The 144,179-nt window shown below is 43.7% G+C and overlaps 2 protein-coding genes across 2 annotated transcripts; both read left to right on the top strand.

The window, feature by feature from the left end:
* Positions 1–28,446: 28,446 nt before the first annotated feature.
* On the top strand, positions 28,447–37,480 carry LOC121289694 (galectin-related protein-like). Its single transcript, XM_041209322.1, has 5 exons — positions 28,447–28,936; positions 29,539–29,604; positions 29,753–29,841; positions 32,267–32,444; positions 35,674–37,480. Exons 1-5 carry the CDS (start codon positions 28,913–28,915, stop codon positions 35,815–35,817), a joined length of 501 nt encoding a protein of 166 aa, XP_041065256.1. The 5' UTR covers positions 28,447–28,912; the 3' UTR covers positions 35,818–37,480.
* Positions 37,481–67,516: 30,036 nt separating this feature from the next.
* On the top strand, positions 67,517–134,189 carry LOC121273421 (aftiphilin-like). Its single transcript, XM_041180604.1, has 9 exons — positions 67,517–67,650; positions 79,508–81,462; positions 109,057–109,202; positions 109,545–109,671; positions 110,360–110,416; positions 111,657–111,788; positions 118,616–118,676; positions 130,609–130,732; positions 133,039–134,189. The coding sequence occupies exons 2-9, from the start codon at positions 79,537–79,539 to the stop codon at positions 133,181–133,183; spliced, it is 2,718 nt and encodes a 905-aa protein (XP_041036538.1). The 5' UTR covers positions 67,517–67,650; positions 79,508–79,536; the 3' UTR covers positions 133,184–134,189.
* Positions 134,190–144,179: the final 9,990 nt, after the last annotated feature.

Raw genomic sequence — 144,179 nt, 5'->3', positions numbered from 1 at the left:
TGATGGAGTGTAGCTCGGGTGGGTGATGGGGTGTAGATCAGGTGGGTGATGATGTGTAGCTCAGGTGGGTGATGGGGTGTAGATCGTGTGGGTGATGGGGTGTAGCTCGGGAGGGTGATGGGGTGTAGATCGGGTTGGTGATTGGGTGTAGATCGGGTGGGTGACCGAGTGTACAACGGGTGGATAATGGGCTGTGGATAGAGTGGGTGATGGGGTGTAGATCTGGTGGGTGATGGGATGTAGCTCGGGTGGGTGATGGGGTGTAGATCGGGTGGGTTGTGTGGTGTAGCTCGGGTGGGTGATGGGGTGTAAATCGGGTGGGTGATGGAGTGTAGCTCAGATGGGTGATGGAGTGTAGATCCGGTGGGTGATGGGGTGTAGCTCGGGTCGGTGATGGGGTCAAGATCGGGTGGGTGATGTGGTGTAGCTCTCTTGGGTGGTGGGGTGTAGATCGGCTAGGTGATGGGGTGTAGCTCGAATGGGTGATGGAGTGTAGATCCGGTGGGTGATGGGGTGTAGATCGGGTGGGTGATTGGGTGTAGGTCATGTGGGTGATGGGATGTAGATCGGGTGGGTCTTGGGGTGTAGATCGGGTGCGTGATGGGGTGTAGATCGGGTGCGTGATGGGGTGTAGATCAAGTGGGTGATGGTGTGTAGCTCGGGTGGGTGAACGAGTGTACCACGGGTGGATGATGGGGTGTAGATAGGGTGGGTGATGGTATGTAGCTCGGGTGGGTGATGGGATGTAGATCGGGTGGGTGATATGGTGTAGATCGGGTGGGTGATGGGATGTAGATCGGGTGGGTGATTGGGTGTAGATCGGGTGGGTGATGGGATGTAGATCGGGTGGGTGATTGGGCGTAGATCGGGTGGGTGATGGGGTGTAGATCGGGTGGGTAATAGGGTGTAGATCAGGTGGGTGATGGTGTGTAGCTCGGGTGGGTGACCGAGTGTACCACGGGTGGATGATGGGGTGTGGATAGGGTGGGTGATGGTATGTAGCTCGGGTTGGTGATGGGATGTAGATCGGGTGGGTGATATATTGTAGATCGGGTGGGTGATGGGATGTAGATCGGGTGGGAGATAGGGTGTAGATCGGGTGGTTGATGTGGTGTAGCTTGGATGGATGATGGACTGTAGCTCATGGGGGTGATGTGGTGTTCTGTTGGGTGGTGGGGTGTAGATCAGGTGGGTGATGATGTGTAGCTCGGGTGGGTGATGGGGTGTAGATCGGGAGGTTGATGGACTGTAGCTCAGGTGTGTGATGGAGTGTAGATCGGGTGGGTGATGGGTTGCAACTCGGGTGGGTGATGGGTTGTAGATATGCTGGCTAATGTGATGTCGATTGGGTGGGTGATGGAGTGCAACTCGGGTGGGTGATGGTGCGTAGCTCGTGTGAGTGATGGGGTTTAGCTCGGGTGGGTGATGGGGTGTAGTTTGCGTGGGTGATGGCGTGTAGCTCAGGTGTGTGATGGAGTGTAGATCTGGTGCGTGATGGGGTGCAACTCGGGTGGGTGTTGGTGTGTAGATCGGGTGGGTGATGGGGTGTAACTCGGGTGGGTGATGGGGCGTTGATAGGGTGTGTGATGGGATGTAGCTCGGGAGGGTGATGGGGTGTAGATTGGGTGGGTGATGGAGTGTATCTTACGTGGGTGATGGAGTGTAGATCGGGTGGGTGATGGGATGTAGATCCGGTTGGTGATGGGGTGTAGCTCGGGTGGATGATGGGGTGCAGATATGCTGGGTGATGTGGTGTTGATTGATTGGGTGATAGAGTGTAACTCGGGTGGGTGATGGTGTGTAGCTCGTGTGGGTGGTGGTATGTAGATCGGGTGAGTGATGGGGTGTAACTCGGGTGGGTGATGGGGTGTAGATCGGGTGGGTGATGGGGTGTAGCTCGGGTGGGTGATGGAGTGTAGATCGGGTGGGTGACCGAGTGTACCACGGGTGGCTGATGGGGTGTTGATAGGGTGTGTGATGGGATGTAGCTCGGGTGGGTGATGGGGTGTAGATCGGGTGGGTGATGTGGTGTAGATCATGTGGGTGATGTGGTTTAGATCTGTTGGGTGGTGGGCTGTAGATCGGGTGGGTGATGGAGTTTAGCTTGGGTGGGTGATGGAGTGCAGATCGGGTTGGTGATGAGGTGTAGCTCGGGTGGGTGATGGGGTGTAGATCGGGTGGGTGTTGGGTGAGTGATGGGGTGTAGCTCTGGTGGGTGTTGGTGTGTACATCGGGTGAGTGATGGGGTTTCGCTCGGGTAGGTGATGGGGTGTAGATCGGATGGGTGATGGACTGTAGATCATGTGGGTGATGTGGTTTAGATCTGTTGGGTGGTGGGCTGTAGATCGGGTGGGTGATGGAGTTTAGCTTGGGTGGGTGATGTAGTGCAGATCGGTTTGGTGATGAGGTGTAGCTCGGGTGGGTGATGGGGTGCAGATTGGGTGGGTGATGGGGTGCAACTCGGGTGGGTGTTGGTGTGTAGATCGGGTGGGTGATGGTGTGTAGCTCGGGTGGGTGATGGGGTGTTGATAGGGTGTGTGATGGGATGTAGCTCGGGTGGGTGATGGGGTGTAGATTGGGTGGGTGATGTGGTGTAGATCTTGTGGGAGATAGGATGTAGCTCGGGTGGTTAATGGAGTGTAGATCGGGTGGGTGATGGAGTGTATCTTACATGGGTGATGGAGTGTAGCTCGGGTGGGTGATGGGATGTAGATCCAGTTGGTGATGGGGTGTAGCTCCGGTGGGTGATGGGGTGCAGATTGGGTGGGTGATGGAGTGTAGCTCAGGTGTGTGAGGAGTGTAGTTTGGGTGGGTGATTCGATGTAGCTCGGGTGTGTGATGGTGTGTAGATCAGGTGTTTGATTGAGTGTAGCTCAGGTGAGTGATGGGGTGTAGCTCGGGTGGGTGATGGGGTGCAGATTGGGTGGGTGATGGAGTGTAGCTCAGTTGGGTGATGGAGTGTAGCTCGGGTGGGTGATGGGGTGTAGATCAGGTGGGTGATGATGTGTAGCTCAGGTGGGTGATGGGGTGTAGATCGTGTGGGTGATGGGGTGTAGCTCGGGAGGGTGATGGGGTGTAGATCGGGTTGGTGACCGAGTGTACAACGGGTGGATAATGGGCTGTGGATAGAGTGGGTGATGGGGTGTAGATCTGGTGGGTGATGGGATGTAGCTCGGGTGGGTGATGGGGAGTAGATCAGGTGGGTTGTGTGGTGTAGCTCGGGTGGGTGATGGGGTGTAAATCGGGTGGGTGATGGAGTGTAGCTCAGATGGGTGATGGAGTGTAGATCCGGTGGGTGATGGGGTGTAGCTCGGGTCGGTGATGGGGTCAAGATCGGGTGGGTGATGTGGTGTAGCTCTCTTGGGTGGTGGGGTGTAGATCGGCTAGGTGATGGGGTGTAGCTCGAATGGGTGATGGAGTGTAGATCCGGTGGGTGATGGGGTGTAGATCGGGTGGGTGATTGGGTGTAGGTCATGTGGGTGATGGGATGTAGATCGGGTGGGTGATGGGGTGTAGATCGGGTGCGTGATGGGGTGTAGATCAAGTGGGTGATGGTGTGTAGCTCGGGTGGGTGACCGAGTGTACCACGGGTGGATGATGGCGTGTAGATAGGGTGGGTGATGGTATGTAGATCGGGTGGGTGATATGGTGTAGATCGGGTGGGTGATGGGATGTAGATCGGGTGGGTGATTGGGTGTAGATCGGGTGGGTGATGGGATGTAGATCGGGTGGGTGATTGGGCGTAGATCGGGTGGGTGATGGGGTGTAGATCGGGTGGGTGATAGGGTGTAGATCAGGTGGGTGATGGTGTGTAGCTCGGGTGGGTGACCGAGTGTACCACGGGTGGATGATGGGGTGTGGATAGGGTGGGTGATGGTATGTAGCTCGGGTTGGTGATGGGATGTAGATCGGGTGGGTGATATATTGTAGATCGGGTGGGTGATGGGATGTAGATCGGGTGGGAGATAGGGTGTAGATCGGGTGGTTGATGTGGTGTAGCTTGGATGGATGATGGACTGTAGCTCATGGGGGTGATGTGGTGTTCTGTTGGGTGGTGGGGTGTAGATCAGGTGGGTGATGATGTGTAGCTCGGGTGGGTGATGGGGTGTAGATCGGGAGGTTGATGGACTGTAGCTCAGGTGTGTGATGGAGTGTAGATCGGGTGGGTGATGGGTTGCAACTCGGGTGGGTGATGGGTTGTAGATATGCTGGCTAATGTGATGTCGATTGGGTGGGTGATGGAGTGCAACTCGGGTGGGTGATGGTGTGTAGCTCGTGTGAGTGATGGGGTTTAGCTCGGGTGGGTGATGGGGTGTAGTTTGCGTGGGTGATGGCGTGTAGCTCAGGTGTGTGATGGAGTGTAGATCTGGTGCGTGATGGGGTGCAACTCGGGTGGGTGTTGGTGTGTAGATCGGGTGGGTGATGGGGTGTAGCTCGGGTGGGTGATGGGGTGTTGATAGGGTGTGTGATGGGATGTAGCTCGGGTGGGTGATGGGGTGTAGATTGGGTGGGTGATGTGGTGTAGATCTTGTGGGAGATAGGATGTAGCTCGGGTGGTTAATGGAGTGTAGATCGGGTGGGTGATGGAGTGTATCTTACATGGGTGATGGAGTGTAGCTCGGGTGGGTGATGGGATGTAGATCCAGTTGGTGATGGGGTGTAGCTCCGGTGGGTGATGGGGTGCAGGTTGGGTGGGTGATGGAGTGTAGCTCAGGTGTGTGATGGAGTGTAGTTTGGGTGGGTGATTCGATGTAGCTCGGGTGTGTGATGGTGTGTAGATCAGGTGTTTGATTGAGTGTAGCTCAGGTGAGTGATGGGGTGTAGCTCGGGTGGGTGATGGGGTGCAGATTGGGTGGGTGATGGAGTGTAGCTCAGTTGGGTGATGGAGTGTAGCTCGGGTGGGTGATGGGGTGTAGATCAGGTGGGTGATGATGTGTAGCTCAGGTGGGTGATGGGGTGTAGATCGTGTGGGTGTTGGGGTGTAGCTCGGGTGGGTGATGTGGTGTAGATCTTGTGGGAGATAGGATGTAGCTCGGGTGGTTAATGGAGTGTAGATCGGGTGGGTGATGGAGTGTATCTTACATGGGTGATGGAGTGTAGCTCGGGTGGGTGATGGGATGTAGATCCAGTTGGTGATGGGGTGTAGCTCCGGTGGGTGATGGGGTGCAGGTTGGGTGGGTGATGGAGTGTAGCTCAGGTGTGTGATGGAGTGTAGTTTGGGTGGGTGATTCGATGTAGCTCGGGTGTGTGATGGTGTGTAGATCAGGTGTTTGATTGAGTGTAGCTCAGGTGAGTGATGGGGTGTAGCTCGGGTGGGTGATGGGGTGCAGATTGGGTGGGTGATGGAGTGTAGCTCGGGTGGGTGATGGAGTGTAGCTCGGGTGGGTGATGGGGTGTAGATCAGGTGGGTGATGATGTGTAGCTCAGGTGGGTGATGGGGTGTAGATCGTGTGGGTGTTGGGGTGTAGCTCGGGAGGGTGATGGGGTGTAGATCGGGTTGGTGATTGGGTGTAGATCGGGTGGGTGATCGAGTGTACAACGGGTGGATAATGGGCTGTGGATAGAGTGGGTGATGGGGTGTAGATCTGGTGGGTGATGGGATGTAGCTCGGGTGGGTGATGGGGAGTAGATCAGGTGGGTTGTGTGGTGTAGCTCGGGTGGGTGATGGGGTGTAAATCGGGTGGGTGATGGAGTGTAGCTCAGATGGGTGATGGAGTGTAGATCCGGTGGGTGATGGGGTGTAGCTCGGGTCGGTGATGGGGTCAAGATCGGGTGGGTGATGTGGTGTAGCTCTCTTGGGTGGTGGGGTGTAGATCGGCTAGGTGATGGGGTGAAGCTCGAATGGGTGATGGAGTGTAGATCCGGTGGGTGATGGGGTGTAGATCGGGTGGGTGATTGGGTGTAGGTCATGTGGGTGATGGGATGTAGATCGGGTGGGTGATGGGGTGTAGATCGGGTGCGTGATGGGGTGTAGATCAAGTGGGTGATGGTGTGTAGCTCGGGTGGGTGACCGAGTGTACCACGGGTGGATGATGGGGTGTAGATAGGGTGGGTGATGGTATGTAGCTCGGGTGGGTGATGGGATGTAGATCGGGTGGGTGATATGGTGTAGATCGGGTGGGTGATGGGATGTAGATCGGGTGGGTGATTGGGTGTAGATCGGGTGGGTGATGGGATGTAGATCGGGTGGGTGATTGGGCGTAGATCGGGTGGGTGATGGGGTGTAGATCGGGTGGGTGATAGCGTGTAGATCAGGTGGGTGATGTTGTGTAGCTCGGGTGGGTGACCGAGTGTACCACGGGTGGATGATGGGGTGTGGATAGGGTGGGTGATGGTATGTAGCTCGGGTTGGTGATGGGATGTAGATCGGGTGGGTGATATATTGTAGATCGGGTGGGTGATGGGATGTAGATCGGGTGGGAGATAGGGTGTAGATCGGGTGGTTGATGTGGTGTAGCTTGGATGGATGATGGACTGTAGCTCATGGGGGTGATGTGGTGTTCTGTTGGGTGGTGGGGTGTAGATCAGGTGGGTGATGATGTGTAGCTCGGGTGGGTGATGGGGTGTAGATCGGGAGGTTGATGGACTGTAGCTCAGGTGTGTGATGGAGTGTAGATCGGGTGGGTGATGGGTTGCAACTCGGGTGGGTGATGGGTTGTAGATATGCTGGCTAATGTGATGTCGATTGGGTGGGTGATGGAGTGCAACTCGGGTGGGTGATGGTGCGTAGCTCGTGTGAGTGATGGGGTTTAGCTCGGGTGGGTGATGGGGTGTAGTTTGCGTGGGTGATGGCGTGTAGCTCAGGTGTGTGATGGAGTGTAGATCTGGTGCGTGATGGGGTGCAACTCGGGTGGGTGTTGGTGTGTAGATCGGGTGGGTGATGGGGTGTAACTCGGGTGGGTGATGGGGCGTTGATATAGGGTGTGTGATGGGATGTAGCTCGGGAGGGTGATGGGGTGTAGATTGGGTGGGTGATGGAGTGTATCTTACGTGGGTGATGGAGTGTAGATCGGGTGGGTGATGGGATGTAGATCCGGTTGGTGATGGGGTGTAGCTCGGGTGGATGATGGGGTGCAGATATGCTGGGTGATGTGGTGTTGATTGGTTGGGTGATAGAGTGTAACTCGGGTGGGTGATGGTGTGTAGCTCGTGTGGGTGGTGGTATGTAGATCAGGTGAGTGATGGGGTGTAACTCGGGTGGGTGATGGGGTGTAGATCGGGTGGGTGATGGGGTGTAGCTCGGGTGGGTGATAGAGTGTAGATCGGGTGCGTGACCGAGTGTACCACGGGTGGCTGATGGGGTGTTGATAGGGTGTGTGATGGGATGTAGCTCGGGTGGGTGATGGGGTGTAGATCGGGTGGGTGATGTGGTGTAGATCATGTGGGTGATGTGGTTTAGATCTGTTGGGTGGTGGGCTGTAGATCGGGACGGTGATGGAGTTTAGCTTGGGTGGGTGATGGAGTGCAGATCGGGTTGGTGATGAGGTGTAGCTCGGGTGGGTGATTGGGTGTAGATCGGGTGGGTGTTGGGTGAGTGATGGGGTGTAGCTCTGGTGGGTGTTGGTGTGTACATCGGGTGAGTGATGGGGTTTCGCTCGGGTAGGTGATGGGGTGTAGATCGGATGGGTGATGGACTGTAGATCATGTGGGTGATGTGGTTTAGATCTGTTGGGTGGTGGGCTGTAGATCGGGAGGGTGATGGAGTTTAGCTTGGGTGGGTGATGTAGTGCAGATCGGTTTGGTGATGAGGTGTAGCTCGGGTGGGTGATGGGGTGCAGATTGGGTGGGTGATGGGGTGCAACTCGGGTGGGTGTTGGTGTGTAGATCGGGTGGGTGATGGTGTGTAGCTCGGGTGGGTGATGGGGTGTTGATAGGGTGTGTGATGGGATGTAGCTCGGGTGGGTGATGGGGTGTAGATTGGGTGGGTGATGTGGTGTAGATCTTGTGGGAGATAGGATGTAGCTCGGGTGGTTAATGGAGTGTAGATCGGGTGGGTGATGGAGTGTATCTTACATGGGTGATGGAGTGTAGCTCGGGTGGGTGATGGGATGTAGATCGTGTTGGTGATGGGGTGTAGCTCGGGTGGGTGATGGGGTGCAGATTGGGTGGGTGATGGAGTGTAGCTCAGGTGTGTGAGGAGTGTAGTTTGGGTGGGTGATTCGATGTAGCTCGGGTGTGTGATGGTGTGTAGATCAGGTGTTTGATTGAGTGTAGCTCAGGTGAGTGATGGGGTGTAGCTCGGGTGGGTGATGGGGTGCAGATTGGGTGGGTGATGGAGTGTAGCTCAGTTGGGTGATGGAGTGTAGCTCGGGTGGGTGATGGGGTGTAGATCAGGTGGGTGATGATGTGTAGCTCAGGTGGGTGATGGGGTGTAGATCGTGTGGGTGATGGGGTGTAGCTCGGGAGGGTGATGGGGTGTAGATCGGGTTGGTGATTGGGTGTAGATCGGGTGGGTGACCGAGTGTACAACGGGTGGATAATGGGCTGTGGATAGAGTGGGTGATGGGGTGTAGATCTGGTGGGTGATGGGATGTAGCTCGGGTGGGTGATGGGGAGTAGATCGGGTGGGTTGTGTGGTGTAGCTCGGGTGGGTGATGGGGTGTAAATCGGGTGGGTGATGGAGTGTAGCTCAGATGGGTGATGGAGTGTAGATCCGGTGGGTGATGGGGTGTAGCTCGGGTCGGTGATGGGGTCAAGATCGGGTGGGTGATGTGGTGTAGCTCTCTTGGGTGGTGGGGTGTAGATCGGCTAGGTGATGGGGTGTAGCTCGAATGGATGATGGAGTGTAGATCCGGTGGGTGATGGGGTGTAGATCGGGTGGGTGATTGGGTGTAGGTCATGTGGGTGATGGGATGTAGATCGGGTGGGTGATGGGGTGTAGATCGGGTGCGTGATGGGGTGTAGATCAAGTGGGTGATGGTGTGTAGCTCGGGTGGGTGACCGAGTGTACCACGGGTGGATGATGGGGTGTAGATAGGGTGGGTGATGGTATGTAGCTCGGGTGGGTGATGGGATGTAGATCGGGTGGGTGATATGGTGTAGATCGGGTGGGTGATGGGATGTAGATCGGGTGGGTGATTGGGTGTAGATCGGGTGGGTGATGGGATGTAGATCGGGTGGGTGATTGGGCGTAGATCGGGTGGGTGATGGGGTGTAGATCGGGTGGGTGATAGGGTGTAGATCAGGTGGGTGATGGTGTGTAGTTCGGGTGGGTGACCGAGTGTACCACGGGTGGATGATGGGGTGTGGATAGGGTGGGTGATGGTATGTAGCTCGGGTTGGTGATGGGATGTAGATCGGGTGGGTGATATATTGTAGATCGGGTGGGTGATGGGATGTAGATCGGGTGGGAGATAGGGTGTAGATCGGGTGGTTGATGTGGTGTAGCTTGGATGGATGATGGACTGTAGCTCATGGGGGTGATGTGGTGTTCTGTTGGGTGGTGGGGTGTAGATCGGGTGGGTGATGATGTGTAGCTCGGGTGGGTGATGGGGTGTAGATCGGGAGGTTGATGGAGTGTAGCTCAGGTGTGTGATGGAGTGTAGATCGGGTGGGTGATGGGTTGCAACTCGGGTGGGTGATGGGTTGTAGATATGCTGGCTAATGTGATGTCGATTGGGTGGGTGATGGAGTGCAACTCGGGTGGGTGATGGTGCGTAGCTCGTGTGAGTGATGGGGTTTAGCTCGGGTGGGTGATGGGGTGTAGTTTGCGTGGGTGATGGCGTGTAGCTCAGGTGTGTGATGGAGTGTAGATCTGGTGTGTGATGGGGTGCAACTCGGGTGGGTGTTGGTGTGTAGATCGGGTGGGTGATGGGGTGTAGCTCGGGTGGGTGATGGGGCGTTGATAGGGTGTGTGATGGGATGTAGCTCGGGAGGGTGATGGGGTGTAGATTGGGTGGGTGATGGAGTGTATCTTACGTGGGTGATGGAGTGTAGATCGGGTGGGTGATGGGATGTAGATCCGGTTGGTGATGGGGTGTAGCTCGGGTGGATGATGGGGTGCAGATATGCTGGGTGATGTGGTGTTGATTGGTTGGGTGATGGAGTGTAACTCGGGTGGGTGATGGTGTGTAGCTCGTGTGGGTGGTGGTATGTAGATCGGGTGAGTGATGGGGTGTAACTCGGGTGGGTGATGGGGTGTAGATCGGGTGGGTGATGGGGTGTAGCTCGGGTGGGTGATGGAGTGTAGATCGGGTGGGTGACCGAGTGTACCACGGGTGGCTGTTGGGGTGTTGATAGGGTGTGTGATGGGATGTAGCTCGGGTGGGTGATGGGGTGTAGATCGGTAGGTGATGTGGTGTAGATCTTGTAGGAGATAGGATGTTGATCGGGTGGGTGATGGAGTATAAATCGGGTGGGTGACCGAGTGTACCACGGGTGGCTGATGGGGTGTTGATAGGGTGTGTGATGGGATGTAGCTCGGGTGGGTGATGGGATGTAGATCAGGTGGGTGATATGATGTAGATCTTGTGGGAGATAGGATGTAGATCGGGTGGGTGATGGGGTTTAGCTCGGGTAGGTGATGGGGTGTAGATCGGATGGGTGATGGACTGTAGATCATGTGGGTGACGTGGTGTAGATCTGTTGGGTGGTGGGCTGTAGATCGTGTGGGTGATGGAGTGTATCTTCGTGGGTGATGGAGTTTAGCTTGGGTGGGTGATGGAGTGTAGATCGGGTTGGTGATCGGGTGTGGCTCGGGTGGGTGATGGGTTGTTGATAGGGTGTGTGATGGGATGTAGCTCGGGTGGGTGATGGGGTGTAGATTGGGTGGGTGATGTGGTGTAGATCTTGTGGGAGATAGGATGTAGCTCGGGTGGTTGATGGAGTGTAGATCGGGTGGGTGATGGAGTGTATCTTACGTGGGTGATGGAGTGTAGATCGGGTGGGTGATGGGATGTAGATCCAGTTGGTGATGGGGTGTAGCTCGGGTGGGTGATGGGGTGCAGATATGCTGGGTGATGTGGTGTTGATTGGTTGGGTGATGGAGTGTAACTCGGGTGGGTGATGGTGTGTAGCTCGTGTGGGTGGTGGTATGTAGATCGGGTGAGTGATGGGGTGTAACTCGGGTGGGTGATGGGGTGTAGATCGGGTGGGTGATGGGGTGTAGGTCGGGTGAGTGATGGAGTGTAGCTCAGGTGGGTGATGGAGTGTAGATCGGGTGGGTGACCGAGTGTACCACGGGTGGCTGATCGTGTGTTGATAGGGTGTGTGATGGGATGTAGCTCGTGTGGGTGATGGGGTGTAGATCGGGTGGGTGATATGGTGTAGAACTTGTAGGAGATAGGATGTAGATCGGGTGGGTGATGGAGTATAAATCGGGTGGGTGACCGAGTGTACCACGGGTGGCTGATGGGGTGTTGATAGGGTGTGTGATGGGATGTAGCTCGGGTGGGTGATGGGGTGTAGATCAGGTGGGTGATGTGGTGTAGATCTTGTGGGAGATAGGATGTAGATCGGGTGGGTGATGGACTGTAGATCATGTGGGTGATGTGGTGTAGATCTGTTGGGTGGTGGGCTGCAGATCGGGTGGGTGATGGAGTGTATCTTACGTGGGTGATGGAGTTTAGCTCGGGTGGGTGATGGAGTGTAGGTCGGGTTGGTGATGGGGTGTAGATCGGGTGGGTGATGTGGTGTAGATGTTGTAGGAGATAGGATGTAGATCGGGTGGGTGATGGATTATAAATCGGGTGGGTGACCGAGTGTACCACGGGTGGGTGATGGGGTGTTGATAGGGTGTGTGATAGGATGTAGCTCGGGTGGGTGATGGGGTGTAGATCAGGTGGGTGATGTGGTGTAGATCTTGTGGGAGATAGGATGTAGATCGGGTGGGTGATGGACTGTAGATCATGTGGGTGATGTGGTGTAGATCTGTTGGGTGGTGGGCTGCAGATCGGGTGGGTGATGGAGTGTATCTTACGTGGGTGATGGAGTTTAGCTCGGGTGGGTGATGGGGTGTAGATTGGGTTGGTGATGGGGTGTAGATCGGGAGGTTGATGGATTGTAGCTGGGGTGGGTGATGGGGTGTAGATCGGATGGGTGATGGGGTCTAGATCGTGTGGGCGATGCGGTGTAGATCAGGTGGGTGATGGAGTGTAGCTCAGGTGGGTGATGGAGTGTAGATCGGGTGGGTGATGGGCTGTAGATCGGGAGTTTGATGGAGTGTAGTTCGGGTGGGTGATGGGGTGTAGATCGGGTGGGTGATGGGGTGTAGATCGTGTGGGTGATGGGGTGTAGATCGTGTGGGTGATGGGGTGTAGCTCGGGTGGGTAATGGGATGTGAGGTGGGTCAGTGGATGGTGGGGGTTGGTGGTTTGGGTTAGGTGGCTCTTCAGGGATGCAGTTGGGTCAGTGGGAGGTGGTTGAAGAGTGTTTGTTGTCAATTCATGACAACCAAAACTATTAAAGGAAATGTAACCCCAGGGAAAATGGTCACTGAGTAATTGATTGGTCAGCAGGAAAGTTAATGGTTGCCTGTGAGAAATGAACTCATTCCACACAACTAGCAGCAGAATCAGCAGAAACGTAACATTAGTCCCAGAATCCTGTTAGAAAGTGGGCTTTCAACAGACGAATGTGCACTCTGCACTTTGTTAAAGTTTGTGGCAGTGAATCTAACGTCTTGTTCTTTTCAAATTAGGAACGTGAGGAGGTGATTCAGTGAATTATTGATGGGTTCTGACAGTGAATGTGAGACTCCTGCCTTTTGGATATGTGAGGAGACGGAAAGAGATATTGTTTCTAAATCATTATGGCCATTGCTTCATGGAATTATGCACCAGAGGAGGAGGCCATTCGGCCCATCGTGTTTGTGCCAGCTCTCTGAAAGAGCCGTCCAATTAAACCCACTCCCTTCCCCTTTCCCCATGGGCAGGATTTTAGGTCCCGCGGACAGGGGCACAACCAACCCGATCGGGCATAAAATCACGTGAGATGACGTCAGGCATGTGTCTCAATGTCTTTGTGCACTTGTGTGATATTTCGCTTGGCGGGTGAGTGCAAAAGTCAGAAGCGCACCCACCAACAATTAAGAAGGCAATTAAGCCCATTAACGGCGCAATTATCTGTAATTTTTCGTGGCCCGTCCAACCTTTCCATTGGCAGACAGGGCGAATTGGCCAGGCGGCCTTTACATTTTTCATCAAACCTCATCCGAAGGGGGGGGATGGAATCTCCGTTAGGAAATAAAATTAAAATAAATATAAGGAGGCAGTATTTTTATGAGATGTGCATTCAGGTGCTTGATTGTGATGCATGGACATTTTTGTTTGCAGCCTTTTTAGTGCTTCATTTCATTATTTGCGGGTCTGCAGCTCCATGAGGCTGCTGCCTGCCTTCAGGGAGCTCTCTGGAAGTGCTCACCTCCCGCCCACAGTGACGTCATCGTCCACCCTCTCCTGGCGACCCCCACCCCACCCCCACCCCACCCCACACCCCCCCCCCACCCCCAGCAGCGCTGAGCTTCTCAGCGCGCATTTCACACTGGTGGCCATTAATTGGCCAGCCAGTGTGAAATCGCGGTCATGGGCCAACCGTGGATGAGGGCCCATTTCCCAGCCTGTCCCGGGCCCGCCAATCGCACACACTGATGAGGGGAAAATTTAGGCCCATATTTCTGCAATTGTTTCACCTTCAGATATATATACAATTCCCTTTCGATTGAATCCCATTCCAACACTGACATAAATGCTTGCAAACTGGGAAGGAGGAAGTTACATTTATATAGTACCTATCACATCCTCAGGTTATCTCAAAGCGCTTCATTTCCAATCAATTACTTCTTTGAAGTGCAATGACTATTCTTATGTAATTCAAACACAGCTGTCAATCTGTGCACAGCAAGTGTGTGGGATAAATTGCCAGTTAAAGTGCCAATTGAGTCAAATTGCCACCCTGCTCAAAAGTTCTTACCTGAAAATCCAGCCACTCCTATCTCACCCGACCTTCCAACTCAGGCTGGGTGAGATCTGGGCAGTGCATTGTCCCTGGGGCCTAGCTCTGAGGACTGTAGAGTCAAAGGTAAGTAAGCCACGCACTCTATGTTACACCACTAGCTGCCATAAACCAGTAGGTCCAGTCTTTGACAAGTAATATCAATCTTGTCCAGGTCTCGGGTCACGGGGGGAAGATCTGGTTAGGGATCAATAGCGTTTTGTTTAAAGTTGATGAATGTTGGGATTCAAGATACCTGCTTTTGGAATAAAACCACAAGATTCCACAGTTTTGAATGAACAAAAACAAACTTTACCATACAAGTTCAGAAAGATAAAACAATTTATAATATGGTTGGACACACCACACTACAGAGTAATTAACAGACGCAACCAAGACAGAGTCCATGGATTTCTCAAGAAACCACCCAGACGTCAGTAACACTAAGTCAAACAATCTCATTGAAATTCTCTTTCACAAGGGATTCACAGCTTCAACTTCGAAGATCGTTCCTTGGAATCCTCTCCAAAAGTCATTCCCACTCGGACCACTTTAACAATGGCCCACCTCACAGTGTTTCAGTCTCACCTTCTGAGATTCCTTCTCCTTGGATTCTCGAATACATTCAAACACTAGCCTAAAAGCACACTTTCAGATCTATGCTGTGCCAAGCAGAACACCACGGCTCCAGAAGGGACCTTTGCCCCAATGGCCCACACTATGGAGTCAGTCTGCAGCTCTTTCTTTAATTCCGAGCCTATTTCTTTGCTCCCTTTCCTTAACTTACTTAACAGGGCCTATTCCAGACCTTGTGTCTGTGACACTTCTGGCTGGCAGGCTACCTAGAGCTGACTGCCTCAAACTGACTGCCTCAAGAAGAGCTGTTCACTGAACCTTGAACTGATCTGATGACCTATCAAAACACTCCTAGAAGGTCCCACCCTTGTCACTAAGCAGGAACCAATGTAACAGACATTGCAACATCCTGTACCTTAAATGTTACAATCTCCACAGACTTCTAATTTAATACCCAGGGGCACAAAGATCAATGGATTTCAGGACACAAGGTAATTGTGCCTGGTAAGTGGGTAGGATTTGTATGGAGGGGTTGGAGTCAGGCTGGGCCTTTGGGGGGGTGAGTCAGGTCAGGGGTTGGGGGGTGGAGGGAAGGGTTGGGTCAGTTCAGCCCTTGAGGGGTGGGGGTGTCAGGTTGGGTCAGTCCTTTGTGGGGGCTGTGGTCAGGTCGGACCTTTGATGGGGGTTCGGTTGGGTTTGGTCAGCTCGGGCCTTGGGTGGAGAGGGGATGTTGGGTCAGATCAGGTCAGGTCTTGGGGTTTGGTGTTGGGGGGGGTGGTTGGGTCTGGTTGGGCCAGGCCTTGAGGTGGGGTTGAGCTTGGTTGGGCTGGGCCTTGGGAGAGGGGAGGTTTGGGTTGGGCCAGGCCCTGAGAGGGGGGTGTGGGGGGTGGGGGGGTTTGGAGTAGAAGGGGCAATGGGATTGGGTGGTCAGATTTGTCAGGCTGGGCCTTGGTGTGGGGGGTTTGAGTTGAGTTGGGCCTTGAGGGAGGGGCAGCTCAGGTCAGGGGTCAGGGGGAGTCTCGTGGTGCCTGTGGTTTTGGGGGTGGTGGGGGGTGTCCCATGGAGGGGGGAGCCCCTTGGAGTGGGGAGTAGTCAGAGGTGGGGGGGTTTCCCTGGGGGTTTGGGGGTGTGAGGATAGTCCCTTGGGGGGTGCATCAGTGTGGGTCTGTACAATAGTTACCCTGAGGCTAGAAGTAGTCTTAATTCTTTTAACTTTTCCTGGGTAACTAATGATGGAACACTGTCGGAACCATCCAAAGTTTGCGATTTAAATCATATTTTCGAATGGTTCCCAATTGCTCATGGGAAGTTTGAAAGTCCCGGGAAATTGCCTTGCAATCCTTACCTGGGAACTCCTGATGGAAGATGGGGGAGTCCCCAATACGTCATTGGGATTCCCCCCAGATATGATGCCCTGGAGCTCAGAAGGTACGGCCCCCAATGTGTTTCTGGTGGGACTGGTTGAATGTGAAATGTTGGCAAGACAAAGTGAAATATTAATCCATCAATGAAGTGTAACAATCAAGTAAATACAGGGGGGAGATAACTTAATACACAACAACAGAGACGTTTGAATGAAAATGAATTTATTTTCCTTCAATATTTTCCCTTACTTACCAAGGATGGTTGATGTCTCCTGGTAAGTCAGCCAAGAGCTAACACTCAGGCATAAAGATTGGTGATGAGTTTTGGCAGCCTATTTAACTAAGGAAAAAGTGGGGAAAACATAGCTGAGTCTAACTTGATGTCTACAGGTGTCCTTTCAGAAGGGATCACTAGAGAGTCGTTGGAAGCAAGAATCTTCTACAAACGCTTTTGCCTACGCTAGCTGTTTTAGCTCCCTGCAGCCAATTCAACACAGATCCAATCTCAGGCTTTGCATCAAGAGCCACACATTCCCCAACAAAAACCACAAAAACAGATTCTCATCATTAATCTCATTGCAATTGTGGGATCCTGCTGTGTGCAAACTGAGATCACATTTTTCTACAAAGCACCTTTGACTACATCTAACCAATTACTGGCAGTGAAACACTTTGGGCGTCTGAGGATATGAAAGGTATTAGATAAGTATATATTTATTTGTCTGTTCCATTGCAAAAGCAACATTCTGGTTACCGTGGAGGCAATGTGCTGACACATTGTATTGGATCAGTAATGTGTACTGCCATAGGCTGCCGTGATATGGGACACATGCAGGCGGCTAACTCCAATTCAGCCACTTGTAATCTCTGTCATATCCCTTGTGGGAGGAGAGACAATCCAATCAGTTTGAATCAAAACAGCAGGAATTTGTATAATGGATATTATATACTACAACATCATATTGTTACTGAAAAACTAACTTGCAGATCTATGAAATGCTGAGTTATGGAAATTCCTAGTTACTCCTACAAAACATCGCAGTGTGTAGGACGGTTCAGCAACTCTAACGGTAAATTCAAAGCAATGTTTAGATTTGCTGCATGTTTAAAGTTCCAATTATGGAGGTACCTTTTCTCCAAATTTAACCGATGTTTTCACCAACTTAAATAAGTAGTTTCGTATCTTCATTAATGTAGTGAGCTGGTCAATGACAATTGGTGCTAAGTTCAAGTGTCATGTTAAATCTGAGATTGATAGATTTTTGTTAACCAAAGATATTAAGGGATTAGGGTCAAAGGCAGGTTAATAGAGTTAGGTCACATATCAGCCATGATCTCATTAAATGGCACAGATCAGGCTCCACCTGTTTCTCTGGTCTCCATATACCTTCGCTCAGCTGCACCTGCAGTATGGTGTAAGTCTGGTCAACATTAGAAAAAGGATATAGAGGCACTTGAGAGGGCACAAAAAATATTTACAAGGTTGATACCAAAACTTATGTGATACATATCAAGAAAGGATGAACAGAGAAGAGAAGGCTGAGGGGGGACCTAGAGGTTTTTGAAAGAACATTAGAACATGAGAAAGAGGAGCAGTCAGCCATTCGGCCCCTCAAACCTTTCCGCCATTCAATAAGATCATTGCTGGTCTAACCTTGGCCTCAACTCCACTTTCCTGCTAGCCTCCATAACCCGTGACTCCCTAGTCAATCAAAATTCTGCCCAACTCAGTCTTGAATATATTCAATGACCCAGCCTCCACTGCTCTCTGGGGAAGAGAATTCCAAAGACTAAAGACCATCTGAGAGAAGAAATTCCTCCTTATCTCCATTTTAAAAGGGAGACCCCTTATTTTCAAACCGTGCCCTCTTGTTCTGGATTACCCCACAAAGGGAAACATCCTCTCAACATTTACCCTGTCAAATGTTTCAATAATTCATCGCTCATTCTTCTAAACTCCAATGAGTATAGGCCCAACCTGCTCAACCTTTTCTCATAAGACAACTCCTTCATCTCAGTAATCAGTCTATTGAACTTCTCTGAACAGCTTCCAATGCAATTATATCCCTCTTTAAATAAAGAGACCAAAACTGTGCCAGTACTCTACATGTGGTGTTATGATCTCCATGGAGACTGATAACGTTTAAAAAGAGATATGAATTCCCAATGACCAACACAACAGATCACACAAGATTTCAGTTTTAAGATTTTTCCTTTGACAACAAACTAAAATCAACATTGACTTTAACATTACTTAGTAGGCATTTAATACCCTAAACTACAGGAGGCAGCTAGGCTTGCTGCTTAAAGACTCTCAGAGTCAGTCAGACAGAGGGACCTGAGGGAGAAAACCCAAAGCAGGTGCTACTATGCCAGGCAACAGAAAAGGGCTGTTTTTGGGATGACTATCAAGGAAAGGGCTAGTGAGGACAAAACTCCTGTTTGAAGAATCAAAGCTTGTGGAGATTAAAATACCAATGAGTTGCTACTAGAAGTCCATTTGATTATGTTCAGAAGATGGGGCGAAGGGATTTCCTTTTAAAAGGACACTGGAAGATTCATTAACTTCTTAACACAACCGAAAACCCCACACCATATGTATGCATTACACTACGTTCTCAGCAGAGATGTCGTCTTGTGTTTAATGTCTCAAGGTCCTCCCAGCTTTCACAGAACCTCTTCTCAATAGCTCATTAGGATGAATCTTCCAGTGTCCTTTTAAAAGGAAATCCCTTCACCCCATCTTCTGAACATAATCAAATGGACTTCTAGTAGCAACTCATTGGTATTTTAATCTCCACAAGCTTTGATTCTTCAAACAGGAGTTTTGTCCTCACTAGCCCTTTGCTTGATAGTCATCCCAAAAACAGCCCTTTTCTGTTGCCTGGCATAGTAGCACCTGCTTTGGGTTTTCTCCCTCAGGTCCCTCTGTCTGACTGACTCTGAGAGTCTTTAAGCAGCAAGCCTAGCTGCCTCCTACTTTGTGTCCAGATGCTAAGACTTGCACCTTACTTTCAGTAAGTTTTGACCTGAGCTTCTGTCTCTAGAACAAGCAGGTCACATGGGCTTGTCTCTGGGCAGATTTTGTCGGTCACACCCCCTTCTCCAAACTACTTCATGTTACTTTGAATTAAAAAAGACAGTTTAAAACATAACCATCTTATAAAGTCCAGAATTCATAACAATGGTCTCACCAATGCCCTTGCCAATTGTAGCATGGCTTCTATTATGACACAGCCGATGGTAAAGGCTGAGTTGTTCAAATCCCAGAGGGAAACTTGAAACAACTGTCATAACCCATTTTTTCAATTTGTGTGTTTCAAGGTGCAGGCTTTGAATTCAGTAGTAAGACCACCAAGTCTCAAGAGGTTTTTTATAAAACTAAATTAAACATTTATGAATACAAGAAACATTGTAAACATATACACACATCTACAAAATTACTACTATAATAACTACAAAAACCCCCTAATTAACCTGACTCTTAGTTACACCCCCATTAAGACAACAGTAAAACTCAGAGATTTAAACAGACACCTGGCAAAGCATACCCTGGACAGTTGCATTCAAAATGAGTTTCTTTCAGCTCTGGATCCTTGCAGACATACTTCAGGCTTACAGGCTGGAGGCTTTTCACACTTCTTGGATCTTAAAATGCCTCTACCTTACACACAATCTCCTTTCTCCTTTATACATATCTTTCTCTTTGAATGTAAATTTTCCATTGTATCACTCGGCTTTTAACTTTACCTCTTCTAATAACATCCTTTCATCCCACCAATTTTATTAGTAAGCTGAAAAAAAAAAACACATTGCTTGGTATCTTCTAGCTAGGTGTAAGGTTTCGCCTGCAGTCTTGAATTCTTTTAACAAATGCAAATTTACACTTTACCTTCTACCCTCCCTACATTGACCTAATTAACATATTAAAACTACAATATATCAAAGCAGCCAGACTAGCTGGCTTTAATCCAAGAAGGTTGAGAGGAGGCTTGATAGATGTATTCAAGATCCTGAGGGGTATGGACAGGGTAAATAGTGAGAAACAAGTAAGGCACACACAGATACACACATAGACACGGACTCCACTAGGACCCTTTTTTAAAAAATAATTTCCACTAACATTATATACATTAATATCTCTTCATGACACTTCCCTACTTTTATACTCCATCCCTCTTGTAATAAGGGCCAACATTCCATTTGCCTTCCTAATCACTGTTCTAATCAATAACTTCCTAATCAATGCTAACTTTGTTGTGATTCGTGTATGAGGACACCAAGTTCACAGAATCATAGAATCACAGTTCGCAGAATCACAACCCTCCTAGGAAGTTTGTTCCAGATTCCAACCACCCTCTGGGTGAAAAACATTTTCCTCACATCACATTTACTCCTTTTGCCAATTATTTTGAATCTGTGCCTTGTAGTTTTTGATGCTTTCTTGAGTGGGAACAGTTTCTCACGATTTACCCTGTCCATACCCCTCAGGATCTTGAATACCTCTATCAAGTCTCCTCTCAGCCTTCTTTTCTCCGAGGAAAACAGTCCCAACCTCTCCAATCCATCCTCAGTTTTTTTATCCTAGGAATCATTCTTGTGAATCTCATCTGTAGTCTCACCAATGCCTTCACATCCTTCCTCAAGTATGGCGCCCAGAACTGGACACAGTTGTCCAGATGAGGCTTAACTAATGTCTTATACAAGTTCAACATGACCTCCTTATTCTTATACTCAATGCCCCTATTAATAAAACCTAAGATACTATATGCTTTATTAACTGCTCTCTCAACATGCCCTGCCATCTTCAATGACTGATGTACGTATACACCAAGGTGCCTCTGTTCCTGCACCTCCTTTAGAGCCTCTCACTTTATTTTATATTGTCTCACCATATTCTTCCTGCCAAAATGGATCATCTCGCACATTGCTGCACTGAACTTAATTTGCCACTTGTCTGCCCAATCCACCAATATGACTATGTCCTTTTGAAATTCAAGACTATCCTCATCACAGTTGACAACATTTCCAATCTTCGTATCATTTGCAAATTTTGAAATCAAGCTGTGCACACCACAGTCCAGGAAGAGTAAGGCTCCTGACACTGACCCCTGGGGAACTCCACTGCAAACCTTCCTCCAATTTCAAAAACAACCATTTATCACTATGCTCTGTTTCCTGTCACTCCGCCAATTTCTTATCCAAATGCTGACTTTCCTTTTATTCTATGAACTAGAATAGTCTGTTATGTAGCACTATATCTAATGTATTTTGAAAATCCATTTACACCACATCAACAGTGTTGCCCTTATCAATCTTCTCTATTACCTCTTCAAAAAACTCCAACAAGTTAGTTAAACATGATTTTCTCTTTAATATCTGGCTTTCCTTAATTATCCTGCACTTGTCTAAGTGACTACTGATTTTACCCCATACTGTAGTTTCCAGAAGTTTCCCTACCCTGAGGTCAAACTGACTGGTCTGTAGTTGCCAGCTTTATTCTTGCACCCCTTTTTGAACAAGCGTGTAACATTCGCAGTTCTCCAGTCCTCTGGCACCTCTCCAGTGTCTAAGAAAGACTGGAAGATTATCATTGGTGCCTCTGCAATTTCCACTCACTTCCCTCAGTACACTTGGATGCATCTCATCTGGGTCTGGTACCTCATCAATTTTAAGTAAAGATAACCTTTCTAACACCTGCTCCTTCTCAATTATAAATTCTTTCATGTATCATTTATCTCCTCTCTCACCTGAGCCTGGATAGCATCTTTTTCCTTTGCAAAGACAAACACCCCCACTATTTCTCCAGCCTCCACATGCAAGTCCCTTTTTGTCCCTAATCGGCCTTATTCTTTCTTTTACGACTCTTTTATTATTTATTTGCTTATAGAAAACCTTGGGATTCCCTTCTATATTAGCTGCCAGTCTCTTTTCATGCTCTTTCCTTGTTTTTCTTATTAGTTTTTTCATTCCCTCTGTCCCTTCTATATTCAGCCTGATCCTCCATTCTATTTTCTATCTGACATCTGTCGTATGTGCACTTCTTCCTTTTCATCTTTAGCTCTATCTATCTCAACATCCAGAGCACTCTGGATTTATTTGCCCTACCTTTCCCCTTCAAGGGAACATACCTTGACATTGTCTGCAATACATTTTCTTTGAAGGTGGCCCATTGTTCACCCACTGTCTTTTCCGCCAACATTTGATTCCAACTCACTTGACTCAGATATATCCTCCTTATCAGTTATTACTTCTCTACTTCCCACTGCCAGTTTTTTCCTTCTCCACTCTGAATATCCCCTCAGGTTCCCATCCCCCTGCCAATCTAGTTTAAACCCTCCCCAACAGCACTAGTAAACCGTCCCATGAGGACATTAGTCCCAGCCCTGTTAACCCATCTTTCTTGTACAGGCCCCACCTGTCCCAGAACTGATCCTAATGCCTCAGAAATATAAAGCCCTCCCTCCTACTCCATTTCTCCAGCCACTTGTTGAACTGCTCAATCTTCCTATTCCTATGCTCACTAGCACCTTGAATTGGGAATAATCCTGAGATTACATCTCTTGAGCTTCTGCTTTTTAATTCCCTTCCTAACTCCCTAAAATCTGCTTTCAGGACTTCATCCCTTTTCCTACTCATGTCATTGGACCCAATGTGGACCACAACCTCTGGCTGTTCACCCTCCCCCAAAAGAATCTCCTGCAGCTGCTCTGTGATATCCTTAGCCGTGGCACCAGAGAGGCCACAAACCATCTTGGAGTCATGTCTACAGCTGCAGAAATGCCTGTCTGCTCCCCCTTTTTAAAATTCATTCACGGGATGTGGGCTTTGCTGGCTGGTGTAAGTACACCCACAGTGCTGTTAGGAAGGGAGTTCCAAGATTTTGACCCAGTGACAGTGAAGGAACGGCGATATATTTCCAAGTCAGGATGGTGAGTGACTCCCCTAACTATGACTCCGCTAACTATGGAATCCCCTACCACTATAGCACTTCTAGTCTTCCACCTCTCCTCCTGTGCAGCTGAGCTACCTGTGGTGCCATGGACTTGGCTCTTGCTACAGTCCTCTGAGGAACCATCTCACTCACCAGTATCCAAAATGGAAAAGTGGTTAGAGAGCGAGGTAGCCTCGGGATTCCTGCACTACCTGCCTGGTCCTCCTAGATTTTCTGGTGATCACCTATTGCCTCTCTGCCTACACATTCCTAAACTGCGGTGTGAACACCTCTCTACAAATGCTATCCATGTAATCCTCAGCCTTGCAGATGCACCACATTGACTCGGGCTGCCGCTTGTGTCATGCAACCCAGAGCTCACAATTCTGCAGCTGGTGACACTTCCTGCAGATGCAGTCAATGACACTTCCTGCAGATACAGTCAGCGAGGGCACTTTGTGCCTGCACGACTTCCCACATCCCTCAGGATGCACAATCCACATGGCCGAGCTGCACTGACATTCCTTAAACTTTATATAAAGTGTTTACTACAGTATGGTATATAACTCACCTGTCACTCACCAATCACCTTCGCTGTGCCCGGTCTGGGAAGATCTATACTTACCAACCAATCAACTTATGGAACTCCTGTGAAGTCACTTTTAGATTTTATCTATGGACTGGCTCTCTCTCTCTCTGCTATTTTATGGGCTCAGTCTCTCTCCGAACTCCCACTGCTTTATGGGCTGTCTTGTGTTGTTTAGTTAGCTTAATTTAATTACTTTCTTAACTACTTAGAATAATTCCTATGTACATTACACCTCATTCCCCCATGCGCCAAATTCCCATGTGAATCTAATTCGCTATTCACTCGGCCTCCACCTCACTTTAGCAGAGTTGCCTGTCTCCTCGCATGCCCCTTACTGATCCTCTACACCACAGCATTCTGCAGTCTTTCCCCATTTAAATAATATTCTGCTTTTCTATTCTTCCTGCCAAAGTGGATAATCTCACATTTTCCCACATTAAACTTCATCTGCCAAATTTTATGCCTCTCACTTAACCTATCTATATCTATCTGCAGACCCTTAGTGTCCTCACAACTTGTTTTCCTACCTATCAGCAGATTTGGCTATAATTCACTCTGTCCCTTCATCCAAGCCATTAATATAGATTGTAAATAGTTGAGTGCCTGGCACTGATCCCTGTGGACTGCACTAGTTAGTTTGCCAGCCTGAAAATTACCCATTTATCTTGAATCTGTTTCCTGTTAGTTAGCCATCCTCTATCCATACTAGTATATCATTCCCAACACCATGAACTCTTATTTGTGTGGTAACTTTTTATGTAGCACCTTCTTGAATCTCTTTTGGAAATCCAAATGTATTACATCTACTGGTTCCCCTTTATCCGCCCTGCTTGTTGCATCCTCAAATAACTCAAATAAATTTTGCAAACACAGTTTCCCTTTCATAAAACCATATTGCTTGTATTATGATTTTCTAAATGTCTTGCTACTATCTCCTTAATTAGGGATTCCAGCATTTTCCCAATATGATAGAGAACGTTTCTGCTTTCGGGGAAGAGTAAAACTAGAGGTGATCAATATAAGATAGTCACCAAGAAATCCAAGTAGGAATTCAGGAGAAACTTCTTTACCCAGAGAGTGATGAGAATATGGAACTCAGTACCAAAAGGAATAGCAGAGATGATGTTTAAAGGGAAGTTATATAAATACATAAGGGAGAAAGGAGCTGAAGAATACAGTGATAGAGTGAAATGAGGAAGAATGGGAGGATGCTCATATGGAGCTTAAACACCAGTATGGACTGGTTGGGCTGAATGGCATGTTTCTGTGCTCTACAGTCCATGTAATTCTACACAAGAATGTTTCAATGGTGAGTCATTATTTCCTCCTTGTGGTAAATCCAGACCAAGGCAGGATAATCTTAAAATTAAAGCTAAGTCATTTGTGAGTGAAATAAACTACTCATGGTCGACAGTTGGCCTCATCTCATTGACTGTGCTTATTTAAGTACCTTGGGGCATTTCTCTTTGTTCAAGATGCTGTATAAATGCTGGTTGTTGTTGTTCACAGTCCATTTTACTAAAGCTGGAGAGATGTGCTCAGGAGATCATAGAATCCAACATGCAGACTGGGGCTTACAGGCCCAGGTCATGTCAAGGCCTAACCTTGTGGAGTAAAGGAATTGTCCTGATTGTCAGATCCACTTACAGATGATGCTGCACCTGAGAATGTGTCTACTGTAGATGCAGAATTGTAACCAAGATTCTCCCACTGACAACCTCATCCTGAAAGCACATTTTAATGGTTCTGACTGGATTCTGGGTTTTGATGTTCTATCCCTCACTAACACACCCTATCTGCTTCATGGTCAGTGTCTCTCCCCATCCAAATCACTCATTTTGAAATACAGACTATATACTTTCTGGAACAATTCAGTAGCAGAGATAGCATTGCAATGGTACACGTTGCCAATCTATATTGGTAGGGTTCTTATTCAATACATTTAAAGGAGAGATTTTAATGAAACAATGTAGCTTTATGTAAAATTGCAGGATATACAATATCTTAATGATAATGAGCAGGAATTTTAAATTTGGGGATTACTATTCAGTCTTTGATTGCAGATCCATTGTTATTTAAACCAGGAAATCATGAGAGCGCTTTCATATTATGCACAGAAATAGTAACTTATCATTATTTCTTATTTCATGGACTGGTAAATTGAGACAGATGGACAGTTTATATCTGTACAGCCTATTAGATTAATCGCCTAGTTAGATGGATTAAATTACTTCCCTGCAGTTTGTTTTGATAGCGAATTAACACGAGCAGTTTAATTCTGATCCCAATGATGCCTCTGACCCATTTGCCCCAGTTATTGATCTGGGTAGCAACAGGGAAGTGTGAGGATGCATTTTGGCAGAAAGAATGGGAAGATGCAACATAGATTTAATAGCACATTTCTAAGAAGTGTGCAGGGACAGAGCGACCTGGGGGTGCATGTACATCGACCTTTGAAGGTGGCCGGTCATGTTGGGAAAGTGGTTAGCAAAGCATATGGGATCTTGGGCTTCATAAATAGAGACAATGGTCGGAATTCTATGGCCCCGTTGGCGTCGGACGTCAATGTGGGCGGGGGCAGGGGGAACAATAGAGCAAGAAGGCCAAAAATTGGTTTTGCGCCATCATGAAACCATATTGCAATCATCTGCTCTGCTCATTAATGGTGGGCCGCTGCACATTGGGAACCTTATTTCAATACTTCAGCATCTCATCATAAGCCCAGCTCACCAGAATCATTCCGCCACGCGGGATCATCCAGGCATGTTGGTGTGATTGCACGCTGACGTGTTTCACAACTGTACACAAGTGACGTACACCTGGCGAGCTGCACTTCGCTCAGGACTTCGAGGTTTGTTTGCCTATCTCGCTTTGGGCAGCACTTGTGATCATCAGCCCCAGGCTTCACAGGCAGCACCATGTCGCTTTTTGGGGGGTTCACGGGCAGGTCTCTACCCACCAGACCAGCCATAAGGTGGGGACGGCTTTTCAATGGCTGCAGGGCTAGGGCTTGCCTGGGGAAGGGGGAGAAGTGGCCTCAGGCAAGGGAAGAGGCTGCAGGATGAGGGCTGTACTGGCGAAGGATGGTATCCCAGGGTGACGAGGGTATCCCAGGGTGTGTGGGGACACATCTTGATCTGTGCAAGTGGCCTCAAGAGGGTGAGGGCTGAGGAGGCAGCCTCCAGAGGTGATGAGGCCAGATGGAGATATAAGGATGTGTGTGAGAGAGTGAGTGGTGATGTGCTGTGAGTGAGATTATCTTGTGAGTGTGTGAGTTTAGAGTGATATGTTGGGTGCCTTACCCTGGCAGCATGGATGTGATTTTTCATCCATTTTCTGCACTGGATGGCTGACCTCTTGTGTGCAGTGTTGGCACTGACCACCTCCCAAGCCTGAGTACTGAGACTGATATGCCTCCTGCAGCCAGAGCTGGGGGTAGAGAACATCACAGCGGGCCTCCACGTGTCCAAAAGGTATCCCGGGGATGTGTCACTGAATTGGGGGACTGTGCTCTTCTTGGCTTTTGGGGCATTGTCTTCACCAGAGCAGTCCTAGGCTGCAAGCATTGAGAAGTATGTGCACAGCTGCAGTTTAAATATGGCACCTGGCATGGCAAAGCAGTGAAGTAAGGTGGTGGCAGGCAAATTGAGACGGCATGTTTCCTGAGGCTGCATAATTAATTAGGTGGGAATGGGACGATATGGCATGAAAATCCACCATTGCCTCCTACTGTAGTGTAAATGACTCTAAGGTCTGAATTTTGCAGCATCCCACCTCCGCAGTGGGACGAGCGAGCCATTGAAATCTCCATTCACATCAGTGAGACTGGAAAATCCCATCAGAGGAAGGGGCTGGAAAATTCTGACTCTAAGCCTCCTTCCCACTGATTGTGGGTTCATCATACTGCAATTTTTCATGGGATATCCCTTAAAAAAATCCACATTTAAATCACCAACAACACCAAATTAATGTACATGTACATTAAAAACCAAAAGCACCCAGACTGAATGATAGCTGCGTGGTTAGTGAGTGTAATGGTGAACAAAAGTTTATTATAATTCCCATAATTCTTGCTTTGAAATTTGCACTCCAGTTATAGGAGATAAGACAGAGAGAAACATGGGACCTTTCACATTGTCAGGATGGTCCCAAAGTGCTTCACAGTCAATGAGTGTAATGCAGAAAAGATGGCAGCCAATTTTACACACAGCAAACTCCACAAACAACAATGAGATGATGACCAGATAATCTGCTTTTAGTGATGTTACCTGACACTGAAATATTGGCCAGGATATGAGGGAAAACTTCACTCTTCATCTTCCAAAAAGTGCTATGAGACCCTTCACTGCCAAGCAAGTGGACGGACGGGGTCTTAATTTAACATTTCACCTAAAAGGCAGCACTTCCAACAGTGCAGCACTCCCTCAGTACTGACTCTCCAACAGTGTGGCGTTCCCTCAGTATTGACCCTCCAACAGTGCAGTGCTCCCTCAGTACTGACCCTCCGACCATGCAGCACTCCCACAGTACTGACCCTCAGACAGTGTGGCACTCCCTCAGTATTAACCCTCTGACAGTGCGGTGCTCACTCAGGTTTCCACAGGTTCTTGGCCTGGATTATCCACTGAACCTATAACCTTCTGACTCCGAGCTGGGTGAGAGTGTTACCAACTGGTATGGATGAATGGGGAGGTGCTATTCTGTCCGTCTTCACCAGAGAGGACACAGTACTGGAGGTGATTCTTTGGCCCTTTCTGTCTCCGCTGGCTCTTTCAACAAGGTATCCAAATCATCTCCCTCCCGTGCTCGAGCCCCCTCAGTAATCCCTACATACAAACATGCAAATTAGGAGTAGGAGTAGGCCACTCGGCCCCTCAAGCCTGCTCCACCTTTCAGTAAGATCATGATTGATGAGTGTAATCTCCGCTCCACATTCCTGCCTAACCAGTTGTTAATCAAAAATCTATCTTGTTCTGTCTTCAAAATATTCAGACTCTGCTTCCACTGCCTTTCGAGGAAGAGAGGTTCCTCACCATCTCTAAGAAAAAGAATTCTCATCTCTGTCTTAAATGAGCGTCCCTCGATCCTGTTTAAGAATTTATCCAATTTCCTTCTGAACATTATGACTGAATCTGCTCCGATTACATTTGCGATCGTTAATTCCCTGTGGAACTCTCCTGGCCTTTATTTTGTTAATCTATCCTCCTTAAATGCGGGTTCAGTCTGGCAGAGCCCCTTCTTAAATTTAAACCCCCTCCATCACATTTCTCTTTCCACCTTTCCAATCGCGGTTTCTCCAGTTTAGCTCCTGGATTTCCTGCTTTGTGTTAAACCCAAACAGGATTCGCCGCCATTTGCGGTTGGATTGCGGACAGCCGGCGGTGCAGGAAGCGGAGAGATTGCGGAGGTCGCGGTTACACCGGGAGATAGAGGAGGCGCCGCCGGCGGGCGGGGCGGGTTCCGCCTCCACGTCCTCAAATCCCGGGCCGATTCCACAGCTTCTACTGGCTTCGGTGCAAGATGGCAACGAATAAGGAGCAAACTGTGAGTGCGGGGCGTCGGGATCTCGACCAGAACCGGATCCCGATCAGCGGCAGCACATTCCGCTCCCCTCCCTGGGAGGGCGAACCCCGAGCCTGGGGATTCGGGATTGGCTCAGGAACACCCGGATCCCGATCACTCCGGGACTTGGATATTCAGGGATTCCGGTTCCGACTCCGGCTATCAGTTTAGGCCTCGGTTCTCAGTCCGGATTGAGTCCCGGTGTCGCTGCTCCTGCTCCAGGAGTTCAGTTTCTTGCTCAGCCTTTGAGGCTGTTGTTCTGATTGATTCTGATTCTGTACCTGCTCCGGTTTGGAGGAGTTTTCTATCGATTTAATGTGGAGCGAGTTTCTTCTCCCGCCAACTTTTCAGATCTGTGTCAATTACTGATATTGATCAAAGAGAATTGAGGAATGATTGGGTGAAAAGGCATAACTGATATCGAATCCATGTTTGTTGTTAGAGTCAAGCCTATAATCTCTGCTCCAACTGGCTGGATAATATTAACATAATATTGGATAGTAGCTTGCATTTAATGCCTGGCAGGGGTTGTGAAAAAGCCATGTTATAATTTCAGATAATTTTCCATTTCACTCTTGTTTTAGACGGAGGATGAGCCACACCTGAATAACTCACTCAGGTCTCCAGAGTCAGAAGACTTTCCACGCTTGGTAAAAGAAAATGCATCTTTTTTATGCATTTAACTTACTGCATCAATGCCTTCGATCTAAATTTTCCTTGCATGTAATTACTGCTTAATACTGTGTAATTCACCCCTGCTCCCAGCGTCACATTGAGCAGTTTCTCTCTTTCTTTAAGACTGTTCCTTTTGGTGGTGCAATAAAAGGAGGAATGAGACCTGGGAAGAAGATCATCGTGATGGGAATAGTGGACACCAACCCTACAAGGTACTCATTATATTCTTCGTTTCTGGGATGTAGGCATCTTTGGCTGGGCCAGCATTTATTGCCCATCCCTAATTGCCCTTGAGAAGGTGGTGGTAAGCTGCCATCTTGAACCGCTGCAGTCCACATGGTGTAGGTACACCCACAGTGCTGTTAGGGAGGAGGTCCAGGCTTTTGATCCAGTGACAGTGAAGGAACGGTGATATATTTCCAAATCAGGGTGGTGAGTGACTTGAAAGGGAACTTCCAGGTGGTGGTGTTCCCATGTATCTGCTGCCCTTGTCTTTCTAGATGGTAGAGGTTGCAGGTTTGGTGAGTTCCTGCAGTGCATCTTGTAGATGGTACACACTGCTGCTACTGTGCATCGGTGGCGAATGTTTAAGATGATGGATGGAGTTCTACTCAAATGAGCTGTTTATCCTGGATGGTGTCAAGCTTCTTGAGTGTTGTTGGAGCTGCACTCATCCAGGCAAGTGGAGAGTATTCCATCACACTCCTGACTTATGCCTTGCAGATGGTGAAAAGGCTTTGGGGAGTCAGGAGGTGAGTTACTCGCAGCAGGATTCCTAGCCTCCGACCTACTCTTATAACCTGCTCAGTATTTATATGGCTGGTCCAGTTCAATTTCTGACCAATGGTAACCCCAGGGATGTTGATAGTGGGGGATTCAGTGATGGTAATGCTGTTGAATGTCAAGGGGCGATGGTTAGATTCTCTTGTTGGAGATGTTCATTGTGTGGCGCGAATGATACTTGCCACTTATCAGCCCAAGCCTGAATGTTGTCCAGGTCTTGCTGCATGCAGGCATAGACTCATCAATAAACACTTTCACTTAATAATCAGGGATGCAAAATTGGAATAATCCCCAGCACTATTTTTATCTGCAACTGACAAAAGTTGTGACTTTTGTTGGATGATCTGGGTGGATTGAGAGAATTTGATATACCTTTCCATATGTAATGTTGAAAAAGGTTGAAACTAGGCAACTTAGTGAAGAAAAGAACGATGCATGTTTTGGGGTTTACAGTGATGTGGTTTTGGATCTCTTGAAGCAGCGAATTGTGAGAATTACTGTCCAAGAGGAGTTAACAGCCCTAATATTGGAAAAAAATTATTGAGGAATGTTTATCATTATGATTTGAAGCTTTTGGTGTTTGACAGGCTGTTACAGGACAAATGACAAAACAGATTCCAACAAAACTCTGCAAACAAGTACAAATTGTTCCATTTCCATTCTTCTTCAATAAGTGCAAATTGTTTCAGTCTGTTGTTCAATACGAGGACCCAGTGCCAAGAGTTTGTTTGAACGTATTTAAGACGTTTTTGGACTGATCATGTTTGTATTTGAGAAATATCTCATGCAGCCAGAAAAGGAATTATCTCCAGAAATTATTCTGTTCATGCAGCGTATGCAAGTAAACAAAAATGTGAATAGCATTTGTAGGTGGGAAATATTCAAGTTTTGCAACTTGACCTTTAAGTGTGGTTAATACATTAGCTACAGTAAGTCCACAGGCTGAGTAATGTTAGAGATATTGTGGTTGGATTGTGGCTCACATTAACCTGTTGCTTCAGTGTGTTTTTAAACATGCTTTTTTGTTCATCAGAGGTTGAAACTTTATTGTATATTACACTTTTCATATGGCATCACCTCAATTTTAAAATTTTCACCCTTGTTTTCAAATCCCTCCATGGTCTTGCTCCTCTCTATCTCTGTAACCTCCTCCAGCCCCTACAGTCCCACTTTTAATTAAAACAAAAAGTGCTGGAAAACCTCAGCAGGTCTGGCAGCATCTGTAAAGCGAGAAAGAGTTAATGTTTCGAGTCCAATATGACCCTTCTTCACCTTGTTTACCTGTTCTGAAGAAGAGCCATATTGGAATCGGAATGTTAACTCTTTCTGCTTCCATAGAGGCTGCCAGACATGCTGAATTTTTCCCAGCACTTTCTGTTTTTATTTCAGATCTCCAGCATCCGCAGTAATTTGCTTCTAATTTAGTGCCCAACTTTAATTATGCGGCTTATGAAACTTTACGTGGCCCGATGTCACATTTTGTTTCGTAACGCTGCCCTGAAGCACCACAATACACATTATTACATCAAAGTTGATGTTGATAATTGATCCACCATTGGCTGTACTTTAGCTATCTGGGCCCTAAGATCTGGAATTCCCTCTCTCCACCTCTCTCTCCACCTCCTTTAAGATGCTGCTTAAAACTGACTACCTTGACCAAGCTTTTATTCCTCCTGATCTAGTACGTCTTTATGTGGCTCGGTGTTAAGTTTTATTTGATAATGCTCCGTACAATGTTAAAGGTGCTGTGTAAGTGCAAGTTGTTGTTGAACAGTCACTTCATTTAGAGCCTTTGATAGGTTAAGGAACTTTTTTTTGTGACTGGAGTTTAATTTCTTCCTGCCTTTGCTAAAGCTTTGAAATTAGCCTGTGCTGTGGAGACTCCGATGTATCGCCAGCTGATGTTGCTATGGAGCTCCAGGCAAGATTTCCCGATCAGCAATTTGTCAGAAATGCTTTCGTCTCTGGAGAATGGGGAGAAGAGGAAACATCTATTCCTTACTTCCCCTTCATCCCAGACCAACCATTTCGGGTGAGTAACTATATGCAGCACATTGGGACACTCTGCACAGTCCTGGTCTCTGTATTGTAAAACAGGGTATAGAGGCAGCGGAGAAAGTGCAATGAAGATTGTGGTGGATGATATCAGAACTGAAGCTTATAACTATCAAGGGAAGATTGAACAGGCTGGCACTCTTAAAGACTGAGGAGTCAGCAGATGGAGATCTTCAAAATGATAAAAGGATTTGATAGGGCACATAAAGAGAGGATGTTTCTACTTATAGAGAAGATCGAAACTAGGGTCTGTAAATATCACCAGCTTTAATAGTGACTTCACAAGCAACTTCTTTGCCCAGAGTTTAAAGGTTCTGAAAGAATTAAAGAACATCAATCAACTGTAATAATTCCAAGATTTAACTGGAATGATATTGTGTTGTTTTATTTGCTGCAGTTAAGTTAATTAATAACAGGTTTTCTTTTTAAAATGTGAATTATATCACCTTAGACTGTCAGATTTTGACACTTGCACAACGCAGGTTTAATTAGTCCTTATGACCCAAGATCATTATGAATGATGGATGTCATTTAGCCCATTTTAGTTCATTTAGCCAATAATACCCTAAAGTCTCTCCATTGCCATATCCAGTGGGTTCACAAATGAGTCCAAAGTTTCCACCTCTCTCGTCTAGCTGGGACCTAATATTTGCCTCTTACTCAGATCAAATATTGAGAAAATGGCACCTGCTCATTTTGAGAGAAAGCACTCAGTTGTGAACCAATATTCTCAAACTAATTTTGCCACGACCTTTGCTGCATCTGTGTTGGGCAGTAATAAAAAAGTCTGGAGGTAGATTGGTGAAGACCCATACTTTCCAGTTGCAATGGATAATACAGGAATATTTTTCAAAGTGGTTGGCAAAAGAACCAGGGATGACATGAGAAAAGATACAGTGAGTTGTTGTGAACTGGAATGCGTTGTGTGAAAGGGCGGTGGAAGCAGATTCAATAATAAGGGAATGTCAGGGGAATTGGATAAATACTTGAAGTGGGGAGCCTTCACTCAAAGAGCCAGCACAGGCATGATGGGCTGAATAGCCTCCTTTTTTTATGATCTCTGATTCTAAGTAATAATTACAGGGAGCTGATGGCATATTGGTATTGTCACTGGACCATTATTCCAGAGACCCAGGTTAATTCTCTGGGGCCATGGGTTCAAATCCCACCAAGGCAGATGGGAAAATTTGAATTCGGTAAAAATCTGGAATTAAAAGTCTGATGATGACCACAAAACGATTGCCAATTGTCGTACAAAATGCATCTGGTTCACTAATGTCCTTTTAGGGAAGGGAATCTGCTGCCCTTAAATGTTCTACATGTGACTGCAGAACCACAGCCATGTAGTTGACTCTTAGATGCCCTGGGAACGAGGGCAATTAGGGATGGGCAATAAATACTGGTCTAGCCAGCGATGCCCACATCCCATGAATTTAAAAAAAAATTGATGTAAGCTTTCCTTGTCCAGGGAGTCTCACTCTCCTTCATCACACCCTGACTCTGCATTTACATTACACCTTCAGTGATTTATTTGAGAAAGTTAGCCAATACGACAGAGTGACACATTATTTTGTGAAATAGTTCTTTTGGATGGGAGTGGTGGAGAGCTGGGATTGGATACCCATCTACATGCAGAGTTAAAATTGGGCCCACGTAAAAGGACATAGCAATGGTAATCATGCATAAGTGGATTCCCATCTTTGAGGAGTCTTGTAATGGAGGATTATTGAAACTGGAGAACTTTTATACACAACTCAAGGTAATACTGTACATTGTTAACCATAAGCGACATGGCTTAGCTTGGTAGTTTTATTTTTCAGTTTCCTCTGCTAAAACATTGAATCTATTTCAGGTCAACATTTAAATTCCTTTTTTATATTCTTATTTTATTCATTCTCAGCTAGATGAGACTTGCAAAGTCATGAGACATGTACTAGATTTTGTTAATAATTAAGAACTGTTACTGTATAACATATTAACGTCTGGGCTACATAGTGGGAATCAAAACTAACTCTAGTGTATGACAGTATTTACAAAGCCCACGTAATGTCAAAACCTGGCTAGCCTGTTAGCACCAGGAGTTTGGTGAGACATGGCACATACCGTCACTGTCACTTCCTGTGAATTCACAGTCTGATATTCTCAAGTGCTGCCAATGCAGAGAAACAGTGGTATTTCATTCTTGATGTATAGTGTAAATAGTGTAAATGAAAAAATAAATACCAATTTGAAAATATACATTGATCAAATATGTTTTTGTTCTGATTATAAATGACTGTTAAAAATGACAGCAGTTTGCAGCTTGTTCAGGACAGAAAGCAGGATGTTATTTGACCTTGAGTACTGAATATTGAAAGCCATTGTATTTGTGGTGGGGGAAATTTATTTAAATAACATTTAAAATTCATGACAATTTATTGACCTTGAAGAAATTCTTTCTTTTTCCACCTATCATGTCTCCACTCCTTTTAAAGGCATCGACCCCTTCTGTATTGGCAGCTCTCTGGTACCTAACCCACATGACTATTGTTCATGTCAGCCTAGACAGTCAGTATTGATCAGTCATTCAACTGTGGAAAATATCGCTGCTGTGCCTGATGTTGTTTTCACTCTGCATCCATATCCACATGGGTTACTGATTGTGATCAGGTGCAGGAATCCTAGGTAACTCGACAGATCAGACTTGGTATGTACCTAGTCTGTATGGCTTAGTCTCATACTGGTTAATGCTTCCATTCCCTGTCCTGATAAAGGAACTTACACTTATTACTGCTGTAGGTGGTATGCAGGTACTGGATTAAAGCAGCAAAAACAGAGCCTAAAATTTAGAGCCAGACCTCTCAGAAGTGAAATTAGAAAAGATTTCTACACACAAAGGGTTGTAGGGGTTTGGACATCTCTTCTGCAAATGGCAGTTGATGCTTGATTAATTATAAAGTTTAAATCTGATCTTTTTGTTACCAAAAGGTATTAAAGGATATGGGGAAAGGGTGAGTATACGGAATTAGGTCACAGATCACTCCTAATCTCATAGAATAGCAAGACAGGCTGGTGGGGGTAAGTGGCCTCCTCTTGTTCCTGTGAACTTACGGCTAGGAGCTAATATTTTATCTGTTTAATATTCTGAGTAAATGTGACACATTTTTAAAGTTGTTTTGATAATTACACTTTCCCAACGACAATTTATTTATTTTCCTGATTTACAGCTTGAGATGCACTGCGAATATCAACGATTCCGCATATTCATCGATGGGCACCAGCTTTTCGATTTTCACCATCGTGTCCTAGATTTATCAGCAATTAACGTGATAAAAATATTTGGCGATTTGCAGCTGACCAAACTTGGTTAACTGCATTTGGGATTGTCAGGAGGACCTGTGATCTTTCTAATGGGTCAAAGATTCACCATCACGCATGCGTGGCAGTACCAGCTGGGTCTGAGCTGCCTCCAGTGTCAGTCTCCATTGTTCACTGTATGAAAGGAAGAATGGAACTGTTGTTTGGACATTGGCAATGTAAATGATTCGGGGAATTGGCCATTTTAGGGAGCAATTGAAGGGGGGGGGGGAAGCTTGTGACAGAAAATAAAATCCAATTAGCAACGGTTCTGACACTGCCTGGATGATTCGTTCTAGCAGGTTAATGTATCTGGAACATCTACACAAGGGGTGGGGAGGGGGGAGAGGGAAAGGGCAGTGAATCAAGTAATTTTTGTGTTGTTTACACCATACACTCCAGAATGTGTTTCTGCACTGAAATGACAGCACAAATAATTAACAAATATATATTTTAAAATGGGACATAAATAGTCAGGGTATTGTCTAGACTGTAAATAGTTTTTGTAGAGAGTAACATGGATGGCGTGGTTTGTGTTATATATGACACTAGATACTTATTTATATACATCATGCCTTTTAGTCTTAATGAATTATTAACCATCAGAATGTTAGTAAATGAATGTTTCTGTAAATTAAAGGTGTATTTCTTAAAATTCATAGCTTATTAATAATTTTATAGATTGAAAGCAATAAAATTGTAGGCATTCCAATCAATAAATTGAATAATTTAAAAAAGAAATAATATAATCCATAATGCTATTCATAAAATTCTTAAACTGAAAGATATCTTCTAGGAATATATGATTCAATCGGTTTTAGATTAATCTGATAAACTGCTGTTATTTAGAACAATTGGTATCAACGGGAACTTTTTTCTGCTAATTATTGCAACTGACATATTTCATAAAGTAACATTTTCTGAATGTAAAAGAAACTAATTTAAAAGGAAACTAGGTATCTGACATTTTACACGTTCAGTAAACAGAGTTGTATGAAATTTATTATCTGTTGTTCTTGTTTGTCAGTGTAAAGAACAGACATAGAGAATTGATAGCTCCAATCAGAGTGCTCACTGATTGTGTTTTATGGCAAATGACTTTGTGTCAGAGCATTGACGTATTGTAGAAATTGCGTCAGAAGATGGCACGTTAATTTTATGAGCATTGCATTCAGGGTCTTGGCATGTCTGTCAATTGGGCAGAAATATTTTGGTGTTTTCCACTCAATCTTCCTGTTTATGTGTGTTGCTGTGTTTGTCAAAATCTTTCACAAACTCCTCTGTGTAATGTGTATCCACCTCTCTGTACATTTCACTGCTGCACTGAAGCAGTCTGACATTTGTTACATGCAGGGTTGACCTTAATGAAAGCGACACTTTTTAGTCCCAATATAGGGAATATCTTGGAAAAGCTGGCTGGCTATGTGACTGCATTGTAATATGTTGACTCAGTTACAGCAGAATATGCTGCTTCATTATTACACAGAATATCTCGTTATTTTCCACTTATCTAAAACTACGATGTATCTGGTGGATACTTTGACAAATGTATTGATTTATGGAAACCTGTAATTTATCAAGCAAAGATGCCTTTCCGAATGTAATGCTGTTATCAACATCAGGCATTTAACTTTGTTAAGATCAATCTTGAGTAAATTAAAAATAAATAATTTGTAATTTCCTCATACTTTTTCTTTTCACCCCTCCTCCCCTAACAGTTCTTTCATTTAGTCTTCCCTGATAGACACTGTTGATCACAGACCTGTTTCTCATGTTTGATGCCTCCTGGACGTACAGTTAAGTGATGCAGGAGTGGAGCTCCCACAAGACCAGATACCTCTTTTCCAAATGCCTGTAGTACAGGTAGAAGCAGCACCACCACAGCAGTGTTAGCACCACTCTTTCACATGCTGGAGTTAACTCACCCTTTAAGGTGTCAGCCATGTCTCAGAACTGGCAGCCCACTTGTCTCTGAGTCCAAAGTTAGAGGGTCATTCTTTAAGACACTCCTTAAAGCTAGTCCCTTTTTTGGTCACCCTGTCCTAATATCACAGAAAATGCTGGAAATACTCAACAAGTCAGGCAGCATCTATGGAGAGAGAAACAGTGTTAACCTTTCAGGTGAATGAAAAATCATCAAACTCTGTTTTTCTCTGATCAGCTGAGTATTCCCAGCATTTTCTGTTTTTTATTTCAGATTTCCAGTAACTGCAGTATATACTGTTTTTCAATTAGTGTCCGAATATCTCCTTATGTAGTCCAATGTCAAATTTGATAATGCTCCTGTGAAGCTTTCAGCACATTTTGCTATATTAAAGATGCAATATCAATGCAAGGTGTTGCTATTCAAACCCAAATCCAGAGAGTTGAGCACAAAATGTAGGCTGACACTCCAGTGTCAGCCCTGAGGGGGGGTGCTGTGCTGCCGGAGGGGCAGCCCTGAGGGGGAGGGGTTAGGAGCACCGTGCTGCTGGAGGGGCGGGTGGGGGGGTTAATGGGAGTGCCGCGCTGTCGGAGGGGTAGCCCCGAGGGAGTGCTGTGCTGCCGGGGGGAGGCCTATCTGCTCCAAGAATATATTTGCTTAATTATTTTGAAGAATGAAGGTCTCTCGTAACATTTTGTATATCTTTTGTTAAAGATTTCTTAAAAATTGATGTTATTTGTTTAAAACAAATTTGCACATGACTGAGTAAGGTATGCGAAAGTTTTTTAACATTCTTTCGTGGGAAATGGGTTTTGCTGGTGAGCCCAGCATTTGTTGTTCATCCCTGATTGCCCCTGAACTGAGTGGCTTGCTCAGCCGTTTCAGAGGGCAGCTAAGAGTCAACCACATTGCTGTGGGTCTGGGGTCACATGTAGGCCAGACAAGGTAAGGACAGCAGATGTCCTTCCCTAAAGGGCATTAGTGAACCAGATGGGTTTTTACGACAATCGACGATCGTTTCATGGTCATCATTATTGAGATTAGCTTTTAATTCCAGATTTAATTGAATTTAACCAGCTGCAGTGGTGGGATTTGAACCCATGTCCCCAGATCATTAATCCAGGCCTCTAGATTAAAAGTGCAGTAACATTAGCACTATGCTAATGCCACCGCCACCACCCCTTCCCCCACTGAGGGGAGCCTCCCTCAATTTTAATCATTCCTCCTTTGGCTGCTGTGCCTTCAACTGCTTGAGCCCTAATCTCTGGAATTTCCTCCCTGAACAGCTCTAGCTCTCTTTCAGGCACTGCTTAAAACCCATCTCATGCAGCTACCCTAATTTCCCCCTGTCTGGTTTAGTGTTGCTGACCCTCCCATGAAGCACCTTGGGATGTTTTACTATTTTAAAGGTGCAACTTATCAATTGTAACAGTGACTAGAAGTCAGGTCAGCCTAACACTGCTGTACATGTCCGTTCTCTGAATGGGGATTATATCTTTCCCATCATAGTGACATGTGTGAGCAAATAAACATTTTTCATTCACACATTCAGCATCTTTGTCTCAAGTCGATCAAACTCGCTTTTCTCCATGAGTTTTTTTTTGCTTTGTGACTTTGCTGGGATATTTCTCTCTCTGCTATGTTCCATTTCTATTGAATCAGGAAGGAGAAAACGGAGGTGATAGCACCACATCATCATAAACTGCACTGCTGCTGTTATTTGTTATTGGTTCATTTATGTTCATCATGCTGAAAACACTGGGGAGTTTATGAATTTTTAAAAAACATTTCCTCTGATATTGTTGAAAAGAGCAACGTGTTTCTAACGATTTTCATCTTGCATCTATTCGGACAAACGAAAGAATGACACATTTTGACTTGTCAACCAATCAGCACCCTTTCCTCCTGTAGTATAAATAGTTGTGATTGTTTGAAATTTGATATTCTTGTATTTGTCCTGATGAGTGCAAGATGAAAAGCTTCAGTAGGAAAAACAGAATGGCAGAGTATTATTTAAATGCTGATAGATTGGGAAATGTTGATAGACAAAGGGACCTGGGTGTCCTTCTACACCAATCACTGAAAGTGCACATGCAGGTGCAGCAAGCAGTTAAGAAGGCAAATGGTATATTGGCCTTCACTGTGAGAGGACTTGAGTACAGGAGCAAGGATATCTTACTGTGGCTCTAAAGGGTCTTGGCAAGACCACACCTGGAGTATTGTGTGCAGCTTTGGTCTCATTACCTAAGAAAGGATATACTTGCCATAGAGGGACTTCAGTGAAGTTTCACCAGACTGATGTCAGGGTTTTCTCATATATTCGTTCATGGGAATGCATAGGCCAGCATTTATTGCTTATCCTTAATTACCATTATTCATAGGGCTTTTAAGAGTCAACCACATTACTGTGGATCTGGAGTCACATGTAGGCCAGACCAGCCAATTTCCTTCCCTAAAGGGGCATTTGTGAACCAGATGGGTTTTTATAACAATCGGCAATGGTTTTTGGTCATCAGACATTCTAACTTATTGAATTCAAATTTCTCCATCTGCCATGGGATTTAAACTTGGGTCCCCAGGGCACCTGGAAACCTGGAATACTAGTTTAGTGACAATACTAGTATGCCATCACCTCCCTTGTCATATGAGGGGAGATTGGGCCAACTAGGCCTGTATTCACTGGAGTCTAGAAGAATGAGAGGAGATCTCATTAAAGCGTATAAAATTCTGATAGGGATGGGCAGACTGGATGCAGGAATGATATTTCCTCTGGCTGGGGGGCGGTGGTCAGAACAAGGGGTCACAGTCTGGAGTTATGGGGTAGGCCATTTAGGACTGAGATGAGGCGAAACCTCTTCACTCAGAGGGTGGTGAACCTGTGGAATTCTCTACCACAGAATGTTATAGAGGCCAAGTCACTGAATATATTTAAGAAGGAAATAGATGGATTTCTAGACTCTAAAGGCATCAAGAGGTATTGGGGAGAGAGCGGGAGTATGACGTTGGGATAGAGGATCAGCCATGATCATATTGAATGGCAGAGCAGGCTCAAAGAGCCAAATGACCTACTCCTCCTATTTTCTATGTTTCTATTAAGTAACATGTCTCTCAACATATCAATATTCACTTTCTGTACTGTCAAGTGATTTCCTCTGAATGTAGGAAACCTTATTCTTTCAGAGTTGGATAGATTAGGCTGAGTTGGATAGATTCTTGATCAACAAGGGAATTACAGGGTGTGGGGAGTAGACAGGAAAGTAGAGTTGAGGCCACAACCAGATCAGCCATGATCTTATCAAATGGTGGAACAGGCTTGAGAAGCCAAATGGCCTTCTCCTGCTCTTAATTTATATGTTCATATGTAAGAGACAGTTGCTAACCAGAAAGCTGAATACATAACTTGAGCAGTGACTTATAAAGAGTTTGATTTGGAGTGTTGTTTTGTATAGATGTGAAACATGGACCTTATCGAAAGAGGAGGTCAACTTGCTAAATAGTTTTGAAATTTGGGTTTGGTGGAGAATGGAAATGATCAGCTGGGTGGAAAATGGAATAAGTGATGAATTACTGAGGAGAGTGAATCAATAACAGAAATTTGCTGAATCTAATTAGGGAAAGGTAGAGAAAATCTTAAGAGGAAACAGACTTGTAAGAGATGTTATAGAGGGAAGATTTCGAGGAAAAAGAAGGAACAGAAGGTCAATGTTGGATGGCTTGAAAATGAAAAGACTGGCATAGGACTGAGATAAGGGGTGGATTTGTCCATGCCTGCTGGCATCGCGTGAGCGGACAATATGAAAAGAAGACCAAAAATTGGTTTCACGACGTTGTGAAACTAGTTTGTGATTGTCCGCTCAGCCCATCAATGGCGGGCTGCCTTTCCCGCCATTGGATGTCTGGAACCTCATTGTAATACATAAGCACATCATTATAAGGCCAGCCCGCTGGAAGCCGTGTACTTGGCGGGCTGCACTTTGAGGGGAACTCGGAGGTGAGTGCGCAGTAACGTTATGCAGCGCTCACTGGGTTGCCTGTTGGACTTCAAGGTTGAGGTGCATTGGAGGTGTGGGGGCAAGAGCTGCCCTGTGGTTGAGGGTAGTACACAAGCACATGCGGGGTTGGGGTGGGGGAGGGAAGCAGCCACGCATTAGGGGCACCTTGTATAAAGTGATCATTCCTCTGCAGCTGAGATGGCTCAGCCACAGCCACATTGACGTGCGTGGAGTCAGGCATCTAGTTTATCTGCCCAGTCAAGCAACACAGAGACATGAACGTGCCACCAAGTGCTCCAGAGCTTTTCACCCCTCTGGCACAGACTGCAAACTAATGAGCGTTTTAGTAGACTGCAGAACAGTTGGATGGCTGGGCACGTTGTACAATCTCCTTGCTAAAGCTGACTGTGGAGCAGTCGCTGGTGGAGGTGCTCACAGTCCCTTGCAATGTCACCATCCCGGTTTGGATCAGTGTCCCCCATGGTTCAAGCTAGCAGTGCAGCCTTGCAGCGCAGGTTAGGAGAATGGCTGCGCCTGAGCTGAGACCACAGCATGCAGTCCAATGGGCAAAGCTGCTGCCAATTGGTTGAATGAAGTGTGGCGGAGGTGGGTGGGGTTTCAGGCAGCCATGCAGCGCACTAATCTCTGACCATCCAAGTGGTGGTCAGGATTCTCTAGGATGCTTAAGGGGCTTTCAGACTTAACCAAGGCAGGTTCTTAGAACACCCATGCTAACCCACACATCTCTCTCTTTCATCCTGCAGGAGTACAACATCAGGATCATGGAGCCTGGTGAACATTTTGTGCATTTTGCCCGGGACCAGGAGAGCCAGGATGTAAGAGCGGTTGGATTTGCCCAGATCTTGGATTTCCCACAGGTGCAGAGTGCAATCGACTGCACTCACATGACACTCAGATCTGTCGCAACAAGGTGTCAACTATGTGAACCGCAAGGGATTCCATTTGTTGAATGTGCAGCTAGTGTGTGACTACCACAAACGCATCCTGCAGGTCTGCACACAGTTTCCCAGGAGTGTGCACAACTCCTACATTCTCAGTCGATCACAGATCCCTGAAATCTTCCAGGGTCCACAGAGGCTGCAGGGATGACTCCTCGAGGACAAGGGCTACCCGCAGAGGCTGTGGCTGATGACACTTGTGCGGCGGCCTCAGACTGCAGCAGAGCGATGCTATAATGAGACTCATGCTGCAGCTCGCAACTTGGTGGAGCAGATCATCGGGATGCTGAAGTTGCGCTTCTGGTACCTGTACAGGTCTGGTGGAGCCCTGCAATACAGTCCACAGAGGGTGCCACACATCATCTGTCTGCTGCGCCCTTTACAACCTGGCGCTGCAACGGGAAGAGGAGCTGGCTGAGGATGAGCTGCAGGAGCTGGATGTCTCCTCCAATGAGGCAGACGTTGACTGTGATGAGAGTGAGGAGGCCCCCGAAGGCAAGGATGATGGTGATGAGGCCCTTGAAGTGGCAAGACGAGGCAGGCATATTCGGGAGGCCCTAATAGCTACTAGATTTGTGGAGGATGATGACAACATGCAGTGAGGTGATCCCATGGATCCTCATATTGCATCTGTGGACGTTTGACTCCAGCCTGGCTTATGGCAGTGCACATATCCTCTGTGAGAATGCTCCTGTCATGGAGACGCAGTAGAAGCCCTAATAGTCACACGATTGCAGGAGGATGATGACAACCGCAGTGGGGACACTCCACTGATCTTCACATTGGCTCTGTGAGTGTCTGACTCCTGTCTAGCCGAGATCAGCTCGCTTGCGCTCTGTGATCAGAGACATCATAGAGACACAGCCATGAAACATTAAATGCACCTGATCCTTTGTCCACCTTCAGCACCTGAGCCCTCCAGGAGCACAGCGTCACCGATCACAGATGCTGATGAGATGGCGGCCAGTCCCACCTTAAAGATGCTGAGAGCACACAGAGAGAATGAGAGAACTCTGTGATGCCTGCCTATGACATTCTGGCAGCAATGACCACTGCCGAGGTACAGGCATCAGTAATGTTTCCAGAGGGTGTGAGGCTGGACCATCACTTTGGTCTGAAAGCTGCACAGAGCACAGGGAAGAGGCCCTGGACTGAGACACCTACCTTTATCTTGCACAGAAAGGCTTCACATCAGAGTGACAAGAACACTGCTCATCAGAACAAGGAGCCACAGGCAGGGAGACATTGTCAGGAGTTTATTGACCATAGTGAACAGTATGTACAAGTGATTAACACCCGTGTCCAGGCTGTGTAACCTCTGAAACAGTTACATTTTCTTAGCTTTCCTAACCCTACCGTTACGTCTTGGTGCTCCCCGGACATCCACAGTGGAGGTGGAGGCAGCCTGCTGACTGTGATGCCCTGTCTGTGATGACCTTGGTGGAGGGCTGAAACCTGGAGGGCTCTGGCCTGCTTTTGGGGTCCTGCTGTGTGGCAGTGGCACGCTCCTTGGCCTATGGAGCTGGAGCTGCTGGGGTCACAGGAAGAGGGGATTCAGATGTGCTAGGCACTCCTGGAGTCACCTGGATGGATGGCCCTGAGGTCTACACCTGCTGACCCTCCTCCCTATGAGTGCTCAGGGGCCCCTGGCTGACTCCATGAAGCGATGGGGAAGCTGGAATGAGATCGACTGCCCGGCACCCCTCTTGCACACACACTGTTGGAGGACAACAAGGGTGCAGGAGCGATGTCCTGAACCAAGGTCTCAACTGCCAGTGTTGACCTCAGTGCATTGGCATGCTGATGCTATCGCCATACAGTGAAGGCAGATGGACTCCTTCATTGTGCCTTGCAATCTGAAGAGTGCATTGGACATCCCTTCCTGATGTTCCCGGGCTTGCCTTTGCAGCTCCAGCAACTGTGACATGACTGAGTCCAGAGGCGCAGCATCTAACTCAGACTCAGCAACGTTCTGGCCTCCAGCAATCCTCCGAGTGCCGGACACCTGGGAAGTCCCTGCCTCCGCCTGCTGTGGATCAGACAGTGTGATGCGCTCACCAGATTGTGATCCCGAGCCTACTGTAAAGCTAGGTCCCACTGAGGTGTGTGTCTCTGCGCTGGTGGGAGGGTGTGGGTGAGCACTGTGATAAGACATCAGGGAGGGTTTCAGCGGATTCCTCTTCTGAGCTCCCCTCAGGGCTTGATTGGAGGCCCTGGGTCATGGACTCCCTTGGCTGTTTCCCAGATGTGCCTGCGAAAGCAAGGGGAGATAATTAGTGAATGGTAGTGGTCTGTGAAACAGAACACATCACTCACGGCCTGGTTGTCTGATGGATGTTGCACTGCTGGACCCCCATTTGGTAGGGCACTGCCGATCTCACCATCAGCACAGTGTTATGACCGATGCAGTTGGTGAAGTTGAGTTATTTAAAAATCCCAGAGGGAAACTTTAAACAACTGTCATAACCTATAATTTTAAGTGTTATGTTTGAGATGCGACTCTAAATTCAGGAATCAGATGATCAGTTCCCGAGGTTTTACATTAAACTAAATGAAACATTTTATTATTTTACACAGGTTAAAATATATATATACATGGCTTCAAATTACCAGAATCATAACTTTTAACAAATTCCGAAGCTAATCTCCATTAAGGAACAGCAGCCCATAGGCTTAACCAAACACCAGGCAAAGCATTTTCACCTTATGAATTCAAAATGAGGTTCTTTTCACTTTGGTTCCTGTGGAGACAGTTGGAGGCTTACAACAGCTGTTGATCTCACATTACCTCTGCTCTACACACACAAAACTGTTGAAGTTATACCTAGCAACACTCACTGAATGTAAATTCTCATTGTATCACCAGTCTCTTTGAACTCCACCTTTTACATTAAAACCCCTTTCATCGTACCAATTTTATTACTAATGTAAACATATTGCTTGGTCTCTGCTACCTAGTTGGTGGTTTCCACCCTGCTTTATGAATGCTCTATTCAAAAAATGTAAATGCAATCTACCTCTCTTACATATCAAAACTAGTACACATCAAAGCACCAGACTAGCTGGCCTTAATGCAGTTAAGACACACCTACACACTAAACCTCTATTTTAAAACATTTTCCAATAATATTATACACATTAATAGCTTCATGATAACAGGAACGGTTCAGACCCTTGCTGGCCAGCTGGATGGCGCTGTTTTCAAAGTCCGTGAGGACCTTGATTTCAAGCATTCCTCCATAGGTCTGCAACCTCTCCCTCTGGTTGTGTGCCAGCTTGTCCTGCATGAATAGAGATGGAGAGAATGTAAGCAGGACTCTTGCCACACCAGATGATGTTTGCCTGGCCTGTCTGGGTGTTGTGTGGTCCTGTGGATGGGATGAGGACAATGAAGGTGTGTGTGTGAGAGAGTGAATACTGATGTCCCTTGAACTGGCAGCAAGTGAGGGCCCTGTGGATGTGTAATGGGTTTGTGAGTATGTGAGTTGAGAGCAATGAGAAGAATGACTTACTCTGGCGGATCATTCATCCTCTTTAAGCACTAGGTGGCTGTCCTCTTTTGCAGGGCATTGGAACTGACCACCACTGCCACCACCTCCCAAGCCGGATTGGTGATGTTGCTGCCCATCCTGTGGCCAAAGCCGGGGTAGAGAACATCACGGCGGGCCTCCACTGCGTCCAAAAGGCACTCAAGGGATGCGTCATTGAATCTGGGGGTTGCAGTGTCTTTTGCCTTTTGGGGCTGTATTCCCTGTGCAGCTGTCCTGGGCTGGAAGCACTGAGAGGGGTGTGCATGGCTGCATTTTAAACATGGTGCCCGGCATGATGAAGCAGTGAGTTGATGGTGTGGCGGATGAATGAAAGCCTGCCCGCCATGGAAACGACATGTTTCCGGGGAATGCATAATTAATGTGGCGTGTTTGGGACGATGCGGCGTGAGAAGCCGCCATTGCGGCCAGCGGGTGAAACTTCATTTTCCCGCCCGCTGCCTCACTTAGTGCAAATCTGGGGTGATTCGGCCCTGTGAGAGGACAATGAGACAAGCTGCCTTCAGGGAGATAAAAACAAAAAAAAAAAACTGCGGATGCTGGAAATCCAAAACAAAAACAGAATTACCTGGAAAAACTCAGCAGGTCTGGCAGCATCGGCGGAGAAGAAAAGAGTTGACGTTTCGAGTCCTCATGACCCTTCGACAGAACTTGAGTTCGAGTCCAGGAAAGAGCTGAAATATAAGCTGGTTTAAGGTGTGTGTGTGGGGGGCGGAGAGATAGAGAGACAGAGAGGTGGAGGGGGTTGGTGTGGTTGTAGCGACAAACAAGCAGTGATAGAAGCAGATCATCAAAAGATGTCAACAACAATAGTACAATAGAACACATAGGTGTTAAAGATAAAGTTGGTGATATTATCTAAACGAATGTGCTAATTAAGAATGGATGGTAGGGCACTCAAGGTATAGCTCTAGTGGGTTTTTTTTTTATTTTATATAATGGAAATAGGTGGGAAAAGGAAAATCTTTATAATTTATTGGGAAAAAAAAAAAGAGAAGGGGGAAACAGAAAGGGGGTGGGGATGGGGGAGGGGACTCACGACCTAAAGTTGTTGAATTCAATATTCAGTCCGGAAGGCTGTAAAGTCCCTAGTCGGAAGATGAGGTGTTGTTCCTCCAGTTTGCGTTGGGCTTCACTGGAACAATGCAGCAAGCCAAGGACAGACATGTGGGCAAGAGAGCAGGGTGGAGTGTTAAAATGGCAAGCGACAGGGAGGTTTGGGTCATTCTTGCGGACAGACCGCAGGTGTTCTGCAAAGCGGTCGCCCAGTTTACGTTTGGTCTCTCCAATGTAGAGGAGACCACATTGGGAGCAACGAATGCAGTAGACTAAGTTGGGGGAAATGCAAGTGAAATGCTGCTTCACTTGAAAGGAGTGTTTGGGTCCTTGGACGGTGAGGAGAGAGGAAGTGAAGGGGCAGGTGTTGCATCTTTTGCGTGGGCAAGGGGTTGTGCCATAGGAGGGGGTTGAGGAGTAGGGGGTGATGGAGGAGTGGACCAGGGTGTCCCGGAGGGAGCGATCCCTACGGAATGCCGATAAGGGGGGTGAAGGGAAGATGTGTTTGGTAGTGGCATCATGCTGGAGTTGGCGGAAATGGCGGAGGATGATCCTTTGAATGCGGAGGCTGGTGGGGTGATAAGTGAGGACAAGGGGGACCCTATCATGTTTCTGGGAGGGAGGAGAAGGAGTGAGGGCGGATGCGCGGGAGATGGGCCGGACACGGTTGAGGGCCCTGTCAACGACCGTGGGTGGAAAACCTCGGTTAAGGAAGAAGGAGGACATGTCAGAGGAACTGTTTTTGAATGTAGCATCATCGGAACAGATGCGACGGAGGCGAAGGAACTGAGAGAATGGGATGGAGTCCTTACAGGAAGTGGGGTGTGAGGAGCTGTAGTCGAGATAGCTGTGGGTGTCGGTGGGTTTGTAATGGATATTGGTGGACAGTCTATCACCAGAGATTGAGACAGAGAGGTCAAGGAAGGGAAGGGAAGTGTCAGAGATGGACCACGTGAAAATGATGGAGGGGTGGAGATTGGAAGCAAAATTAATAAATTTTTCCAAGTCCTGACGAGAGCATGAAGCAGCACCGAAATAATCATCGATGTACCGGAGAAAGAGTTGTGGAAGGGGGCCGGAGTAGGACTGCAACAAGGAATGTTCCACATACCCCATAAAGAGACAGGCATAGCTGGGGCCCATGCGGGTACCCATAGCCACACCTTTTATTTGGAGGAAGTGAGAGGAGTTGAAGGAGAAATTGTTCAGCGTGAGAACAAGTTCAGCCAGACGGAGGAGAGTAGTAGTGGATGGGGATTGTTCGGGCCTCTGTTCGAGGAAGAAGCTAAGGGCCCTCAGACCATCCTGGTGGGGGATGGAGGTGTAGAGGGATTGGACGTCCATGGTGAAGAGGAAGCGGTAGGGGCCAGGGAACTGGAAATTGTTGATGTGACGTAAGGTGTCAGAGGAATCACGGATGTAGGTGGGAAGGGACTGGACAAGGGGAGAGAGAAGGGAGTCAAGATAACGAGAAATGAGTTCTGTGGGGCAGGAGCAAGCTGAGACGATCGGTCTACCGGGGCAGTTCTGTTTGTGGATTTTGGGTAGGAGATAGAAGCGGGCCGTCCGAGGTTGGGCAACTATCAGGTTGGAAGCTGTGGGAGGGAGATCCCCAGAGGAGATGAGGTCAGTGACAGTCCTGGAAACAATGGCTTGATGTTCAGTGGTGGGGTCATGGTCCAGGGAGAGGTAGGAGGAAGTGTCTGCGAGTTGACGCTCAGCCTCCGCGTGGTAGAGGTCAGTGCGCCAGACAACAACAGCACCACCCTTGTCAGCGGGTTTGATGACAATGTCAGGGTTGGACCTGAGAGAATGGAGTGCAGTAAGTTCAGAGAGAGACAGGTTAGAATGGGTGAGAGGAGCAGAGAAATTGAGACGACTAATGTCGCGCCGACAGTTCTCAATGAAAAGATCGAGAGAAGGTAAGAATCCAGAGGGAGGGGTCCAGGTGGAGGGAGAATATTGAAGATGGGTAAAAGGATCCGTTGAACTGGGAGAGGACTCCTGCCCAAAGAAGTGAGCCCGGAGACGAAGACGGCGGAAGAAGAGTTCAGTATCATGCCGAGCCCGAAATTCATTGAGGTGAGGGCGTAAGGGTATGAAACTAAGTCCTTTGCTGAGCACTGAACGTTCAGCATCGGAGAGGGGAAGGTCAGGGGGTATAGTGAATACACGGCTGGGGTTGGGATTGGAAGATGGGGTGGGGACGGAGGGACAGGCAGGGGTGGAGGGTCCTAGATGGGTGTTGGTGTCGATGAGTTGTTGGAGCTTGCGTTCCTTAGCACTTGAGAGAAAGAGAAAAAGTTTCTTGTTGAGGCGTCGGATGAGCCGAAGGATAAAATGAAACTGGGGGCACGCGCAGCTTTGAAAAAGGGTACGGCGGTGCTGCTGGAGGGAGAGGTCGAGTGTGTTCATATGGCGGCGCATGGCACTGAGAGTGGATTTCAGAATGTGACGGGAACAGCAGTCCGAGAAACGTTTTATGTCCCGGAGATACCTATAATCCTGGGTGGGTTCGAAACATGAGGGGTGGAATTTCAGTTGAAATCCATGTGGGGTAAGTCGGAGACGGAGACAGTCACTGAGAAAGGAGATATGGCTGTGAAAGCGGGTTTTAGTAAACACCTTGTCAAACACTAGGAGAGAAATGGAAAGCAATGAAGGTGAACAAGGCAACAGGGAAATCCGGAAGTCTTGTCGCAGAGAGGAACAGAACTTCTTCAAGGAGGTAGGCATTTCTTGAAGAGCAGTGGCAGTCAATTAAACACAGAGATAAAAACAAAAAAACTGCGGATGCTGGAAATCCAAAACAAAAACAGAATTACCTGGAAAAACTCAGCAGGTCTGGCAGCATCGGCGGAGAAGAAAAGAGTTGACGTTTCGAGTCCTCATGACCCTTCGACAGAACTTGAGTTCGAGTCCAGGAAAGAGCTGAAATATAAGCTGGTTTAAGGTGTGTGTGTGGGGGGCGGAGAGATAGAGAGACAGAGAGGTGGAGGGGGTTGGTGTGGTTGTAGCGACAAACAAGCAGTGATAGAAGCAGATCATCAAAAGATGTCAACAACAATAGTACAATAGAACACATAGGTGTTAAAGATAAAGTTGGTGATATTATCTAAACGAATGTGCTAATTAAGAATGGATGGTAGGGCACTCAAGGTATAGCTCTAGTGGGTTTTTTTTTTATTTTATATAATGGAAATATTTCCATTATATAAAATAAAAAAAAAACCCACTAGAGCTATACCTTGAGTGCCCTACCATCCATTCTTAATTAGCACATTCGTTTAGATAATATCACCAACTTTATCTTTAACACCTATGTGTTCTATTGTACTATTGTTGTTGACATCTTTTGATGATCTGCTTCTATCACTGCTTGTTTGTCGCTACAACCACACCAACCCCCTCCACCTCTCTGTCTCTCTATCTCTCCGCCCCCCACACACACACCTTAAACCAGCTTATATTTCAGCTCTTTCCTGGACTCGAACTCAAGTTCTGTCGAAGGGTCATGAGGACTCGAAACGTCAACTCTTTTCTTCTCCGCCGATGCTGCCAGACCTGCTGAGTTTTTCCAGGTAATTCTGTTTTTGTTTTGGATTTCCAGCATCCGCAGTTTTTTTGTTTTTATCTCTGTGTTTAATTGACTGCCACTGCTCTTCAAGAAATGCCTACCTCCTTGAAGAAGTTCTGTTCCTCTCTGCGACAAGACTTCCGGATTTCCCTGTTGCCTTGTTCACCTTCATTGCTTTCCATTTCTCTCCTAGTGTTTGACAAGGTGTTTACTAAAACCCGCTTTCACAGCCATATCTCCTTTCTCAGTGACTGTCTCCGTCTCCGACTTACCCCACATGGATTTCAACTGAAATTCCACCCCTCATGTTTCGAACCCACCCAGGATTATAGGTATCTCCGGGACATAAAACGTTTCTCGGACTGCTGTTCCCGTCACATTCTGAAATCCACTCTCAGTGCCATGCGCCGCCATATGAACACACTCGACCTCTCCCTCCAGCAGCACCGCCGTACCCTTTTTCAAAGCTGCGCGTGCCCCCAGTTTCATTTTATCCTTCGGCTCATCCGACGCCTCAACAAGAAACTTTTTCTCTTTCTCTCAAGTGCTAAGGAACGCAAGCTCCAACAACTCATCGACACCAACACCCATCTAGGACCCTCCACCCCTGCCTGTCCCTCCGTCCCCACCCCATCTTCCAATCCCAACCCCAGCCGTGTATTCACTATACCCCCTGACCTTCCCCTCTCCGATGCTGAACGTTCAGTGCTCAGCAAAGGACTTAGTTTCATACCCTTACGCCCTCACCTCAATGAATTTCGGGCTCGGCATGATACTGAACTCTTCTTCCGCCGTCTTCGTCTCCGGGCTCACTTCTTTGGGCAGGAGTCCTCTCCCAGTTCAACGGATCCTTTTACCCATCTTCAATATTCTCCCTCCACCTGGACCCCTCCCTCTGGATTCTTACCTTCTCTCGATCTTTTCATTGAGAACTGTCGGCGCGACATTAGTCGTCTCAATTTCTCTGCTCCTCTCACCCATTCTAACCTGTCTCTCTCTGAACTTACTGCACTCCATTCTCTCAGGTCCAACCCTGACATTGTCATCAAACCCGCTGACAAGGGTGGTGCTGTTGTTGTCTGGCGCACTGACCTCTACCACGCGGAGGCTGAGCGTCAACTCGCAGACACTTCCTCCTACCTCTCCCTGGACCATGACCCCACCACTGAACATCAAGCCATTGTTTCCAGGACTGTCACTGACCTCATCTCCTCTGGGGATCTCCCTCCCACAGCTTCCAACCTGATAGTTGCCCAACCTCGGACGGCCCGCTTCTATCTCCTACCCAAAATCCACAAACAGAACTGCCCCGGTAGACCGATCGTCTCAGCTTGCTCCTGCCCCACAGAACTCATTTCTCGTTATCTTGACTCCCTTCTCTCTCCCCTTGTCCAGTCCCTTCCCACCTACATCCGTGATTCCTCTGACACCTTACGTCACATCAACAATTTCCAGTTCCCTGGCCCCTACCGCTTCCTCTTCACCATGGACGTCCAATCCCTCTACACCTCCATCCCCCACCAGGATGGTCTGAGGGCCCTTAGCTTCTTCCTCGAACAGAGGCCCGAACAATCCCCATCCACTACTACTCTCCTCCGTCTGGCTGAACTTGTTCTCACGCTGAACAATTTCTCCTTCAACTCCTCTCACTTCCTCCAAATAAAAGGTGTGGCTATGGGTACCCGCATGGGCCCCAGCTATGCCTGTCTCTTTATGGGGTATGTGGAACATTCCTTGTTGCAGTCCTACTCCGGCCCCCTTCCACAACTCTTTCTCCGGTACATCGATGATTATTTCGGTGCTGCTTCATGCTCTCGTCAGGACTTGGAAAAATTTATTAATTTTGCTTCCAATCTCCACCCCTCCATCATTTTCACGTGGTCCATCTCTGACACTTCCCTTCCCTTCCTTGACCTCTCTGTCTCAATCTCTGGTGATAGACTGTCCACCAATATCCATTACAAACCCACCGACACCCACAGCTATCTCGACTACAGCTCCTCACACCCCACTTCCTGTAAGGACTCCATCCCATTCTCTCAGTTCCTTCGCCTCCGTCGCATCTGTTCCGATGATGCTACATTCAAAAACAGTTCCTCTGACATGTCCTCCTTCTTCCTTAACCGAGGTTTTCCACCCACGGTCGTTGACAGGGCCCTCAACCGTGTCCGGCCCATCTCCCGCGCATCCGCCCTCACTCCTTCTCCTCCCTCCCAGAAACATGATAGGGTCCCCCTTGTCCTCACTTATCACCCCACCAGCCTCCGCATTCAAAGGATCATCCTCCGCCATTTCCGCCAACTCCAGCATGATGCCACTACCAAACACATCTTCCCTTCACCCCCCTTATCGGCATTCCGTAGGGATCGCTCCCTCCGGGACACCCTGGTCCACTCCTCCATCACCCCCTACTCCTCAACCCCCTCCTATGGCACAACCCCTTGCCCACGCAAAAGATGCAACACCTGCCCCTTCACTTCCTCTCTCCTCACCGTCCAAGGACCCAAACACTCCTTTCAAGTGAAGCAGCATTTCACTTGCATTTCCCCCAACTTAGTCTACTGCATTCGTTGCTCCCAATGTGGTCTCCTCTACATTGGAGAGACCAAACGTAAACTGGGCGACCGCTTTGCAGAACACCTGCGGTCTGTCCGCAAGAATGACCCAAACCTCCCTGTCGCTTGCCATTTTAACACTCCACCCTGCTCTCTTGCCCACATGTCTGTCCTTGGCTTGCTGCATTGTTCCAGTGAAGCCCAACGCAAACTGGAGGAACAACACCTCATCTTCCGACTAGGGACTTTACAGCCTTCCGGACTGAATATTGAATTCAACAACTTTAGGTCGTGAGTCCCCTCCCCCATCCCCACCCCCTTTCTGTTTCCCCCTTCTCTTTTTTTTTTCCCAATAAATTATAAAGATTTTCCTTTTCCCACCTATTTCCATTATATAAAATATAAAAAAAAAAACCCACTAGAGCTATACCTTGAGTGCCCTACCATCCATTCTTAATTAGCACATTCGTTTAGATAATATCACCAACTTTATCTTTAACACCTATGTGTTCTATTGTACTATTGTTGTTGACATCTTTTGATGATCTGCTTCTATCACTGCTTGTTTGTCGCTACAACCACACCAACCCCCTCCACCTCTCTGTCTCTCTATCTCTCCGCCCCCCACACACACACCTTAAACCAGCTTATATTTCAGCTCTTTCCTGGACTCGAACTCAAGTTCTGTCGAAGGGTCATGAGGACTCGAAACGTCAACTCTTTTCTTCTCCGCCGATGCTGCCAGACCTGCTGAGTTTTTCCAGGTAATTCTGTTTTTGTTTTGCCTTCAGGGAGAGTTTAGTGCCCCATGTGATGATGATGATGGTCAGTGGGTAGGGAGTGCGAGGGTCGGAGGTGAAAACCAAACTTGTTCACAGTTATTTTCCAGCAAGTATGACCATGTAGCAGTCAGGGTGGGGGATGGGGAGGTGGCTGATCTCCCAGCAGCCCAAGGCTGCTGATGGCATTTCCAGTGTGTTTTTCCTGCTTTGACCGGGATTAACCATTTCAACAGACAGCAGTAATCAAATCTGGGGATGACCTGGTCTGTATTGCAGAATTCCACACTGTCAGTGTCTTTGCCAATTCCGTCACAATGAACTTTGTTGTCTCTGGGATATTCAGCAAGAAAAAGATGATATATCACAGCTTGGTGAGATCTAAAGCAATTCCCTTCCAATGAATTACTTTGAAATATGGTCACTTTTTTTGTTAAGTAAGCAGATTGAACAGCCAGTTGCACACAGCAGTGCCACCAAACTGCAAATGAGATGAATGACCGGTTAATCTCCTTTTAGGTGGTGCTTGAGAATAAAAGTTGGCCAGGACGCTGTGGGAATTCCCCTGCTCTTCTTCAAATAGGGCCCATGCAATCTTTGACATCTAATTGAAACGGCAAACAAGGACCTCAAATTAACCTGAAAGTTGGTACCTCCCACAGTGTTCTTGTCCCAGAGAGAGCTTAAAGCCATAAGCTAATGTCGCAGCAGAGAGTACCCAAGCAGGTTCACAAACATACTTTACAAACTGATGCCCTATGGACATGAACACCCAAGTCTCATTGTTCCTCCAATCTGTCGAGCTTTACATCATCTAGAAAGTACCCTGTTCTATCTTTTTTTGGGTCCAAAGTGGGTGACTTCCCATTTGCCTACATTTGCCCCAATTTTGCCCATTCACTTAACCTATCAACATCACTTTGTAAGTTTAGGCTTCGATCCACGCTGCTTCACCAGGATGAGAGATGGTATTTTTGCGCTGCATCCAGCAATGTTATTGGATATTCACTGGATCCATGGCTTTATTACCTCTAGAATCTATTATTCCAACACAATCCAAGCTGCTTTCTCACCTTCCATAAGTAGAAGCTCAGACAAAACTTAGCTGCTGTATCCTAACTCACACCAACTTCCATTCACCTATCATCTCTGTGCTTGCTGACCTAGTTAAACAATGTCCCAATTCTAAAATTCTCATTCTTGTTTTCAAATCGCTCCATGGTCTTGTCTGTCTCCACCTCTGTAATTCGTTCCAGGCCCACAACGCTCCGAAATAACTGCAGTCCTCTAATTCTGGCCTATTGATTCTCCTAGATTTGAAATGCTCCACTATTGATGGCCAAACCTTCAGCTGCCCAGGCTGTGAGCTCTGGAATTCCTCCCCACATCTCTCCTTAAACACTGCTTAAAACCTACCACTTTGGCTAGGCTTTTGGTCACCTGTCCTAATATCTCCTTATGTGGCTCAGTGTCACGTTTTGTTTCCTGTGAAGCACCTTGGGATATTTTACTAAGCTAACGATGCTATATAAACGCAAGTTGTTGTTGCTGTTCATTGATACCATAAATCACATGTTCCGAGTTTGCCTATTTCAGGTCACTGTCTCGTGATTATATTACCGGCTGAGAAAATCCAGTTGCATTTGCTCCAGACACTGCTGATACTAGCCTGACTGGTTCCTTTCCTGGGTGGGGTGTTTTGAGAGCAGCTTTTGCTGGTTTCAGAAGCTAGTGTGTATCTGCGGAGCAAAACTCTGCTAAACTCCTCAATTCCAAGAATTGTGGTATTTTGGAACTGATGCAACACAAAAAGAAACATTTCAACACCACCATTGCCATACTTTAGCTACAAAGTACTTCCCCAGAACAAAGAGGCACAGGGAGTGATGAAAGTATAAACGGTGAGAGAAAGATGAAATGGAAACAGAAGGAGACGGAGTCACAAAGAAACAGAAATTTGAAACTGAGAAAGATGTTTCATTTTTTGTACAAGGCCCTGAAAGGCAGGTTGTCCTGGGGCTTGGACACACTCAGCCAGTTTGGTGAGATTCATGACAATAATTTGCATGGCAGGTTTTGAACCTTTGCCATGTTTCAGTGAAAGAAGATTAGCAGAGACTAGATAACCTCCGCTGGGCTGAAAATCAGGCTCGTACATCACTCTCAGCATTTAATTTGAACTCATTATCTGTCTGATGTTTAACTTCGTGGGAATTATACATTCTGGCTCTGAGGGTGCAGGATCTAAGTGCATTGTTTTAGAGAAAAAACAGGGACATGCAAATCAATGTTGTTCATCTGAAAGATGACTCAGCTCTTTCTTCTAGTAAATGTTTTAAAGTGTCATGCAAAATAAACTCGAGGAACCTATTAGTTTGTGATGATTTTTTCTAACTAATGGGATAAAGATGCACCTCATGGTTACTCATTGTATATTCCGTGTGTTACTTCATACCTGTGAAAAAATATATAATTATGACTTAACGGAGTAAATGTATTACTTACTAAGTGACCAAAATATTTGATGCCACCAATCAGCATCATAGAATCAGCAGGTCTGGCAGCATCTGCGGGGAGGAACACAGTTAACGTTTCGAGTCCACATGACTCTTCAACAGAACTAAGGAAAAATAGGAAAGAGGTGAAATATAAGCTAGTTTAAGGGGGGGTAGGACAAGTAGAGCTGGATAGAGGGCAGTGATAGGTGGAGATAACCAAAAGATTTCACAGACAAAAGGACAAAGAGGTGTTGAAGGTGGTGATGTTATCTAAAGGAATGTGCTAATTAAGGGTAGAAAGCAGGACAAGCAAGGTACAGATAGCCCTAGTGGGGGTGGGGTGGGGTGAAGGAATCGAAAAAGGCTAAAAGGTAAAGATAAAAAAAGGGATGGAAATACATTTAAAAATAATGGAAAATAGGTGGGAAAAGAAAAATCTATATAAATTATTGGAAAAAACAAAAAGGAGGGAGAAAATCGGAAAGGGGATGGGGATGGAGGAGAGAGTTCATGATCTAAAATTGTTGAACTCAATGTTCAGTCCAGAAGGCTGTAAGGTGCCTAGTCAGAAGATGAGGTGCTGTTCCTCCAGCTTCCGACTAGGCACTTTACAGCCTTCCGGACTGAATATTGAGTTCAACAATTTTAGATCATGAACTCTCTCCTCCATTCCCACCCCCTTTCCGATTTTCCCCCTCCTTTTTGTTTTTTCCAATAATTTATATAGATTTTTCTTTTCCCACCTATTTCCATTATTTTTAAATGTATTTCCATCCATTGTTTTATCTCTACCTTTTAGCCTTTTTCGATTCCTTCACCCCACCCCACCCCCACTAGGGCTATCTGTACCTTGCTCATCCTGCTTTCTACCCTTAATTAGCACATTCCTTAGATAATATCACCACCTTCAACACCTCTATGTCCTTTTGTCTGTGACATCTTTTGGTTATCTCCACCTATCACTGGCCCTCTATCCAGCTCTTCTTGTCCCACCACCCCCCACCACCACCCCCCCCAACTGCTTAAACCAGCTTATATTTCACCTCTTTCCTATTTTTCCTTAGTTCTGTTGAAGAGTCATGCAGACTCGAAATATTAACTGTACTCCTCTCCGCAGATGCTGCCAGACCTGCTGAGTTTTTCCAGGTATTTTTGTTTTTGTTTTGGATTTCCAGCATCCGCAGTTTTTTGCTTTTTTCATAGAATCATAGTCTGGTGGAATGGGCAAACACATGGCAGGTGAAATTTAAATGCTGTAACCATTCTATGTCCTCTTCACAGTTCATAACCCTTCCAAATCTAGGTCATTAGTACAGATCAAGAAAAGCAGGGTGCCTAACACTGACCCCAGGAGGATCCTACTGTAAACCTTCCTCCAGGTCGACAAACAACCATTCACCACTACACTTTATTTCCCATCATTCAGCTAATTTCATATCCATGCTGCCACTGCCCCTTGCATTCCATGGGCTTCAACTTTGCTGACAAGCCTGTTATGTGGCATTTTATCAAATGCTTTTTGGAAGTCCATGTACACCACATCAACTGCATTACCCACATTAACCCTCTCTGTTAGCTCATCAAAAACTTGATCAGATTAGTTAAGCACAGTTTGCTCTTAACAAATCCACACATCACCTCCACAGATTGTGCACATCTTGGTGACGAAAGCTGATGATAATCCTGTGCAGGACATTGTACAGCTTTATCCTGACATCTTCAGAAACCTGAACAATTGGCCCAACAGTACAGATTAACATTCTACTTTGCCTATTCCTGCTCAATGAAAGTTTGACACATTGGGAGCCCAATCTTCTTTCAAATTCAGAACGCCTTTGGCTTCACTTTACATTTATTAAATTTCATTCGCAATGGATTAAGCAAATTTTTGATTTCACAGCTTCACGCACAATGAGTGGCTGAATCACCCACCTGTACCAGAAGTCAGCTCTTTTTATTATTCAGATCAGGGTTCTATGATGGACAGAGGAAATTTATTGCCATTTTAGGTTGGAACTGCTCACCACTGGCGGTAGAGCTGAAGAAGCGATTTTGTTAAAAATAACCTGGGATGCTGCTGAACCAGACGGACCCTCTGCCGAACCAGGCGGACCCTCTGCCGATCCAGGCGGACCCTCTGCCGAGCCAGACGGACCCTCTGCTGAGCCAGATGGACCCTCTGCCGACCAGGCGGACCCTCTGCCGAAACAGATGGACCCTATGCCGAGCCAGGTGGACCCTCTGCCGAGCCAGACAGACCCTCTGCAGAACCACACAGACCCTCTGCCGAGCCAGACGGACCCTCTGCCGAGCCAGACGAACCCTCTGCCGAGATAGGCGGACCCTTTGCCGAGCCAGGTGGACCCTCTGCCGAACCAGGTGGACCCTCTGCCGAGCCAGACCCCTTAACCATTGTCTCAAATTGTTTCCCTCATCAAGTTTAATTTTCTTTATCATCAAGTTTAATAAGCAACAGTCTGATTTTGGAATTAATAAAATAATTGTGGGATGCATTTTTAAACATTTTTTTATTGCAGTACAAGTGGATTGTGTGTCCCCTGTGAACAGCTGTCCCTGAGAACATAAACTTTGTGGACATTTTTCAGATTACAGTAGGAATACCTCAACACAGAACACTACCAATCACTAAAAGGTCAGATTCACAACTATTCTTTTTAAATACACAATGCTTTCTTTTTAGGGCTTAATAAAAATTGTAACTAAACAAAACAAATCACTATTAATAGCTGGGTTCTGCAGTACAAAAGGTGCCTCATCAGAGTTGAATTTGCCCCGTCTGGAACAGTCAATATGTAAATAGATCAGCTATAACAGTTCCCTGTGTTAAAGAGAAATAGACAGGCATGGTATTGACTGCAGTGGGAGGCAGATGTTGGTTAAGTTCAGACCTCATGACAGTAGATTGCACTGGTCACCATTACAGGAACAATCTCCAATGAAAGTTGCAGTACGGTTATTACACACTATTGTCCAACAAACAACCTTTGCTCATATTACAATTCAGATTGCTGGATGCGATGAGGTAAACTTCAACTTTCTTTTCCACGTTGGGTGGGAGACATTTTCTGAGAAAATCGAAAATTGTACATCGCCATCGAATCTTTAAACCATTGTCCAAACATTTTTAGTTCAATCTTATAGCTCTTCATTCAAAATATTCAAGCTTAGCTGACCTCTTTGTGAGGGGGGTGCAGGCTTGGAGGGGATGAGATTGAGATTTGTGGTGGGAGCCCATCCACCAAATCTCCCATTTCTGCCAGAATTTGGGTGACCATTCACAAGTTATGGGGAAATGATGGTTTTCCAGTGCTATCTTGTCATTAGTATCGTAGCAGTACTGCTGCATTGCTGTCATCCAATAATACACAGGGAGGGGGTGGAGGAGAGGGAGGGTAAGAGGGGGCTGTTGAAAGACACTTTGCTTAGTGAAAAATCAATTTTCAAAAATGTTTTTCTTCTGCTGGGACCTCAGGCATTCCATTATACACTTGGGAGGTTTTTCTTCCCTTCGCTTTCCCAGAGGGAAGCTGGTGATACAAGAGATACGGCCAGGAGCCCAGCACCAGCATTTCAATCAGGTCAGACACTTGGGGAGGACTAGAACAGCAAAACTGAGGCCTCAAGATCTTAACTGTAGCAAATAGGAACAGGAGAAGGCCAATCAGTCCTTCTAGCCACATCCTATAATTCCTCTGAATCAACAAAGCTCTGGGAATTAGTTGGCTGATGATTGACATCCAAGGGCAACTAGAGATGGGCAATAAATGCTGGCCCAGCCAGCGAAGCCCACATCCTGTGAACGAATAAAAAAAATGTTCTCTCGAATGCTGTTCAAAATGATGCTTATTCCATTTGTGTTCAGGAACATGTACGCATAATCCAGTCTGAAACTCCAGTGCAGTGCTGAGGGAGTGCAGCACTGTTAGAGATGCTGTCTTTCGGATGAGATATTAAACTGAGGCTCCTTCTGTACTCTTGTGTGGATGTAAAAGATCCTGTGGCTTTAGAAGAACAGGGGAGTTATCTCCAGTGTTCTGGCCAGAAGTGTTCTTTCCTCAATCAGCATCACAAAAATATAGATTATCTGGGTCATTATCACATTGCTGTTTCTGGGAGCTTGCTATGCGCAAATTGCCTGCTGTGTTTCCTGCATTGTAACAGTGACAGCACTTCAGAAATATTTCATTAGCTGTAAAGTGCTTTGAGGTTATCCTGAAGTTATGAAAGGTGCTATATAAATGCCAGTCCTTTCCTACTTATGAAGTGTATTTGAACAATACTCACCCTGCTGTGTAACATTGTATATGAACAGTAAATGTCTCCTTGTTTCATGTTGTCCTCTTCAATACTGAACATTTTCTTTCGAGCTATGGCGGATTCTTGGTTCAATGTGATGATTTTGTTTTCCACAGAGTGCTATGAAATAGAATTATAATTACCACGGTAACAGGTGAGGCAGTCAGAGAAATTACTCCATGTTACACTGTGTCAATGATACAGCTGCTGAAATGTTGTACAGGAAAGTTATCAGTTATTGTTCAGTCTCAATTGTATGGTTAGGCCTGGGTGAATTGTTAACTGGATTGCAAAGAAGTTGTTATCCTACATATTGAATACATTCTGCATTCCACATTTGTGAATTAATAACTGCTGGAACGTTGTGTTATTCTCCATCTACAACCAGCCCTCCAAAATATTCCACCACCGACACCATCCTATCCCCCAATTGAGGAGGATCAATGCTTTCTTCCAGTAAGGCACCCATTGTACTTCCTCCCCCTTCTCCAAGCCCTCTGTGTTGGACCATGAAGGCCAACAATGGTGCGACTAACTGGTGTTATCACCCCCCTAGATCTGACTGTAGGACAACAGGACACTTAGCCATGTTGGCAGGTTCCTCTCAACTTCCACGTCAAGCAATATGCACACTCTGTCTCTGAACTCTGACGCCTGGCATAGGAGGCACCTGTCCGACAAACTTCTCAAACACTCAGCCAGTGGATGAAGATGATTCACAGCTGGAGCTGTGAAAATACCAGGGGATATGGGATTCTGTCCTGAAAGAACAGCATTCTCAGCCCCACCAAGCTCCTTTGCCAAGCTATGTGCCAGGCATTGTGCAAACTTGACACTCAACAAATACCTTACTCGCTCCTCGAGATAAATAGTGACCCTGTCAAAGCTGAAACATTGTGTAATTGTGCAGGATTCGCCGGGTAGGTATCCCAATGTTCAGAACAAAGTAGCAGACAGTCCCTGCAATTATTTTTAAACCTGAAAAAGTGTGTAGACTCCTGTGCAATCAATAACAACAACCTGCATTTCTATAGTGCCTCTGACAACAATAACTTGTATTTGTAGTTAAACATCCCAAGGTGCTTCAAAGGAAAAATCATCAAATAAAATTTGACACTGAGCCGCAGAAGGAGATATGAGGGACAGGTGACCAAAAGCTTGGTCAAAGAGGTAGGTTTTAAGGAGCAACTTAAAAGGAGAGAGAGGCAGAGAGATTTAGGGAGGGAATTCCAGAATTTCAGGGCCCAGGCAGCTGAAGGCACGGCCACTGATGGCGGAGCGATTAAAATGGGGAGGCACCAAAAGGAGGAATTTGAAAACAAGGATGAGAATTTTAAAACTGAGACATCACAGAATGATACAGCATAGGAGGCCATTTGGCCCATTCATGTTTGTATCAGCTTTCAAGGAACGATTCAATTAATCCCACTCCCCCTGCTCTTTTCCCATAGTCCTGCAAATTTTCATTTTCAATGATTTATTCAATGTACTTTTGAAAATTCCTATTGAATCTGCCTCCACTACCCTCAGGCAGTGCGTTCCAGGTCACAGCAACTCGCTGTGTAAAAATAGTTTTCCTCAATCCCTCCAACACTCTGTCTTTTGGAAAATTATCTTAAAACGTTGCCCTCTGGTTACAGTCCCTCCTGGCATTTGATATATTTTTCAATTCTGATCAAAGGTCCAGACCTGTAAAGTTGAATTGTCCAGTCTCGCCACACTGACTGACCTGCTAAGAGGCTCCAGCATTTTCTGTTCTTGTTTCACATTTCCCGACACCTGCAGCTCTTTGCTCATAATTAATCTTTCACAAATAGAGTGCCTTAGCAACGGTTAAACATTAACATGCTCGCTAACCTGTGCTGAAATGTCCTTTGTTAATACATTGATGGAAACTTTGTAACTATTGATAAGCTTCAGCCAATGTTTCAATACCTGGGAAAGTTGATAATCTAAAAAGGTTATGTTTGCAAAATCACAGTACAGTGTGATCAAATAGACGCTCCATATATCACCATCTCACTTAATGTACAGCTTCACAAAAATATCAACTAAGTCACATAATCATTGTTTAATTCAGAACCAGCCTCAGCTCATCTGCTGCTGAAACACTGACCCATCCCTTTATTACCTCTAGGCGTGAATATTCCAATGCACTCCAGGCCAGCCTCCCATCTGCCGCCCTTTGTAAACTTCAGCTCATCCAAAACTCTGCTGCCTGTTTTCTAACTTGGACCAAATCCCAGTCACCCATTATCCCTGTGCTCACTGACCTATGTCGGCTCCCAGGCCAGCAACACCACATGTAAAAAAAATTCATCTTTGTTTACAAATCCCCCCATGACCTTGAGCCTCCCTATCTTTGTAATCTCCTCCACCTCCCCCCCCCGCCACCGGCCAAAGATATCTGTGTTCCTCCGATTCTGGCCTCTTGAACATCACCAATTTTAGTCAATTTACTATGACTGGCTGTGCCTTCAGCTGCCAAAGCCCTAAACTCTGGAATTCTTTCCCAAAACTGTTCCACCTCTCTACCTCTATTTGCTCCTTTAAGAGTCTCCTTACAACCGACCACTTTAACCAAGTTTTTGGTCACATTTCCCTAATGTCTCCCTCTGCAGCTTGGTGGTAAATTTTGATTGATAATTGGAAATTTCTCAAGTTGTAGATAAGGACTTCAATAAACAAGAAAAATAGCCTTGACCATACATATTTCACAGTAACATGAATAAATGTCTTTTGTATCTTCTAACGTCTTCATTAAAGTTTTTATTCAATGGCAATATGATTCAGTATGAATGTTGGAGAGTTAGTACTGAGAGAGTGCTGCACTGTCAGAGGGTCAGTACTGAGGGAGTAGTGCACTGCTGGAGGATCAGTACTGAGGGAGCGCTGCACTGTTGGAGGGTCAGTACTGAAGGAGCGCTGCACTGTCGGAGGTTCAGTACCGAGGGAGTACTGCACTGACGGAGGGTCAGGACTGACGGAGTGCTGCACTGTCGGAGAGTCAGTACTGAGAGAGTGCCACACTGTCAGAGGGTCAGGACTGAGCCAGTGCTGCACTGTTGGAGAGTCAGTATTGAGGGGGTGCTGCACTGTCGGAGGGTCAGGACTGAGGGAGTACTGCAGTTTTGGGGGGTCAGTGCTGAGGGAGGGCCACACTGTCAGCAGGTTAATACTGCTCCATTGGAGGGGCAGAATTAAGAGAAAGCTGATTAGAAGGCAGAAAATTAAAATCTCCTATTATAATGGGAACAGGAATTATTATAAGCTCCACTGAGATATTTTGATCATATTGGGAACTTCTTTGTAAATGAAACATCCACATGAGCCCATGACTTTCACAAATACTGAAATTCCTGTTTCTGTTATGTTAAAAAGAAAGGTTTAGCCTTAATTAGTATTCTGTTGAACAATGTCTGAGGCCACCAGCTCAAATACTACAACCTGTGTGTTGAGTATAGTTTTAGCCATGTCTTCATAAACAATATCTATAGTTATTTACATATTATTAACGATCTCTCAGATGGTACACATATACTGTTCATAAATATTCATTTCTGTTGTGATAATTTTGGCGTCTAGTTTCTGCCCTGACCTCATTATTTCACTGACCCATTGTCCAGTGTTGGGGTCATAACCTGACAAAAAAAAATGATCATATTCTGCGTGAATATCTGTGTCAGCATGAAGGTGACTTGTTTACTGATTGGAATTGATATTCTTCTCACTTTTGATGAACAGTGATACCATCCACATTCTATAAGAATAAGATGAATTTCCTGCACAAATACCATGTCCTCATTCTCTCTTTCCTTTCCCTTTTGACTGGTGATTGATTTTCTTCACGTTATTTTTGGGGATTATTTTGATTTCAGTTCAAGTTGACCTAAGAAGTTCGTGGTGCTTTTAGTGTGACTTATATATTGTGTGCCTTAACAATCATTAAATACTGCTTAGGATGGAGCCCATCTATTGTTGTGGGAAATCTCCACTGGTTCAACTTCTCAGGCACGGCACTTTCCCATTAGCTTTCTATCCTGTTATGTCCTCTTGTCCCATGCCACATCATCAGTGGACAGATTCACATCAGCCTGTGAGGCAGAGTAAGAGCATTGTTACAGGAAGAGGCTATTCAGCCCTTCCGATTTGTTCTGCCATTCAATTAGACGAGGATTGATCTGTATATTAACTACATTTATGAACCTTGGTTCCACCTGACAAGAATCTAATGACCAGTTTCAGTTGATCCTCAGCCTCAACAGCTTTTTTGGGGAAAGAGGATTTGATTTCCACTACCTTTTTTTATTCTTTTACAGGATGTGGGCATCGCTGGTTAGGCCAGCATTTATTGCCCAGCACTAATTGCCCTGGAGAAGGTGGTGGTGAGCTGCTTCTTGAGCTGCTGCAGTCCATGTGGTGTAGGTACACCCACAGTGCTGTTAGGGAGGGAGTTCCAGGATTTTGACCCAGTGACAGTGAAGGAACAGCAATATATTTCCAAGTCAGGATGGTGAGTGACTTGGAGGGGAACTTCCAGGTTGTGGCGTTCCCATCTATCTGCTGCCCTTGTACTTCTAGATGGTAGTGGTCGTGGGTTTGGAAGGTGCTGTCGAAGAAGCCTTGGTGAATTCCTGCAGTGCATCTTGCAGATGGTACACACTGCTGCTACTGTGTGTCGGTGGTGGAGGGAGTGAATGTTTAAGGTTGTGGATGGAATGCTAATCAATTAGGCTGCTTGAAGAAGTGCTGCTTCCTGATATTGCCTAGTTCTAATCTTAAGGTTGTGCTCCCTTGTTTTGGACTCACCCCGTCAGGGAAAATACTTTCTCACCATCTGCAGAAACTGTCATTTATTGAAGGAATTGTACAATTTATCCTGTCAGGTGGAAGAGTAAAGGATTTACATTTGTATCTGATTATGTTGTTGCAGCAGGGGGTGGGGTTTTGCAGAGGAAATAAGCAACTTTTCCCTTCCTTATGAATGCTATCTCCAATAATTTGTTTCATTTTTGCACACGCATTTTTTCCCCCTTTGGGTTCTAACTGTTGGAATGATTAGTAGGCTGGTTAACAGTTACATGCAACAGCGTCATGAACATTCCCTCCTTGGCTATCCAGTCCTGAGATGGGACTTGAACCCAGAACCTCTGGCTCACAGGTAGGGATGCTACCCACTGCACCATATGGCCTTCTACATGCCCACCAGTAAGAATGGTAGAACCTGCATAATTCCCCATACATATTGTAAATTCAATGTTAAAACTGACTTACAGAGGTATACATTTCAATGGAAGTAAGTTAGTTAATAATAGTTAGTTAATAGTGGTTATGAAGTTAGTTAATAATAGTTCCACCACTTTCCTTTCAGATTAAATGTTATTTTCAGAATCCTGGGATGCAGATTATCTTGGATTGCATTCAGGAGAAACTCACTCAATGCTCCAATAACAACTGACAGATCTTAATCTTTTCCCCAAGAATGGTGTCACTACACATAATTATCAGAACTGATTTGATAGGATAGCAATATCAACAACATTGATCCCAGAAGCAGCGTTAAAATGAACGACTGACTGTGCCAAAGAAAGGAACATTCTGAAGATGAATCATATTGGACTTGAAACATTAACTTGGTTTCTCTCTTCATACATGCTGACAGACCAGCTGAAGTTTTTCAGCACTTTCCAGTTTTGATGACAGAAAAGAAGGCAGGTGGAGGGGTGGGGTGGTGGTGGTCAGTTTGAATAGCAACTCAGCTACTTTTTGTGCTGGTTAATGGTACTGATGGTACTGGCTGAGTAACAGAAGCTCCAGACAAGTCTGGCTCGAATCGAAATCTTGGTGTGCCAGCCTTGCAGCTGTGCATTTTGGAGCTATGCGTTTCATAAAATACTGGATATGTGACAAATGGTGCGTTAAATGCATGGTTTACATCAGCCGTTAGGTTTCCAGAGAACATGTTTATAAATTGAAACTGTGATATGCCTCCAAGCAAGAATGGAACCATTAGCTGGTGAAGGATTTTCCCCAGTGACAAACTCTCCCAGGAATACTCCAGCTGCTTTTGTTCAACAGTAACTCTGAGCAAAAAAACAGAAAACTGGTGGGTAATCAGGAGACAGAAGTTTAGGATAATTGGCAAAAGGATCCAGGGTTTGGGGCAATGAGCACTTGGTTTGTGTTGTGATGGGGCAACAGACAGGAACGTGGATGCGGATCAGAGTACCAGTGGAATGGGCGGGGTTTAATCCGCGGGGCGGGATTGAAAATGAAGGGGTGGGGCTTAAACGAGGGGCGGGGTTTAAATTGAGGGGCGCGCCTTCACCAGAGGGACGGGATGACGAAGGAATGGGCGGGGTTTCGCACAGAGAGGGCGGAACTTGGCCACGCGCGGTGGGCGGGGCCTCGTGTGGCAGGCGGGGCCGTTGCTGTGGCGTAGCCTGTGGGCGGAGAAGTGACGTCGACGCGTACCAATGGGGCATGCTATGGCGTCACACCAAATAGGCGGGGCGATGCGTGCGTTTGGGGGGTGGGGCTGTGCGGGAGGAGCGGCCGGAGTGAGAGAGGGAGGCAATGGGAGCGGGCAGAGAGCGGCCCCGGTAACCCGGTATTTAGAGGCCCCGGGGAGAGCGGCCTGAGGTAAGCTTTATCCAGCCAGTGCCAGGCTGGGCCCGGGAGGAAGCCTCGAGGCTCGGCTGGGCTGGAGCCGGCCTGGCAGTGTGGGAGCGCGGCCTAACCCGCAGTCACTATCCCCGGGTTGTCCTCGGGCGGCCGGGCCGCTTGTCAGTGGAGCTCCTGCGGTCTCGCTCCGTCGCGCGGACCCAGGCCTGCCCGTGGGGGGACCCTCGCGGCTCGCAACTCCGGTTCCCCTGCCAAGGGGGCTGAGGGCCCGCACACACACGGCGAGCGACCCGGGGGCTCAGGCTCGGCCTCGGGCTCTCCGCCCGCTCTGAGCCGCTGTCACCCTCGGCTCCTGCCGGCTGCACCGGTTCCAGATCCTCGCTGTCCGGGAGGGCTGACCTTCCCCCGTCAGGGTATCGAGTTCTCAGCAATTTCAAATCACAAACTGGAACAGCAGCTAATGAGTGAGAGGAAAAGTAACCTTGAAGATAAGTTATTGTTAGTGATCTAACCTGTTCACTGATGTGTTACAGGTTCCTGAAACTTAATTATTGATTTTAAAAATGTTTGCACAATGTTTGTATTACATGATGATCTGTTTGTAATGATCAAGTCTTTAGTTGACAGAAATGTTACGTTTCCCTGAAGCCAGTATTTGTAAACTTAATCAAGAGGCTAAATAACAAAGCAGGATAAATATATTTTAGTACCTACTGGACAGTGCCTCCTTATACTTTTAAAACCACCTACTTCTGTACAAATGAGGAACAGCAAAGTTAAAATCTCAAATACTTTCATTTCATTAAATCTTTTTTGTGGGCAAAATGGGATTTTTCTGTTCAGTTTGTTTATACTGACGTCAACTTATCTCACTTTTTCCAATTATTTTTAACAGTTAAGTGAAATGCCACATTTGAAAAAAATTTAAAATGCCATCTTTTAGAATTCAGTTTTTGATGAACAGCAAACAGTACAGTGACAAGTATATGAGTTCCTTCATTAGTTAATGGTTTACTCTGCAAGCAGTTGACAGTAATTTTTGGCAATGACATAAAGGATCCAATTTCCATAATAGACACTTTTTTTCAACGTTTGGGGAAATATTTATACATGAACATATTTGATGCAGAAATAATCCAAACTTTTATTTGCATTTTTAAAGCAAAATAGATAATCTGAAAGTTTCTAAGGATCCTTAGTGTGCATCCTCTTTCAAACAAAAACACTGACTTTTGATTTTTCTGTGCTATTATGTTCTGGCCAGAACTGTAAAGTTTGGTGTAAACTGTGGCTGATTCACAGTTGCATTTTGATGAGATATTCAGTGAGGATGTGTCAACTGCTATAGTGCTTGGGGCTCTGGAGGACAGTGTTACACTTTTTTTTGTTCCCTTCCCCACGGCAGTTTGATTTCAATATGATATTTGGTTACTGGGATTTGAATAAGCAGTGTGTAGTGATCACTGAAAAATGTTGGCAGATTTCCAGGCATTTGTGAGCTTTTCTGGAAGTGGGGAGGAAAAAGTGGAGAAATGATGCTGACAGTCCTTCTGATGTTATCTCTGAAGTGTACAGAATTGAGGTGTTTGTAAGCGATGCCCTGTTAGCTGATTAAGCAAACACGATGGAAGAATTTCTCAAAACCAGTTGGAACTGCCATTGAAACAGCAGTTTTCTAAGTGCAAATATTTAGCAGGACAAGTGATTGACATTTTGCAAATTTCCACATTTACTGTGTGTAGTATGATTTGCTGTGCAAGTACCATAGTTTTACATCGACGTCCAGGTGGCAGTGACAACATTTTCTGAGCGTGTCATTTGGCCTTATGGCGATCCGTGTTACAGTAGAAAAAAAAGCCTTTTGCATTTGGAGGAGCAGTGCTTATATTTGATCATACTGGAATTTTTAGTAACTTGTTAACCAGTTGAATCAATTGAACATATTAGAAAAGTAACAATTGCCTGAGCAAAGTGGGATTGTGCTGTTGTTTGGTTTCAGGTGATGCATGGAAATTTATTTTAAAATTTGACAGAGTCTTTAGTGATTGTGTTGTGAAGCTTTCTTAGCAGTTGGGATTAAAGAGATCAATATATGCTATATCTCCTATCTTTAATGGTATGTGGCTGATTCACAGTTGCATTTTGATGAGGTATTCTTTCCAGGTAATTTTTGAATATGTTGAGCTATGTTTTCATTCGCCGCTCAAAGTTCTTGCTCTTTCAGCTGGCTAGGGTGATCACTCCTCTGTATGATGTAAAGGCCTCTGATGTGTATTGGATTTGTGTCCAATTAAGTGGAACATCTCTTTCAGTTTTTGTCGCTTTATGACATCCCAAACCTTGCTGAAATATGAATATTTGTGGATCTCCAATTGTGGCAAACGGGAAAAAATAGGGGACCGAGCAAACCAAGGGGAAATGTGAAAGAAATAAATTGGAATGCGGAAAGAGGGTTTAGAAAAAGGTTGTACAGGAAAAAAAATGAACAGAAATTTCAGCAAAGGTGTCAAATTGCAAATTGAGATGGAAAATAGGAACTACAAAAGTCAAATGTGATTGAATACATGTGGTAAGACTTCAAAGCTGTGTGACAGTTCTAAATTTGTGTAAACTAATTACACAGTTTAATAGTCAGCCATGAAAAATGCCGAGTCTTTGCTCTGCATCATTCTGCAAAATTTCCCAATTTAAATGCAATACCTCCAGTTAAAACATAAGGTTTTCAGATATGAAAATGATACCTTTGGAATTTTGAGTGAAATTAATTTTTGTGTGAAGTTACTTGCTTTTTATTGCTGCGTAGACTAAGAAAGTATTCCTGTTAAGTTGTATAGTCTTGAGGCCTCAATCTAAGCAATATGATGCGCTAACAGTGGACATCTCAGTGCGTCATGAGATTGTTGAGTAACACTCTTCCTCTCTAGATGCAGTCAAATCAATTTCTTAAAAAAATGGATTGAGAAATAACCAAACGGCTGACAAATATTTTGTCCTCCTTAGTATAGAAAGTGGTGCAAAAAGTCACTGGAGTTGTGTTGTCAAAGCTTCTGCCCTTCCTGCTGTAACTGACCTTCAACTTTATTGTTTATGCAGTAATGCAATTGTCAGCAAATTTCCATAACTGAAACCTCAGTAATGCATGCCTCCTATACTACTGGTGCAACTGCTCTTAACTGTCTACAGAAACTTAATTTGGCCATTATGTTTTAGACCAGAGGGCTTGCAGTTTTTTAAAGCCCAAATAGTAAATGATAGTTACTGCTTATAAACAGTTTACCAGTTAAGTATGTCATAAATAATTGCAGTCTTTAGTGAGTTAAGTGGCTTGTAGGATTTTATGTGATACACCGGGGTTGAAAGGGGAGAGTGGCTAGTGGTGAGACATGGGTAACGTATGATTTGTTAGAATTTGCTTGAGGAGTTGGGGATTCAGTCTTCCCTGAAATTGGCTGTGACTTGTTTCCCCATTGTTTGCTCTGAGTTAGCACTGCCAATGATTGGATACATCGTCTAATGATAGAATGAGTGTTGGTTAGAAGTCAAAATTGTTTAAAAGAAATCTAGTATTTTGTAATGTGCATGTATACATAAAGTGTATGCATGATTTCTGAAAACAATTTTTCATTATTTTCAACCCCAATTCTAAATATGACAGGTTATATATCATTGTTTAGTTTTAGTGCCTATTACAATCTACACAATATCTTCATGTGTATGATTTCACTGCATATTATGCGTCTTGTGTGTTGTTAATTAACTTGGCCATTATTCAGTAAGCCTGCAAATGACTACATTATTTGTAATATTTAGTGTAGATGTTTTTGTACAATAACAATTAGGCGCATTGGTTTTTGCACACCATGATCTCCACTGCTGGCAGAATAACAATTCCCACTAACATAGATTCAAAGCATAAATAGCTGCAAACGACCACAGGGTTATAATTTAATTTTTCTGTTTTCAATAAATGATACCTTTACTGCTGTGGTGTATAATGCCACCTGAATTTCTTAATTCCTCTGTCACCATGGCGAAACACTCATCAGAGCCTGCTATTTGAAGCTATACTTGCATCTACTCTTTATACAGTTTCAAACTGCTTGGTCTTGTGGATTGACTCAAATGGACGTGTAAATATTTCTGTTTCTTGTAAGCTTTGTTACCTTGTTTTAAAACCTGTTCTAAACTCTCAATTGCAATCCGTTTTCAGTCATCAAGCATGGGCGGCAATCTAGTTTTAACACTAACTTCTATTTCAGTCCTTTATTGAGTGCAAGAGTCAAAGACTTTGAATGTCTAATTCTAATTACTGACTTTTTTGTGATGGGAAACAGTCATAAAGAGTAGACTGAGAATGTGAGTTGTTTTTATGTATTTTTCATGCAATCCATTAATTTTTCCACATTAGATCCAGTTAACTTTTCTTCCTCAATTGCAGTTTTTTAATGATACTTATGTGTTGTAGAAAATTGTGTTTGATGTTAAATAGATAACTTCAATCTCAAAATAATGTACAGGGCAGTACTTGACTCTCCAATTTTGTAAGTTTCTGTAAAGAGAGTTAAGTTGTGATTAGATAGAAGTGTAGCTAATTTGCAGAAGTTGTTGAAAACACAGGAACACTAAGTGCATGGTGCCATGTGTGTTGAAGTACAGGGTCAATTTCTGGGCACCGGCTGTGGAGGATCTTTAGCTGAAGCTGCCGGGCAAGTGGGAAGGAAAATCAGATGGATGCCTTGTTGGAATGCATATCAGTATTTTCTAGTGTCTGAGTGACATGAACTGAAGCCTGGGAACAGCTTATGGGCCTACACCCTCAACCACTTTTAATGCAAGAACTTGGAAGAAAATTATAACAAAAATAATATGTTAAAACTTGTCCTGAGTTTAAAAATAACTGTACTTCATGTGGAGACATTTAACACCAAAATCAATAAAGCATAAGGGATTCAGTGCAAGATTACAGTACACAGGGTATTTCCATTAAGATACTTGCCAATTATATAGCATGATCCCATCATCTTTTACATGCTGTACTTTCTGTAAAATCTTTACTCATAATGTAAATTTGCATCACGTCCCAAACATGATCCTTCTGTCTTGGTTCATTTCATCTTTCCCATTCACTGCAGTATGCCACTTGTAAATATTTTCTTCATTTAAGTAGGATTTTCATTATATAAATGCAGATCATTTGCACAACACAAAAATACAATACTATTCGATTTAACTGTGAGTTTTGCAGAATGTACAGAATCACCCCTGTTGAGTGTGGGGGTGTTATGTTTACATAAATCTACAGAACTATTCTAGTATGATGTAGTGTAACATATTATAAGATTTGCGCGCACTGAGTACCAATGAGTGATCTGGAATTTTTAATTAGTGCATTATAAAACCCATATCAAAATTAAAATAATCATAACTTGTATTAAAACTGCTTCATGGCCTTGCCCCTCATTTCTCTGTATCCTCTTCTAGCCCTACAAGCCTCCTGAACTCTGCTCCATTAACTGGTCTTCTGTGGAATCCCTACCCATAGCCTCCCTACTATTGCTCCACTGTTGGCCATCTTTATTGATTATGTTGCATGTCAAACACTTTCTTAGTGACTGGAATTAAAGAAATCAATATATGCCATAGCTCTTATCTTTAGTGATATTTGGCTGATTCACAGTTGCATTTTGATGAGGTATTCTTTCCAGGTAATTTTTCAGTATGTTGAGCTATGTTTTCATTCATCGCTCAAAGTTCTTGCCCTATCAGCTGGCTAGGGTGATCACTCCTCTGTATGATGTAAAGGCACCTGAGGTGTATTGGACCTGTGTCCAATTAAGTGGAACATCTCTCAGTTTGTGTTGCTTTGTGACATTCCAAACCTTGCTGAAATATGAATATTTGTAGATCTCCAATTGTGGCAAACAGGGAAAAATAGGAGGCCAAGCAAACCAAAGGGAAGTGTGAAAGAAATAAATTGGAATGCGAAAGTAGCCACATGCCGCTATTTGCAGAAGAGCAGGAGTGTTTTCTTGGTGTCTGGGCCAACGTTTATTCTTCATGCCACACAAAACAAATGATCTGGTTGTTTATCTTGTTTGTGGCACCTTGCTCTCTAAGTTGGCTGCTGCTTTTCCCTAGGTCCCCACATCCACTCTATCCAGGCCTTTCAGTATTCTGTAAGTTTCAATCAGATCCCCCCTCATCCCTCTAAATTCCATCGAGTAAAGACCCAGAGTCCTCAAACGTTCCTCATATGTTAAGCCTTTCATTCCTGGGATTGTTCTTGTGACCCTCCTCTGGACCCTATCCAGGGCCAGCACATCCTTCCTGAGATACGGGGCCCAAAATTGCTCACAATATTCTAAATGTTGTCTGACCAGAGCCTTATAAAGCCTCAGCAGCACATCCCTGCTTTTATATTCTAGTCCTCTCGAAATAAATGCCAACATTGCATTTGCCTTCCTAACTACCGACTCAACCTGCAAGTTAAGCTTAAGAGAATCCTGGACTAGGACTCCCAAGTCCCTTTGCACTCCAGATTTCTGAATTCTCTCCCCATTTCCCTTCAGGCATCCTGAGAATGTGAAGTATGCTATATAAAGTCAAATTTGTTCTTTCGTTCTTTATATAAAAGCAAATGCCTCTTCAAACTTTGCTGCACTAAATTTCATCTGCATTGTTATGGCTATTTGCATGTTATCCACCTCATTCTGTAAATTCTGAACTTCTCTGGTTCCACTGCTCCTCTTTGTTTGGCATAACCTATGTTGCTTTAAGCAAGCCTAAAACATACAAAGAGTAGTAGAATCCATCTAATATCCTGTAGGTATTCTATTTATGTCTTTGTCCTCCATCAATTTTCTCTCCCCTTGAAAGTGTTTCACCTTTTGCTAGGATGTGCTGTAACAATGATCAGGATATGCAAGCAACAAGAATACTGCAGCTGAGTCTGACCCTGTTCTCAGCATCGTGCACATGCCCAACCGATTGTTGGACAGCAATCAAAATGGCAATTTTGGCAAACTTCAACCCCCCCCCCCCCCCCCGAGTCCAGTGCAGGGGTATTGAGGTAAGTTGTACTACCCCTGCTGTCATCCTGACTACATCAGGAATTTATGCCATATGAATAGATTCACCACTCTCTGGCTAAAGAAGTTTCTCCTCAGCTCTGTTCTAAGAGGTCTTCCCTTTACTCTGAGGCTGTCTCCTCGGGTCATATGAACACACTCGACTTCTCCCTCCAGCAGCACCGCTGCACCCTTCTTCAAAGCTGCGCATGCCCCCAGTTTCATTTTATTCTTCGTCTCATCTGACACCTCAACAAGAAACTTTTTCTCTTTCTCTCAAGTGCTAAGGAACGCAAGCTCCAACAACTCATCGACACCAACACCCATCTAGGACCCTTCACCCCTGCCTGTCCCCCCGTCCCCACCCCATCTTCCAATCCCAGCCCCAACCGTGTATTCACTATACCCCCTGACCTTCCCCTCTCCAACGCTGAACATTCAGTGCTCAGCAAATGACTCAGTTTCATACTCTTAGGCCCTCATCTCAATGAATTCGGCACAATGCTGAACTCTTCTTCTGCCGCCTTCATCTCCGTGCTCACTTCTTTGGGCAGGAGTCCTCACCCCGTTCAACGGATCCTTTTACCCACCTCCAATATTCTCCCTCCACCTGGACCCCTCCCTCTGGATTCTTACCTTCTCTTGATCTTTTCATTGAGAAATGTCAGCGTGACATTAGTCGTTTCAATTTCTCTGCTCCTCCCACCCATCCTAATCTGTCTCTCTCTGAACTTACTGCACTCCGTTCTCTCAGGTCCAACCCTAACATTGTCATCAAACCCGCTGACAAGTGTGGTGCTGTTGTCTGGCGCACTGACCTCTACCTCGCAGAGGCTGAGTGTCAACTGGCAGACACTTCCTCCTACCTCTCCCTGGACCATGACCCCACCACTAAACATCAAGCCATTGTTTCCAGGACTGTCACTGACCTCATCTCCTCTGGAGATCTTCCTCCCACAGCTTCCAACCTGATAGTCGCCTAACCTCGTACGGCACGCTTCTACCTCCTACCCAAAATCCACAAACAGGACTGTCCTGGCAGACCGATCATGTCAGCCTGTTCCTGACCTACGGAACTCAGTTCTCGTTATCTTGACTCCCTTCTCTCTCCTCATGTCCAGTCCCTTCCCACCTACATCCGTGATTCCACCGACACCTTATGTCACATCAACAATTTCCAGTTCCCTGGCCCCAACCGCCTCCTCTTCACCATGGATGTCCAATCCCTCTACACCTCCATCCTCCACCAGGATGGTCTGAGGGCTCTCCGCTTCTTCTTCGAACAGAGGTCTGAACAATCCCCATCCACCACTACTCTCCTCCGTCTGGCTGAACTTGTTCTCACACTGAACAATTTCTCCTTTAACTCCTCTCATTTCCTCCAAATAAAAAGTGTGGCTATGGGTACCCACAGGGGCCCCAGCTATGCCTGTCTCTTTATGGGGTATGTGGAACATTCCTTGTTCCAGTCCTACTCCGGCCCCGTCCCACAACTTTTTCTCTGGTACATCGATGATTACTTCATTGCTGCTTCATGCTCTTGTCGGGACCTGGAAAAATTTATTAATTTTGCTTCCAATCTCCACCCCTCCATACTTTTCACATGGTCCATCTCTGACACTTCCCTTCCCTTCCTTGACCTCTTTGACTCAATTTCTGGTGTTAGACTGTCCACCAATATCCATTACAAGCCTACCGACTCCCACAGCTACCTCGACTACAGCTCCTCACACCCCGCTTCCTGTAAGAACTCCATCCCATTCTCTCAGTTCCTTTGCCTCCGTCACATCTGTTCTGATGCTGCTACCTTCAAAAACAGTTCCTCTGACATGTCCTCCTCCTTCCTTAACTGAGGTTTTCCACCCATGGTCATTGACAGGGCCCTCGACCATGTCCGGCCCATCTCCTGCGCATCCGCCCTCACGCCTTCTCCTCCCTCCCAGAAACATGAAAGGGTCCCCCTTGTCCTCACTTATCACCCACCAGCCTCCACATTCAAAGGATCATCCTCCGCCATTTCCGCCAACTCCAGCATGATGCCACCACCAAACACATCTTCCCTTCACCCTCCCTGGCGGCATTCCGTAGGGATCGTTCCCTCTGGGACACGCTGGTACCTTCATCCATCACCCCCTACTCCTCAAACCCCACCTATGGCAACTCCCCATGCATACACAACAGCTGCAACACCTGCCCCTTCACTTCCTCTCTCCTCACCGTCCAAGGGCCCAAACACTTCTTTCAAGTGAAGCAGTATTTCACTTGCATTTTCCCCAACTTAGTCTACAGTATTTGTTGCTCCCAATGCGGTCTCCTCTACATTGGAGAGACCAAACGCAGACTGGGCGACCGCTTTGCAGAACACCTTTCGGTTTGTCCGCAAAAATGACCCAGACCTCCCTGTTGCTTGGCATTTTAACAATCCACCCTGTTCTCTTGCCCACATGTCTGTCCTTGGCTTGCTGCATTGTTCCAGTGAAGCTGAACCCAAACTGGAGGAACAGCACCTCATCTTCCGACTAGGCACTTTACAACCTTCCGGACTGAATCTTGAGTTCAACAACTTTAGATCTTGAACTCCCTCCTCCATCCCCACCCCCTTTCCATTTCTTCCCCCTCCCTTTTGTTTTTCCAATAATTTATATAGATTTTTCTTTTCCCACCTATTTCCATTATTTTAAGTCCATACCTTTTATGCCCTATCACCCCACCCCCACTAGAGCTGTACCTTGCTTGTCCTGCCTTCCATTCTTAATTAGCACATTCTTTTAGGTAATATCACCACCTTCAACACCTCTTTGTTCTTTTGTCTGTGACATCTTTTGATTATCTGCTCCTATCACTGCTTGCTTGTCCCTACAACCACCTCCCCCCCGCCACCTTAAACCAGCTTATATTTCACCCCTCTCCTATTTTTACTTAGTTCTGTTGAAGGGTCATGAGGATTTGAAACGTCAACTTTGTTCTTCTCCACCGATGTTGCCAAATCTGCTGAGTTTTTCCAGGTAATTCTGTTTTTGTTTTGGATTTCCAGCATCCGCAGTTTTTGGTTTTTACATCAGGAATTTTCCTTGTTTGTTACTCGGTGCTTTAACTATCTGAGCCAGCAGAGGAATCCAATTCTGCTTGCGTGAAACCATGTTGTAATAATTGCAGAAAAAACACTAGAATATGTAGGAATCTATAGTTTAATGCTGCTAAAATTATAGAATTTATTTTTAACATTTGAGTTTTGATTGGGTTTTCAGTCTTAGATGGGTTTTTAGTACATTATTGAATTAAAAAGTGGTACAGCATCGTGGATTTCAGGTATGCTGATAATTAAATAAGTCCTGGTGTTAACTTTGTCTTTATATCCCTTTCTAACTTACTGAAAATAATACTGAATAAATTGAACTGCCAAGTAACATGAAGCATTAGACAGAGCTGCTTGGATTTTCATGAAGTCCTCAATTTGCACTGCTTGCTTACTGATGGATGTTATAGTTTACAGAATTGTTAGAAGTTTTATGGACATCTTTGGAAAATTGTCTCCCACTTACATAGCAACATAGCTGAAACCAAAGAACTTCAGATAAAAGAAAGTGAGCAACACATTTATACTCTGGAATGTATTTTATATGAATTGAGCAATCACCTAATGTCATGCTAACTGGTTGCACTTTAATTGCTGCCTGTAAACTCAATTTAGATTTTTTTGCACAATTTAAAATAATCTGTACCTAATCCTAATTTACTCTAATTGGTTAGGCTGTAAATGCTTCAAGTCGAATCTGCAGGCATTATAGTCTCATTTAACCCATGCTGCAGTCCCTTGTTAACATTATCGTCCTGCAACCTAAAGGCTAGTCCACCCTTTTTGGATATATCTCCGATTATTTCTAAAACCATTTGTCATCACTTCAGCATTGTCAAGTCTTTAATTTTGATTTTAGTGTTTGTAATTAGCTAGTCTCCTATCAAAGTTTGTACAATGAGTGACCTTGTGGGTGATTCCCATGAGCTCTGTTGCCAGTATTGCACTGCATATTGCCATCTGGAAGTGTTCCTGTGCAGAAAGATTAATAATACTGGAACTTGTTCTCTAAGGCAAGCTGCTACACATTTACAGGGCTTTTCACCTGACCATTTTAACTGGACTTGACAAACTAACTGCTGGTAGCTCTGGGACAGAAAATCTGTGGCTGTAGGTTATAGGAAGTTCTACTAGACAATCCTTTATACTTTGCGCATTTGTGATTCTCTGAAGATTTTCTTTAGTTCAATTCAGTGCAATCCACAGCTTCACATCTTTTAAACTGAATTGGTCTAAATTTTCTCTTCTGTTTTAATTCTATAAGAAGCCGGCTTTGTTTCCTTGTTACCCATATCATTATGTTTGCTGTTAAATTATAAATATTAACACATATAAACTAATAGATTAAAGCAGTGACTGAATTGTTTTTATGCTTGTCATTTCACCTGAAGATTAGAGTTGGTCTTGATTGTGTGCAATTCCATGGAAGATCAGCCAGTATTAATATACAAGGTTTTGTCTGCAGTTGTCATATTTTATTTCTTTTGAAGGCATTTGTGCGTCACTTTATTTAAAAAGGAAATTTAAAGTTTTTTAAAATTCCCATTCATGTTTGCTGTTTCTAGTTTCACATGGGAAATGTATTCTCAGAGATTAATATGACTTAGAGTTAATTTCCAGAATGCTTACATGTGGTTTGATACTGGTCTGGTTAGCAATAATTATTGATAGGTTTATCTGAAATAGGAAGTTCCAGATTTCTCATGTTCTTAACTTCTGTTCTTCTCTCTAGGTGTACCAAACTGACTGAGGGGAAACACCATGGAACCAGACATTATTCGAATGTATTCTTCATCACCACCACCACTAGATGATGGGACTGAAATTGATGATGAGGAGTTTGGTGAATTTGGTGGTTTTTCAGGAGTTGGTAGTTCAACCCTTGGTTATACTGACTTTGATTTAGAAGACCACCATGGGAGCTTTATGCCCCAGAATCACTTTGTGCCTGGCCATGAATACTCCAGTCATACAGATGCATTTGCTGACTTTCATTCAGCAAGTGCTGTTGAGGGCAAAGACTTTCTTTCAGGCTTTTTGAGATCGGCAGAAGGAATGCCAAATGACGTATCTGTAAGTACTGATAAGGATGCAATTCGATTGAAATCTTCAAGAAATGATTTTGATTATACAGCAACAGAACAAACAATAGCATCCATAAAACAAATGGAAGTAACTGCTAAATTTGATAGCCTGGTGAAGGATTCTCATGCAGTAGATTCAGAACCAGAAGAGTACTGCAATGGTAAAAAGAACAACCCAGAAATTCTGACAAATGGATACCCAACAAAAGAATCAACACACTCTCAGGGAATAGAAAATATGGACACCAGAAATGATCAAAAAACTACAAATGTTCACATTTCTGAATACTGGTCGGAGTCTATGCCTAGACCATTTGAGGACTTTGCTGAGTTTTCTGCATTTTCAAATGTTAAAGAGTCTGCCAGTTTAACAAAAGAAAATGTAAGCGGGTCTCTGTCTACTATTAGCAAAGCACCACTAAAAGGAGAGCATGATGCTGGCAATCATTCAGCTTTAGGGGAACTGCCAGATGTCAGTTCAAACTTTGCAGTGGATTGTGATAAACTGAAAGCTGCTTCAAGATGTAAAAGTGGGAATGGTACAAATGCAGATATAGAACACACCCAGTGCGACTCCTCTCAACCTAGTACTTCAGCTGACACAAGCATTGCTCATAGTAATTGGAACTTATCAGAATCAATGGAACACATTGAAACTAGGGATCAAAATGCTCAGCAGTCAGTTCAGGAATCTTTGGACATAGTAGCAGAAACCAGTGCCACAGAAAGTAGAGAGATTCAGTTAGATACAGATCAATCAGATAGTGTAAAACAAGAACTAGATTTGGAAATGTATAGTCATGATGAGGAAGGGTATGGTGATTTTACAGACAGTGGTGTATGTAGAAGGTCTACGATTAAACAAGGCCATGTAGTCAGTGATGAACTACCGGAAACTGATATGAAACGGACAGAGGAAAATGAGTCTGATCGTTTTGGAATTTCAAGAAGCAACTGTTCACAAGATGGTGATTTTTTTACTTTTAGTTCAGTGTTGAATTCTGATGCTACGGATGATGATTTTGGAACAGCTGATGTGCATTGTGTAAACTCTGACAGTGAGACAGCTTCAAAGCTAACAACAGAAGAGTTTGCAACATTTCATGAAGCTGATGTCAAAGACGAGTTTGGTGACTTTGATAGCATGAGCACCGACTCTCAAAAAACGTTTGCAGAGAAGGGGGTGGTAAAAGAGCTTATTGTTTGTCATGAAGATGACATGGAGTTTGGTGAGCATGGAACTGCCACCACGGTTACAAAGACCGATGACGAAGAGGATTTTGGAGAATTTGGATCCATTCAGGAAACTAAAAATGGGTCCAAGTTTACAGGATTCAAGAGTGATGACTTTTCAACTGATGGGCAAGACACTGAGTGGAGTGCTTTTGGGGATTCAGCAGCTGAAAGCACATCGTGGGCAGCTTTTGGTGAAGAGCAGTCTCTTGGTGCCTTTAAAGAAGAAATGAGTCAGTGCAGCAGGACAGAACCTGCCCTTTCCAGTGACACCCAGTTGACTGGCTGGGCAGACTCTACTCCTGTTCAACCCATTGAAGAAAAGACGAGAATTAAGAGTTCAAGTCCATTTGAAGAATCTATGTCACAAGTAAGTGTTGCTGATCTTGAAATGTTGGCACAAAAATGATAAATTCATCAACTTTGCTGAATTATTGTATTTCAGCCAAACACCATAGAAAAGTTAAACTTTTAACTCATTCTTCATCTTTTCTTAACTTTGCTTTTGAATGCAATACTAGGGTGAGAGGGTAGGCAAGCAAGCATTCCCGAGGCCTTTCAAAGCTTTGCTTTTTGGCTGGCTACAAGGTAATATTTAACAATAGCCTGGAACAGTTCACCCTCCAGTTTTATCCACTCTGTGGAAAAGCATTTGGCTTCTACTTGGCAACTGTAATTGGGAAATCAACTTTCGGGAGTTGTGACTGTAAAGCTCATCCTCCTACTGATTGAATCTCTACATTAGAGCACTAACATGCTATAAAGTGCATTGCTCAGCTTTGTTAATCGAAGCTATTTGTGAATGATGAGTTGTATTGTTGTGATAGAAATTGAGATTTGAGCCAACAGAAATCTCCTGATTTTTGAGAACATTGGTGTTTTGAGAACATGGTGTTTTTTAATGCTTGTGGGTCAGACCTTTCAATATGTTGGCCGTGTGCTGATTAATATTAATGATTTATATGATAAATCGTATCAAAATGTCTGTGGTGTAATGAGTCTAATGGAATGTACCTGCTCACTGGATCTGTATGCTCTCCTTGGACAGAGGGGAACAGGAAGATGGAACTCTACAACAGTTTAACATTGCTCCAGAGTGGTTTCTGCTTTGCGCTGTGATTAATGTGTTTGGTATAAATCCTGAGTTCAGAGTGAATTGGAGTACTTGCTTCAGGGAATTTTAAATATAAACAGAAAATGCTGGAAAATCTCAGCAGGTCTGACAGCTGCTGAGATTTTCAGAGTTCTGAAGAAGAGTCGGACGGTCTCCAAAAGTCAACTCTGTTTCTCTCTCTACAGATGCAGTCAGACCTGCTGGGTTTTTTCAGAATTTTCTGTTTTTATTTCAGATTTCCAGCATCTGCAGTATTTTGCTTTTATTTGAGGGAATTTGGTCTGGCTTTACTAAAGTATCAGGATGGCCCCTAACCCCAGATTTAGGCTCCGTTGACACTAAACTCTGACCAAATGTGAAGCAAAGCCACTTTGTATCAAGCCTGCCAATGCAGTGTAAATGCAACATAAAAATTGAGATTACAGGGGGAGAAAAGGTATATAAAGGGCAAATGGGATTCTGCAATTTATTTATAGGGATGGTGAATAGAAAGGTAAGGTTGTAAATGCATCTCATAATTGGTTAGGCTGCAGCTGGCTGATTGGGCTCTGCATTATGGAAAATAAAATTTAATCCTGCAAAGGAGCAATGTCATGTCCGATGGAATGGCACAGGTTCTGAGGAGCTATGGTTATAATAGACATCAGGCTAAATTCACTGGAGTGGAAAAGGTTAAGTGGATCTTGAAGAGTTGGTTATGAAAGAGCTTGTGTATGTACAAATTGAAAGGTTATTTCTAATGATTGGTGAATTGGTAACCAGACATAAATTTTGTATTAATGCTAGAAACATTAAAGGGAAAGACATGGAATACTCTCTCACTTGTGGTATTGATGTTCAGCTCAATTAAGAGGGAATGAGAAATATTTGAGGGCAGCCAGCTCATTTGGAAGGGGCAAGGAAATGAATACTGACTGGCATGATTAGCTAAATGGCTGTGCTGTGCTGCTGTAAGATTTCTTACAAATTATACTTTGATATGGGCATCACTCATAGGATGAATGGTGAATGGATGAGGTTATTAATGAAGCAGACAGCTTTGCCCTGGGTGATGTCCAGCTACTGGAATGGCATTGCAGCTGCACTCACCCAGGCAAGTGGCAAGATTTCATCGCACCACTGACTGTCTTGAGCTGGTGGAAAGGCTTTGTGGAATCAAGAGTTGAGCCACTCTCAGCAGAATACCCTGTGTCTGATCTGCTGTAAGTAGCCATGGAATTTGTCGCTGGCTCACTTGAGTTGCTGGTGGAGAGGACTGTGATAATGCCATTGAATGGCATGGGGAGGTAGTTAGACTCTCTCATTGAAGACATTCATTGCCTGGCACATGTGAAGTGCCAGGAGAATAGTGGTGGACAGAGGCCTGAACAATCCCCATCCACCACTACTCTCCTCCATCTGGCTGAACTTGTTCTCGCACTGAACAATTTCTCCTTTAACTCCTCTCACTTCCTCCAAATAAAAGGTGTGGCTATGGGTACCCGCATGGGCCCCAGCTATGCCTGTCTCTTTATGGGTTATGTGAAACATTCCTTGTTCCAGTCCTACTCTGGCCCCGTACCACAACTCTTTCTCCGGTACATCGATGATTACTTCGGTGCTGCTTCATGCTCTCGTCGGAACCTGGAAAAATTTATTAATTTTGCTTCCAATCTCCACCCCTCCATACTTTTCACATGGTCCATCTCTGACACTTCCCTTCCCTTCCTTGACTTCTCTGTCTCAATTTCTGGTAACAGACTGTCCACCAATATCCATTACAAGCCTACCGACTCCCACAGCTACCTCAACTACAGCTCCTCACACCCCGCTTCCTGTAAGAACTCCATCCCATTCTCTCAGTTCCTTCGCCTCCGTCGCATCTGTTCTGATGATGCTACCTTCAAAAACAGTTCCTCTGACATGTCCTCCTCCTTCCTTAACTGAGGTTTTCCACCCACGGTCATTGACAGGGCCCTCAACCGTGTCCGGCCCATCTCCCGCGCATCCGCCCTCACGCCTTGTCCTCCCTCCCAGAAACATGAAAGGGTCCCCCTTGTCCTCACTTATCACCCCACCAGCCTCCGCATTCAAAGGTTCATCTTCCGCCATTTCCGCCAACTCCAGCATGATGCCACCACCAAACACATCTTCCCTATACACAACAACTGCCTCCCCCCACCGGCGGCATTCCGTAGGGATCGATCCTTCCGTGACACCCTGGTCCACTCTTCCATCACCCCCTACTACTCAATCCCCATCTACGGTACCTCCCCATGCATACACAAAATATGCAACACCTGCCTTTTCACTTCCTCTCTCCTCACCTTCAAAGGGCCCAAACACTCCTTTCAAGTGAAGCAGCATTTCACTTGCATTTTCCCTGACTTAGTCTACTGCATTTGTTGCTTCCAATGCAGTCTCCTCTACATTGGAGAGACCAAGCGCAGACTGGGCGACCGCTTTGCAGAACACCTTTCGGTCTGTCCGCAAGAATGACCCAGACCTCCCTGTCGCTTGCCATTTTAACACTCCACCCTGCTCTCTTGCCCACATGTCCGTCCTTAGCCTGCTGCATTGTTCCAGTGAAGCTGAACGCAAACTGGAGGAACAGCACCTCATCTTCTGACTAGGCACTTTACAGCCTTCCGGACTGAATCTTGAGTTCAACAACTTTAGATCTTGAATTCCCTCCTCCATCCTCACCCCCTTTCCGTTTCTTCCCCCTCCCTTTTGTTTTTTCCAATAATTTATATAGATTTTTCTTTTCCCACCTATTTCCATTATTTTTAAATCTATATCTTTTATGCCCTTTTAGTCTTATTTCACCCTACCCACACTAGAGCCATCTGTACCTTGCATGTCCCTGCTATCCATTCTTAATTAGCACATCCTTTTAGATAATATCACCACCTTCAACACCTCTTTGTTCTTTTGTTTGTGACATCTTTTGATTATCTACTCCTATCAATGCTTGCTTGTCCCTACAACCACGACCCCCCCACCTTAAACCAGCTTATTTTTCACCCCTCTCCTATTTTTACTTAGTTCTGTTGAAGGGTCATGAGGACTCGAAACTTCAACTTTGTTCTTCTCCGCCGATGCTGCCAGACCCGCTGAGTTTTTCCAGGTATTTCTGAATTGATTGAAGGTTGGCACCTGTGATTTTGGGGACCTCGGGAGGAGGCCAAGAAGGATTATCCACTCAGTAAGTTGGCTGAAGATGGATTGGGTATGTTCGTGGTGTTTTGTCCTCTGGTTAGTTGTCTAATTTACCATTTGCAATGTGGCAAGACTGCAGAACTTTGACCTTGTTCATTGGTTGAGATTGCTTAACTGATACTGCTGTTTAACATGCATATAGTTCTTGGTTGTAGTTTCACCAGGTTGGCACCTCATTTCCAATCATGCTTGGCATTTTCTTCTACATTCTTCATTGAACTAGAGTTGGGTAGCAGGCTTGATGATGATGGAGGAATGTGGGATATATGGGATCCAGACTTACCTCGCTGCCGGTTGGAGGCTGGGAACTGTAACTCCCAGCATGTCCCGGAAGTTTTCGCCCAAGCGTAGACTGGGAGCGGGTGGCACATGCGCAATCTGACGTTTTGTAGTTCTTCAGGCTGATGACACAGGCCCAGTGCACCTGTGTAAAAAGAAAACTCTTCAAAAACTCCAACCATGGAGCGGAGCACCAGAATCAAGAAGAGTCCCAGGTTGGGGACAGGAAGAGGTCCCAAAGGCTGTCCCAGACTGGGAACAGGGAGGGGTCCCAGTTAAGAAAGAGAAAGGAGCAGAGAAAGAGACTGCAGGGAGAAAAGGGCTGCGGTTGGCAGACTTTTAGTAATGGGGGCTCAGGAGAAGCCAAGAAGACCTATGAAGGCAGCAGAGCATTGGTGACTGTGTTGTGGGCCACTGGGGCAAAGGTAACTCTGGAGCAGTAATGTTCTCGTCGCGGTTAAAGAGCTGAAGTTGTACTTGTGAATTGGTGCTGGAGTGCAGACTTGGGAATCGAAGGGAACAGAGTCGTGAAAGTTGAGATTGAAACCCTTTGAGGTGGGCCGTTGTTGAGGCCATCTGATTTGGAGTGAGTTTTGGAGAGAATTCCCAGGGTGTAATCTTCGAAGGTGAAGGCTGGAGTTCATCGTGAGAGAGAGTTTCAATGAGATTAGTTAACTCCATATCTACTGATGTCTGAATGGGTTGTTGAGAAATCTGTGGAACCTGTCTTGGACGCATGTGCCATTTATTGTGGAGTGTTCGATCGTAGTTTGCCTGTTTATTCACATATACCTCCTGTTAATCCTGAATATTGGAGTATAAGGTAGATATTGTAAATTATTTAATGTTTCTGACCTTGTACAGTAAAGTTTATTTTTGTTTGTTCAAAATCCATGGAATCTTGTGAATTTATTCTCAGGTGTCTTGAATCTCAAACTTTATCTACTTTAAACAAAAGGCAACTGGTACCTAACTGATCGTACAAAACATTTGAGGGACTGGTTCAGGATCATACCAGCAGTTACATGAGGTTATAGTTTGTGGTGGTTTATAATTCTGCTGATGACCCGAAACTCCTCATTGCTGTACAGGTTTGAGTTCCAAATTGGTTCTTAATAATAAGGTGGAAGGTGTCCTTAATGTGAAGATGGGACTTGGTTTCCTTGAAATCCTGTGGTAGTTCCTTCACTGTATCCTGATCTAATGCCTAGTAAAAGTCAAGTGGTCCTTCTGCTTTTATTCTTTGTAGGGGCTTGATCCAAGTACAAACTACTTCAGAGGGCATTTAAGAATAAACCGTGTAGGTGTGTGACTGGAGTTACATGTAGGCCAGCTTGGGTAAGAAAAGGATCTGTGGCAGTAGGGGCGTTGAGACATAGGACAGCCTGCCATTGGAGGAGGTGAAATCGAGGCTGTTGGGACAGATAGGAGTTGGCTGTGGATAGGAAATGTAGCTGGAGGGGTACTGAAAGAGGAAGTGAAGCTGTGCAGGGGTAGCTTGTAAGGGAACTGCAGCCACGGAGAAGGTGGAGGAATGAATTAGTGAGTGGGTTGGAATGGGAAATAATCATTGAGGAGGGGGAGTTGTTACATGCAGCCAGCAGTGAATAAGAATTTGAGCGGTAATGTGGCGTGGGGAGGAAGGAATTGAATAGAATCTATGATTGAATGTTCACTGAGGCAGTGAAGAAGGTCCATGAATTCCACACTCTGGGAGGAAGAGGCTGTGATGTCATTTGTTCATTAGTTGGACTGGTGGAACCTTTTGGATCGGTTTCTCATTTTACATCACCAAGCATTTTTCTCATGCTGGCACTTTAACTGATACTTGCTAGCTATTTGAACTTGCAATCTTCCAGCCTCCAGTAGTTTTGAATGCTTCATAATTATTACTTGATTTTGTGTGCGAAAAGGTTCCTGCCCAGGGGTTGAGGGGAAAGGAAGGGACTGGAATCTTGCTCATCAGGAGCTAAGAATAAGGAGCCAAAATCTTGTCCAGTATGGGATTAGGACCTCCTTGAAGGCAAACAGTTGAAACTTGATAATTTGCAACTAATTGGGGTGAGGGTTGGGGTGACAGGTCAATAGTTGCTAAATGACCAGGCTTAAAACTTGGTGGGTAAGAAATGCTCTCCTCAAAGAATTGGTATTGTCAGCTTGAACTTAGCATTGTTTGCAATAGTTTATACCTTCTGGTGGTACTGTTTTCCTCCAACAGTCAGCTTTGTCGTATTTTTGCCTTTTGTACATTTCCATTGAGCCTCTTCCTTTATTCATTTAGTTCCAGTTTGTTTCCACCTCTTCAGAATTTTTTCCTCCACGGACTCCAACACTTCAGATATTTATGAGCAGCCTTCTCAGAGATGGTTTTCTAAACTTTCTCATTTAACTTAGACTTAATGTATCGCAATATTTTTTGTGATCCAACTAAACCATCAGCTTCGTTTGATTCAAAAGACAATTCCTTTCTGGGCTGAATCCATACGAATTACTTAGTGTGATTTATTTGGACTCCTATTTGGGCTGTTTTAACATATCTATTAAAACTGGTATATGAAGTATTTACTCCCTGTAACACATATCTTGCCTGTCCTTTTTTGTCATGATTAAATTCAATCTATATTTAATGATTGGTTTTCATTCCTGCTTGCATGGCGTCCATCGAAAATTCGCACTCAAATGTCCAACTCCTCTTTATCTAGGTTTTTATCCATCTTGACATCTCTGCTGTTAGCTTGCTAAATTGTTTTCTTACCACTGCCTTTAATGTCCAGGCTTCGATCAAGCACAAGCTCCCACTGCTGCTAGTGCCCCGATACAGGTCCTACCTTCACTCTGTCAAGTCCGAAAGTCTCAAACTTGAAGATGCCTGTTGTACCAATTAGTCATCTGTCAGATAACCATTTCGAGCATTACTATGCCTCTCTTCAACCAAAACCACCTATTAGTGTCTGTAAGTCTACGCTGCTCTAAAGTAAATAGAACCAGCCTTTTTTAATTCCTCCATGGAATGTGTGTGTTGCTGGCAAGGCCAGCATTTATTACCCATCCCTACTTGCAGTTGAACAGGTGGCGGCTTGAATTGCTGCAATCCATGTGGTGTAGGTACACACAGAGCACCATTCAGGATGAGTTTCAGGTCAATATGGTGAGTGGCTTGGGAATTTGCAGGTGGTGGTATTCCCATGCATGTGCTGCTCTTGTTTTTCTAGGAGGTCGCAGATTTGGAAGGTGTTGTCAGAGGAACCTTAGTGAGTTGCTTCAGTGCATCTTGTAGAAGATGGTGTACACTGTTGCTACCGTGCACTGGTGGTGGAGGGAGTGAATGTTTAAGTGGCGAATGGGGTGGCAATTAAGTGGACTGCTTTGTCCTGAAAGATGTCAAGCCTTTTTGTGTTGTTGGAACTGGACTCATCTAGATAAGTGGGAAGCTCTTTAAGCCTATCTGTGTAAATATAGTTCTTCCAGCTAGGCATTGCCATAACTTTCCCCTGAATCATTTGCGAGGGCACTATATCACTCACTGTGTGAGATGGCAAAAACTAGACACAATATGCCAAGAATCTGTACAATGATGGAAGGTATTTAATGGTTTTATGACCCATTTGGTTTGGCTGTGACTTCTGTGCATTGGTCAAGAACCTTCAGTGATTTGTGCAGAATAACAAGCAGATCCCTTTTTAACATTTCAGAAAGACAGGAAGAAAGGAAAAGGTGGTGGGTGCTCTGAATAAAGAATGATATTAATACAGTAGTGAGCAATGATCTTGGTTCTGAAGTTCAAAATAAAACAATCAGTTTGGGGGGAGATAAGAAATAACAAAGGAAACAAGTCACTGGTGGGAATGGCTTATAGGACCCTTGACAGTAGCTACACTAGGACAGGTTATAAATCGAGAAGTAATGGGGGCTTGTGAGAAAGGTACTTCAGTAACCGTGAGAAATTTTAATCTTATAGGCTGAACATATCAAATTGGCAAAAGTAGCTGTAAGGAGATAGTTTATAACCCTCAACAAAGATGTATTTCATTGAGAAAAACACTGCGCCAAGAACGCATCATCCATGGCTAACCAAGGAAGTTAAGGATGGTGTCAAATTGAAAGAAAATACGTACAATGCTGCAAAGATTAGTGGTAGGCCAGAAGAATGGGAACATTTTAGAAACTAGCAAAGGATAATTTTATTTTTTTAAAAAAGGGAGAAATTGGAGTATGAAAGAAAACTAGCAAGAACTTTAAAAGAAAACACAGTAAAGCTTCTACAAGTATATAAAAAGGAAGAGATTAGCTGAAGCAAGTGTTAGCCCCTTTGAGAGTGAGGCTGGAGAATTCATAATGGGAAACAAGGAAATGGCAGAGACTTTGAACAAGTATTTTGTATCTGCCTTCACAGCGGAAACCACAGAAAGCATCCAAGAATAATAGAAAATTAAGAGGCAAAAAGGAGGGAACAACTTAAAATGATCACAAGGGAAAAAGTACTAGGAAGACTAAAGGGTCCAAAGGCTGACAAGTGCCCTGGACCTGATGGCCTGCATCCTGGGGTCTTAAAGGAAGTGGCTGCAAATATGGTGGATACATTGGCTGTAATCTTCCAAAATTGCCTAGATGATTGGAAAGGTCCCAGCAGATTGGAAAACCACAAATGTAACACCTCTATTAAAGAAAGGCAGGAGACAGAAAGCAAGAAACTACATGCTAGTTGGTCTAATGTGTCATTGGGAAATTGCTAAGGAGGTAGCAGCAGGACATTTAGAAAATCATAATACAATGAGACATAGTCAACATGGTTCTGTGAAAAGGAAATTGCGTTTGACAAATTTATTTGTGGATGGAACAAGCCGGGTGGATAAAGGGGCATCAGTAGATGTAGTGTATTTGGATAAGGTGCCACATAAAAGGTAAGATAAGGACACAGTGTTGGGGGATGATACATTAGTATGGGTTGACTAACAGGAAACAGAGTTGGGATAAATTTTCAGGTTGTGGCATGCCACAGGGATTAGTGCTGAGGCCTCAACTATTTACAATCTATTAATGATATGGATGAAGGGACAGACTGTATTTTAGCCAAATTTGCTGGTACAAAGGTTTGAAAGTGAGTTGTAAGGAGGATACGAAGAGTCTGCAAGGGATATAGATAGGTTAAGTGAGTGGGCAAAAAATTGGCAGATAGAGTATAACATGGGAAAATCTGAGTCCACTTTGGTAGGAAGAATAGAAAAGCAGAATATTATTTAAATGGAGAGAAACTGCAGAATGCAGCAGTAGAAGAGGATCTGGGTGCCCATGTACATGAATCAAAAAAAGTTAGCTTGCAGGTACAGTAAGTAATTAGGAAGGCAAATGGAATGTTGGCCTTTATTGCAAGAGGGATGGAGCATAAAAGTAGGGAAACCTTTTTAGAACCGGTCAGGGCATTGGTGAGACCACACCTGGAGCATTGTGTACGGTTTTGGTTTCCTTACTTGAGGAGGGATATTCTTGCATTGGAAGCAGTTTAGATAAGGTTCACTAGGCTGATTCCTGGGATGAAGGGTTGTCTTATGCAGAAAGGTTGAGCTGGTTGGGCCTATACTCCTTGGAGATTAGAAGAATGAGAAGTGAAACAAAGATTCTGAGGGGGCTTGATAGGGTAGATGATGGGAGGATACTTCCTATTGTGGCGGAACCTAGAACAAGGGGGGCACAGTTTAAAAATAAAGGGTCTCCCATTTAAGATGGAGATGAGGAGGAATTTCTTCTCCCAAGGTCGTTAGTCTTCGGAATTATGTTCCATAAAAAGCAGTGGAGGCTGAGTCATTGAATATATTCAAGACTGAGTTGCATAGGTTATTGATCAAGAAGGGAGTCAAGGGTTATGGAGAGCAGGCAGGAAAGTGGAGTTGAGGCCATGATCAGATCAGCCATGATCTCATTGATGGGCTTGAGGAACTGAATTGCCTATTGCTCCTATTTCTTACAATCTTATGAACCGCTTTCAGTATTCTTCCATGTAAATAATGAGTATATTCTGTGTTCTTACTCCCTGCGCGAATGACACTGTATTTGAACAGGATAAAAACCACTTACCATTGTATGGCATGTTCCTGTAGTGTATGTAAACCTTTCTACCCTTGCACAAATCACCAACAGTCAATTTACCAACCAGTTCATTCGTAAAAAGTGAAAAATAATTGGCCTAACACCAATTGTTGGGAGATATTGGTAATAGCCTGCCTCCAGGCTGATCTACAACGGTTAACTAAAACTTTTGGGCATGAGAATTAGAGACAAATTCCTAAGTAACGTATTATATTTCCAATGTAACGATCTGGAAGCAATAAACCAGTTTGTTGGGTTTTTAATTCCAACAAAATGTCTCATGAATTATGAGGTGAATGTTTTGAGGTAAATTCTGGAATTTGATAGGACAATGTTGTAGGATGCTGGTTACAAGCCCCTCCTTCCCTCAGCTTTCCCAAATGATGAAAAAGCTGCTGACAATGCTCCTATTTGAAAGTTAAAATGATTTTTGCAGCTGTGATATGTGTTTAAGGAATTTAATTTTTATTGAGGAAAACACTTCTTTCACTGACTCTGGAAATCTTTTACAAACTGAAAGCCCAGATCTGCAAAGCTTCGAGATTCATTACAAGGTTGTTACATCACCTTGTGAGTCAAACTATCCATTACACTTCCTGGTTTGGCTAACCCTTGGAAATTTTTCTCAGTGCCTTCAAATCCAGGTGTTAATCCCAAGTTCCATTGCCTGTGCTATCAGACGTCAGGACTCCTTCTGTACTACTAAATCTCAGTATTCCTTTGTATTCCTGCTGCCCTCAGTGCTGTAGAAGCTCAGAACAATGATCTGTGTTGCTGGACCCAGGCCCTCCCCATTGCTGCTAAACACCAAGATGTCTCAATCTATGCTGATATACCACCTGAACTTACCATCTGATTGTACTGCCAAAGTTCAGCTACCCTACCGCCCACCCACAAACCCAGCTTGATTGAAAAGCTATATGTATGCTAACACCTTGTCTGCCATCTGTCTGGGTTTTTTTTTAAAGGAGCAGACAGTGAAGCATACAATAATTATCGAGGCCACTGATTTACAATTCTAAGTAAAAATTAGCAGAATTTAATATCAATAAATGACCAGTAAAAATCCCAAAATGACAAATAATAAAATGCAATTTGACTTAGTTGTCATTGTATATTAACAGTTCTGTACTAAATCTGGCCTACCTATTGTTATAAAGTAGCATATCCTTCAACTCGTATGTGTTGTAATGGAAAATTCACTAACTATGCATCTGTTGTATATCAGAAGCCTGTACTTCCTACAATTATGCCTTGCAATTGTTTTGGCCATGGTTTTCTGATTTTACTTGATTCTATTGATTCCTGCACTGTTTGGCCTCCAAGCTAGGTGGTGCTGTTTTATACTTTGAGACCCATGTTTGTATATTAGGTGACACTTGGGTAATCAGCGTTGGGTCACTACAACCTTCAAGTAAGTTTTTAAAAAAAATTAGTACTTTTGGTGTATCCCAGTAGTTACTAACCAAAAGTTGAAATAGTTTTCTAATTGGACTGAAGGATCATGCTTTGTAGCAATGTTTCAATGGGCTTATAATGCTTAAAATTTGATGTTCAGTTGTGTACAGCATAATGCTAGATCTTTACAATCTTATTTCATTTCTAACTAATTAATTTTACACAACCAACCTGCTGGGAATGTGTATTGCAAAATCATCTGTCCACTTCCAATGAGCAAGACTTCACAACAGATATATGCTTCAGTAAAATCTTGCCAAAGTGTTGCACTTGTTGCTTCTGACATAAGTTGTTTAATTGCTGATGACACCAAGCTAGGTGGGATGTAAGCTGTGAGGGGGACACAGACTGCAAAGCTTAAGTGAATAGGCATCAAGATGGCAGGTGGCATATAATGTAGGGACCTGTGGAGTTATTCGCTTTAGTCATTAGAATAGAAAAGTAGATTTCTTTTTAAAAGGTGCGAAACTTGTACATGTTAATGTTCAAAGAGAATTAGGTGTGCCCATACAAGGATCACAATGTTAGCAGCCAGGTGCATCAAGCAATTAGGAAGGCAAATGGCATGTTGACCTTTATTGCAAGGGGATTGGAGTGCTGGAATAAAGAAGTTTTGCTACATTTATACCCGGGTTTTGGTGAGTCCACATCTGGAGGACTGTGTGCAGTTTTGGTCTCCGCCTTTAAGAAAAGATATACTTGCATTGGAGGTGGTACAGCGAAGGTTCACTAGATTGGCTCCTGGGGTGAGACCGTTGTCCTATGATAGTCTGAGTAAATTGGGCTTATTCTCTGGAGTTTAGAAGAATGAGAGGCGATCTCGTTGAAACACTTAAGATTCTGAAGGGGGTTGATAGGGTGGACGCTGAGAGATTGTTTCTGCTGGTCGGGGAATCTAAAACATGGGGGCACAGTCTCAGGATGAGGGGCCAATCATTTAGGACCGAGATGAGGAGAAGTTACTTCACTCAAAGGATTGTGAATCTTTGGAATTCTCCCCCCCCAGAGGGTTGTAGATGCTCCATCATTGACTATACTTAAGGCTGGGATAGACAGATTTTTGGTGTCTTAGGGAATTAAGGGACATGGGGAGTGGGCAGTAAAATGGAGTTGAAGTCTGAGTTCAGCCTTGTTCGTATTGAATGGCGGAGCAGGCTTGACTGGCTGAATGGTCTACTTCTATTTCCTGTGTACTATTCAGTGGAGTTTAAGTTTCTTCAAAACAAAAACAAAAATACCTGGAAAAACTCAGCAGGTCTGACAGCATCTGTGGAGAGGAATACAGTTAACGTTTCGAGTCTGAATGAGAGTCATTCAGACTCGAAACATTAACTGTATTCCTCTCCGCGGATCCTGTCAGACCTGCTGAGTTTTTCCAGATATTTTTGTTTTTATTTTGGATTTCCAGCATCCGCAGTTTTTTGCTTTTATTTAAGTTTCTTCAGCTATGGTTCTTCCTTTCTCTGACCCCTTTGTTGTTTTCTGCGCAATTTACAAGCTTCTCCTTCCCCCACTGTTTCTAGTCTTCTCTTCTGTACCAGTCATTAGCAGCACTTCTCTCTACCTTGAGCTCTTAACCTCCTTTCTACTTAGCATTCTCTTACTCTAAATAGAAACATAGAAAAATAGCAGCAGGAGTAGGTCATTTGGCACCTCGAGCCTGCTCAGCCATTCAATATGATCAGGGCTGATCCTTTATCTCAATGCCATATTCCTGCTCTCTCCCTATATCCCTTAATGCCTTTAGAGTCTAGAAATCTATCTTTCTTTCCTTAAATATATTCAGTGACTTAGCCTCCACAGCCTTCTGTGGTAGAAAATTCCATAGGTTCACCACCCTCTGAGTGAAGGGGTTTCTCCTCATCTCAGTCCTAAATGGTCTACCCTGTATCCTGAGATTGTGACCCCTTGTTCCAGAACCCCCCAGCTAGAGGAAACTTCATCCTTGCATCCAGTCTGCCCAGCCCTGTCAGAATTTTATGCGTTTCAATGAGATCCCCTCTCATTCTTCTAAACCCAAGTGAATACAGGCAAAGTCAGCCCAATCTCTCTTCATACGATAGTCCTTTCCAGGAATCAGTCTGGTGAAACTTCGCTGCACTCTCTCTATGGCATGTATGCTCTTTCTTAGGTTAAGAGAACAAAATTGCTCACAATACTCCAGGTTTGGTCTTGCCAAGACCATGGAGAGCTGCAGTAAGACATCCTTGCTCCTGTATTCAAGTCCTCTCACAGTGAAGGCCAACATATCATTTACCTTCTTAAGTGCTTGCTGCACCTGCACGCTTGCTTTCAGTGATTAGTGTACAAGGACACCTAGGCTCCTTTGTACCTCAACATTTCCCTAACTATCACTATTTAAATAATACTCTGCCATTCTGTTTTTCCTAAGGAAGTGGATAACTTCACACTTATCCATGTTATACTTCATCTGCCATGTGTATCACCTTGAAGCCTCTTAACATCCTCCTCACCACTCACATTCTTACCTAGTTTTGTGTCAGCAGCAAACTTGGAAACATTATATTTGTTTCCCACATCTAAATCATTGACATAGTTGTGAATAGCTGGGGCCCAAGCACTGTTCTCCTGTACCCCACTAGTCACTGCCTGTCATTCGAAAAATGACCCATTTATTCTTACTGCTTCCAGTCTGCTAACCGATTCTCAATCCATGCCAATTTGTTACCCCCAACCCCATGTGCTTTAATTTTACACAGTAACCCCTTATGTGGGACTTTATCAAAAGCTTTCTGAAAATCCACATCCACTGGTTCTCCCTTATCTATTCTGCTAGTTATGTGCTCAAAAAACTCCAGTAGGTTTGTCAAACATAATTTCCCTTTCATAAATCCATGTTGATTTTGTCTAACCCCATTGATATTTTCTGTGTCCTGTTATCATACCCTTTATAATAGACTCTAGCATTTTCCCTACTGCTGATGTTAGGCTAACTGGTCTGTAATTCCCTGTTTTCTCCCTCTTTTTTAAATAGTGGGGTTACATTTGCTATTCTCCAATCTGCCGAGACTGTTCCAGAATCTACAGAATTTTGGAAGGTGACAACCAATACATCTATTATTTCCATGGCCCCCTTCTTTAGTACCCTGGGCTGTAGATTATCAGGCCCTGGGAATTTATCGGCTTTCAGTCCCATTAATTCCTCCAGTACTGTTTTTTAAGTAATATGAATTTCCTTCAATTCCTCCTCCTCACTAGACCCTTGGTTTTCTAATATTTCTGGGAAGTTATTTGTGTCTTCCTCTGTGGAGACAGAACGAAAGTAATTGTTTAATTGCTTTGCCATCTCCTTGTCCTCTTATAAATTCTCCTGCTTCGGACTGTAAGGGACCTACAATTGTCTTCACTAATCTTTTTCTTCTTTCTTACTTATAGTAGCTTGTACAGTCCTCTTTGATGTTCCTTGCAAGTTTGCTCTCATACTCTATTTTTCCTTTCTTAATTACCCTCTTGGTCCTCCTTGACAGAATTCTAAACTGCTCTCAATCCTCAGGCTTGCTACTTTTTCTATCAACTTTATATGATTCCTCTTTGAATTTAATACTATCCTTAGTTTCTTTTGTTAGCCATGGTTTGGCCACTTTTCCTGTTGTGTTTTTGTGCTAGAAAGGAATGTATAACTGTTGCAATGCATACTTTCATTCCTTAAACATTAGCCATTGCCTATCCACCGTCATGCCTTTTAATAAAGTTCCCCAATCTATCTTAGCCAACTCACGCCTCATACCTCTATAGTTTCCACTGTTTAGATTTAAGACCCTAGTTTCTGATTGGACTACTTCACTTTCCAACCTAAGAGAGAATTCTATCATTTTATGGTCACTGTTCCTTAAAGGACCCCACGCAACAAGATTATTAATTAACCCCTTCTCATTGCACAAAACCAAATCTAAGATAGCCTGTTCCTCAGTTGGTTCCTCGACATACTGATCTAAAAAAAAACACCTCGTACACACTCCAGGAATTCATCTGCCACACTATTATTGCTAATTTGGTTTGCCCAGCCTATATGTAGATTAAAGTCACCCATGATTACTGTGGCGCCCTTGTTGCATGCATCTCTAATTTCCTGTTTAATACTGTCCCCTACCTTTATCACGACTGTTTGGAAGCCTATAGATAATCCCCACTAATGTTTTCTGCCCTTTGTTGCTTCTTAGCTCCACCCAGACTGATTCTAAATCTAGATTTTCTGAGCCAATATCCCCTCTCACTATTGCACTGATTTCACCCTTAACTAACAATGCCATGCCACCTCCTTTTCCTTTTTGCCTGTCCATCCTAAATATCGGACACCCCTTCGAAATTCGGTTCCCAGCCTTGGTCACCCTGCAGCCATGTCTGTATAATTGCAAACATCTACCTGTTTACATCTGTTTGCACTGTTAATTCATCTACTTTATTGTGACTGCTTGTACATTCAGATACAGTGCCTTAAGACTTGTCTTTTTACATATCTTTTTCTTTTGTACTAAGCCCCTATTTGTTGCTAGCCCCCGTTTCCTCTGCCCTCCACTTTTGCTTTTTACTTTTCTGTCTTTCACTCCTATCTTTGTTTCCTTCTCTTGTGTCTTCCCATTCAGGTTCTCATTCCCCGCCACTCTAGTTTAAACCCTCCCCCACAGTACTAGCAAATACCCCTGCGAGGATATTGGTCCCGCTGGAGTGCAACGTGTCCAGCTTGTACAGGTCCCATCTTCCCCAGAATCAGTTCCAGTGCCTCAGGAATCTAAGTCCCTTCCTCCTGCACCATCTCTGCAGCCACGTATTCACCTGGTCTATTCTCCTATTCCTGATCCCACTAGCATGTGGCACTGGGAGTAATCCCGAGATTACTACCTTTGATGTCCTGCTTTTTAATTAATTTCCTAGCTCCCTATATTCTGCTTGCAGGACCTCATTCCTCTTTTGGCCAATGTCATTGGTACTGATGTGGACCACTACCTCTGGCTGTTTACCCTCCCCCTTCAGAATGCCCTGCAGCCGCTCAGTGACGTCCTTGACCCTGGCACCCGAGAGGCAACGTACCATCCTGGTGTCACATCTGTGGCCCCAGAAACGTCTGTTCCCCTTGTGATGGATTCTCCTATCACTATTGCTCTCCCATTCTTTTTTTTCCCCTTCTCCCCCCAGCCCCTACCCCATGCCACTGAGCCACATATGGTGCCACAGACTTGGCTCTCGCTTGCATTTCCCTGAGAAACCATCTCCCCTAATAGCATCCAAAAGGGAAAATCTGTTAGAGAAGCAAATGGAGGCAGGGGATTCCTGCATTACCTGCCTAGTGCGTTTATTCTGTCTGGTGGCCATCCATTCTCTTTCTGCCTGTGCACTCTTTACCTGCAGTTTGACCACCTCACTGCTCATGCTATCCATGAAGATCTCAGCCCTGCAGATGCTGCTGCTCCTGATTCAGAACGTGGATTTCAAGTAGCTGCAGCTGAAGACATTTCCTGCACGCGTGGTCACCATGGGCACATGAAGTGTCCCTGACTTCCAAAATCGCACAGGAAGAGCATTCCACATGGCTGAGCTGCCCTACCATGACTTACCCTTAAATTATTCCCTTTACTTTTACTTCCTCTAGTTTAGAGAGTGTTAAGGACACTAGAAATACTCACCAAGTCCTACTTACTAAGGCTGCTGCTCTTCTTTCTGAGGAAAGATAGAAAATGAAAGGATCAGTTCCTTCCCTCTTTGCTGTGCTCCCTCACTCACCAAACCCAACTGAAGCACTCATGCAGCCCAAAGCAGCACTCCTGTGCACACCTGGCTATATCCTACCCTCTGTCTCCTAATGATACAACCATCATCCATTATAACTCCCTTTTTAATCAAATCCTTTCTCTGTGTGCACTGACTTCCTGTCTGCAAGCTGGGAAGCAAGCAGACAGTGGATTGAGTTTGAAGGGGCAAGGTGAGGTGGGATAGGGAAAAGTGAAGAGACACCTAATGGAGAGAGGCGAAAAAGGAGATTTATCAATTTTTCAATTGTTTAATGTGCTTAACAAATTTAAAGTTCATGCTTACAGCATGAAGTCACTTTTAGCAGCCTGGGTGTAGGAACCAGGCCTGGGGCTTGGATCATAACCAGTGTCCCACATTTTAAAGGATTGTCCGTTATTTTGACTGTTTGTCCCATGTCCCAAGGGACACCTTTTGTCCTGTATTTCTAAGGCATTCTATGAGAGGCTGATCCTGGGGGTTTCTGGGTTGAGGTTGAGTGACTTGAGCGAGACGGCAGAGAGATGATAACGTTGTCACTCAAGAAGATAAGTTGTAAGATTTATTTGATTTAATTCCCACCATCCCTGTTGATTATGGTCTCAAGGCTCCCTTCTTCACTCCCACCCTGACACTTGCCAAACCCCCACTAGCTAGGCCTCTGCTCACATGTTCACCAGCAGCCCGCACCCTCCCCAGTGGCACAGTCAAAGTGTCCCTTACTTCATTTCCTAAGAGTTGGTCACTCTGAGTGCAGGTCTGATGGGATTAGCAGTGTAATGCAGAGTGGAGCGGTGTATGAGAGATTCAGGTGTTAGCATGGGAGGGGCTCCAGCAATGGGGGATTGTGTCTTGGCTGTGGTAAACGGACAATGTAGCAGATATTTCTGCTATACAAGATCGTGTGTTACAAATACATTAAATAACAAGCTTTCATAATTCACTCTTTCCCTCCTTCCCTTGCAGCAAGTGAGGTAAACCCAGCCTGTAGTGCTGGTCTGATTGTTTGCTCAGAAAGTGCCCTGCGCCTACCCCTAGAAAATGTGGCCTACTGCTCTTAACAGCTCCCTTCCCCATACCACCCTGCAGTTCCCAGGTGAAGGAAGGAGATGGGAGGTAGAGAGAAGCAACACAGATGACAGATGGTAAAAGAGAACATATCCTTTGGTTCATTGCAGTGCCCAAGGATTCTGCTAAAATTTACAAATGTTGCACTAGATGTGCAATCTGCCAGTCACATCACATATCCTGTGTCACATTTTGGTATCTGTATACGTGCAAGTCTGTTAAAGCTGTGTAGCTCAAACACGCAATAGCAATGAAGGAAGAGGGCAGAAATGTACAAACCAATCACAAAGAAAAACAAAACTACAAAGAAAAAGACACACAAAAATTTGAGTATGAGGAGTTTTTATATCTGTTGTTAGTGGAAAGGAGAATGTGGGCAAATTGCCTGAAACATTTTTTTGAAAATTCTTCTGCTGCAACTTTAGTTTATCCTCCAAGCTGAATATTCCTTGCAGCAAATGAGTTGTCTAACATTTGTAAACCCGAATGTTGAGTTCATGGTTGTTCTTGACGCCATCAATCTCAGCTGCAGAATCGGCCTGGCACCTGAAATTTATAGAACTTGTTGCCCTTCAAACCCTCAGCATTTAAACATTTTGACCTTTAAAGGTACACAGATTCACTTTAAGTGAGTAGCATCGCCAGTTTTAGGTGGTTTCAGAGAAAGAGAAAGTCCTCATCATAAGTATTTTTTTGGTCATAAGCAGCAGACCTCGCCTTCAATGGAAGAATAACACCATATGCAGTACGTTTCTATCTGTCTAAGACATAATATCCTCTTGGCATGAACAAAATTATTGATTATTTTGATTGTGTGATTGTGATTATTTTGGATGTGTACTTGCGATGCCATGGCTTACAAGGCAATGGGCCTAGTGCTGGAAAATGGGACTAGAATAGTTAGGTACTTGTTTGACCGGCGCACACTCGATGGGCCGAGGAGCCTTTTTCTGTGCTGTAGACCTCTATGGCTCTAAAATCACAAGACTTGCACTAGTTCCAATATACTTTAAAATTTTCCTCTTGTTTTGAACAGGTTTCCTTTTCCAAGAATGGAAAAAAATATTATCAGAGTGTGTCACAGCTGGAAGTATCTTGGCAGTGCAGTCACTGTTTTATAGGGAAACATTGTAGCCAATATGCTTACAGCAAGATCCCACAACAGCAATGAGTTAAATGACCAGTTCATTTGTTTCTGGTGACGTTAGTTGAGGGAAGGCCCCACCTTCTCAACCTCACCCCTCAGGTTAAACTCGCCACCTGTCATCTCTCTCTAATAAGAAAGCAGTCTATTATCCTCCGGGAATACGGTGACTTTCATTGTAAGATCTTTTACATCTAATTTAACAGGCATTCAGGGGCTTCATTTAACGTCTCATCTGAAAGTTAGCACATCTGACTCTGCAATCCTTCCTCAGCACTAGATTAACCTAGGTAAGGGGTATCAAACATGTATATAAAAACAAAAAACTCCAGATGCTGGAAATCCAAAACAAAAACAGAATTACCTGGAAAAACTCAGCAGGTCTGGCAGCATCGGTGGAGAAGAAAAGAGTTGACATTTCGAGTCCTCATGACCCTTCAACAGAACTGATCTTTCTTTACAAGGAGAGGGAAATATAAGCTTATATTTCCCTCTCCTTGTAAAGAAAGATCAGTTCTGCTGAAGGGTCATGAGGACTCGAAAGGTCAACTCTTTTCTTCTCCACCGATGCTGCCAGACCTGCTGAGTTTTTCCAGGTAATTCTGTTTTTGTATCAAACATGTAGCCCATTTTAAACCAGCCTGTGAACTTTGAACCAACTGGTTCTGCTTGCTGCTGTGGCAGTAGAAGAAGGATGTGGATGGGAAATGCTGTTTGGCTCTCTTGTATCATCCAGTCATTGGAAACCTCTTAAATTAGATACCTAGATTATAATTTCTCATTTGCTGATGTCCCGTGGTGATTTGTAGTCTGGTCTCTCGATGTTTCCTGGTTGATTGCAAGATAGATGAGTGCGCCTTTAGAGCGATGTTTAAAAATTTGGAGTGTACTTTATTTTGGGTAGGGGATACAGCAGTAAATATAACTAAATTATTGGTTTTGCAGATTTATTTGTAAGTTGTTTATAATGTGCATCTTATTTATGAAGCAATTCTACCAGTGCCTTTTAATCTAATGAGACAAGTGAACTGTGGAGTATCGCAGGGATTGGTGCTGGGACCCCAGCTATTCACAAATATTAATGATTTAGATTAGGGGGCTAAATGTAATATGTCCAAATTTGCAGATGAGACAAAGCTGGGTGGGAGGGTGAACTGTGAGGAGCATGCAGAGATGCTTCAGGGTGATTTGGACAAGCTGAGTAAGTGGGCAAATGCATGGCAGATGCAATATAATGTAGGTAAATGTGAAGTTATCCACTTTGGTAGCAAAAGCAGGAAGGCAGATTATTATCTGAATGGCTATAAATTGAGAGAGGGGAATGTGCAACAAGACCTGGGTGTCCTCGTACACCAGTCGCTGAAGGTAAGCATGCTGGTGCAGCAGGCGGTAAAGAAGGCAAATGGTATGATGGCCTTCATAGCGAGAGGATTTGAGTACAGGAGCAGGGATGTCTTGCTGCAATTGTACAGGGCCTTGGTGAGACCACACCTGGAATATTATGTGCAGTTTTGGTCTCCTTATTTGAGGAAGGATGTACTTGCTATAGAGGGAGTGCAGCGAAGGTTTACCAGACTGATTCCTGGGATGGCGGGACTGTCACATGAGGAGAGATCGAGTCGGTTAGGATTATATTCACTGGAGTTCAGAAGAATGAGGGTGGATCTAATGGAAGCCTATAAAATTCTAGCAGGACTAGACAGGGTAGATGCAGGAAAGATGTTCCCAATGGTGAGGGAATCCAGAACCAGAGGACACAGCCTGAGGATATGAGGTAGACTATTTAGGACTGAGATGAGGAGAAATTTCTTCACCCAGAGAGCAGTGAGCCTGTGGAATTCTCCACCACAGAAAGTAGTTGAAGCCAAAATATTGTATGTTTTCAAGAAGGAGTTAGATATAGCTCTTGGGGCGAAAGGGATCAAAGGGTATTGGGAGAAAGCGGGAGCAGGCTATTGAGTTGGATGATCAGCCATGATCATAATGAATGGCGGAGCAGGCTCAAAGGGCTGAAAGGCCTACTCCTCATAGTTTCTGTTTCTGTTTCCTGCAGTAAACTTCCATAGACGTCACTGTGGCTGCAAGCTGCAGGGAGGCAACCATCTTTGATTTGCTCCTAGTTTCACCACAAACTTATAGCACTGAACTGCCTGTGAATTAGAGTTTGAATTCTGTTTACTGTGAGAAGTAGCTGATTATTTACACTAAGTTGCTGGAGATTTCATGGATTAGTCACAGCACATTCTAGAAAAAACATATCATTTTTCAGTATTTTTCCCACCTCCCTTTCTGTGGACCATTCGAACTAGAAGGATTGCTCAGCCATTGGAAGTTCTGATTGCCTGTTGCATGTGTGGACACTCGTTCACATTTAGGGTGCAATCACTGTTGACAGGACGATTAGAACTTCCATTTTATATGTAGCAGTCCTCTTGATCTGAGGACATACCAGAGTAGTTTACAGACAATGTAGTTACTACAATGTAGGAAATACATCTTTATTTCTATTTTAAAAACGTCTACTAAATTTGATCCAGGGTGTTACATCAGGCTAATATGAGTTAGACACCCCTCACCTGGATTATGTACTTAAGTCCTGGAGCGGGATCTGAAAGTGATGTGGTTATTAATAATACAGCAGCACCCCTTTGACGTCGGGAGTGATTAAGTTCTTGAATGTACTGCCTGAGAGTATGTTGGAGGCTGGTTCAATTGAGGAATCCTGAAGGGAATTGGGCAATTATTTGATAAGGAGTGTGCAGGGTTACAGGGAGAAGGCCGGGGAATGGCAATAAGTGAATGGCTTATTCGGAGAACTGGTGCAGATGTGATGGGCCGAATGGCTGCGTCTTGCGCTGTAATAATTCTGAGAGATGTAAATGAACACCTGACCAAATGAATGAGGCCCTTTGAAACAAACTGAAAAGATTTGAGAGATGCCAGTGTAGTCCAAGTCAGTAACCCAGCTGATATGTTCAAATTATGTCAACAATGGGAAAAGCTTGGGTTCATTCTTGTTCATTTGTAGCACTGATCCCGGAATTTATAATCTGTGATGCAGGTTGATAAAAAATATACAGGCATACAGTAGTAAACTTGCTGGCTTTGTGTCACTGGTTGAAACCGAATAGTTATGAAGATTGCGGTGTAACTGAAATCGAGGATAGTTAGCTGATTAGAGGATTTCAATATGTTGCTGATATACCTTGTGCACTCTTGTTCTTTAATTAACCTGCCTGTTCACTCATTCCTTTCAGAGGGTTAAGGTTAGAGAAGGGCATTCAGGCAGTGAAGGGACAGGGGTGGGGGAGACGTTCTCTTCATAAGTTTATTCCCTCATTTCTCGGGTTTTATTTCGCTGACATCTGCCACTTTCAATCAACTCAAGCTTTGCATTGATATCCATCCAGTTTTTTTTTTGCCATCATCTACGCCCCAGCTGGGCTGCCATTAAAGGTCAAGACATGTAATTATTATTTACAAGAGAATATATTGAGTTGAAAGTGTTGTCATGCCCAGCTTCAAGGGACCCTAAAACTTAGATCGAGTTTGTGTTGATTAGGCCCGAGACAAAGCCTCTGTTAGATTTAAGTTTAGGCATTTAGATTTTAGCTTAAAAATATAGATTTGATTGTTCAGCCTATTAGGGTAACATGGAGAGACAATATAAAATAAAGGCTACAACTCTAAAGGGGATCCAGGAGTAGAGGGACTTGCGTGTATATGTGAATAAATCATTGAAGGTGGCAGGGCAGGTTGAGAGAGTGGTCAGTTAAGCAGACAGTATCCTAGGCTTTTTAAATAGGGGTATAGAGTACAAGAGCAAGGAGGTTATGTTGAACTTGTATAAGTCACTAGTTCAGCCTCAGCTGGAGTGTTGCATCCAGTTCTGGGTGCCACGCTTTAGCAAAGATGTGAAGGCATTGGAGAGAGTGCAGAAGAAATTGATGATAGTGGTTCCAGGGATGAGGAACTTCACTTATGAGGATAGATTGTTGGGACTTTTTTCCTTGGAGAAGAGAAAGCTGAGAATGGATTTGATAGAGGTACTCAAGATCATGAGGGGTCTGGACAGAGTAGATAGAGAGAAACTGTTCCCACTCTCAGTTCCTTGCAGCGTGTTTTGCTGCTGCTTTTGGGGAGGTTTTAAGCTAACTCAGCAGAGATGTGGGAACCAGGAAATGGTATCAGAGAGGAATGCCAAGGTGCACAGTATACCGAGAGAGGTAGATAGCAATAGAGTAGAGAATAGTCAGTTAATAGGTGGGGTCAAAGTAAAGGAGAAAGTAATAAAGTCTAAATCAGGGGTTTTGTGCATGTATGTGAATGTATAGAGTGTGGTAAATAAGATGGGGGAGTTACAGGCACAGATTGCCATGTGGAACTATGATGCTATTGCGATAATAGAAACCTGGCTCAAAGATGGGCAGGACTGGGTGTTAAATATTCCTCGATACAAGTTGTTCAGGAAAGTTAGGAAAGGATGAAAAGGGGGAGGAGTGGCAGTATTGATTAAGGAGAGAATTGCAGTGCTGGAGAAGGAGGATGTCCCAGAGGGGTTGAGGACAGAATCTACTTGGCTAGAGCTAAGGAACAAAAAAGGTGTAATTGCATTGCTCAGTGTGATTTATAGGCCACCAACTCGTGGGAAGGATGTAGAGGATCACATTTGCAAAGAAATTAGAGGTGCAAAAAATGTTATAGTTATGATGGTGCACTTTATTACTTGAATATAAACTGGAGTAGTAGTAGTAGTGTAAAGAGCAGAGAGGGGCAAGAATTCCTAGAGTGTATTCAGAATGTTTTAGCTCAATGAGGAATGAGGCACTGCTAGACCTGGTTCTTGGGAATGAGGTGGGACAACTACATAAAGTGTCAGTTGAGAACATTTAGGGGGCAGTGATCATTGTGTCACCAAAGCTTAGACTGGCTATGGAAAAGGACAAAGGACAGCCCAAATTAAGAATAATTATCTGGGGGAAAAGCCAACTTCAGTGGAGAAAGAACTAATCTGGGCCAAATAAATTGGAGTGAAAGGTTAGCAGGAAAAACAGTAGCTGAGCAATTGGCTATCTTCAAAGAAGAGAGCTTAGGCACAATCAAGGTATATTCCCTCAAAAGGGAAAGATAGGGAAAACAAATCTAGAGCTCCCTGATGACAAAGGATATCGAAATTAAGATAAGAAAAAGTGTGCTTATGACGTATGTCAGGTAGAAAATACGGTTGAGAACCAAGCAAAAGTGGTATGAGGAAAACCTTTTTCATGTAGCCTGTGGTTAAGGTCTGGAATGCACTGCCTGAATATGTAGTGGAGACAGGTTCAATCGAGTTCAATCAGAAGGGAATTAGATTGTTCTCTGAACAGGAATGTGCAGGGGTATGGGGAGAAGGTGGGAGATTGGCACTTGGTGAATTGCTCTTTTGAGTGTTGGTGCAGACATGATGGGCTGAATGGCTGCTTCCTGAGCTGTAGCAATTCTCTGATTCTGTGGAGTTAATTTACCATTACCTATGGTTTATTTGCTCAGTTCATGATGTGTGCCTTGTGTCCATTCAGTGTTTTACTGCTAGATGGTGCTCTTATGAATGCTATTACAACCTCATCATAGCTGGGAACAGTCTGCCCTCTATTGTGTTTTTAAAGTAATGAAAATTGTTTGCTTGGGACACAGTAAGAAGGAAAATTAGTGTTGCAAAAGAATATGGAATTTGACTGTCCTCTGAAACTTCAGTTTCTCCCATTCCAACCATGCCTTGGTGGCATAGTATGGTCATAGACCTTCACACTGGAGACACTTAGGCTGGGTAGGAATTTAAGAAATAGGATCAGGAGTAGACCTACAGTCTGCTCCACCACTCAGTATGACCACGGCTGTTCTTCGACTTCAACTCAATTTTCCCACTTGCTCCCCATTTCCCTTCATTCCCTGAAAGACCAAAAATCGGTCTACCTCAGCTTTGAATATACTCAATGATGGAGCATCCTTCAGGTAGAGAATTCCAAAGATTTATAAGCCTCTGAGTGAAGAAATTTCTCCTTATCTCAATCCTAAATGATCAGCCTTCTTATCCTGAGACTGTGAACCAGTGTTGTAGATTCCCCAGCCAAAGGAAACAAACTCTGTGTCTACCATGTCATGCCCCCTTCAGATTATTGTTTTCTTCAATAAGATCACTTCTCATTCTTCTAAATTCCAGAGAGTATAGGTCAATTTATTTAGGGTCTCCTCATATGATTGCCCTGTCAACCCAGGGACCAATCTTGTGAACCTTTACTGTACCATCTCCAATGCAAATATAGTGTTAAACATGGAGGCCAAAACTACACACAGTATTATAGGTGTGGTCTCACTAAAGCCCTGTACAATTGTGGCAAGACTTCCTTATTCTTGTACTCCAATGGTTCTAGACCCATCCAAGAGACAGAGACATATGCCAGGATATAGTCCCTGACCGTCACCCTGGAATTGGTGATGCATGTGGGGGTAAAGTGCTACAGGTGACTATAGTCCTTTGATCCCTTACCTAAGTAACCATTTCTTTTTATGTGAGCATGGAGAGATTGCTCCACAGAGAGCCAGCATGGCTTCGAAGAGCTGAATGGCCTCTGTGCTGTAATGATTCTGACTCTGCTGACAGTTGACTCTGTCACTCACATGTGCACCTTTTCTCATCTTCCAGAAAATGTAATTTGCACAAAAATCAGGAACTTGAATTGTAACTGATAATTTTTGTCCTCTTTTCATGTGAATTGACTCAGCATCAGTAGCCCGTGATGCGGAGCCAAATTGCATTTGGTCCACTGCTAACCTCTCTCTGCTGAGTGGAGGCTAGACTTTTATTTTTATTTTGGAATGGTGGAAGGGCTAGGAAAGAGTAAACCAAAGGCTGTCATCCATCCTACTACGGTACAAAAGCAAAACATTGTGAATGCTGGTGATCTAAAATGAAAACGGAGCACGCTGGAAATATTCAGCCGATCTGATAGCCTCTGTGGAGAGAAAAACACCAGAGTTAAGGTTTCAGGTCAATGACTTTTTATCAGAACTGGAAAACAGAAATGTAACAGGTTTAAGCAAGTGAAAGGTGAGAGGGTGGGAACAAAGCAAAAGAGAAGATCTGTGATAGGATGGAAGACAGGAGGGATTGAATGAAAAAAGGGTTGGTGATGCAAGGCCAAAGGGAGTGGTAATGGGATAAATAAACAAAAGATGTCCAAAGGAGATGTGAATGATAATGTTCAAAAGCTGCCACCCGAGAGCAAAAACTGAGTATTTCCAGAATTTTCTGCTTTCATACCTCCACAGTGGCCTTGGAGGAGCACATAGGACAAAGTGGTCCACTTGACTGGCAATCCATCCACCACCTTCAACATTCACTCCCTTCACCACCAACGCACAGTGGCAACAGTGTGTACCATCTACAAGATGCACTGCAGTAACTCACCAAGGCTCCTTAGACAGCACCTTACAAGCCCGTGACCTCTACCATCTAGAAGAACAAGGGCAGCAGACACATGGGAACCCCACCACCTGCAAATTCCCCACCAAGCCACTCACCATTCTGACTTGGAACAATATCACTGTTCCTCCACTGTGGCTGGGTCAAAATCCTGGAACTCCCTTCCTAACAGCACTTTTTGGGTATACCTACACCACATGGATTGCTGCGGTTCAAGAAGGCAACTCGCCACCACCTTCTCAAGGGCAATTACGGATGGGCAATAAACACTAACCTAGCCAGTGACGTCAACATCCTGTGAAAGAAGAAAAAGCCAGTATCCTAATTGGATTTAGATGTATATTGTTCTACCAGTCAAAACTCAGAGGGAAACTTCAATCTAATGCTGACTGTTGCTTATTTCATGTAGGTGTCTTTGCTAAGTCGTCTGGAGCGAGTTTTCCAAACGTGTTTTTCTCTGCCAGCTGTTAAGGTCACCAAAGAAGAACTCTGCTCTCTTGGGCAGCTACTGCAGTCTGGATTTGGGGAGGGAGAGCAGATCAAGACAAACAATGGGTAAGACTGTGGACAGTACACATTGCAGAGAATTCATTGAAATAAATTGGGAAAAGCTTAACCAAATGCAATAAAAGTAATGAATCTTGTTGCTAATAAAGGCTCTAAACATTGAGCTGATAAACTTTCTTTAATTCTATGTGACAACCAAAATGATCTTTGCATAGTGTAACAAAAATAAACCCGTTTCTGTTTGCTAAAAAAGAAGTAAATTAAAATCTGTAATAGAAGTGTGTTAGAGATCTATTCTAATTGAAATGCTTTGAGCAACAAATGCTTAATCTGCTGAGTCATGTGTTGTATTGTACTGAACAGCTTTGTGATTTCTTGTGGGTTGTGCAGAGAGTTGTTGTCTGTCTGGACTGAGCTGCAAGATGTGGAAGATGCTCATGGCCTGAGGTACCAGTGGGGTGGTTCGCACAGCAACAAAAAACTTCTGATTTCCCTGGGAATTGATACCAGAAATATAGTAAGTTATGGGGATTGGAGAAAAGGGAATGTATTTCATTTATTTATTCAAAGTAAAATGAGGCTTGTGTCGATGGAGCTCTGTTTTCTTCCAAAAAAACAAAAATACTTCACATGATTCATTCCTTTCTGAAGTGCATTGACTCTTGTAAGGGGCAAATGAATCATTCTGTAGCAACAGTGTTCTCATTGCTAATTGTGTGGGACAACCAATTAATAATTTTGGTGGTATTTGTTAGGAAAGGAGAGCTCCCTTGTTTTTGAAAACTACCATCAGCTGCAGGAATATGCAGTTATGACACAACTTTGATGTGTCCTCTGAAGTTTGGCACTTTTGACAGTGCGATAATTTATCAGTGCTGCACTGAAATTTCAGCTTAGATTATGAATTCAAATGTCAGTATGGAACTCAAACCCATAATTAGGTGGAAAAGCTGTCATCAACTGACCAAAGCTGACACTACTTCAATAAGAGCAAGACAGAAATTTATAGGTAAACCAATTTCTAATTTTAAAAAAACGTGTCCAACTTTTAAGTTGCTCATCAGGAATAGAATTCAAAATCGTTTATGCATCAGCTTGATGAGATTCAGGATCATTAAATACACTTTATTTCTTAAATGTTGATATTTTCACTTCATACAAGACTTAATAAAGTAACAATAAAGTAATTGTTTCTGTTTCAAAAGCTGTTTACAGGGCAGAGGAAGCAGCCTGTCATAGTTCCAGCATATGCATCTGGCCTGGTAAGTCCAGCTTTAAATTGTGCAATACGATATTTTAATCACCTTTATTTCAGCTTTGTACATGTGGAGGCACAATAGGACGAATGACTTGCTCCTGCACTGTGTAATTCTATCATTTTATGATTCTAATTTCCTGAACACCGATGCAAAATTTTGGCAAATATGGTAGGTGGAACAAATTTTATACGATTGGTCTTTCAAAATTTAAAATAAACTATATGTAGAAATCCTTTTGACAACCTGACATCAAGATAGATTTGTGGTAAACTGTGAAAATGACTATCAAACTACAGTAAGTGGCAGAGTCGCCTTATGTAAATTGCTTCACAGCATGAAATAGATTTAATTATTGTGTTGATGTAAAACTATCCATTCTTTACCGTGGATAGCAATTTAACACTGATTTCTGGAAAATTCATGATTAATGACAGGATTTGTTTATTTGACTATACACACAAAAGCATGGACGAAAATCGATTGCTGTCCTTGTTCAGGAGTTGTTTGATCCTCACATTATTAATATTTGAAAACAAAAAATGTTTGAATTCTCTGTTCAGCTTCTGTTTGCATTAATTAAATGCTCACAAATTTTGATCAAGCCGTTATTTGCACACTTTTATCAGATCACTCATCATTCTGAAAACTTTATTCAGCTCGTAACACAAAAAGTGAAAATAAAGTTGGCTCAACTGCTATCAATCGTCATTGATGTTATAGGCAGTATGGTATTGCAGTCTGCAATGATGGTGTTCCACAACTTGAACCAATCTCCTGTCACCATAATAAATGGGCCTACTTGATGCCTGCTCAATTTTTTTGCTTTTAAAGTCAGTTCCGATTTATAGGTAATGTAGTACAATCAGAAGTGTGAAGTGTTCTGAGTGTTTTCCAGAAATCTTAATATTCAGTAGTTGGGATAGGTATCACAAGTAACCCAGTCTATTTTTCATTTGTTACTAATGAGTTTTACTTAAGTCATTTGGTGAGAGCTTAAAAGATACATTTTGAAAGTGCATGCTGCTAACATGGATTCCCATATACTGAGAGCACATAATCAGGAGATTGTGTGCTCAGCTACTTTCCATTTATGCACTTGCAGAGAAAATGTTGGGCTCTGCATTCACAGTTTCCCAATTATGCACTACCACTCGGCGAGGCTTCATGCCAGGAGAATATAAATCTCAAAACTTCACATTTGGGTATACTTAGTTTGTGTACCTTAATTTTTTTTTTGTTTCAGGGCATGTTAGAACCCACCAAAGAACCAGTAAAACCAATATCAGCTGCAGAGAAGATAGCTTCAATAGGTCAAATACCAACCATAAGCGTAATGCCCTCAGAGATGTGTGCTTCTACGCCTGATCAAACCCAGGTAAGCATAAGTCATTCTTGTTTCACTGCTAAATGATATATTTATTGACTTATGGCCCCTTGCTGGTAAATAACTTTATTTACCAGTTAGTAAGTTGTGGGGGTAACGAGGGAGATTGACTCAGATAGCTTGCTTGATAGTTTCTGTTGCCTAGCTTTTTAAATATAACTTAGTTTTCTTATTCTTTCCACCTCACCATTTATTTCATCACTATTCCATTCCTGGCAGAATGGTGGATTGGAATCCTGTTCCAGGCTTGTAACAATGATTTTTACTTTTGTAACTGGCAGGGGTAACTGATCGCCTAACTCTGTCCTCTTGTGGAGAAATACCTTGCTTGTTTGAGAGCTCTCCATAGTAAAGAGGCGGAGATTGGAAAACAGAACATATGGAGAATTATATGTGTGACATATTCAACATTCCAATTGTACTTGTAACCATCCAAAGAAGCAATTAAGCTGAAAGTAAATTAAAAAGTGGCAATTCACCACTGTTTGTGATGCATACCAAATTTGAACAAAAATTAATTTGTACTATAAATTAAAGATATAGGGCAGAGGAGATGAACATTAGTTTATGCGTAAGGAACTGAAATTTTACATAGTCCATACAGGATCATTATATATAAAAAAACAAAATGCATTAATTATGAATGCAATTGCTTTAACACTATTCTAGAATATGAATGGCCTCTTTTTATTGGAACAAATTGCATTTGCATAGCACCCTTAATTCAGAAGATTCCACAGAATCAAATGGGCACTGAGCCAAGGGAGGTGCTATCAGGAGAGCTAACAACATTGGTCAATGATGTGGGTTTTTAGGAGAATCTTGAAGGAAGAGTGGAAGGTCAAACAGCGAAGTGGTTTGGTGGCAGGAATTCTGCAGCTGACAGGGCAGGGTAAAAAATGGGGGCTAGCACAAGAGGGCAGAGTCGAGGACAAAGTTTGGGTTGGTAGTGGGTTTGTAAGACCAGAGGAGGTTACAGAGATAGAGGCAGCAATGAGTCATGATGGAACTTATAATCAAGATGAGGACTTTAAATTTGTCATGTGATCGCCATTGTCAATGAAGAGGAGGGTAATGGGTGATTGTGACTTGGGGCACAGCAGAATTTTGGGAAATTCTGAAGTATACAGAGTTTGGTAGCCGTCCAGGAGAGCAGAAATAATTGAGTTTGAAAGTAACAATTTGTGGCTAAAACCAAAGATAACTTCAGTCTGAGCAATGTTAAGCTAGAGGAAATTGTAACTTATCCAAGACTGAACATCAAACAATCAATCTAATGAGACAGAGGAGGTGGAGGTGTTGAAATAGGGAGTGACATGTAGAGCTGAGTGTCATCAGCATATATGTGGAAGCCTGACACTGTAGATGTCACTGAGAGGCAGCATGTAGATGAAGTGGATGTCCAGGGTACTTTAGCAGCTCCAGAAGTTATTGGAAGGGCTGGGATAGAAGCGATTGCTCACGATGTTGTAGCTATGATTGGATGCTGAAGAATGGAGGCAGCCCCACTGAGCTGGATGATTGGAAAGACATGGGAGGAGGATGCTGTGGTTGATTGCCAGATTAACACTGAAAAAGTCCAGTTGGCTGACTCTGTTAATGATTTTGAGAGCATTGTATGCATCAAAACATTCAGATTTTGGTACATCCCAAAGCATTCATTCAACTTTCCTTCATGCATATTTTGGTTGAATTTTTGTCATTTTGGTTTATTTTTGTCATCCCAAATTAAGAATATAGGAAATTCCTGGTTGTATAAGAGCCTTTCAGTTAAGTTTTCTTCACCGCTATCCCCCAGCCAGCAGTCTGGTCCTTTCAAGTAAGGATCCTTACAGCATATATTTGTAATCTGGTGGATGCAAGAAAACAGCATCCTGGAGAGTTTTGCCCATATCCTTAGCTTTCTGTTTTAGGTGCTCCCCTTGTGCCTTGGGGAGTCAATCTCCAGGAGTGCCATGTCTAGACCAGAGGATCACAGAGGCAGTGCAGGTGGCGCATCCAATTCTTTAAACTTAGATTGTCAGGTTTGACTATGACTTCCGTTTTGTAAGGGCCAATGCATGTCAGATGGACAATACTGCTGTGGTTGTCCATTTGACCCTGCAGAGAAAATTTGCTTTTGGACTCTGCCTTGAGGCAGTTCATTTGACGTTTTTATATCTCAACCAGAAAACATCACTTTCTGCCTAATATTTGACAGAAAGCAATCACGCAGCTGTTCTCAATTGTGTCTACATGCCTTATGCAAACTCATGTAGAGAACGATCAGTAATGTGCAAGGTTTAGGGATCCTTGCATGTAGACATGTTTACCTCTCTGGCCAGCAATCAGTTTCCACACATTTGTTCCAGGATAAAAGCAACATAAGCTCAGAGGTTGAATGGCCTTGTTATGCATAACAAGCTTGCTCTATACCTTTTTCTTATTTTCCCCTCCTACTTCCTTAACTTAAAATCATGATTATGAATGCCCCATTTAGACCATGAAAGACGGATTCTCAGTCTCTTAAATCCCTTGCCCTGCAATCTCTTCTGCCAGACAGGAAGGGTCTGAAACAAAAACAGAATTACCTGGAAAAACTCAGTAGGTCTGGCAGCATCGGCGGAGAAGAAAAGAGTTGACGTTTCGAGTCCTCATGACCCTTCGACAGAACTTGCGTTCGAGTCCAAGAAAGAGTTGAAATATAAGCTGGTTTAAGGTGTGTGTGTGGGGGGCGGAGAGATAGAGAGACAGAGAGGTGGGGGGGGGGGTGGTGTGGTTGTAGGGACAAACAAGCAGTGATAGAAGCAGATCATCAAAAGATGTCAACAACAATAGTACAATAGAACACATAGGTGTTAAAGTTAAAGAGTTGGTGATATTATCTAAAAGAATGTGCTAATTAAGAATGGATGGTAGGGCACTCAAGGTATAGCTCTAGTGGGGTTTTTTTTATATAATGGAAATAGGTGGGAAAAGGAAAATCTTTATAATTTATTGGAAAAAAAAAGGGGGAAGGGGGAAACAGAAAGGGGGTGGGGATGGGGGAGGGAGCTTACGACCTAAAGTTGTTGAATTCAATATTCAGTCCGGAAGGCTGTAAAGTCCCTAGTCGGAAGATGAGGTGTTGTTCCTCCAGTTTGCGTTGGGCTTCACTGGAACAATGCAGCAAGCCAAGAACAGACATGTGGGCAAGAGAGCAGGGTGGAGTGTTGAAATGGCAAGCGACAGGGAGGTTTGGGTCATTCTTGCGGACAGACCGCAGGTGTACTGCAAAGCGGTCGCCCAGTTTACGTTTGGTCTCTCCAATGTAGAGGAGACCGCATTGGGAGCAACGAATGCAGTAGACTAAGTTGGGGGAAATGCAAGTGAAATGCTGCTTCACTTGAAAGGAGTGTTTGGGTCCTTGGACGGTGAGGAGAGAGGAAGTGAAGGGGCAGGCGTTGCATCTTTTGCGTGGGCATGGGGTGGTGCCATAGGAGGGGGTTGAGGAGTAGGGGGTGATGGAGGAGTGACGTCCTCCATCACCCCCTACTCCTCAACCCCCTCCTATGGCACCACCCCATGCCCACGCAAAAGATGCAACGCCTGCCCCTTCACTTCCTCTCTCCTCACCGTCCAAGGACCCAAACACTCCTTTCAAGTGAAGCAGCATTTCACTTGCATTTCCCCCAACTTAGTCTACTGCATTCGTTGCTCCCAATGCGGTCTCCTCTACATTGGAGAGACCAAACGTAAACTGGGCGACCGCTTTGCAGTACACCTGCGGTCTGTCCGCAAGAATGACCCAAACCTCCCTGTCGCTTGCCATTTCAACACTCCACCCTGCTCTCTTGCCCACATGTCTGTTCTTGGCTTGCTGCATTGTTCCAGTGAAGCCCAACGCAAACTGGAGGAACAACACCTCATCTTCCGACTAGGGACTTTACAGCCTTCCGGACTGAATATTGAATTCAACAACTTTAGGTCGTAAGCTCCCTCCCCCATCCCCACCCCCTTTCTGTTTCCCCCTTCCCCCTTTTTTTTTCCAATAAATTATAAAGATTTTCCTTTTCCCACCTATTTCCATTATATAAAAAAAAAACCCACTAGAGCTATACCTTGAGTGCCCTACCATCCATTCTTAATTAGCACATTTGTTTAGATAATATCACCAACTTTAACTTTAACACCTATGTGTTCTATTGTACTATTGTCGTTGACATCTTTTGATGATCTGCTTCTATCACTGCTTGTTTGTCCCTACAACCACACCACCCCCCCCCCCTCCACCTCTCTGTCTCTCTATCTCTCCGCCCCCCACACACACACCTTAAACCAGCTTATATTTCAACTCTTTCTTGGACTCGAACGCAAGTTCTGTCGAAGGGTCATGAGGACTCGAAACGTCAACTCTTTTCTTCTCCGCCGATGCTGCCAGACCTGCTGAGTTTTTCCAGGTAATTCTGTTTTTGTTTTGGATTTCCAGCATCTGCAGTTTTTTTGTTTTTATAGGAAGGGTCTGATGTTTTAGTAGGGATCTTTTACCCGAATCCAAGAGCGTTCCCCTTGATGCTTGGTTATTGAGAAATGGCAATGATTACAAAGAACCAGCCTCCGTCAGTGATAACACTCCAGTGAATTCTCTCTGGATTAAAGATTATAGTACCAAAAAGATTAGTATTTAGTTCCGTTAAATCCTTTGAATCGTATTTTGCATTATTACTTCAGTTTATGTTTGAATATTTATTTGAAATTTTGCTGAACCCCAGTTCTGCAGGAATGCGCTTTGTAACCATCCTGACATTCTACAAACCTTTATTCACAAGCATTTTGGGGAATCTGCATTAGTTTCCTTTTTTTAAGAAACTATGCCCAGTTGGATTTTTGTTAATCCCCAAATTGAACTAGAATCTAGATTTACAAAAATCATTGAACCATCTGACAAAGAATTCATGTGAGTTAAAATTCCATAAAGCTATTATTGTTAGCAACGGCCTGCACATGAGCTGTGCGTCTTCATTACAGACCAACCTCAAAATGTGTAGTTCTCTAGATCATGCTTAGGGTATGGTCATGCTCAATCATATTTTTGCAATTGGATCACCCAGCTGCCTAGATATCCTCAAAGCTTTGTCAAACACACTGAATTCTGTCATAAATCCAGCCGCTTATCCATTTACTGTGGAACAATGACACTTGGTAAGACTTTGAGCAACTAAAGTATAGCTTAAATGGGTAATTTAATGCATGCTCTATTTTACCGATCTCGTGGCTGTTCCTGATCTTTATAAAAGTCAGTCAGGTTAAAAGATGTAAGTTTTTGTAATAAGTGCTTCTCAGGAACCAATAGAAATCTTGTGGTGTATCAAGACAGCTTGCATTCTAAGAATAAAGACCTGAACAAGTAACTAACCTGTCTATACCCACTGTGTACAAGGAATGCCTGTATTCACACTTTGGCAACCGGCTGATAGGTACATGAAAAATCCCAAATTGATTTCTCTTCTTGGCACTCCTTATTTTTGCGGGGAATTTGACCTGTGTATCATTCTTCAAGCACATTGATCAGCAAACTTTCTGAACCACCTCATCTAGCCATTTTTATCTAGCTGCTTCATATTGCAGTAATCTAACTTAGCACAGGCAAGAATTATTGTCTTTTGGTGCCACTGTTATTTAGGGATGCTGCAAGACTTGAGATTAATTTTCATTATTGGTATTTTATGATCTCCATTTGCTTCTCTGAGTGGAGAACTAACTGAAGAGGATAAATTTCTAATGTATTTTTCACAACATTCTTTAGAAATGTCTCTGGCTTTCAGTCAGGGATGAGGTGAGAAGTAATTTTCTGCTTCTGGTAAATGTGAACAATGGGAAGCAGTATACATGTAATATGTATTGCAGATGAGTTTAAAACCACTGCAAATCTGGACATCTGAAACAAAAACATAAACTTCTTGAAGCACACAGTCAGCATCTGTGGATGGAGCAAACAAGCAAATGTTTTGGATGTGGATCAGTCTGCAAAGGATCCACATCTGAAATGTTTCTCACACCTCTATCCAGCTCTTACTTCTGAGCTTAGAAGAAGGATCTGCATCCGAAACATTGAACTGTCTATCCTTCCCACAAATACTGACTAACCTCTGTATGTTGCCATTTTTAGACCTTAGGTAGTTGATAGATTTGCAGAAACCCCTCCATAAAGGTTTCCAAAGGCATTTTCTGTTGTGACACATTCTTATTCCAGAATGCTACGGTATGCTCCCAGGGGTTTTCAGGAGGGGTTGTGAAGAACTTTTTCCATCTGTTTTCCTAATCTCCTTTTCTTTGGTCCTGTTCACTGCTGACTCCTTTCTGGAGTGCAGCTCAAGTACCTCAGCCAAATGAGCACATATTGGTCATGATACTGTGTGCCATCAGAATATTCAATTATAATAGGCGTCACAACTGAACCCAATTCCTGTCCACATGCTCGCTTCCAGCAAAGGTTACTGCTAACGATGTGAAATGGGAATCTGGATAATTATTTTCCCCTTTTAGCAGAGATGTATTATGCCCTGAATGAAATCTGCAAACCAGGAGTGGAACCTGACACCTTTTTGGTCTGTATGGCTTGGGGATAGTGACTTTATCTGGAGGTGTTTACTTGCTGTCTCCTTCATCACTGCTGTAAGAGAGCAGTATGTTTGTTTAACATAATGTAAACTTCTTTAAGAGTCAAACATTATGGACAATTGCAGTAGAGTTAAGAAATACTCACCAAAACTGTCTACTGTGATATTAATTTTGCAGGTGGACACCTTTTTCTCCTGTCAGCCTGCTCCAGTGTAATGTAATGTTTTCTTTTCTCCTAGGATCACGTCCCGCCTGTCCAGTTTGACTGGAGTAGCAGTGGCCTTACTAATCCTCTTGATGGTACGTCCCCGCGTAGAACCTCTAGCACCAGAGCTGGAGTTAAGAAACCTACCAAGTTCAGACAGACTTCTCTCTGCTGATATTTTTTAAATTTCCATTTTTCTCACTGTGGAAATCCAGGCTTTCTTTTAGCCTTGCTTTGCTGATATGTGCTAGTCATAATTACATATGCACATCTACACAAATATAAATGACAGTATGTGAGTATTAGAAGCTAACAGTGCACCCCTAAGTTTACTCACTGGCTTTTGCAATTTTAATTCTTTCCTCCTTATTATAATAACCATGCAAAACTACACAATATTAATGTGCTAAATTGTATTGCCTAAAACAGCTGATTTTATAATTGCATTAATGATCAAATAATTAAATTTTGAAGTATTATTTCCCGTTAACATCCTCATGAAAAATGTTTGCAATCTTAATGTGGGGAGCTGCAATATTTGTTCGGTTTTTAAAAGCAAGTTCTGCCCAAAGCAAAGACAGTACATTTTAGAGATGTGTATATGTGGAAAAACTCAATCACTTAACTGAACAAAGGCAAGTACAATGATACATTTCTATCATTGTGATACATTGCAAGTGATATTACATGATTCTAAATCATGTACAGTGTTAAGCTATAAAAACTTTGCAATTAACATGCAACAAAACTTGTCTCGTTCCTTGGGATACTTTCTCTCTCCTATTTTATGATCTGTGTTTTGTTTTTCAGTGCACAATTGCTCAAGCAAAGTTTTATTAAGTTTTCTGTAACAAATGGAATTAGACCGCTAAACAATTTGCTCAGTGTTGATTGCTTTTGAATGTTGCATGATACCCAATGTCAGTAATCTAACACACTTAAACTTAACTAACTTAAGTTCCCCTGATATTGGCAATACCACATCATGCATTGGCATTTTTAACCCTTTGAATACTGAATTTCGTAGGTTGTCCACTGCCAATTATATGACAAATGGCATTTTATAAATTCAAAAGTATTATGTAACTGTGTAGGCTTGTGAAATCTTGAAATAGTAAATTATTGGAATTAAGTTAAAGAATGATTTTATTAAATCTTCCTGCAGTATTCCAAGGGTTAATCAGGTGGGTTAGATCAAAGCCCTGCCCCACAAATTCCTTATCTATAAGTAGTAGGAAAAGCCTGGGTCAGCCTCTGTTGTCTTGGTGTCCATTAACTACTCCAGTCAAATCTCCCTGCTTGCTTTTACAGTTGATCCTTTGTATACTTATAACTTGTTTGTCGGGCTTTTCTAAGTGCAAAGTAGAAAATAATTTTCCTTAAAACTCTTTGTGTCAGCTATCTCATTAATAAAAGTGCAATCCTTCTTTATTTTTAACAGCAAAGTTAAGTGCACTGTGTTACCTGTGTATTGTGACTAATACTGATTGTAAAGCTGGTTGACTTGTCAACTTACTTAGATATTGGCTAACTAGTCCTAAAACTATTTTGAATGCTTATGTTTATAGTATATGGTAATGATAACTTGTATGTTGAAGTTTGTGTCTTGCCCCTTTCTCACACATCAACCCCTTTCCGTCTGCCTTACCCTCTGTATGACTGCCTACCAACATGGTTACTCAATCTCAAGCTAACGGAGGTTCTGCTATTCTGAACCTCGATTTCTTTGGGCTCGTGGATGACAGTAGCTCTAGCAACAGTAGCATGATTCCAGGTCAGCAGAATGTCTTAACTGCAACCTGTTATATTTCTAACACTATGATCACATGATTCTCTTCCCACGAACAAAACCATGTTCATCCAATTGACATCAGAACCTTCTTATTTGAGGCAACAATGTCTTTCATTCAAGCGAAAAAGTTGAATGTTTTAAAGTGCTGCTGGTTTTCAAATCAGAAACCTGCACAATACTTTTGTTGGGCATTTTATCTAAAAGAAGGGTATTTAACACTTTTGTCTGTTATGTTTGTGTATGTTCCAATATTCTCACCCAGCTAAAGTTCAGTGACTCTGGGAATGTATTTCATATGAGACTAGTGAAATTGGATAAACTTGGCTTTCTTTCAGATTCTGGTTTCCTTTGTTGTTGGGATATGGATGGCGCTGGCTGGGTCACATTTATTGCACGTCACGAGTTTTCCCGGTGGGCTTTCTCCTTGAACTGCTTGTGGTGACGGGCTCCTACAATGGTGTTAGATAGGAAATTCCAGGCTACTGATCAAGCAACTGTGAAGGATTGGGGACACCTGTCCAAGTTAGGATTGTGTATTACTTGGAGGGCAGCTCGGGAGGTGATGGTCTTGTGGCATTGTTGCTCTTGTCTCATCCTCTTTGCAGGTGCAGGTTCCTGGAGAGGGAGTCACTGCCAAGGTAACCTTGGTGAGTTGCTGCAGTGCATCCTGTAGAATGTGCAAACTGCAGCCACAGTGCGCTGGTGGTGGTGAAGAGTGAATGTTGTACAGTGGCAAGGCCAACTATCAAGCCACCTATTCTGTTCTGGATGCTGATCAGCTTCTTGAGTTGCTCCAAGTGAGTAGTGAGTGTTTCATTATACTCCTCACTTGAGCCTTGTCGGTGATGGAGAGGCTTTGAGGGGTCAGGTGTTGAGCCACTCATTGTGCATGACTCAATTGTTGCCTTTTCTTGTAACCGCATCGATTTATTTCAGGCTCTGGTTACTGGCGACCTGCCAAGATGTTGGTGGTGATATTTAAAGTTAAAGATGAGCTGTTTGGGCTTTCTCTTATCACGATACTCATTGTCCAGTGACAGTGGCGTGAATATTATCTGTCTCTGATTAATCCAAGCCTCCTGACTCCCCAGAGCCTATCCACCATCTACAAGGCACAAGCCAGAAGTGTGATGGAATACTCTCCACTTGCCTGGATGAGTGCAGCTCCCACAACAATCGAGAAGCTTGACACCATCCAGGACAAAGCAACCCACTTGACTGGCATCACATCCACAAACATTCACTCTCTCCACCATCGGTGCACAGTGGCAGCAGTCTGTATCATCTACAAGATGCACTGCAGGAACTCACCAAGGCTCCTTAATACCTTCCAAACCCATGACTTCTACCACCTAGAAGGACAGGGGAAGCAGATGCATGGTAATACCACCATCTCGAAGTTCCCCTCCAAATCACTCACCATCCTGAATTGGAAATATATCGCCATTCCTTCACTGTCACTGGGTCAGAATTCTGGAACTCCCTCCCTAACAGCACTGTGGATGTACCTACACCACATGGACTGCAGTAGTTCAAGAAGGCAGCTCACCAGCACCTTTTTGAGGGCAATTAGGGATGGGCAATAAATGCTGGTCCAGCCAGCGACACCCACATCCCATGAAAGAACTTTTTAAAAAGCCCCGATACTATTCCAAGTCCTGTTGTTGAGTTGCTCCATTGTCAGGGGAGTTGTGAATGGAGCTGAACAGAGGAATTGTCACCAAACAGCCCTACTAACTTTACGACCATGAGATTTTCATCAATGAGTAGCTGAAGATGAGTGATCTCAGGATGTTTTCCTGAGCAACTCCTGCAGAGAGGTCCTGGGTTTGTGAATGGTCTTTGACAACCACCTTTCTTTGTGTCAAGTATGACTCAATACCTGGAGGGTTTCTCTTTGAGTCCCGGTTCAACAGCTTTGCTGTGTCCCCTTGATGTCCTATCAAGTCAAATATTTTCTTAATATTGAGGCAGTGACTCTCATTTGTCTGGATCAAGCGTGAGGCAAGGTCTGCAACCAAGTGCTTTTGGTGGATCTTATACTGTGAATTGAGTAGGTTTCCCTTGATGCCAATGTTAATGACTCCTCCTGTCACTTGACTGATGTTTGGGAAGGGGCCAATGGGATGATAATCAGCTGGAAAGAATTATTGTGTTCTTTTGGATAGGTCATATCTGGCAATCTTTCACATTGTCACTTAGGTGCTATTTTCATAACTACTTCAGCGACTTGTCTAGTACACAGGTCTACAGCATGTTGCCAGTGCCAGTAACTTTTGCTGTGTCCAGTATACTGAACACCTTAGAAAACGGCTAATTACAGCAGGAGGCCAAATAGGATCATACACTTGGTGATTTTGGCTGGATGCCTGGAAACACTAGTCTTGTCCTTTTGTACTCGTGCTGATTTGAAGATGGGGATGGGGTTGTCGGCATTATTCGACACTGGATATTGTGGGACTACAGAGCATTTCTCTATCCCATTCTTTATGGGACCACATAACTCGTTTCTATAAGCTGCTTTTGTGTTTGGCATGTGGGTAGTCCTTTGTAATAATTTGACTAGGTTCTTACAAGGAGTTGCTCCTGGTAGAGTTTTCTACACTTTGCATTGAACACATGGTCTCTCCTTTCCTGTCATCTTAAATCACAGCTATTACTATTTGTGAGCTTTTATTTATCATCTTCCACTCTACTACCAAGAAGTCCACATGAGAATTGGTTTCCTTTCAAGAGTATGCACATTCCCTTTGGGATGTGTCTAGTCCCTTTAATTAATGTATTTTGTAATTTTGACTGATAAAAGTTTTTGCTCTGTTTTCCCCCTGCCCCCACCCAACCTTGTCTTTTGAGATGCTGTGTGCAGCAACATTGTTCCCATATTCTTTAAGAAAAACTGATAGCACACATTCTTTTGTCCACCTTTGGTATCTTGGAATTTCAACGCTTAGTGGTTTCATGGGAAGTCATGTGTCGCACCTCTCTATTTGCCATAACTTACAAATTTTATGTGGTTCCGCTTGCATGTAATAGTTTTCTTTTTAAAACCTTCGCACTAGTGGCTTTATCTTTAGATATATAGTCCCCACTGATTATGATGGGTGCGTTTGTGCAACTGCGATTTTCCTGCTATAAATAATGGCTGGTAAAGCAGCAGTGTTAATAAAATTAAAAATCATTGCCCTTTGAACTAAAATTATTTCCAAGTTATATTCTAGTACTGTTATGCCAGGCATTTATTAATGTCAATTCTGCCAGAAATTACAAGAAAATCAATTGACGTTTTCTACCACTGCAACACTGTCTTGCTTAAATACATCTAAAGGAAGAAGTGCATTTATATAGTACCTCGCTATGTTAGTGGAATATCTCTGCTTCACATTTGTTTAAGTAAAAGCACATATTTGGAAATTTTCAGAATTGGAAACCTACTGGAAGTGAGCTCTGCCTCAATAAGTCTCCAATTACATTCAGTGCACCTGAGGTGTATGAGATGTGAACTAGTGAGTAAGCACAGCTATCTGACATTGTCATTAATGCAAATGGTAAATGATATAAACAACCATCTCTTTAAAGCATTTCAAGTGATGGAGACTGTACTTCAAAGAAAGAGCTGCTTCTCGCGCTGTGCTTTAGTGCTTGGCATGCAGCTTTTAATTCGATGCCTGTGGCAGTTTATCATCACTTCTTTAGGGCTGTAACAAAGCAGGGTCTCGAAGCTGTTTAATTGTTCCACAACAGTAAAGGTTTTAACTTCAGAGAACACTTCTGAATCCAGGTGATTACCTTTCGAGAGTTGGAGGCGAGGAGGGTGATCAATGTCGAGGGAAATAATCCTGGGTCTGGATCACTCTTAACCAGGTGTAAACTGGGGTGGAGGGGTGGTCAGAAGCTGAGGCTTCAACTCTGAGGCCCTGCAGAAAGGGGGAAAATCACCTTAAAAGCTTGGTTACAGCACTAGTTGGTGGTCATAATATTCTGTAAACATCTGTGAGAGGGAGATTTGTGAGATCTGTAACGAAATATGTGTTGAAGTGCATTTGGATGCTTCAAAGCAATTGACAGTGACATCATTTTTAAAATTCAACATTCCTTCATAAATCCAGATGAAACGCTCCTTCAGAGAGCCAGCACGGACATGATGGGCCAAACGGGCTCCTTCTGTGGAATAATTTTAATCGAATCATAGAATGCTTACAGCATAGAAGGAGGCCATTTGGCTTGTCATGCCTGTGTTGGCCCTCTGAAGGAGTCTATATCAATTATAAAGCAAAAGAAAAGGTACTCAAAAGTTTAGTTCTTGCTCCGTGTGTTTTAGTTAACAGGCCTCTCAATGCATAGTACCTGCTGACTGTAAGTTACCTTGCTAAATAAATGCAACGTCTGCAACAGGTGAATGAAAGCATTCACTCAATATTCAACACTTTCCTTCATTGTTGTAATTACAGAATATCTAGTGACTGGATCTAGATATTTACTTTAAAAGTTGGTTGTGACTTGGATTTTTCTATCTGGGCATGAATGAATGGCAAAGTCAATATACCTCAACTAATTATCATTAACATTTCACTGTGTGGTGTGCTGGGGTGGGGAGGTTCTCAGATTGATACTAAAACACTCTGTTTTGTGTTCTGTTTCAGTCCCAATTCCTACTCCAATATAAAATAAGTTTAGTACATCTACTACTAACCACCTTAAAATGTGACTTTTTAAACTAAGGTAGATACATCTGTAATAAATCGTTTTTCTTGGTGTTGTAAATACTAATTGTAAATCTACCAGTCACAGACATACTGCCTACTGTACAACACTGCAGGCCAGAGTTTCAGTATCTCTCTAGTGCTAATCACTCCTCCTGGGTGATGTAAGAACCGCCAGTAGTCCTGCTAACAATCCCTCATTCGTTTTGGATCTATACCAAAAATGCTGCTGGAATTGTCTAGTTTGGTTACAATCCAGGTAAGAAAACTATATGGAAGGTGAAAATCCCAGTAACTTTTTTTTAAATTGAGGTGGTAATTTCAATATTCCTAGTCAGTTTTTAAAGCATTTCTGCATATGGTTTGCCAAGGTTTACTGAGAAATTATTGAAGGTAACAGTGAAATAAATCTGTAATCAAAATATTGCGCAAAGATTTTGCTAATTTAAAAGAAAGGTGTTAATTCAAAGGAGCAATCTAAACCGCATGATCCTCCCTTTTAAAATCAAACTGTTGCAAAAGAAAATGTTTTATGTTGCTTTTTTTCTTTAAACATTATTTCCGATAAAATATAGTGAGTTATCATAGGGGTAGTATTTTGGAGAATTTACTAAACTTTGACCCATGAAAGGGAGATAAGTGCATAGTAGTTGACACCATCATGACCAGTAACTCATGATCACAGAAGCACACTCATACTGAAATAAAGCTATTGCAAGATAAAAAGAAATTAAGTTTTTTTTTAAGTCGTTGAGAATTAACCAACTAAGGTTGGGCATTACAGAATAGAATTATAGAGTCATAGAGTTATACAGCACAAAAACAGGCCTTTCAGTCCATCGTGTCCATGCTGGCCATCAAGCACCTATCCATTCTAATCCCATTTTCCAGCACTTGGCCCATAGACCTGTAGGCTATCGTGCTTCAATTATATTATTACTTTACAGCTAAACTAATTTAGCTTTTGCCATAGCACAGAAACATTATTTAATCTGTAACCCAGCTGGTGCCTTTCGCATTCAGATTCTCAAAAGTGAGCGATGGCCACACAAACTATATTGGTATTGAGAAAGGGCAGTCCACCTTTCTCTCCATTTCCAAAATTAGGAACTGGCATTTTATGTCTCTACTACTTCAAATACCACAAATGCCCTTGGAACCTGCGCTTCAATTAGAGTTTGCAAATGAGATGCTTTGGTTATTTTGGAAATAATACAATGGCTGCACCATGCCACCATTGAAAATCCCTTCAAATAAGAAATAGCAGCAGGCATAAGCAATTTCCCCCACCACCACACATGCCTGCTGTGCCATTTTAACATGATTGTGGCTGATTTTCTACTTCAACTCAACTTTCCAACCCAATGCTAATCCAAGATTTGTTTCAGAACCCTGACTGTAGTTTCTTCCTGTAGCTTTCTGAAACATTATTGTATTCAGCATATTTAATAGTGTTACTTACTTTCCTACTGGGATTCATTAAATGCAAAACAAAAAAAAATCCTAAAACTGTTCTTCCAGCTGTTGACATTTTAATTAAGGAATTGTATTGGGTGTGTTTACTGGACCTCAGTGCTAGTCCAGGTCAAATGGTCTGAGAGGTTGAATTCCATTTTTTCAAAAGATTTGGCAATTAAATAGCTTGCTCAGCAAAAGTAAAAATGATGCTGTCATTTATTGTAAAAATCCAACTGATTCACTAATATCTTTCAGACAAGGGAACCTGCTGTTCTTACCTAGTTTGGACTTTTATATGACTTTAGTCCCACGCCAATGTGGTTGATTCTTAATTGTCTTCTGAACTGATTTACCAAGCTTCTCTGCTGTAGTGCAACTTCAGGACAATTAGGATGGGTCAATGAATGCAAGTGAAACCACATTCGATGATTGAATTTTTAAAAAGATGTTGCATTCCCTCTACCTAGTCTTGTCGTGTAATTGAAAACTGACTTTTTAATTTGATGTGGGACTACCATTGATCAATGCTGCCTGTCTAGCTATGTCAGTTGTGTAACAGCTCGAAGAGGAAGTTTAAATACTAATAGCTGCTTATATATTTGAGCACAGTTATGAACATTATTGTCTTTAAGTTATTCTGTTGTTCTATTGGAATTTATGACAATGTCACACTGCAGATAACAAGCTCAACTGCTGTGGGTTAGCAATGCTGAATTGTTCCACTGATGCTGTGCTGTATTGCTACACCTATGCATCAGAGCTCCACCCAACAGTATTCAAATGCCATTTAATAGCCTAATGTTGACAGTCAGGCCAGTCAGCTATTTGCTAACATCAAACCACTTTTAAAAATTTACAGGAGGTCCAGTGGATTGCCTGGGAACTTTTCAAAAGTGTACTTTGCTAATGAAAAACTGGGGCATTATATTGTGTCACCTAAATTTGATGTGCTTTCAGATCTAAATTTAATACTAAGTTATGCTTAACTAGTTTAGCTAAATGGAACACAGCACATTCTAGATATATAAGGAATTAAATTAAAACCTAGTAGCTACACAGCATTCCATGTTAATGGACTGATACTCATACTGCAGTTATGTTGTACCCATGCAGCTAATTAGAAGCAGCTGCAAGCTTTTGGAGGAGCATATTTAAGCTTTTTCTGCCTGAACTTAACTTGGCATATTAGGTTGTTGCAATTCAATGCCACTTTCGCTCCCTGATTTTGGGTGTTGTAGCAAATTTATCTATCATCATCTAGCCTTTGCTGTAATCTAAAAATTCTACAGTTTGTAGCTGATCGTGATGCTCCGCTTCTGCAGTGCTGATTTTGGCCTTTTCATGGCCTGATTTGTTCAATAATCTTGCAGCACAACTGTTATTAAACCAACGCTGTGCCCAATATTTACCTGCTTGAGCTGCTTTACAGAGACTGGCAGTTTTTGTTTGGCCTAAATTTTGCATCTCTTGACAACTTCTTACTTGGCCATTTAACTCTGTTACACAGTCAAACATTGTAACCTATTGTTTTCAAGGTGCTAGCAAAAGTTGGGTGCTATAGCACCTTCCGATTATGTTTGCAGAGAAGGAACACATTGCCACGTCAATGGGTTCATGTTTGGCAATTTGAAAGCAGTAACTTTAATTATCTGCTCTCTGGGTTAGTGAATTCCAAAGATTAATGACTGTCTGAGAGAAATTCCTCCTCATCTCTGTCTTAAATGGGAGACCCCTTTGAAACTGTAACCCCCCTGGTCTAAATTCCTCCTTGAGGGTAAACATCTTTTCAGCATCTGCTCTGTCAAGCTGCCTCAGAATCTAATGTTTCAATAAGATCTCTCAATTTTCTAAACTCTCATGAGAACAAGCCTCCTCAGCCTTTCCTCATAAAGAATCCCCTTCATCTCTGGAATCAATCTAGTCTCTGAACTGGCTCCAAAACCACCATATCCCTCCTTAAATACCCAGTATTTTGGACGTGGTCTCACCAATGCCAGTACAGTTGAAGCAAGATTTCCCTACCTTCATACTCATTTCCCCTTGCAATCAAGGTCAACATTCCATTTGTGTTCCTAATTCATTGCTATACCTGGGTGCTGACTTTTTGTGATTCAAATGTGAATTTGGTAGCTCTTTTGAACGTGTGGTAATTTTAGGTCTTGGGTAAACTAGTTCATGAAGAAAATGAATCATAATTATAATTTTTATATATTATAAATTTACTGTAGGGTATTCGTTTGTGTTAATGCAGGAGAGAGGTTAGGGAACGATAAATTATGAAAACACAGGAAGTAGTGAAACTTTTGAATTGCACAGATCTAATTTGGCTCCTTATATGTTAATGGCAAAAACTTGCAAGCATATGTCACAAAGGTAAAATGCACATTTGGAAATGTTTTGCCTTCAGTGTAAAAGTTTAAACTTATCTTTATTGCACCTCTACTTCAAGGTACAGAGGCATTCCTGCCAACACTCTGCCGCCTTGCTTGCTGTAGATTGGGGATAAAATCTGGCACTGTTTGGATCCTCGTATGACTCTGTACAATATCAACTGATGCCTCCACTCAATATGGAGTTAAAAGAATCTGCTGAAACATAGATTGCACAATTTGTTTTTTAACTGGAAGCCTGCTATTTGGATTCTTAAATGATGGATGTGTCCATGTACTCCAATAACATTTTGGCTATTTTTAAAAAGCATCTCTGCAACTTTGCCAGTAACTGTCCTCTTGCTTATGTTTCCCATTTAGAATTTAGTCTAAACTATTTTTTTTGTCAGATTCACATTTTTGTCTAGTTAGCTACTTTGACTTAATGAAGTTGAAACCTTACTTGTGCTCTGAGATTTATTGTGAAATTATTTGCACCCATGGAAGTTGCAGACTTTTAGATATCCAAAGAAATGATTAATGAAAGCATTTTGTGGTTTAGTGCATTTGTCAATCTGTGCCTATGAATTCCCAGAAAAATAGATTTTGCAGTATTTTGACAAGTTATTTTGAAACATCTTGAATCTGTAGGTTTTAAACATTAAGAACTGTTTCTTGGCTTTCTGTACATAGCACAAAACATATCTGTAAATGGGCTCACTTTGACCTGCTTGTTGGACTATTTCCAGTTTGTTGCCAATATTGGCATTCATTTATTGAATAATGTAGGCCTGGACATTTTTAATAGGTTCTAAACTTCTATTTCCTAGGTATTTGCCATAGTTTTATTGTTTGATTTTTTTTTTTGGTCTTTCTATGTCCTTTCCAAGTCAGTAAGATGGGCTGAAATTTGACACATTTCATGTGAGAAATTGTGGCCTGTGCATTGCTGTTTCTACAATTTAATTTCTTCAAGTTAATCTGACGAAATAATTCTGGCTTCTCCATAACACTCATTTTCCTACACAGTTTACCACTTTGCATTCTTCCTGATTTACTATTCTAAACTTAGATGATCCATTTACTGAGATTATAATTTTGCTCTTGCTGACAGCAATAGTTTTAACCACCTGTAGTTATGATTAATCACACAACACAAATCTATAGAGGTAAATTTTATCCAGTGTTTTTATTTCTCTGTTCATCCCAGCATCAAGAATTTGGGAAAATGGGAATAACTCCTCGATTTTAAATCATTTTGTAAATACCTGTTGTGAGAGATGATATAGAATGTGAAGTTTTGGGGCAACCATCTTGCAATTATTTAAAGAAACAGAATTTATGTGGACGAGAGATATGAAAACACTTTGATTTTGAGAGATTCCTTTAAAATTTAGAACCCCTCATCTTTCATTGTCCAAAAATGTGCCACTTTTTATAGAGTCTGTTTGATGTCATGCACAGCAAAATGTCATCACTTTAAACTCTTGGTGAAGACTTGATTAGTGCTGTAGGAGGCTTCAGCTAGGTTATGTTACAGCCAGCACAAGATGGATTGAAACTTGCTGTCAATTCTTGATTTTATATAAATATTTCAGATGTTTACAGAAATTTGAACCCTGGGCTTCTAGCTATATTTGCAGCTATGTAGCTGAGCTCTATGCGTCTGACGTAGGACTGGCCTGATTCTGTTCCATCATCTCTATAGGTGTTGACCCAGAACTGTATGAATTGACCACATCTAAACTGGAAGACTCTGGTACAGTCAATCGAATGACTGATGCATTTGCTCGCCTCATGTCGACAGCAGAGAAGACCAGCACATCCACCAGGTAAGGAATCCAATCCTTTGAAATCCTATCTAGCAGGTTTACCTTGAGCGGTAGTTTATACACCTGAGTATCTGTTGGGTAGCTCATTAAAAATTAAATATGCTTTCATATTAATGTTTAATGTACAAATCTACGTGATGTTACCTAACTTATTAGAACCTGGAGAGTGAATTGCTAATGCAAAGTGGTTCTCAAGTGTGATTCTGTTTATTTTATGTCTGGACATGATCTTGTTTGTGAATAGCTGAAATAAGCATTGATCTGAATGTAAATTTATTTTGACGTAGATTCCATGTTGATGCTAAGATGGCCATGCATTGAAAATGTATTAGGTGAAAGATGATCCCACTGAAATCCAATCCTGAGACAAATTAATTTCTAGTATTTGTAGCTCCTCTGTGGATAGTGACTATTTATTCCCCTCTGTCTTTTCCACCTATAGTCCTGTCTCCAACTTGCTTTTTCTTCCTGACCTGCTACACTAACAATGTTGTCACCAAACTCCATGCCACCTGCCTTGGATATTTTGGTTTGAATCCCTTCAGTCAGGTTTCTGTTTCTTCATTTCATCTATCACATCAAAAATAAACAGTAATGTTCTATGTGACTGTGCATTGCCCATTTTCTTTGTCCTTGACTCTCTCCCTGATTTTAAACATTATTGAACGCACAATCTCCCTGCTCCACCTCCCCTTTAATTTCCATGACTCTGCCCTCTCATGGTTCCATTAAAACACGTCAGGTTCCACAGATACGCTGACAATGTCCAGCACTGCCACATCATCACACCTCTCGATCCCTCCACAGCCCCTTATTTGTCATGCTACTTGTCAGACATCCAGCCCTGGATGAGCAGAAATTTTCTCCAATTTAATACAGGGAAGACTGAAACCATTGTGTTTTTATTATTACTTCATGAGATGAGTGTCACTGGCTAGACCAGCATTTATTGCCCATCCCTAATTGCCCTTGAGAAGGTGGTGGTGAGCTGCCTTCTTGAACCACTGCAGCCCATGTGGTGTAGGTACGTCCTCAGTGCTGTTAGGGAGGGTGTTCCAGGATTTTGACCCAGTGACAGTGAAGGAACGGATATTTCCACATCCGGATGGTGTGTGGCTTGGAGGAGAACTTGCAGGTGGCGGTGTTGCCATGCACCTGCTGCCTTGATCTTCTAAGTGATAGAGGTCATGGGTTTGGGAGGTGCTGTCGGAAGAGGCGTGGTGAATTGCTGCAGTGCATTGTGTAGATGGTACACACTGCTGCTATGGTGCGTTGCTGCTGAAGGGTGTGAATGTTGAAGGTGGTGGATGGGGTGCTGATCAAGCGGGCTGCTTTGTCCTGAATAGTGTCAAGCTTCTTGAGTGTTGTTGGAACTGCTCTCGTCCAGGCAAGTGGGGAGTATTCCATTACACTCCTGACTTGCCCTTTGTAGACGGTGGACAGGTTTCGGGAGTCAGGAGGTGAGTTACTCCTGACCCAATCTCCTCTTCATCACCAAGGCTACCTTTTTCCACCACTGTAACATCCTCTGTCTTTGCCCCTGTTACACCTCGGCTGAAACCCTTATCCATGCCTTTGTTACCTCTAGACTTGATTATTACAATGCTTTCCTAATCAACTCCCATTTTCCACCCACTGTAAACTTGAGCTCATCCAAAATTTTACCACCTCTGTCCTGGCTCTCAGCAAGTTCCTTCCATCAGTCAGCCCTGTGCTCGCTGACTTGGTGAATTCCAATCCGTCAACACTTGATTTTAAGATTCTTACCCTACTTTTCAAATCCTTCCTTGGTCTCACCCTTCTCTTTCTCTGTAACCTCCTCCAATATTCTGAGATGTCTGCACTTATCCAATCCTGGCCTCTTGAGCATCCCTGATTTTAATCATTCTGCCATTGGTTGTACCTTCAGCTGTCTGAGTCTTTAAGTTCTGGAATTCTGCCACGAGATCTTTATGCCTCTCTGCCTCTCTCTTCTCCTTGAAGGTGCTCCTTTAAACCTACCTCTTTGACTGAGCTTTTGGTCACCTGTCATAATGTGGCTCAGTATCAGGTTTTGTTTCATAGCCACTCCTGTGAATTGCTTTGGGACTTCAAACAAACTTGCGTCTGTTTAAATCACACCTTTAAAGCCTTGAGGCCTTTAGAAGGTGCTAACCTTTTAATGTTCATTTATAATTAACTATGATAACTTGAATATTTGACTTTTGGGTGATTTATTAAAAATCAGATTAAATGTGTAATTTCTCGTAATTCTTGCATTAACACTTCAAATTTAAATTGGAAAATAATTGTTATTTTTTTCTTAGGAAACCAAAAAAGGAAGAAGTTCTTAGTAAGGAAGCTGCCACAGTAATAGGAAGCCTTCCAGACTTGTCGTTCATGCATGCCAAAGTGCTGATGTTTCCAACCACATTAACACCTTTGGTAAGCTCCCACGAAAAGGCAGACTGAGCACTGGATCATAGTTTTATTTTCTGAACATTTTAAAATCAAAAGTATTTTGGCTTTCTCAAAATAAAATAAAACTAATCAGTCATTCAGATGATTTGTTAGTCAGTCCTGGAGAGTTCTACAGTCGATACGATGGTGTTGTATATTTATTTATACTGAAGTGATTTAAGTGTTTATATTAGAAAAATCTGTAAATATCAGGTGGAAGGTTTATTTTGCAAATTAGTTTTTCTTTCTGTTGCTGTGTTGGGTTGAATAAATTTGTTTTGTCAGCTAATCTGACAGGGACCGTCATAAAACATTTTGAAACTGGTATGACCGTATTCAGATTCTGACTAACAAAACCCTGGTGAATTGTTTAATGTTGGGTTTTGTTACTAGTTCTGATGCAAATGAGAACAGATTTTTTTTGGGTATTTCCAAGCCTATTTGATAAAAGGGCAAAGGTTATAGGCATTTTTGGCACTGCGATTTGCCACATTTCATCAACCAGTGGTGCGTCTAGTATAGCACTGGCTCAAAATCGAGGTGACGCAGTTATCATTAAAGTCATTACTGAGATGAAAATGTGATGCTTATTTAGGAAACCACTATCTAATAACAGCATAGGCATCAGCTGAGCTCATCTGTGAATGAGACGCTGCATCTCAGAAGCCTGAGCTTTACTGGGGGGGAGGGGGAAACGAGGGACCAATATCTAGTTGTCTTATTCAGACCCTTGAGGTGAGCCTGATCTTTCACTCATTATTTCTGCTTTATTTTGCCACTAATACGATTATTGAGGATTTTGCACAGTGTAAAGATAAGGTGGACATAATAGTTTGCAGTGATTTGGGCTGTATGTACAGTAATTATGGATTGTAAATGTTGGTGAAATTCCTATGGAAAATCTCTGATACAAAGAAGAACCTACATAGGTTGATGTGCATGTCCAGGTTCTTTTATAACTGTAGTATGTAAATTTACTTTTAGAATACACAGAAAATAAAGAGAGATGATTTGAAAAGATGTTGGTCTGTGTTTTTCACTATGACAGAAGTGTCATCTTTCGTTGACATTACAGGTTCAATGTGATCTATATCCAGAAAGAATAATTTGGGCGAAGGAACAGTACCTTTTAATCTACTGCTCCATTCTTTCTTTTACTCTGCTGTTTGCTCAACTAGAAATGTAATCGTGTACTGGTTATGCACGCCAGTCACTGATGCTGATACCAGGAAGTATTTTCATTTGTCTATTAGCCATGATTCCTGGGGCTGTGAAACATTTCCCATCTTTTGAAGCAACACTGCCCTCTGCTGTGCAGAACCTTGTCATTCAGGTTCATCCGCAAAAAAAAACTCTTTAAAAAATCATAACTAGAGTGTCCAACCTTTTTTTTAACAAGGTCTGGCAGCATCTGTGGAGAGAGAAACAAAATTAACATTTCGAGTCAGTATGACTCTTCTTCAGCTCTTTTGAAATGGTTACAGGTTTTTCGCTCCAGGCGTTTCAGCCAAACTGACCTGGTGATGAGATCTCTGTAACCATCAGTCAAGTCAGAAGCACTCGATCTATGAAACTTTCTGCTTCAGAGTGCAAAATGATGTTACACTAACCTGCTGTACCTCAGCTTTTCCAATTTTCCTCCCTGTGTAACCTTGCAATTTTCGCTTGTTGCTCACATTTCACCTCAGAATGTTTACGTTTCCACTGTAGCTTGCAAATATTTAAATTAAAGTTTTTTGTCATTACATGCACTATTCACCAGTGAGTAAATTTTCCCTCTTTAACAACAATCACACTGTTACCCCTAGTGTCACTGGCACTCATAACTTAAATATAACTTAAAGATTAATCTTTCACGCTGGCCTCTGTTGTACAATACCTCTTTCACTGGCTGAAAAACAGCTTTTCAGTAAACTCTCAGATAATCCCCATGGTGCAGAGCCCAGGAGGCGAGACATGGAAAGCTTGGACTGCTCACAAAAAATTGCTTGTTTTGCTTTCTCTTCAATGGTGCAAGTGACTCCAGCCCTGTCGGCATGTTCACTGACAAGTTGGCAAACTAAAAATCGAAAGTGGTCATATTAGAGGGAGCTTATTTAGGATGTTGTTCGCATCCTTCCCCCTCCTCTCAGCACTCTGAATTTTGTGCAAGTGTGTGGACTCCTGTGTCATCAGCCCTGTGGTTGATTCATTATTACTAAACCCTACTACAGGCAGCTCGGTGTTGAAAATCATTAATGAAGTGGCACAGAAAGCCGGCATTTGACCCACCGTGTCCGTGCCAGCTCTTTGAAAGAGCTATCCAATTAGACCCCACTCCCCTGCTCTGTCCTCATAGCCTTCCTTTTCAAGTATTTATCCAATTCCCTTTTGAAAGTTACTATTGAATCTGCTCCCACCCTTCAGGCAGCACCTTCCAAAGCACAACAACTCACTGTATAAAAAAAAAATTCTCATGTGGCACCTGGGTGTCATCGGGTTGGCATGGACAACATGGGCTGAATGGCCGCCTATGCTATAACTTTTCTATGGCTCTATGTTACCTCTGGACGTTTTTTTTTGCCAATCATCTTAAAGCTCTCTCTCCTTGTTACTGGGCTTTCTGCCACCACAAACAATTTCTTAATTGCTGTATCAGCAGAACAGCTGTCCAGACAAAATTCCACTATCAAACCCCTTTCAACACCTCTTACAAATCTTCTCTGCGTTTAAGGAGAACAACCTGAGTTTCCATTTTTTACTGATTTTTTTTTGATTACGTGTTGGGGTTTTCAATGCATTTTCATAGAGAGTTATAGTGTCAGCCATGTTTCAGTTGCCAACACTCTTACCTCTGAGTCCATAGCCTAGATTTTTGAATGTAGGATCTAACACTCCACTGAGTTACTGAGGGAGTCCTGCACAGTTAATGGTTCAGTATTTTGGATGAGACACTAAACCAAGGCCCAGTCTTTAAAAAAAAGAGACATGCTAATGATGTCTAGTTGGGATGAAATTCTAAATGACAGATGAGTGACAGCAGAAACATAAACTTATCAATTTCCATGTGATGCTGGGTTTTAAGTTCCCAATGCACTCAGAGAGGGGGAGGGGTCCGGTAATGTGTGGGAAACTTGAAAGTAAGTGCAGCCAGCCTGTTGGCTTTTTAACGTAGCCACTGCATTAACGTTATTTCCGGGTTTCCTAATCAGTTGGATTGAGTGGATGTGATGATGACCTCTTCCTGCAAGTACGCGCACATGGGGAGCTCAATGTGAGGGATGAAAATAATCAGACGCTGCTGGAGACACCAAGCAGATCAGTCACCAACTGTTGTGTAGAGAGAAACGGGCAAGTCAACGTTACAAATGTGGATCCCTCATCAGAGCAGCTTTCCAAACCGAGTGGATGGCCTGAACGCCCTATCAATCAGTCGGGTTTGCAACGTGGTTTACTTACGTATGCTAGAAGCTACATATGTTTATACATCATGACCTGTCCTCTGCAGGCCAAAGGAGCGTGTCCAGACATTATATCTTATTTGAATAAGCAAAAGCATGGGGAACATAGGACCCTGGTGTATTCATCATGGCAACACCTCGACCAATCACAGCTGACTTGCCTACCAATCAACACCCCTTTTCTCATGCAGTATAAATTGTTGTTCAGTTTGAAATTTGGCATTCTTGTCTGTCCTGATGAGTGCAAGACAAAAAGCTTTGACAGTATGTCATATTTTATTCAGCAATACTCAAGTTCTGTACCACCGCGTGACTACTTAAAACATTTTAACAATAAAGACACTCGATAAATACAAGTTGTTTTTGAAACACAGCAATCAATTTGGGCACAGCAAGATCCCACAAACAACAAAGTCATAATGGCCAGGTAATCTTTGTTGTTTTAGCGATGCAGGCTTCCTTGGATGGTTGAATTAAGATGAGCTGAATGGGCTTCCTCATCTTGTAACCTGTTCTACTCTATGGGTGCTGCGGTTGCTCACGTACTGTCGCTATGGCCCACAAGGTGGAGCTCCAACATGCCAGTGTCAAATGATTTAGATCAGGAATCGCAGGAATTCCACAAGCTGATCCACTATAATGCTGCATGGAACCTGAAAGCTCACCGATTTCATCCTGTGTCGATCCACAATGCATGCTATCATATGCACATCAATGTTTCAATGCTCAGCAACAAAATCCAAGTAGTTAGATAAAATGCCCAATGGGTTCTGATTTTACATATTGTTACCTATCCAAGAATTTACATCCCCAGTTTCTCCTTGCTTTTCTTTTTGGGAAGTTGTTCAGTTTCACTGGGATACAATTCCAAGGAGTGGGCCATTCTCCCGTACCTCAGCAACCTGTCATTCTCAGTGTGTGAGCATCACACAGTATATTGGAGTTTAGAAGAATTGAGAAGTGACCTTATTGAAATATATAAGATCCTGAGGGGACTTGACAGGGTGGATGCTGAGAGGACGTTCCTCTGTGTGGAGAAAGACGAGAACTCGGGGACAGTTTAAAAATAAGGGGTTTCCCATTTAAGAGGGAGATGGGAAGCATTTTCCCTGACGGTCGTGAGTCTGTGAAGCTCTCTTTCCCCCAGAGAGTGGTAGAGGCAGGATCAATGAATGTTTTTAAGGCTGAGGTAGGTAGATTGTTGCTTGGCGAGGGAGTCAGAGGTTGTCGGGGGCTAGGCAGGAATGTGGAGCTGAGACCACAATCATCAGCCATGATCTTACTGAATGGCAGAGCGGGGTCGAGCGGCCTTCTCCTCCTAATTCATATCTTTATATATCAACGTTGAGTGATATCTGGCTAGTCCATCGTGGAAGGGATATCATTGTGTTTGATCCTGACTCGATTGTCAATGAACTGCATATTCCAGCAGCAATCTTTGGAGAGTGACTATAGAATGGTAGAAGATGGTCATTTAATCCAATGGAATCTCTTTTCCCTGCCAGCTCTGTATCTTTGCTTTCAATGTTGATCCACTTTCCCGTTAAAGGATACAGTGGCATCTGCCCGTATAGAAAGCAACAGCTTATGCCTTTAACAGCCTCAGGATACCCGAAAACACTTCCCACCTGATGAAACGCCTTTAAAGCGTAGCCACTGTCATTTTGTGGGAAATAACAGCAACCACTTTGTGCACAGCAAGCTCCCACAGACATCAATAAGGTAAATGATAGACAATGTGTTGTTGATTTGTTCTTATTCATTGTGACCCTATCTTTTCAAGCATCTAAACAGTCCAGGCCTCAGTTTGATATCTCATCTGAAAGATGGCACCTCTGACTTCACCGCTCCTTCACTGTCGCTGGGTCAGAATCCTGGAACTCCCTTCCTAACAGCACTGTGGGTGTACCTACACCACATGGACTGCAGCAGTTCAAGAAGGCAGCTCACTGCCACCTTCTCAAGGGCAATTAGGGATGGGCAATAAATGCTGGCCCTGCCAGCGAAGCCCACATCCCATGGAAGAATTTTTTTTTAAAGAATGTGCCGCACACCACCCCCCCCTCCCCCCAACAGTGTCTCACTGAAATAGGAGCCTACGTTGTCTTCAGGCCTTGAATTGGCAGGTGAAGCTGTCACACTCTGTCTCAGAGGTGACTGTGTTATTACTGGCCCACAGCTGCATTAAAATCCTTTTCTTAAATAACCACTCAGGAAGTGTCACCTCAGCTCCCTCATTCTGAATATTCATTTTAAATTGATGGAACCCCAAATCACTGCCTTTTTCACAGTGTCAAACCATTTTGGAATTTGAAAAGCCTCTGGTAAATCTCCCCTTAGTCTTTTCCAATAATTCTGCCATCTCAATCTCTTTGTAAAAATAATTTCCCAGTCCTGAGAGGTCACATCGAAACATACGTATTAGGAGCAAGAGAAAGGCCACTTGGCCCCTCGAGCCTGTTCTGCGATTCTGTAAGATCATGATGATCTGATTGTAACCTCAATTCACCTACCCCCAATAACCTTCCACCCCCTTGTTAATCAAGAATCTATCTAGGTCTGCCTTAAAAATATTCAAAGACTCTGTTCCTACTGCCTTTTGAGGAAGAGTGCTCCAAAGACTCACGACCCTCTGAGAGAAAAAAATTCTCCTCATCTCTGACTTAAATGAACGACTCCTTATTTTTAAATGATGACCCCCTAGTTCTAGATTCTCCCACAAGAAAAAACATCCTCTCCACATCCACCCTGTCAAGACCCCTCAGGATCTTATAGGTTTCAGTCAAGTCACCTCTTCCTCTTCTAAACTCCAGCAGATACAAGCCTAGCCTGTCCATCCTTTCCTCATAAGACAACCCACCCATTCCAGGTATTAGTCCGATAAACCTTCTCTGAAATGCTTCCAATGCATTTACATCCTTCCTTAAATAAGGTGACCGATACTATATGTAAAACTCTAAATGTGGTCTCACCAACACCCTATATAACTGAAGCATAACCTGCCTACATTTGTATTCAATTCCCCACACAACAAGCAATAACATTCTATTGTTTTCCCAACTACTTTGCTGTGCATACTAGCTTTTTGCAATTCATGCACACGGACACCTAGATCCCTCTGCATCTCAGAGCCCTGCAATCTCTCAACATTCAGATAATATGCTTTTTAAAAAATTTTCCTGTCAAAATGGACAATTTCACTTTTTCCCACATTATACTCCATTTGCCAGATCTTTGCCCACTCACTTAACCTATCTATATCCCTTTGTAACCTCCTCACATCCTCTTCACATTCTTATTTTCCTACCTATCTGTGACATCAGCAAATTTAGCAACCATACCTTCAGTTCCTTCATCCAAGCCATTTATATAAATTGTAAAAAATTGGAGGTCCCAGCACTGATGCCTATGGCACACCACTCATTACATCTTGCCAACCAGAAAATGACCCATTTACGCCTACTCTCTGTTTCCTGTTAGCTAGCCAATCTTCTGTCTATGCCAATATGTTACCCCCTACACCATGAGCTTTTATTTTCTGCAATAACCTTTAATGTGGCACCTTATCAAATGTCTTCTGGAAATCTAAATACAGTACATCCACTGGTTCCCCCTTATCCACAGCACATGTTACTTCTTCAAAGAACTCCAATAAATTGGTTAAACATGATTGCCCTTTTACGAAACCATGTTGACTCTGCCTGATTGCCTTGAATTTTCCAAATGCCCTGTTATAATGTCTTTAATAATAGGTTCTAACCTATGGGGAAAATATTAAAAGCTATTAGGAAAGTTGAAGAGACTGGGGCTGTTTTCTTCTGAAACAAAACGCTGAGGAGTGACCTGATGGAGGTCTTTAAGATTAAGGAGGAGTTTGATAGGGTAGATGCAAAGATGTTTCCACTTGTGGGGGTCATCAGAACTAGGGGAGGCCAAAAGTACAAGATAGTCATTAATAATTCCAGTTGGGAATTCAAGAGAAACTTCTTTACCCAGGGAGTGGTGAGAATGTGGAACTTGTTACCACAGGGAGTGGTTGTGGTGAAGTACATAGATACATTTGAGGGAAAGCTGGATAAACACACAAGGGAAAAAGGAAATTGGATATGCTGGTAGGATGAGATGAAGAGAAATGAAAGGAGACTTCTGTAAAGTAGAAACCTGATAAGTGAGATGTCCTGTTTCTGAGCTGTAGACCCAGTGTAATTCTTTGGAACTCATTGACACTGCACTAGCTCCTCTCTGTGGTTTTAAAGTCCTTTCTATAATGGGGTAAAAATACACATTACAAAACACACTAACATAGAAACTCATCCCAAAGCATGTCACACAGCCGCAAGGAATAAACAGAGGTCGAGTCACAGAGGGAGACATCAGGAAAGATGGCCAAAAACATGCTCTAAAAGGTGTTCCTTAAGAGGGGAGCGGAGTGGATGATGTCATCAAGGGGCAACTTGTAGAGGGAAGAGGAGTTTTGGCTGAAGGTGCTCCCACAGTGACAGACTGAGGTGGAAAGAGAAGCCTCCACTGGACAGATAGGAGTGGAACCAGGATGTGTCAAGAGAGCAGGACAATGGAGGAGGATGGTGTGGTCAACCCTGTCAAAGCCTGCAGACATGTCATTGTTACAAATAATTCCAGAGCTTTAACAGTAGCCTCAACTTCACTTGGTACAAATTTATCATCTCCTTAAAAACCACAAATGCGGAGGTTCTTTTATTGCTGTATCTATTTGCACTCAAACTATTAGAGTTAGCTGCATCTGAGGTTTCTCTGTTCATTCACACACTTCACCGTCCATCCATTTGCATAACCGTCACAGTAATCAGGTTTAGTTTTAGTTTGGCCTCAGCCACAGTGACCATTGATCCCTGTGTTTGCCACACTGACATTTCTACATCTTGAACAAGATCCCATTTATACATTGTTAACTAGTGGTTTATTTCCTCTCCATTAAGCAGCTTTCTAGCTAATGCTGCCGTTTACCTCTGTACTATATGTAAACAATTTTGTAACGAGATCTTATTGAAAATCCATATTCACTCTTGAGACTGCATCCACGTTATCCATTCAAATCAGCCACATCTTCAGAAATTCTATTAAACCTGTCAAAAAAGTAAGCTTGGGTTTAACAAATTTGCACCGGTTGTTGTTGGGTTTGATGAACCCATGAATTTGGAAATGTTTGCCATCTTGATCTTGATTTATTACAGGTTCTAAGATTCCTTGCTCCTGTTTATTTCTCCCTCCCTCCAGCAGGCAAGATGCTCTCTGAATATCTAAGGAAAATTGGAAAACTGTGTTCAGAAGCATCTCTTGTTCCTCCTCGACTTCCTTTAACAGCCCAGAATTTAGCCATGAAAATTTGGAGATGCATCCATTTTAGGTTCTGCAAATGTTTTTGCTGTTTTTCTTTTGCAGCTATCTGTAATCTCCACCATCGTTTATAAAGGCTGATGTTAAATATTTCCACAAGTGGAAACCAGTGTTCCTACTCTCTCTTTAATTAGTGCTTAACCATCAACTTATTGTGTGTCCTTAGTAAAGACCAGTTGTTTCTGAGAATTGGAAACCCTGGTAGATTCTTCCCATTTGAGAACAGTCAAGCCAGTTGTCGACAGTGTACCCTCAGTGAGAGATTTAAAACAATGATTCCTGGTGACAATTTGTGAGTTAGAAAAGGTGAAGTGTTTAATTGCTGGTAATGGCTCTCATCATCGCTGCTGAAAACAAGCCCTCTCACTAAGGAAATAAAACCCCAAGCTAAATTGGGAGCATTAACTTCATGGGGCCTTTAATTATGTTGCCACTTACATCTCAATGACATTTGTTTCAAGATTTATGTGGGACTGACAGCTGTTTTGTACTTTTCACCCCAGAGAACACCCACATCCCCAGCCAGAGACTATTCCTGTCTTCTGCTTAGAAGCATTTGGAGAGAGTCATGGCAGTATAGCTGGGCTATCGATAAGCTTTCCACACCTTTAACAGGAGAAGATGCTGTTACTCAACAGCTAGGTTTATACCCCACATTAGACAGGTCAATCGAGATAAATTAGTATGTACTGTATATATAAACATTTACACACAGATTATTGGACGCACCATATTCCAGCAGAGATAGAATGCCAAGGCAAATAATGAAGATAGAATATTTACTCCAAGGACATTAATAGATGGGCCCTGATTAATAAAGTGTTGTTTAGATCAAGAGCTGGAATTCTTTAACACAACGCAGCTTTATTCTTTATTGCACAAGTTAGACTAGACTGCTCTTTGCAGGGGAGACACAATGGGTGGAGGAAACACACTACGGGGAATGGTCAGAGGGGAGAGGAGAGAAAGAGAGAGGGAATGAGACAAAGAAAATGAATTATCTCAGTCATTCTCACACTTTTTAATGAACAGGATAAATCTTGGGAGTGGTGTCACTAATCCAGCCAATAAAAGCGTCAGCTATTGCTGTGGATAACTATCTTACCCCTGGGCCAGAAGTCTTGTTCCAGTAGAAATCTAGGCTGACGCTCTAGAGCAGTATTGAAGGAGTGCTGCACTGTTGGAGGTGCCTTGTTTTGGGCGAGACGTTAAACTGGGCGACATCTAGCCTTACAGATGGATGGGAAATTTCGAGGAAGATCCAGGGAATTAGCCCTGGCATCCTCTATTTATCTCTCAATTAACATCACAAAGACAGATTATCTGGTTGTTATCGAATTGCTTTGTGTGGGCTCTTGCTGTGCGTAAATTTGCTGCTGCATTTCCTACATTACAAGAGTTGCTACACTTCAAAAAGCACTTCATTAACTGAAGCACTTTGGGACATCCCATGGTAATGAAAGATGCTATATAAGTGCAATGGTTTTATTAACGTTGTGAATGGTTTCTGGGGAGCAGCGAGGATAAAGGGGTAAAATAATTAAAAACATAGGAATATATGAACATAAGTACATAGGAACAGGAGTGGGCCATTCGGCCTCACGAGCCTGCTCCACCATTCAATTAAATCGCGGCTGATCATCTACCTCAATGCCACATTCCTGCGCTATCTCCATATCCCTCGATGTCATTAGTATCCAGAAATCTACTGATTTCTGTCTTTGAACATGCTCAATGAATGAGCTTCCACAGCCCTCTGGAGTAGAGAATTGCAAAGATTCTCCACCCCCTGAGTGAAGAAATTCCTCCTGATCTCAGTCTTAAATGGCCCATCCCTTATCCTGAGATTGTGTCCCCTGGTTTTAGACTCACCAGCCAGGGGAAAACATCTTAACTACATTGACACTCACCCTGTAAGAATTTTGTAAGTTTCAATGAGATCACCTCTCATTCTTCGAAACTGTATAGATTACAGGCCCAGTTTCACAATTTCTCCTCATAAGACAATCCAGCCATCCCAGGAGTTAGTCTGGTGAACCTCCTTTCCATTCTCTCTATGGCAAGTATATCCTTCCTTAGGAGACCAAAACTGTATACAATACTCCAGGTGCAGTCTCACCCAAGGCCCTTTACAATTGCAGCAAGACATCTTTACTACTGCACTCAAAACCCCTTGCAATGAAGGCCAACAT

The sequence above is a fragment of the Carcharodon carcharias genome, chromosome 2 (assembly GCF_017639515.1).
Source record: "Carcharodon carcharias isolate sCarCar2 chromosome 2, sCarCar2.pri, whole genome shotgun sequence".
Lineage (NCBI taxonomy): Eukaryota > Metazoa > Chordata > Chondrichthyes > Lamniformes > Lamnidae > Carcharodon > Carcharodon carcharias.
The sequence above is the reverse complement of the archived record's forward strand: the minus strand, read 5'-3'. Positions and strand labels throughout refer to the sequence as shown.

Coding starts and splice junctions, on each gene's coding strand:
- LOC121273421 (XM_041180604.1), top strand. CDS start 79,537: ATGGAACCAGACATTATTCGAATGTATTCTTCATCACCACCACCACTA. Junction 111,789..118,615: donor CTACGCCTGATCAAACCCAG/GTAAGCATAAGT, acceptor CTTTTCTCCTAG/GATCACGTCCCGCCTGTCCA. Junction 130,733..133,038: donor AAGACCAGCACATCCACCAG/GTAAGGAATCCA, acceptor TTTTTTTCTTAG/GAAACCAAAAAAGGAAGAAG.
- LOC121289694 (XM_041209322.1), top strand. CDS start 28,913: ATGGCAACGAATAAGGAGCAAACT. Junction 28,937..29,538: donor CAACGAATAAGGAGCAAACT/GTGAGTGCGGGG, acceptor CTCTTGTTTTAG/ACGGAGGATGAGCCACACCT. Junction 32,445..35,673: donor TCCCAGACCAACCATTTCGG/GTGAGTAACTAT, acceptor CCTGATTTACAG/CTTGAGATGCACTGCGAATA.